At 38.3% G+C, this 125,879-nt stretch overlaps 7 protein-coding genes, 1 long non-coding RNA gene and 2 other non-coding genes across 18 annotated transcripts in view; 8 read left to right on the top strand and 2 right to left on the bottom strand.

Annotated features, from left to right (window-relative positions):
- The window catches only part of ifi35 (interferon-induced protein 35), a 4,518-nt gene extending 1,782 nt beyond the window's left edge, over positions 1–2,736 (bottom strand). Inside the window, exons 1-6 of one of the 3 annotated variants that reach the window (XM_067415427.1) lie at positions 2,680–2,736; positions 1,236–1,263; positions 1,061–1,126; positions 820–978; positions 578–694; positions 241–385 (exon numbers count right to left, since the gene is read on the bottom strand). In XM_067415427.1, the coding sequence (XP_067271528.1) occupies positions 241–385; positions 578–694; positions 820–978; positions 1,061–1,126; positions 1,236–1,247 (499 nt within the window). In that variant the 5' untranslated portion in view covers positions 1,248–1,263; positions 2,680–2,736. Of the gene's footprint in view, positions 1–240; positions 386–577; positions 695–819; positions 979–1,060; positions 1,127–1,235; positions 1,264–1,751; positions 1,844–2,185; positions 2,228–2,679 lie in introns of those variants that run through there. The other 2 variants (XM_067415428.1, XM_067415425.1) reach the window with 2 other exon arrangements.
- Positions 2,737–4,529: 1,793 nt separating this feature from the next.
- grna (granulin a) lies at positions 4,530–21,386 on the top strand. Of its 2 annotated transcripts, XM_067415287.1 has the most exons (21): positions 4,530–4,640; positions 5,029–5,112; positions 5,793–5,930; positions 6,517–6,648; positions 6,725–6,853; positions 7,087–7,171; positions 7,584–7,690; positions 7,921–8,071; positions 8,174–8,269; positions 8,374–8,471; positions 8,575–8,716; positions 8,819–8,910; positions 9,022–9,175; positions 12,583–12,674; positions 15,310–15,466; positions 15,556–15,653; positions 15,757–15,996; positions 16,544–16,819; positions 19,564–19,806; positions 19,882–20,130; positions 20,923–21,386. In XM_067415287.1, exons 3-21 carry the CDS (start codon positions 5,793–5,795, stop codon positions 21,073–21,075), a joined length of 2,832 nt encoding a protein of 943 aa, XP_067271388.1. In that variant the 5' UTR covers positions 4,530–4,640; positions 5,029–5,112; the 3' UTR covers positions 21,076–21,386. The 2 variants fall into 2 exon arrangements, with proteins under 2 accessions (XP_067271388.1, XP_067271397.1); XM_067415296.1 differs by lacking the exon at positions 16,544–16,819 and having other exon boundaries at positions 4,535–4,640.
- A 6,326-nt stretch (positions 21,387–27,712) lies between these two features.
- rundc1 (RUN domain containing 1) lies at positions 27,713–34,235 on the top strand. Of its 3 annotated transcripts, XM_067415260.1 has the most exons (5): positions 27,715–28,246; positions 29,532–29,690; positions 29,785–29,983; positions 31,871–31,966; positions 32,054–34,235. In XM_067415260.1, exons 1-5 carry the CDS (start codon positions 27,866–27,868, stop codon positions 32,923–32,925), a joined length of 1,707 nt encoding a protein of 568 aa, XP_067271361.1. In that variant the 5' UTR covers positions 27,715–27,865; the 3' UTR covers positions 32,926–34,235. The 3 variants fall into 3 exon arrangements, with proteins under 3 accessions (XP_067271372.1, XP_067271350.1, XP_067271361.1); XM_067415271.1 differs by having other exon boundaries at positions 27,713–28,281; positions 29,534–29,690; positions 31,871–34,235; XM_067415249.1 differs by having other exon boundaries at positions 27,714–28,246; positions 31,871–34,235.
- A 1,737-nt stretch (positions 34,236–35,972) lies between these two features.
- Positions 35,973–40,407, top strand: rpl27 (ribosomal protein L27). Its single transcript, XM_067428925.1, has 5 exons — positions 35,973–36,048; positions 36,586–36,668; positions 36,763–36,932; positions 39,873–39,983; positions 40,316–40,407. Exons 2-5 carry the CDS (start codon positions 36,588–36,590, stop codon positions 40,362–40,364), a joined length of 411 nt encoding a protein of 136 aa, XP_067285026.1. The 5' UTR covers positions 35,973–36,048; positions 36,586–36,587; the 3' UTR covers positions 40,365–40,407.
- A 2,201-nt stretch (positions 40,408–42,608) lies between these two features.
- Positions 42,609–60,160, top strand: slc25a39 (solute carrier family 25 member 39). 4 transcript variants are annotated; one of them, XM_067415216.1, is made up of 12 exons: positions 42,609–42,702; positions 48,582–48,691; positions 49,428–49,487; positions 51,852–51,902; positions 53,721–53,830; positions 53,923–53,990; positions 54,545–54,669; positions 55,894–56,067; positions 56,164–56,273; positions 58,709–58,790; positions 58,940–59,038; positions 59,288–60,160. In XM_067415216.1, exons 2-12 carry the CDS (start codon positions 48,595–48,597, stop codon positions 59,404–59,406), a joined length of 1,095 nt encoding a protein of 364 aa, XP_067271317.1. In that variant the 5' UTR covers positions 42,609–42,702; positions 48,582–48,594; the 3' UTR covers positions 59,407–60,160. The 4 variants fall into 4 exon arrangements, with proteins under 4 accessions (XP_067271317.1, XP_067271323.1, XP_067271337.1 ...); XM_067415222.1 differs by having other exon boundaries at positions 42,609–42,706; positions 48,586–48,691; XM_067415227.1 differs by having other exon boundaries at positions 42,629–42,702; positions 48,560–48,691.
- Positions 60,161–62,940: 2,780 nt separating this feature from the next.
- On the top strand, positions 62,941–66,946 carry rpl3 (ribosomal protein L3). Its single transcript, XM_067415204.1, has 9 exons — positions 62,941–63,072; positions 63,596–63,788; positions 64,030–64,198; positions 64,542–64,677; positions 65,160–65,346; positions 65,576–65,736; positions 65,835–65,936; positions 66,015–66,230; positions 66,832–66,946. Exons 1-9 carry the CDS (start codon positions 63,070–63,072, stop codon positions 66,874–66,876), a joined length of 1,212 nt encoding a protein of 403 aa, XP_067271305.1. The 5' UTR covers positions 62,941–63,069; the 3' UTR covers positions 66,877–66,946.
- On the top strand, positions 65,411–65,508 carry LOC137057235 (small nucleolar RNA U83B). Its single transcript, XR_010900442.1, has one exon. It is a non-coding gene; the product is annotated as a small nucleolar RNA U83B (small nucleolar RNA).
- LOC137057224 (small nucleolar RNA SNORA54) lies at positions 66,624–66,755 on the top strand. The gene has a single exon (XR_010900441.1). It is a non-coding gene; the product is annotated as a small nucleolar RNA SNORA54 (small nucleolar RNA).
- A 9,750-nt stretch (positions 66,947–76,696) lies between the features above and the next one.
- On the top strand, positions 76,697–79,193 carry LOC137052983 (uncharacterized). The gene is made up of 3 exons (XR_010899939.1): positions 76,697–76,878; positions 77,757–77,808; positions 78,264–79,193. It is a non-coding gene; the product is annotated as an uncharacterized lncRNA (long non-coding RNA).
- A 14,931-nt stretch (positions 79,194–94,124) lies between these two features.
- cacng2a (calcium channel, voltage-dependent, gamma subunit 2a) overlaps positions 94,125–125,879 on the bottom strand; it is a 92,324-nt gene continuing 60,569 nt past the window's right edge. The window contains exons 3-4 of the mRNA XM_067415191.1: positions 98,707–98,847; positions 94,125–96,180 (exon numbers count right to left, since the gene is read on the bottom strand). Coding sequence (XP_067271292.1) covers positions 95,636–96,180; positions 98,707–98,847 — 686 coding nt within the window. The 3' untranslated portion in view covers positions 94,125–95,635. The remainder of the gene's footprint in view (positions 96,181–98,706; positions 98,848–125,879) is intronic.

The following is a 125,879-nucleotide window of genomic DNA, read 5'->3' as shown; positions in this document are numbered from 1 at the left end:
GTAGAGAAGTTTGTCTGTTTAGGGCTACTGTAGAAACAAAATGGTGACACGTGGTGTATATAGATAGAAATGGCTCATTCTAAGGTAATAAAAACATAACAGTTCATTATGTAAAGTCTTTATAAACCACTAAAAACATAATCATATATACTATATTCTGTCAATAGATCCTCATAAATATTCCACACTGCACCTTTAAGCACTTCTGACATTGTTTCGCACTGTGACGATGCTACATACCATCCTCTTCCTCAAAGGTGATCAGTGCCGTTCCACCCTCCATCGGATAAACTATACGAGAATTCACATCAAAACTCACAGCATGCACTCCCTCTTTGGTCTTTCCTTGAAAAGCTACTCTCCTCTCAGGCACCGCTGTAGAGATCTGTGGAGGCAATGTAGCTGTGTTAATCTCACAGTTGATGCTTCATGTTTCCATGGATTTTTTTTAAATCAACATGGAGATTTTAAGGTCAAATTAATATGAATATAAAGGGAAAATATAGAAAATGTTTAGAATACAAGTCAAAATAATTTGGTGAATAAATTTGATACTATATATTTTTATACTGTGAACCTCAGTTTGTTTTTTCAGATTGCTGTTTTTATAGTCCAGGCTTTGCAACTCCTCCTTTATTTTCATTATCTCCATCTGCAGCCTCTTTTTCTCCTCCTCTGTAGCTGTGCATTTCTCCTGCACACAGAGGAACACATTAGCAAAAAACAAACAAATAAATAATAGTAATAATAATAATAATAATAATAATAAATATATATATATAGGTTATACTGAGTGTCTGTATATTTATTTACACAGACCTTCTCTTTCTGAATTGTCTTAGTACATTTCTTGTTTTCTTCCTCAATTGACACTTTCCTGTTCTCAGCTCGTTGTCTAAATTCTTTGGCAAATTTTTTGTTTGTAGCGATGCCATCGCTCAGTATTTGTTGTTCCTTCAATAACAATTCATGCTGTTTCTGCGGACAGGTGAGAGGACGTAATGATTAATGCCTTGAATTTTGGTTGACAGGTATCCAGCTTTAAAAGCAACTCTCAAACCTTGTATTTGTGGATCTCCTTCTGTTTACTGTCCAAAGAATCATCATCCATAACAAGAGAGAAATCCTGAGTTGACAGACATGACACACAGGGTCAATGTACTGAATACATAATCTATTGCAAAATAGTTTTTATAAAAATTAAAATAAAACATTTGACAGATCACGTCCTTTACCTCCGTAGACATTTCTGCCAACTTGAACCTGTGGACATACAGAAAACACTGTTACCCAAGACAGAAGAAGGTCGTATTTTTTTTAAATTTTTTAATTTTATTTTATTTTTACAAACCAGGGTTCAAACCCTATGGTTCAAACCATTAGATTCGTAAAATCTAATGCATTTATCCATCGAGCTATTCCAGTTTAAAGCTTTAGTATGAAGTTTACACAATGGCAACACGAAAACGCTATGCAACACTTGAAAAATAGGAAAAGACAATGTTTTATACTTTTTTGTTTTGTTTTTGTTCTTCATTTTTTTAATAAAATATTCTGAAACTAAGCACTTTCACTTGTGATATTCGCTGCGTCTTTCACGACTATCTGTTAAACAATGACAAAACATTCAGTTAACAAGACTTTTCGTTAAAGACCACTGTATTCGCTTGTTTTTTGTGATGTATAGCCTAATTATAATTTATTTTACGCATAGCACTAATTATAAATGAACAAATGAGACAATTGCGTACCTTGTTGAAGCAAACAGGAAAGAACAGTTTCGCTTTCGTTTCAGGTAGCCTGCTGGGCGGCATTATAACTCCGAGTTATCGACAGCCTATATTCGCAAGGGGGTGGTGTTGATCACATAATTGATTTAACCTATGGATTTAACATAATGTATAGGCTAACAACAGTATGCGTATTATATAGGCATACAAATAATGGGCCTCATTCACGAAACACGAGCAGAACGAATTTGTGTGTAAATCGTTCGTAAAGCCGCTCTGAAGTAAATTTTCGGATTCACGAAAATGTTCGTATTTTCAAAATGTTAGTTGGTACGAAAGAAATTTACACCTGTTCCCTACCACGAGTAAATGCGTAAAACATTTGAACGTTCTGTGTTCTAATTTAGGCAAACTGATGACATTGGATTTTGATGCACCATATAGGACAGGCCTACCATAATAATATTTCAGGAGTTGATTTACCCCGTCTTTTTTGTTTTGTTTGTACTGTTTAACGTTGGGTAATAGGCAGGCTTGTCACTGTTCTTTTTTTACCAGGCCGTCCAATCACAGTGGAGGAGAGGCGGAACAAAAACTACACCGACCAATCAGCCGACTTGTACACGAACCGAACAACAATAATAGAGTTAATTCGTTTTTTTTTTTTTTTACTGCATTTCTAAATTCAGTAATATTCTTCAAAATTAGATACTAGTATCACATTACTACCATGGATATTCTGTATCATACTAAGCAAAGTATCTCAGCTGGAAAAAACGCTGCACTTGCAAAGCGCTTTCAAGAGCCATGCCACCAGCTGTACATTTTCAGAAGAGCACCAGTGTTTAGCTGGCTAAAACTTTGGTGGACACACGATAATTCAATATGTATTGCTAGTCATATGGCCAATTAGGCTCTTCAACATTTATGCAAAATCCTGGATCCAAACCTGAGAAAGAATTCCGAAAAGTCCACAGCGTTCCTGGTCACGTCATTTGCATGTAAGTCATGGGCGGGGAATATGCAACTTATTAATAAGAGTGCACGCGCATCCTTTTTACGCATGTTTGGAATTCACTAACATACACACGTTTAATTAACGAGTCCGTGGAGCATTTGTGAATCTGCAGCAGAGTTTTCGTGAAGGTCCATTTTACGCGCAAATTACTCAGAATTTGCTCATATATTCATAAAGTTTCATGAATGAGGCCCATTGTGCCATAAATCTAGATGTTTGTTTCGTTAGTGTTATATAAGGGGAGACCATTTGGATTGATTATGTCCAAAACATTGCAAGGCAAGGCAGGTTTATTTTATGTAGCACATTTCATACACAATGGCAATTCAAAGTGTTTTGCATAGAAATTAATTAAAACAGTGATAATAACAAATGCATAAGAAATAAGAATACCATATGTAAAAATAAAAATAGAAACAAGGATAATTAAAACAGTTGTAAAGAAAATTAAAATGAGATCCCTATATCTGCCTGATTCTAAATTTGGGTACACCTATCTGAGATGGAAGAGAGCAGGTTCGCAATGTCTCCTGGACCTTACAAGTCGGTCTAAGACGGGCTCCAGTAAGGGACGTTACATCCTGGAAAATTGCAGGCCACAGGAAAATAGGCATCAGCTTAAAGTTCAGGTATAGTACTAAATGAAAGTTACCAAATGAAAGTTTTTAAAACTTCGTCTTAAATAAAAAAAATGTACAATCAGTAATTAGCTTTTTAAGGATGTAACGACACCAGCTTTTTATTTTATTATTAATAAAATGTGTCAGTGTCATGCCAAATGTCTACTGTCTGGTGGCACTTGCCTCATTATTAGTCTAGTTATATGCTTTGAGAGGCTCCGGGTCACTGAGGCCAAGAGAGCCATCTTCATCTTCGAGTGGCTCGGTTCCTGGATAAAGTTCTGATCGTAGTTGGCCCGTATGAAACCATATTGCTGATGCTCATCTTGTGCATGTTTCATTTATAGTCTTCATTGGTGAACATAGATCGTGTCATACTTCTCAGAATACAGATACAGGCAATTGCTCAGAATAGCAATGTAACACAAAACAAGACTATGCAAAGTGAGAATGAAAACACAGGTCTTAAATAGGCAGACTCACATAATCATGAGAACAGAAATTTGAAACTGGGAAATTAAGTTCCTATGCAAGTTCCAACATTTTTGACCAGGAAAAGTGTTCCAACACTTTTCCTGGTCAACTTTTCCTAGTTCCTTTCTGTAGCACAGCATATGTTTAGTTTCAGAAGACTCGGGTTTATTCTTCTACTTCTTCTTCTGCTGCTTCTTTCTCCTTTCATTATGCAAATAGCTTACTTCTTTTGGGTCCTTTTTTTCAAATACTCTGATGTTGTTAGACTATTTTAGATAAATAATTTTACATTTTAATAAAATATTATTCCTATTTCAAATTGATCTCTGATATAGCCTAATTATTGCTTGTCTGCTTGGATCTCACTGCATCAGTAGCATTTTTTTATGTTAAATGTTTTATGCTAATTTTATTATTATTATTATTATTATTATTATTATTATTATTATTATTATTATTATTATTATTATTAATGCTGGTATCTGTTTGCTATGCTGCTTTATTGCTGGGAACTGAGCGTGTTCCTTCACATGCGTTGGGATGAAAATAAACTATTTTTTTTATCCTATCATATCCAAACGATCCTGTTCATCATGAACAATTCATGTGCTCGTTCTTGTGGGTCATTTTACCATGTGCATTTCCTTGTAATTAAACACATATCAGATGACACGCCCATGTTGGGCAGTTACATTAACCAAAGGCTGTCCTCTAAATTAGGCGGAGCGTGGCAAGTCTACATTTATTTAAGAGGTAAAAATTTCTTTATTCCGTGTGGGAACATTGCAAGGAGACACGGTAAGTCTTGTATAACTTTCATTCGTCTTTGACGTCCTTTGTGCATTCAAACTGAATTGTGAAAGTTTCCAATCTGTGCCAATCTGTTTTGCGCATTGTGGTTCAGAAAGCAGCGTAACGCGTCACTAGTTGCTATATGCCATTTTTTTCCTACAATCAATTGACTCTCGAAATTATAAATTAAACTTGATAGACTCATTACATATACACGATCGTCTGTTTAGAATTTTAAATCTTCCGTTTTTATTATTATCGTCAGTTTTTATTATTGTCATTGTTTTTAATATTAATATGTAACAAAATGTGGAAGCCAATTAAATGGAAAGATAAATGTAGTTTTGTTTATTTATATACTCGTATTATCTAAAACATTTATCTTTACTTACAGATCAGTAACTTGGACCCCACGGATCCACGGACTGGTCATTCACTTTCAATTGTTTACACATCCTCCTCTTCATTACATTAAAAGGTAAGTTGAATTAAAGTGCATCTTCTCTCTTTTATTTACTTCAGAAGAGGTTTATTGATGTGGATGTTATTGAATGAAATAAATTGATTATTATGTTGAGGGTAAATAGCAACTACTTTAAACTTTAAGTTGTTTTATACAGTGCCTGTATAAAAACAACAGGTGAACCATACAGTTCCTCATTTTTTGCAGATTGTGGGTTGGCAAACCTAAGGGGAATTTCCATTAGTCTAGAAAAAAGGAAATACAATTGCACACTTTTAATTGTTAAGTGTCCTTGGTGTGACCTCAGGCAGTGATATATCCCAATATATGACCAACTGTATATCCACATTTCTTTTTTGGAATTTGAAAAAGAAATCTAAAACATTCATAATGCTTAGTTATTTTTTGTTTCTGAGGTCAGCATAGATTCTCTGGCAAGCATCTGCCTAAAAATTGTAGATGTGAAAGAGGAAGCGATGCCAGAATTAAAAAATATATATTTGCACTATTTAAAAGAGCATCCAGTGAACTATAAATACTAATATTTTTATTAAATTGTGTACCATGTATCTGAGATGTGAAGGTCTGATGGGTTTGACCTGTTTGTATGACTTTCCACTGAAATGCATCAGTCACATTTCACATTTCAAATCTGTTCGTTTTAACATTTGAACTCTCTCTTTCCATCCATCCAGATGTTGAAACTGACAGTAGGCCTAGCTCTGGTGACCCTGGTTGCTTGCTCGCAGTGCCCCAACAATGAATTCTGTGAGGCAGGCCAGTCGTGCTGCCAGGATCCCACCGGAGAGATCAGCTGCTGCCCTTTCCATCACGTGAGAGAATCAACTACATGAAGTCCTGGTTTCACAGACAGGGCTAAAATTAAGCCAGGATTAGGTCTTAGTTCACTTAGGACATTTAAGTAGCGTTTATAATCCTGCCTAGGTGTGCGAATTGAGACAAAACAATGACACAGATATATTTTAAGATATAATTTTCCATTATAACAGCTCAAACGAGCATTTTAGCCTGGGACTAGCTTAAGTTTTGTCATTTCAGAGTATTAGGTTCAGATACTCTTCTAGAAACCTAATAAAGTTTGTAGAAAGCAGATCAGATTAGACAACACAAAGTAAATTGCTCATCGATACGGAAGCCCTAAAGTGTTCTGCGGTCACTCATTTTTTATGCTCTGTCAGATATTTTTTAATAGCACCCTTTACTAGACACATCCACGCTGTCATCTCCTTTCATAAAGGTTATGATAAGGCACTCGTATAGTATCAGCATGCAAATGACTATTTAACTCGATGACCTTGCTATTCAAAGAGCTCAAAGAAATGAAGCTGTAATCAGGAGGTTGTCATCATGTATAAACGATCAGCTCGTGTGTGTACAATTGTGTGTGTGTGTGTGTAGGGAGAGTGTTGTGAGGATCACATGCACTGCTGTCCTGAAGGCATGCTGTGCAGTGTTATGGACTGTATAAACGCCACACATACACTGCCACTGGTGAAGAGGATACCGGCTCAACAGACAGACCTTCCCAGAGTGAGAAATTATATAAAGAGAGGAAATAATAGCACTCAAAGCAGTTTGCAATGTCTTAATAATTCTTGTCCCTCAGTCCTTCAGAATGATCCCCTCAATACCTGTAAGTGAAGACGACATCACCTGCCCGGACGGCTCTTTCTGTCCTGCTGAGTTCTCCTGTCTGCTGATGACTTCATCTTATGGATGTTGTCCAGTAGCACAAGTAAGTTACGTTATTACAGGAATGTGTGTCCAAACCATCGCCTCCTAGTCCATGAAATGATGAATGGCCTGCATCAGGACCCTGTCCCAAATGATGGGTGTGGCTAAATCATAAACCCATATAGACAGATTGATATTTGTGAGTCAATGAAATGTAAATTAATGAATAAATGGGCAAGGATTGTTTTAAAATGTTTTGCACTGTGAAGCTGACTGTAGTTTTAATGGTTTCAGGGCCTTGCGTGCTCAGATGGGAAACACTGCTGCCCAAAATACCATGAATGCAGTGAAGACAGCAGTTCATGTGTCAAACAAAAAGGTATGGAAGTTAAAGAATAAAGGTGGACCAGAGTTTAATGATTAAAACATGCATCATCCCATATAAATGTATTATGGTTTTAAGGCCCAGCTCACACCAAGATCGATTACTATAATGATAACTATAACTATGAACTTTTAAGAATTATTCTTATTCTATGAGAATAGAGAAGTCCACACCACAGCCATAACGACACAGAGGAACAATGTGGTTGGAATCACTTTCAGAACCATTTTTCAGCTGATGAGCAATTAAATAATGTACAGCCAATCACAGTCTATCCTGTTAGTAGCATCCAATAGTTATTGTTATTATAATTAGCATTTACAGTAGAATTTTTTTTTTGTTGCAAAATAAATGTAAGTCATCTTAGTGTGTTTCCACATCAGTGTTGTCATGCGATTGTTTTTAGGACAAGTCGGGACTGTTCTTTGCGGAGATGGGAAGTCAGAGTGTCCTGTGGACACCACGTGTTGTGAGACAGAAGGTGGTCAATGGTCGTGTTGCCCCATGCCAAGGGTATGGGTACAGTTTCGATACAGTAATATGGGCATAGACCTGCAATTTTTTTCACAGTCAGATAAACATGTTTAAATAATTAGGTATGTATAAATACAATTGAATGTAAAAAGTGACAGTAAAGTTGTGACAAAAGTGTTGTGTTTCAAATACATCCTGATATCCTGTTCGTATCCATAAGAATCCTTGAAAGAAATGTGCATTCTGTTCTCTATTACATGTTTCTTTAGGCTGTATGCTGTGATGATCAAATCCACTGTTGCCCAGAGGACAGTGTTTGTGATGTTGAAGGCTCTAAATGCTTGTCCTCCACCAATCAGGAGCTGCCCATGTGGGACAAGTTCCCTGCTCGCCTTAGGGCTGAATGGGAAGATCACAAACGTAGGCTATTGTCAGAGAGATTTATACATTTTATGATAACTTCCAGTGGAGTCTTCCACTTATATAATTCAGCATTTTATTTTCTTTGCTCTCCTTCAAAAGCTGCAGAAATATGGGCTGAACCTCAAGTCACTACAACCAAACAAATCACTACTGGTGGAAACCAAATGACTACATTGTCTGGTACACTCTCAGAGAGTACGTCGAAATTTGTAAATGACAACACATACATTTTATGCGCACATAAAATATAACCTTTCCTAAACTGTTTCTGTCATTTCCTGTGCCTTCTGCATATTCAGGCTCAGATGTCCCCTGTAATGACACTGCAAGCTGTGAAGATGGAACCACGTGCTGTAAGACTAAAGATGGAGGATGGGCCTGCTGTCCTCTGCCAGAGGTAAATCACCCCTTGACCATGACATCTCTGTCTCGTATAGCAAGTCCTGGTGAAGAGATGTGTATTGGGTAAAGTTAAAGGTGTGCGTTTATTTTCTCTGTAGGCCGTGTGTTGTGACGACTTCATCCACTGCTGTCCTCATGGTACGACTTGTAACGTTGCTGCCGGGTCATGTGATGAACCTTCACCCTCGTCGCCCTGGCTGGAGAAGAAGCCTGTCCATCAGAATGTGGCTGTTACACAAGGTGGTTAAAATCACTGAATTCATCTTACACAGACACATAAATACTAAAATATATTTGTTCTTAATATGTTTCTATCATTTTGTGTGTCTTCATTGTCTTCAGATGTCCCCTGTAATGACACCGCAAGCTGTGAAGATGGAACCACGTGCTGTAAGACTAAAGATGGAGGATGGGCCTGCTGTCCTCTGCCAGAGGTAAATCACTTGACGAGTATCTCAACCATGACGTCTGTTTCATATAGCAAATCCTGATGTAGAGATGTGTATTGGATTAAAGTTAAAGGTGTGCGTTTATTTTCTGTGTAGGCCGTGTGTTGTGAAGACTTCATCCACTGCTGTCCTCATGGTACGACTTGTAACGTTGCTGCTGGGACATGTCAAGAAATTTCAACCTCTTTGCCCTGGCAGGAGAAGGTGCCTGTCCAACTAATCAGCAATCAGAATGTGGATGTTAGACAAGGTAGTTCAAATTACAGAATCCATCACAGCCACATATAAAACCAACTTTTTATTTGTTCTTAAAGGGGTCATGAATTGAGAAATAAAATTTGTCTTGATCTTTTCACATGTAAAATGCCATTGTACTATAAAAGATCCTGTAAGTTTCAGAATTCAAATTTCCTCTTTAGACCAAAAACAGCTTTTATTGAAACCAAGCTCGAAAAAAACTTTTTTGTTGTCAGATTTTGTAACATTATGACGTGTTGCAGGATCGTAAAATGCAGCCAAATACACCTCTGCAGAATCAGATCAACATCTACTTCTCCATTATCACATCTTTGGCCCAGCCCACTGCTGTGTCAATTAGATGAAATGACAAGGAAAGGGGTTATTTTCAATTATGTAAAAGGGGCTGGGCGATAAATCGATTTTATCAATTAACTCGAATGTGTTGTTTACGTTGACTTGTTTGAATGAAAAACGGTTTTCTCTTTAAAGGGATAGTTCACCCAAAAATGAAAATGTTATGATTGTCTGCTTACCCCCAGGGCATCCAAAATGTAGGTGTGTTTGCTTCTTCAGTAGAACACAAATGAAGATTTTTAGATCCACCCATTGCCCTATAATGCATGTCAATGGAATGTTTTTTCTATGAATGTCACTATGAGAGTAAAACACACATAGACATACAAACCCATATTAAACACAGCAGCTCGTGGTGAGGCATTGATGTCTTAAAACACGAAACGATCGGTTTGTGTGAGAAACCCAACATTATTTATATAATTTTTTTACCTCAAATACAACACTGTACATCAGCCGTTCCCGCGCCATCACTGCCTGCAAGTGCCTTCGGAGGCAGAGCCTAGTTTCAAATCGGTTCTTTGTCTTTCCACAGCCAAAGCAGCAGTTCCGAGTCAGGAAAAGTGGTTTTTAAGTAGCATCAAAACTTTGCTGGGCTAGAAGTAAGAACCACTTGCGTCAGCTGCTGGGCGCGGTGTTACCGTGATCAACAAGAGCAACACAAACTTGTGACCGCCATTTTTCAAATAGCAGCTAATCAAGCTAACAGCTGCTCAATTGTAATCTCCGTCTATACAAATCATGGAGAGCTGCACGAATGCGTTGGATTTGCAGCGTTTTGATGCCGATGTAGGATCATAAAGCCATGAGCCATTCAGGGAAGGCTCGAGATGCATCGGCGTGCGCTGTGCAGACTGATCACGTATAACATCAAAGTAACTTACAGAGAGCACAAACGACTCCTTATGCTTTTGAATCGCTCACGCTGTATTTTGATATCATACGCGGATCGGTCCACGCAGCACCGATGCATCTCAAACAAGACTGGTGTGTTTGTAGATCCCGCTGCCTTGCTTGCATTGCTAAAATGCTAGCGAGAAAGATGAGACGTATACAGTGACGTAAGACCTATAGCTCTGTGGTGGCTCTCTAGCCTGTAGAAAGCCAAACCGGTTCTTAAAGGCTCTCATGTTGAACCAACTTAGAACTGACACTAGCACTGGCTCTGATCTAGCACCCGGTTCATTCTGGTGGAAAAGGGGTATCAGTGGCGAACAAGCTTTTATTTAAAGAGATATGAAATGCCCACTATAAACTGTAGATGGCAGCATAGGAGTACTTATTGACTTATTAGCCACTCACTAATATATAAGGAGAAAAGTAGGAAGTCACAAAGTCCTTTAAAGGGGGGGTGAAACACTCAGTTTCAGTCAGTGTCATGTCAATCTTGAGTACCTATAGAGTAGCATTGCATCCTGCATATCTCCGAAAAGTCTTTATTTTTTTTATAATTATATAAGAAAGATGCGCTGTTCCGAGTCTTTCCGAAAAAAGCCGAGCGGGTGGGGGCGTGTCGTGTGAGCGGAGCTAAATAATGACGTGTGCAGCAGCGCGCTGTGTGTTGAGTCGAGCGTCATCCCTAACAGCGGGAAAAAAACTTTATTCAAAATAAAAATATGGCTTTTAATCAGATACAGCCATACATCTATGATCCGGAATCAGACCCAGAGGCTGCAGTTGAACAGGAGCAGCAGCAAAAACGACTAGAGCAGGACGTCTGTATGTGGTACAAGTTATACACTAACTATATAATATGCTTAGCGGCTTGTGTTATTTACATATTTATACTTGAATTATATCGTCGTATTTTTGTCTTTGAAGGTGTACATGTGGGAAGTGCAGTTGTGCACGTGTGTTTGTGTGTTTACGCGTGGTTTGTGTAGACAGTAAGCGGACCGGTTTTGCACGGCAGGATTAGTTAGTGTTTACATAGAAAGACACGGAATAGTAGCGCATTTGAATGAAGAAGCGTGCTTATTTAGTTCAACATATTTCCCCCTTCTTTGTGTATTGTTGTTTGGAGTGCTTTTACAATACACAAACATAAAGTTACACATATAGTGGCCAGCTAAACAAATGTACACGCACTACACATCGCATGCTCCATTGATCAATTAACTATACGTGATCATGTTTGGGCTACTTGATGAGCATAGGCAAAGACACAGACATTTGAAGCAGTCTCACTCACCGCCCGCGGTTCTAACGTTGGGACTGCTCCATCCTTCAGCATTAGGCGATTGGGAAAATCCGGCGTCGAGCTGGGCCTTGTTTATGAAACAGTCGGCACCGAAATGCAGCGAACAGATATAAACATTCGCGCAACTCAGTTGCTGATCCGGAAAAGCAAATTACATCAACTGTTGCCTTAACGCGGGGTTTTGGGGAATCTGTGCAGGACTGTCTTGGTCTGGCAACCAAAAACGCACTTTTTTGGTGACATTGTTATGTGCACATCACCTGTTTAGCATCCTACAAGCCAGCGCTTTGATGGGCGTAGCCTGTTACTTTCGCTCTCTCCCTCGCTCTCTCTCACGCTCTTCCGGTAGAATTGTCCGTAAGGCCCATACAAGGAAATTCCGCCCCCGTTAACGTCAAAGGGGACGCATGATCTCAAAAAACTTGCCGAAACTTATGACTAACCGGAAGTAGTATTTTTGACAAAGAAATACTCCCATCAAACGTCCACCTTAACTTTTGAAACTTTGTCTATGTTTAGTATGGGATTCCAAGTCTTTAACAGTGTAAAAAGATCAGTATGCATGAAACAGCATTTCACCCCCCCTTTAATAATCATTGAAGCTGTTAGTCAGTTCAGTGTGAGACTATAAAAGAAGAGTGGTAACCTATATTTAAAGCAAAGATGTCAGCCAATCACAGCAGTGGGTATTTACATATCAGCAGCCTCTTCAAACAGAGTATTCAAATCAGAGGGCTAAAATATTTCAAAATTTTGACAATGTTTTGATGTAAAAATCCTACTAACATTATAAAAGCATACAAATGCAGTTAATGACCCTTTTAATCTGTTTCTATCATTTATTGTGTCTTCATTGTCTTCAGATGTCCCCTGTAATGACACTGCAAGCTGTCTAGATGGAACCACGTGCTGTAAGACTAAAGATGGAGGATGGGCCTGCTGTCCTCTGCCAGAGGTAAATCACATCACCTGTCTTGATCTAATACTTAAGCAGAATCAGTGCACAATTAGCTCAGCTGTAACATCTGTCCAATAATTACAATAACTGCAGAGCCAGAGATGGTTTGGACAAGGGATATTCAGGGGTCCGTAGACCATTTGAGAGAGAAAAAAAATCTAGTAAAAAAAAAAAAAGTTTAGTAAAAGTTTATTATTTTTAAATGTTATACATCTAACATTACTCTTATCCAGGGGTGCCCAAACTTTTTCCTATGAAGGGCCAAAAATCAAACTTGATTGAGAGACGTGGGCCGAAAGTAATTTAAAAAAAAATCATAAATCAAACTGTATTAGGCCTACATTAAAGTTGCTATGGGTTTATTCATTTCATAATGTTTACAATAAATATAAAACAAATGTAATCTGATTAACTAATGCAGTTTTATTTGTAAAGTGTTGCATTTTAATGACCAATTAAATGGGCAACAATCCCCAAGTGTTCAATGTAAAATACGGTTCAATGTCAAATACACAATGATCCAGATTCATAATGTTGACGGATATTTTACTCTTTAAAAAAAGGAACAGACTGTTTGCAAATAGGGTTGGGCGATATCCCCTAAATTGGCAGTTGACAATGGTTACAGTAAAACATCGCAATGGACGATGATATCGTCGTTTATTTTTATTTTTATAAAAAGATAAAATACAGAGTATAGTAAATTATATCTCTTTACATAAATACTATTTTCTACTTAAAAACTATAATTTCATTATTTTATTAACCCAAATAAGGACTCACCCGCACAATTTTCCACGTGATGGGGAAAAAAGGTAGCTTCCTTCCACTTAAGAAGAGTTGTGCACTTTTTATTTTAATTTATCTCTTTACATAAAAACTATTTTCTACTTAAAGCTCTATCTTCGTCATTAACCCAGTGTTTGGTATGTGAATGCTGTTTTACGTGAATATTACCACAGGAGTAAAAGCACAAAACTTTGTTTAAAAAGGAAATAAATTCGCAGATGTAACATTGCAGCCCTGGATGAGAGAGGTGGGCTGAGCCCAATTTAAGATCTGCCAGCTTTTTAATTCTGTTTTGCGTTCTGGTCACCCGATTTGATGGACATCTGGTTTCTTTTCTCAAATCTTCACTCGCGTCGCACTCATTTTCACAGGAAAATATTAATGCTTCTTCCTTTCGTTTGCGTATAATTAAGTATACCCATTCACATCTATGGTAAAGACTGTAGGACGAATACCTTTTGACAAATTTTATTTTATTACATTTTATGTTTGTGCTTGTTATTAGACTTGAGGCGCGTCAAGTTTATTTGAATAGCGCAGTTCACGTGCACCCAGCGGTTTTACTTTCGCTTTTTCTAGCGGTGCATAATCAAACATAGCCTAAATGTCTTGGCCCTGTGGAAGATAAAATTCACTCTTCAGCCCTTTTACAACAAGTGTTGCTTTGCAACATCATGAAGACAAAGATATTAGAAAAGGTGTCTATCCAGCTCATGTCCCACATTCATCTCAAAGCGCAGACCGGCATAGGACGCATCTTTAAGGGGGAAAAGGCTAGGAATCTATCTACAAATCTTTTTTTAACTAATAATTAATTTTCTTATACTCTTTGGGTTACCATTATTTACTGATAATTGTTTAATTGTTTTACAGGCTGCAGTGAGTTGTTTCACTGACGGAAAATAAACATGCATGCTTATTATGATGTTTGAGCGTTTATCATTTCAAAATGTAGGCTCTCTCTCTCTCTCTCTCGGACCTCGGTGGGCCAAATCATAGGTTACCACGGGCCAACTTTGGCCCGCGGGCCCTAGTTTGGGCATCTCTGCTCTTATCGGTAAAAAATATATGGTGTCAACTTAATAAGTAAATATATTTTCTAAATATATTTTAAATAATTTGACAATATACACTACCTTTCTAATATGATGATCTGCAGCTCAAGAAACATATTGAAAAAGTTGTGCTGATATATTATTAAATATTTTGTGTAAACTTTATACTTTTTTAGGATTCATTGATGAATAGAAAGTTTAAGAACAGGTGTTTATATTAAAAGGAAACATTTTGTATCAAGATGTAAATGTCTTTACTGTCACTTTTAATAAATGTAATGCATCCTTGCGCAATAAAAAATATTTGTTTCTTTCAAAGAAATCTAACTGACCTGAAACTTTTGAACAAAAGTGTTAATTTAATACATTTAATATATATATATAAAAAAATGCTTTTAATATGAATCTTAAGAGGTTTTTTCTTTTTTTAAAGACCTTATAAAGATGTTTTTTTTTTTGTTTTTTTTTACATTTTTATATTTTATGATGCTGGTCCCTACAAGGGGTTCATCATATTCAGGGCTCGTGGGCAACAAACATTTTTCAAGACCCCTTGTTTCTAAATTAGATAACGCAGGTGGAGATCAGTTCAGTAACAAAAAAATTTGTCAGTAACAAAAAATTCCAGAGGATTTGGGATCTGAGAATATTATATTACCTTTTTTTTGTAATGGACCATGGACTTAGAGTATCATTGCAAATACCATGGTCTATAGATAAAGTAGTCATCCAGCACCACAAAAAGTAAGTGTTTAAAGTTACAGGAACACCTTCATTTTCTTCTGTAGGCCGTGTGTTGTGAGGACTTCATACACTGCTGTCCTCATGGTAAGAAATGTAATGTTGCTGCTGGGACATGTGAGGACCTTTTATGCTATCTTGTGCCCTGGGTGGAGCAGGTGCCCGTCAAACCAATCATCAGTCAGAATGTGATTGAAACCCAATGTAAGTCAACAAATAATCCAAAGCGCTGAAACCGAAAACACATGTACACATTTAACATAAAACTGTAAGTTTACTTTCTGAATATTCAGGCTCAGATGTCCCCTGTAATGCCACTGCAAGCTGTGAAGATGGAACCACGTGCTGTAAGACTAAAGATGGAGGATGGGCCTGCTGTCCTCTGCCAGAGGTAAATCACCCCTTGACCATGACATCTCTGTCTCATATGGCAAGTCCTGGTGAAGAGATGTGTATTGGGTAAAGTTAAAGGTGTGCATTTATTTTCTGTGTAGGCCGTGTGTTGTGACGACTTCATCCACTGCTGTCCTCATGGTACGACTTGTAACGTTGCTGCCGGGTCATGTGATGAACCTTCACCCTCGTCGCCCTGGCTGGAGAAGGTGCCTACTCGCCCTAGAGCAGATCAAAAGTCAACTGAGAACGTGACTTGCGACTCCTGTCACGTTTGTCCTGAATCCAACACTTGCTGTAAGAATTTTGACGGAGATTGGGGCTGCTGTCCTTTGCCTGAGGTACAGTATATATCAGAGGAAAAATACTTATCTAATCTTGCATGAGTAACCAAATGAGAAAATATACACTCCATTTTCAACTTTGAATTTTATTGCTCTTGGTGATATCTCTTAGTCCCTCTTTCGCAAGGATGTTCAAGTGCCCAACAACATTTATTTGAGATATGAAACATTTCATATCTCAACATTTCAGGAAAATCACATTTCCTGTGATGGTAAAGCTAGATTTTCAGCATCATTACTCACATGTGTCACATGACCCTACAGAAATCATTCATTCAAAGAAGCATTTCTGTTAACAGTTTTGGGGAAACAATGATACACTTCTTTCTCAGGATTCTTTGATAAAAATTTCAAAGGGACATCATTTGTTTAAAAAAAAAATTTCAATGCAAAAAAATCTTACTGACCTACATTACTGAACTTTTGAAAAGTGGTATATATCTTGAATTAAGTTTATTTTTCCCATTAAAAACACTAATAGTGCACATATTATTATAATGAATTAATCATAAAACATAACTCAGTCAGGCTGTTCTGTCTGCAGGCTGTGTGTTGTAGGGATAGATTCCACTGCTGTCCACATGGCACCACTTGTGACATTGTAACACTCACCTGTAATAGCAACACCACCTCTGTACCCATGTCAGACATAATCCCAGCCTCAGATAAGGAGGAACAGAGACAGCACGAGGAAGTGAAAGAGGAAGTTGGGAAGTATGATGTCAGGGTACCGTGTGACACTCACACTTCCTGCCCAGATCACACCACTTGCTGTCTTATTTTAAAAACCAAAAAATGGGGCTGTTGCCCTCTGCCTGATGTGAGTGTAACTCTGTTATATACAAAATAGAGACGTTTATTTTTGCTAAACATCTTTGAAATTCTCCTGAAAAGGTTGTTGTTTACTTTGGAGCCTGTTTTACTGGTTTTACCATCATGACATTGCATCTACATTAAGAGGGCTCTTTGTTTTCATGAGTGTATATATACACTCACCTAAAGGATTATTAGGAACACCTATTCAATTTCTCATTAATGCAATTATTTATTTAATCAACCAATCACATGGCAGTTGCTTCAATGCATTTAGGGGTGTGGTCCTGGTCAAGACAATGTCCTGAACTCCAAACTGAATGGCAGAATGGGAAAGCAATTTTGAGCGTGGCATGGTTGTTGGTGGCAGAAGGGCCGGTCTGAGTATTTCACAATCTGCTCAGTTACTGGGATTTTCACGCACAACCATTTCTAGGGTTTACAAAGAATGGTGTGAAAAGAAAAGAAAAATCTAGTATGTGGCAGTCCTGTATGCGGCAGTCCTGTAGGCAAAAATGCCTTGTTGTTGTTGTTAGAGGTCAGAGGCGAATGGGCCGACTGATTCAAGCTGATAGAGGAGCAACTTTGACTGAAATAACCACTCATTACAACTGAGGTATGCAACAAAGTATTTGTGAAGCCACAACGCGGATGGGCTACAACAGCAGAAGACCCCACCGGGTACCACTCATCTCCACTCCAAATAGAAAAAAGAGGCTACAATGTGCACGAGCTCACCAAAATTGGACAGTTGAAGACTGGAAAAATGTTGCCTGGTCTGATGAGTCTCACTTTCTGTTGAGACATTCAGATGGTAGAGTCAGAATTTTTATTGTAATTAAAGGCATGAATGAGATCCATCATGCCTTTATGGATCCATCATGCCTTGATACCACTGTGCAGGCTGGTGGTGGTGGTGTAATGGTGTGGGGGATGTTTTCTTGGCACACTTTAGGCCTCTTAGTGCCAATTGGGCATTGTTTAAATGCCACAGCCTACCTAAGCATTGTTTCTGACCATGTCCATCCCTTTATGACCACCATGTATTCATCCTCTGATGGCTACTTCCAGCAGAAAAATGCACCATGTCACAAAGCTCAAATCATTTCAAATTGGTTTCTTGAACATGACAATGAGTTCACTGTACTAAAATGGTCCCCACAGTCACCAGATCTCAGCCCAATAGAGCATCTTTGGGATGTGGTGGAACAGGAGCTTTGTGCCCTGGATGTGCATCCCACAAATCTCCATCAACTGCAAGATACTATCCTATCAATATGGGCCAACATTTCTAAAGAATGCTTTCAGCACTTTGTTGAATCAATGCCACATAGAATTAAGGCAGTTCTCAAAGGTGAAAGGGGGTCAAACACAGTATTAGTATGGTGTTCCTAATAATCCTTTAGGTGAGTGTATATTTCCAGATACTTCCTTGTGCTTGTAACAGATATGCACACTTCTCACTGACTTGACAATAGATACTAATACAAGTTTTAAAAAATGTGGTCAGTAATATATATATATTGTATAGAAAACAATAATTTTATTCAGTAAGGACCAAAAGTGATAAAAAGTGACAGTAAAGATATTTATAATGTTATAAAACAGAAAAGTAGAATTCTGTAGAAAAGATCCATTCATCAAAAAAAAGTAATGGTTTCGGCAAATCATTACGCAGCAACTACTAGTATAGCTGGTAAATAAAACATGTTAACATTAATGTATATGGACAAACACTGAGGGATAACTAAAGGCTAAATACACAGAGCAAATTAGATAATAATAAGGTGATTAACGAGAAACAAGTGAATGACACAACTAATTAGGCAGACTGGGGAAAACTAGGGCTGAATCTGAAATCGCCCCCTATACCCTCATTCACTATTCCCTACTTTAGTCCACTAGAGTTCACTTAAAAAAGTAAATGAAAACGAGTGTGTGAAGTCGGACAGCCGTTGAGTGTACATCGGCTGTACACTCGTTACCCCAGCTAGAATTTTTTTGTTATAAGAATGTTCTGAGAACATTATCATGCAGTTTTCTATTGATATTTTTAGCGGATAGTTTCATTTTTGTTCCCAGAATTTTCTTTTAAAAGTTAGGATAACATTCTTTAAAAACATTCTAAAAATGTTTAGTAACATTCTTACGTTTCTTATTAGTCTTATTATTCCCTAACGTTCTTATAACTTTTTCAGCGGGTAGTTTAATTTTTGTTCCCAGAATGTTCTTAACAGTTAGGAAAACATTATTATAAAAACATTCTTAAAATATTCGTTAAACATTACATTTTAATGTTTTCTTCAGAATATTGACCAAACTTGAAGGGAATATTAGCCAAAGTTCTGAGAGCGTTCCCTGCTAGCTTGGACTGCGGAGCAATGTGGGATTGAATGAGTGCACTCAAACATGTACTCAATGGTTTAGGACACCACAACAAATGGCTGTCCCTTCAAATAGTGCTCTATTTAAGGGGCCGATTTCTGATTTGGCCTAGGTCACAGGAACTTTAACCAAAAACACAATGAAAACATCAGACATGTAACAACTGTATACTTTGTTCACAATATATTTGATCACGTTAATGCAGCACTAAATGAGAAGATACTTTCTTCAAAAACATTCTGACCAAATTTTTTAAACGATAGTATATGCAATTTGTTTTGCCATTTAAAAAAAAATACACTGTTAAAGGAGAATGCTGTGAAGAGCAATATGTTGATCTTGAATCAATTTCTCAATCTTTTTCAGGCTGTATGTTGCACAGATGGGGAACACTGTTGTCCGGCTCACTATAGCTGCGACGTGAGCCGTCTGTCTTGCATCAGGGGAGATGTGGTGATCCCCTGGTACAATAAGATTGCTGCTCAAAATTCACCATCTCCAAATTCAGATATCGAGACCAATCAGCGGGATGAGAAATCGATTTGCCCTGCAGATTCGACCTGCTGCCCTGTAACCACAGGAGAATGGGGATGCTGCCCTCTTCCTGACGTAAGAATATGTGTATGTGGACTGCTAAGATTTATTCATGTTTAATCATTTTAATACAACTCTTATATGCCATAGGCTGTTTGCTGCTCAGACCAGGAGCACTGCTGTCCCAAAGGCTACAGGTGTGACTTGCTTAGACGCTCCTGCACAAAGACCACCTGGCTGTATGTGGAAAGAGTCACACTTGTCCACATTGGTGTCCAAAGGCCACAGCTGAGAGTCTCTGAAAATGGCATTCAGTGTGGTGGTGGATATAGCTGCCAAGATGGTCAGACCTGTTGTCCAACTTCCCAGAACTCCTGGGGGTGCTGCCCGTATTCCATGGTAAAGTATTAAACCTTAAATTGATAGTTCACGCAAAAATGTTGTCATTTACTCGCCCTCATGTAAAAATACTTAATTTCAGAGAATACATCTTAAATTGAATGTATTTTTCCCCATTAGGGGGAATGCCAATGTGGTAAAGAAAATAGACTTCAAGACTTGTTTAAATATTTCAATATACTCACCCTCATGTCATTACAAACTTTCTTTCCTCTATGGAGTGTTTTTTTTTTTTTAATATCTGTTTATTTACAATCTATACAATGAATGTCAGTGGGGTCCAGTGTTGTTTTGAACACCAATGTTAACCAATTGAACACCAATATTCTTCAGAATATCATCTTTTGTTGTAAAGGCTTTGACCGACATGAGGGTGAGTAATTAATAATAACTCACATATAATAATTAACGAGTAATTTTTTGAGTGAACTATCCCTTCAAAACTTACATGTAACAGCATATTATGGTTACAGAACTAGCAGTTACATAATCACTTCATCATCTGTCTGCATTAGATATAAAACAGAAATACATTTTATTTAAAGAATGCACTGGGTTAAAGATGTTCTTTTAGAGCTCCAGCGCACAATAGCTGTATCGAAGAATTAATTTCTTTTAAATATATATGAATGGAAATTCCTGGAATGGAGTCCACTGGTCTCAGTTTTATTGACTTTACTGTAAGATAAAAATGTACATGCCATTTACATGCCATTTGAATTTACCCAAATCCTTATTCTTGTCCTTCTACTTTCATTCACTCCATTCTTTCCTTTATCGTTCTCTCTAAAGGCGAAGTGCTGTGATGATATGAAACACTGCTGCCCTGTTGGATACAAATGTGGTGAGGGTGGAATTTGTACTCCAGCAGTAGGCTTTGACTGGAACAACTGGGTCAACTGGAGGATGTTCTTCTCCCAAAAGAAACGAGCTGCAACTCTATAAAATAAAATAAAAACCTGGGTTATTTCCACTCAGACACTTATAAAGTGTCCAAGTGGCAGAATGTTTTTTTTTTGTGTTTTTTTTTATAGTACTAATCAGAGGTAATCAGACAGTTTACTGCAAACATTTTATTTTATTAGCAGGGGAAAGTTTAATGAGGGCTGACAATAATGTTGAAGTTCTGCTTCCATTGTCTATCAGTAATACCAGCTATGTTTTAGACACTGGGCCATTTGTATTTTAAGAATGTGTCATTGTATTGTAAACTGTGTACACATAGTTTTACTCTCTCTACCCCCCCCCCCCCCCCCCCCCCAGCAATTACTGCTCAATTTATCTGAAGATTAATTTGACTATGGAATAGTGTAAAGATGTAAAACATTAAAGCGTAGATGACCTTTAGTGGCTGAATTTACACATCTTTTCACTGTCACTGTCATTGTAATTTGCCATGTACAAATGTCATAGGCCTCTATGGTTTGTTACATGCCCCTATGGTTTATTTTTTTCAGACTTGATATCATGCAGTCTTGTGATTATGCCTACATTTCCCTGGATAAGTAAAAAGATTAAATGAACCTCTTCAGAGACCATATATAATATTTTCTGTGTAACTTCCCTATGCAAGTCTTGATCTTTACTCTAATCTGTTTAATTTCCTTCTTCTAATGAATAATATGCTTAGTTTTTTTTTTTTTTTTTTTACTGTTGATTGAGCTTTGTGACAGATGACTAAACCATTCTCAAATAAAAATATGAACGATATAAAAACCTTATCAGTTCTAAAAGATAAATAAAAAGAGAATTGTCTATTTAGGGCCCAAGCCCTGAAAGGGCGCAGAGCCCTATTGTTCTTCTAAGGATTATTTTTTTTTTTTTTTTTTTTTTTTGTTATTATTATTTATTATTTTTTTACGCGACTATTTGGGCATTTTTGGGGCCCTTCCCATGCTCGAAAACTCTTGAAACTTTGCACACGCATCAGAATGCGCGGCCATCAGGGCCGGGCTGAGGCTGGGACCCGGGCGTGGCAGGGGGGCTCGACAGCGCCCCCTAAAGTGGGCTCTGAAAACGTGGTCTATAAATCAAACACACTTGCACGTACATGTATGAAACTCGGTACACATATAGAGCTCATCGGGCCGAACAACTTTCGTGCTCTAAGTTATGCGTCAGCCAAACAGGAAGTGAGCTATTATGGGTTGTTCGGAAAACGCATGCTGTGGAATTTGCGATACTCCTCCTAGACGATTCACCCGATCAGCACCAAACTCAGTCAGCATGAAGTCAAGACACTGAGGATGCCAAATTGCGAGCAACTTTTTGATATCTCAAACGGTTTGGCCGTGGCGAAGAGACGAATTTATGGCGAGAAAAAGGAAACAGGAAGTGTATTATAACTTCTGCATACATTAATAGATTTTGATGAAACTTCAGCTGTGTGTTTGTTGTAAGAGGCCGATCACATGGATATGACTTTTGTGAGTCAAAGTTATAGCGCCACCAACTGGCAGCAGGAAGTGTGTCACTTTCAAAATTGCTTTAAATCCCCATCTTATTTTCACCCGATTTACTTCAAACTTCATCAGTATAATGTCAAAACATGGCAGATATAGACTTTTGAATGGATTCCTGGTTCTTGAAATACTGTTGTCATGGCAACGCGTCAAAGTCTAATAATCTTTTTATGTGTTTTTGAGACACTTAGCATGCTTGAAATTGCATGAAACTCAACACACACATCAGACATGCTGTCCAGAAGATGCAAGCAAAGATTCAGAAACGGGCGTGGTAGAGGGGCTCAGTAGCGCCATCTTTTGTCCAAAGCGGGGGGTTAGTTTTATCTACAGTCACTAAACTCGGTATATATATTGTAATTTTCGAGCTGGACAGCTTTCTAATTTACAGTCATTAGCTCTGACCAACAGGAAGTCAGATAATCTGGTTTGAAAATGAGAAAAAGTGAAAAGCGAGCTCTGAGTTTTTACCTTCTCATCAAAAGCGATTCATTCAATCTCCTCCAAACTCGGACAACATGAAGTAAATATACAGAAGATGCTAAAATGCGAACGGTTATTGGATATCTCAAATGGTTTTCCCTTAGCATAAGCCTAAAAAAGACAAAAGAAGCACACACATGCCTGGTTCATAAATAAGGCTATACTCCCACCTGCTGGTTATTCTCTATATCACACTGGGTGTTTTTTTTTTTTTTTCAACACTTATGCTCTCACTTAAATGACCAGTAGAGGGCAATATTGTATAAGTTTTCAAGCAAAAAACCTTGCCTCTGTGTGTGTGTGTGTGTGTGTGTGAATGATTTTCTAGCCTGGTGGGGACTTAAACCTGAATGCACACAGACTCATGGGGACTTCCCAATGGGTAGAAAAGCTTATAAATCAGACAGAATGAGTTACTTTGAAAATGCAGAAAGTTTCCTGTGATGGGTAGGGGCAGTGTAGGAGGACAGAATATATGGTTTGTACAGCATAAAAACCATTATGTCTATGCTGAGTCCCCAAAAAGATAGTGAACCAGACATGAGTGTGAGTGTGAGTGTGAGTGTGAGTGTGTGTGTGTTTGTGTGTGTGTGTGTGTTGGGAGGGGGAGGGGGGAGGGGGGGGGTGGGCTGAGCTTATAAGGGTTGCCTGCAGCATACTTCAGCATTACTACTGTGTGTGTGTGTGTGTGTGTGTGTGTGTGTGTGTGTGTGTGTGTGTGTGTGTGTGCGTGCGTGTGTGTGTGTGTGTGTGTGTGTTATTTTTTCTAGCCTGGTGGGGACTTCAACCTGAATGCACACAGACTCATGGGGACACGTGTCACTGATTTCTACAGTGTGTGTGTGTGTGTGTGAGCCACTCTTCTGTCTAAATTACCTCTCAATGTTGTGCTTTTGCCTGCATTAAAGGATTAAACATATTCTGGGTTTGAATAAAAAAATAAATGTATAAAACCAGTTTATTTGTAGGGCATTGAGAATATTGTTTTATATAATTAGTTACCCCCCCCCCCCCAGGATCACTCTGTGTTTGTGTGTGTGTGTGTGTGTGTGTGTGTGTGTGTGTGTGTGTGTGTGTGTGTGTGTGTGTGTGTGTGTGTGTGTGTGTGTGTGTGTTAGTGTGTGTGTGTGTCTGGAGGGGGTCTCTCTCACTCTGTGTGTGTCACCTTGTCTCTTGTTTTTTAATAATTTAACAATTTCATATAGGCTATCACAAATATCTATCACTTTATTGTGAAAAATAAGTAAAAAACTAAAACATATATTATATCTTTAATTAAATACTGGTCTTCTGAACTTACAAAATTTGAGCTGCAAAAAATACATTTGCACATAATTGAAAGTGATATTCTAATACTTTTAATTGTTTTCTATAACATGGGCTTTAAAGAAGGTCATGTGCTGTGTTTGCAAAGATCACGTATGACACCTCTTTAAACTAATTATTTATTGATAGAATTTAAATGGATAAAAAATAATAATTTCACATGATCTTATAAAAGTGGCTGTTTATAATAAACTTCCATAAATTATATGCACGCATATTACTCTTACCTGACACTGATATTAAAATCATTGTTGCGGTCTCTGTGATTTGGCTTAATTTATTTTTAAGAGAAGTGTAAGGATAATACAACTTCAGCATTTGGACAGTATTCTGCACTCATTTTGAAATTGACATTTGACATCATCTGACATAAAATTAATGAATAAAATGTAATTGATCTCAGAGATGTGACTGTTGTGGTTCCTGGTCATAGCAGCACCAGTTGCTGCAGTTAATGAGGTGAATTCAAATGACTTAGACAAAGTCCCATTATTTATTTTTCCCATATTAAATGCCTATTGGCCTGCTGTGCACAGTTAAGCTGATGCCACCGGGGTGGCGGTGCCCCCGGCTTGGGCCCGTCATCGCTGCTCGCAGCTTTAATTTCTTTTGTATCTTCTTTTCACATTTTACATCCAAATATATCAAAACATATTAAAAACATAGGGCACACACACATATATATATATTTGTATTTTACAAAAAATATAGCATAAATACTAAGTAAACAAATACTATGTCAATGGATATCTTGGTTACTGTTGTATGCATAGACAGTAAAAGAAAGGTTGTATGGACAGAACGAGACGTGTCGATGTGATGACACTAGGGGTCGCACTTGGGAGCCGTAAACATCTAATACCGGTCCTCCTGAAAAGGCTAATGACAATTGGCAAATGGATTTTGAATGCCACTCTGCTGGACATACGGGTATTGAAGGTGCTAACTCATTCAGGTTTTGTGCTAAGCCGAGACAGTTCAGTCATTTCAGTGGGTAGTTCAGTGTTGCGGCAGGAGAGACACAACGTCTGCAACCGGAGGCTGCAGTTTCAGGACCTTCAGGACCGCAATTCTAGGACTCTACCCTAGTTTTTTTGTGACAGCGCCACCTACAGAACTGGGTGATATAGCGGTGTGCTGCAGTTTCAGGACCCCAGTTCTACGGGTTCTACAACCCAGGAGGTTTAGTTAGTAGCCTACATAGTATTAAAGGGATAGTTCACTTTGAAATTAAATTTTGATATGTTTTAGCTTACCTCATGGGCATCCGAGATGAAGGAGTATTTGTTTCCCAAGTAGTTTCAATTTTGATCATTTTGGGTCAAACCGTTCTTGTCTGTGCCTCACATAATGCAGGTCTATGGTCACCACCTCCCAAGGACCAAGATCCTTGAATTGCTTCAGATAGTGAAACTACATATTCAGAGGGAAACACACAGGTTTAAGGGAAAGATGAGTGCAACAATGTACAGAGACATCCTTGGTGAAAACCTCCACTAGAGAGCTCTGAATCTCAGACTCGGATGAAGATTCATCGTCCAACATCGACAACGACCCTAAAGGCAGGTGTACACTGTGCAAATTCGTATACACTAAGGAGGTTGTGAGATATTGCACATTCTACGAGTCATTTAATTTTGACAATCACATCAAAGCAGATGGTATGCAAATACTTATGTAGGCTACATGCATTTTTTACATTTGCAAAGATTTCAAACAAACTCCTTCCACATTGTCATTTTGGGTATTGTTTGTAGAATTGAGAAACAAATTTTGAAAATAATCAATTTTGGAATAAGGTTGTAACTGTAACATAAAATGTGGAAAAAGTGAAGTGCTGTAAATACTTTATGGATGCACTGCATATAACTGAACAAAGCAGAAAATAGGCTACCTATCAAAAGTCTGGAAATATTACAATTGTTAATTATTTTTCAATATATTTTTCTTCTGCTCACTCATGCTCCATTTATTTAATCATAAATACAGTAAAAAGTAATACAGTACAATAGTATCCAAATATAAAGCAGTTGCTATCTATGTGAATACATATTATATATATATATATATATATGTGTGTGTGTGTGTGTGTGTGTGTGTGTGTAATTTATTCCTCCTGTGATCAAAGCTGAATTTTCAGCATAATTACTTTAATATCACATTATCCTTCAGAAATCATTAATATGATGATTTGATGCGCAACAAACATTTATGATTATTATCAGTGTTGAAAACAGTTGTGCTGCTTAATTTTTCTAGAAACCATGATACTATTCAAACATTTGTGGTAAGATTTAAAAAAGGAGAGAAATTAATACTTTTATTCATCAAACATGCAGTGATCGCAAGTGACATTTATAATATTACAAAAGATAATAAATACTTTAATAAATGTAATAAATGCTGTTTATTGAACTCTCTATTGATCAAATAATGCCGAAAAATAAAATGCATCATGGTTTCCACAACATTTTTAAGCAGCACAACTGTTTTCTACAATGATTGTAATAAAATGATTGTTGAACATCAAATCATCATATTAGAATGAATTCTGGAGGATCATGTGACGCTGAAGTATATGCCGTGCCGTCTCCAGAAAAGTATGCTCAAAAGGCTTATCAGAGTTTGGTGCTCCCAAGTCAAGTGCGACCCCTAGTGTCATCGGATGGACAAAACGTCGAAGTGACTGAAGGAACTTTTTTCTATATTTAACAAGATTTTGTTAAAAATAATTGTATATAGTAAAGCTGATGTTCTATGCATAGAAGGACAACTACATTTTTAAAAGTATCAATATTACATTTAGTTTTTACTGTGTTGTCATAAATAGCCCACTTGTACATATTATGGGATAATAAAAAGAAAGAAAGAAAGAAAGAAAGAAAGAAAGAAAGAAAGAAAGAAAGAAAGAAAGAAAGAAAGAAAGAAAGAAAAACAACTTAATCTTATTTGCTTGTCTCACCTAGTGGTCAACCAGTTTAGATTAATTGTAACTTTTTTTTGATGGCAGTAATAAAAATCTCTGCTATGGCATAGAAGTCGTAGGGTGCGTTTGGCACGCAGTCCAATCCTCTGACACTTAGGGCGTTTCATTAAAACAAACAGAGAGAGTGTAAGGCAGAGTAAATATGGACAGAAAAGCTCAACAAAATCTAAAGGCGTCGATTTAACAGTGCGTTTCGCTGACGTCATTACGCACTTGACGTGAACATCCTGCCCACACATTCGTTGATGCATAGAACATCTGGATAGAAAGTCACGTCTGTTGTATCTCTGCTGCGTTGGTTCCACATTACAGCAAGATCTTAGTCATTTCGCTTACGTTTCAATGTTTTCTGAAGACGTAAGTATAACACTGCGCTGCACCTGCTGAAGGAGTAGTTGCGTATATTCTGATTTCACGTTAAAAAAAAGTTGTTTTCTGTAAAAGGGCAGCCAGGCTGTCTACTTTACCTGTCAATTAGATGTCGACGGAGGATGTGTCCACTTCCGACAGCGAAGCTGCCTTCGCGGGAGCCGGGGAGCGCTGGGCGCCCGTTGGAGCCGTGGCTAACCCGGAGGATGAGCAGTGGAAGAAGGGCACGCAGGTTGGTTCCGTGTCGTCCAGCGATGCAGACATGGTAGCCAGGCTGCGGAAGCTAGAGGATGAGCAGGAGCAGTTGAATTCATCGCTCCTCGCGTTAACGTCTCACTTCGCTCAAGTGCAGTTTCGACTGAAACAGATCGTCCACGCGCAGAGCGACGAGAAAGAGAGGATGCTGCTGGAGCTGGAGGACTTTGCTTTCAAAGGATGCCCCCACGTCATCGGGTGCAGAGCACAGGATGCTCAGATGCTGGAAAACTCTGTGAGTTTCATTGTTTTTCGTCGTAGTGGATTCGAGTTCTATCCTGAAGGGGGTGGGGAGGAGGTGTTTAAACGCATTAAACCAGCCTAATATAGTTGGTGTCTCAGTCGCATCACTAGTCTTTTAGAGTGGTCAATCTATAGACTTTGGGCAGAAGGACCAGCTTGCAATCCAGCTCAAATTAATTACAACTTGGTTAGGCTGGGAGTTCAGCTAGACCATCTGAAGTCAGCTAAGACCTGCTGTTTTGGGGATTTAAACCTGCTTTGCCAAGCTGGAACCATTATTGTAAATCTGTCTAAAGTATTATTTGGAATAATAATTTACCACCCTCATCATTATAGTATTGTACTGTTAGATGTATTTATTTATTTATATAATTTTATGTATTTTTTGTAATCTTAATTATGTACGTTTACTCTATGTTTCTTTGAATGTCTCCATGAACGTTGAAAACGCCTAATCTACAGTGTCATCAGTTTTGTTTTGTTTTGTTTTTAAAAGGGCCTGCTTCAGTACTCTTCAATACCTTATAACAATATGCACCCGTGCGTGATATACCCACCACCCACACGTAATCAGCCTATACAATGGCCATGTGCTTTCCCTCAGGAGTCAACATTCAATTTGTCTATGTCTCTTGTTAAATAGCTTCATTCGGCATCTTTTCAACACACCCTTTAAATTAATCAGCACAGTATTGTGGTTAAAAGACACAGTAAACACCACACAAGGAACATTTAAAAGTCACTCTTTCCCTGTGTTTCTTCCTGTTCCTTCTCATATGCTGGAGTATCTTGTTGTTACTGCCATTACAATGCATTCCTTTCTCCTTATTTCCTCTTCTGCAATCACTTTGCTTGCAGGATCAATTGGTGAGTACAATAGTATGAACACGACCCTTGTGCAGACTTTTCTTTAAACTTTAGTGTGTATTTTATTCTAATATTACACATACTTGGTTTTGTTTTATTCAGTCTCTCTCTTTTTTTTGTATTAATCAGCTACATTTTGTGCTCAGAGCCTATTAAATGTAGACACTTACATGATTATGGCTAACCTGAAGCCACATTGTGTGTGTGTTGCTATGTAAAGTTATATCTGTTCTGACTTGCATTGCATTTCTAGATAACCAAAATGAAGTCAAATTAAGTAAATCAATTAAAAGCTCATTATCCTTCCCCATAGCTTATGCAAATTTCTTCAGCTAGCTACAGTGTAAATATTGTGGTTAAGGTTGACTTTATTTTTTTAAGGTGTGTGTTTTTGCTTTTATAATATGCAGAGTGAAAGGGAGAAGAGGGAGCGCTTAGAAGCTCAGAGAAAGAAGCAGAAGGAGCTGATTTTCCAGCTGAAGACCCAACTCGACGACCTGGAACGCTTCGCCTACCAGGAGGGCAGTTATGACTCATTGCCTCAGTCTGTCGTCATGGAGAGGCAGAGGGTATGACTGATAATGCTCTCTCATACCATTGACTTCATTCCTAAAGTCATTTGAAGATGCAAGTAAAACCCTTGAAACCATTGTTGTGGTCTAGGTGATCATTGATGAGCTAATAAAGAAGCTGGACGTGAATCTGAATGAAGACATTGGGAACCTCACTCCAGAGGAGCTCCGACAGAGAGTGGATGCTGCTATAGCTCAGATTGTCAACCCAGCTCGAGTCAAGGAGCAGCTGGTTGAGCAGCTCAAGACCCAAATCAGAGACCTGGAGATGTTCATTAACTTTATACAGGGTGAGGAGGTCTGCTTTGGGCTACTGATGTGATATATTTTCAAGTGTTAGTTATACTCTATGTACAGTGACCTAATACACTTCTTTCATGCTAAGCATGAATAAGCAGAAATAATGTTTTATTATTATTATTATTTCTAAAAAGAAACTGCTTAAAGGAAGTGTATGTAAGATTGTGTCCAAAACTGGTACTGCAGTCACTTTCAAATTACTGTAGAGCGGTGTCTACCTCTCCCCCTCCTCCCTGACTCGAGGTTGCCAGATAGGCTGCAGGATCAGCAGGAACGTTTGTAGATCTGCAGCTGTGGTAACTAGAGCAGAGCTGGTAACACGGATGCCCAAACACTACTGACTTTGTGATTGGTAGATAGGTGGATGGGGGAGCTTCAGTCCAAAACAAATATCAACATCAGTTGAGGGCTGCAACAACAACTTTTTAAATGACATTATCCTGTTCGGACTACTGTTGTCAGTAATCCTGACAAGCCAGACCCACATCAAGATGTTTGGTCTGGAAACTCACCATTGAAAGGGCTCAAATCTGAGGGGCGGGATAAACGGTTGTCTTTCAAACTCCCTCTGCACACAATTGGATAGAGCTACAACCAACCAGAGCAACGTGAAGCGGAGCTAGTTGACAGATTAAACTGATTACAATGCCTCTTGCCAGCTTCTGTGTTTACTAGAAGCAAGCAAGCGCAATTCTGTCGTCATTATGTTAAGACCCGCCCACTGACTCTATAAACAATGTGATTGGCCTGACCAGAGTTTGGTTATTATAGCTCAGAAGTGTATTGAGAGTTGCTAGAAGACACTCACGGCAGATTAGATTTCTAGGCTAGTGGTCAGTGATATAAGTATTTGAAATTAACATGATTTCTTAATGTCTAGTGACATATCAGGACCATTTTATGATTAATTGAAATACATTTCTTACATGCAGTTCCTTTAATATTTAAAATAATGTTTCTCTGCTAAATCAAAGTCATGTGGTGCGACCAAGCCTGCAGTCTCCCTCTCATTTACTGAAGCTTTCGCGCCTCGATCGCCCTCCGGTAACCGGTCCCAGTATAGCCGCCCCTCTGTGTTTTCTAATGGACGCGAGGCAAACTAAATAATAAAATTACACTTCAAATATTTTCCCCCAAAGTTAGTTTATGTCACTAAAGGCAGTTATCATCACAATGATTTTATTTCAGGTGTTCGTTTTTAAAATAAGTTTAGTTTTAGTTAGTTATTTGATGCTATAAAAACGGGGGGGGGTGACGTCATGATTGACAGCTGAGACTGACGTCTTCTCTGAGTGAAGTTGTCACTGAGGCACTAACGGACTTTTTTCGAAATTTTTGGGAGCAGATTAGAGCTTTAGCTTTAATTTCTACATTTCCATAACTGTTTATTTCACACCAACATAATTAATTGTTCTGCATCTGCGAGAGTGTGGGCGGGCTTTTGATATCGCGACTATACTTCCTGCTCTACTTCCTGCGCTCTACTGCGCAACTCCGGTCCCGAAATCGCTACTGCGCAGATTCGGTCCCAAGATGTCCGCGCCGTGCAAGGCCGCCTGAAAGCTTCAAATGTGGCAAGCGGAAACGGATGATGTCGAGTCGTCCATATTTTTTTACGGTCTATGGGTGCGACCAACATGCAGATAAAATCTCATATCTTTGCTGATTAAAAGTATTTGTATAATTAAAAAAGTATTTATTTTTTAAAATCTTACTAACCCCAAACTTTTGAATGGTGGTTTATCTTATTGACTCTCATGCCATTATCTGCAGTTGTCTGTGCATAAATTCGTCCTTTGTTACCTTTGAGTTTGATGTGCCTTTGTAGAGTAAAATAAATGCATTTAGGTTCATTGTCCTGATCTTGCACCTTGCAGATGAAGTAGGGAACCCTCTGTTGAATGATGGTGTGAAGAGCCAGCAGGCCCAAGCAGACGGACCAAATGCTAGAGCCACTGGAGGGATGAAGCGAGGTGATTACACTTCACTTTATAATACCATTTCATTAGATTTTAAAGCTAAGACATGTAACTTTACATCCCTTTTTTTCACATCCAAAGTGGATCCCGAACAAGCCCAGAGGATGCGGGAAACTGGGCTCCAGCTCATCCAGAAAGCCTTAGCGGTTTTGCAGATCTTTGCTCTGAGCCAGTTTGGATGTGCTGCAGGCCATGTGCCCCAGAACGTGTGGTCTCAGGGTGCCGAAGCTCAAGATTACGGCCCCTTGCTACAGAAACTCGAAGCAGCCGTGGAGTGTGTGCGTCTGCAAGCCTCCCGCCAGCAGCCCATCTCTCCGGAGGAACATGTGGTCAGCTACTCTGCCTGCCTGTTGCCAGGAGGACCTCGGGACGAACTCACTGCGTTGGTGCGTAAAGAGCTAGCCATTGCGCTCCGGGACCTGCTGGCCCATGGGTTGTATGCTCCTTCTCAGGGCATGAGCCTGGTCCTTGCCCCCATTTCCTGCCTGCTGCCCTTCAGCGCCTCTCCTCAGACCCTGCATCCTTGGGAACTTTTCGTCAAGTACTATCATTCCAAAAACGGCCAGGCGTTCGTTGAATCACCTGCCCGACAGCTCTCGCAATCCTTCAGTTTGCCTGTAGGGGATGGTCCTGTGACGGTCACACCCAAGCAGTCTCTGTTATGGGCCATTCATACAGTTCTTAAAGAGCACGGACGATTCAAACGTAGCGCAGACTCTGAGTTTAAGGCCTTAGTGTGTATGGCTCTCAATGAGCAGAGGCTTGTGTCATGGTTCAACCTGCTGTGTAAGTCAGGGACACTCATACACTCACACTACCAGCCCTGGAGCTACATGGCCCAGACAGGCTTTGAAGGTGCCCTGCGAATCCTGGGCCGCATCAGCCATCTCAAATTCAGCCTTCCTGTTGACTTGGCTGTCAGGCAGCTGAAAAATATCAAAGATGCGTTCTAAGCTTAAATATATTTCATCATTTTGGTGAGATATGGAAATATAAAAATTATGATGGAAAACCAGATTCTGTAATACTATTTCTCTTTATTCAGAAGTTAAAATCATATTCCCAAAAGTACACTGGAATTAAAAAATGGAAAGGATGCAACTTGTGCACTTTTTTGAGACTGTGTTGCAGTTGGCTCGAATGCCTCCTGTCTCTAAACTGAAGAGGGTGGTTTTATGTAGGCAGGTTTAATATGCTGCGTTGGTCACAACTCACAGGAGCTGTGCTCAGTTCCCTGACCCTGAGTATGTGACTGCTTCCACATACCCATTGAGAGGGTTTATGTCGTCTAGCTTTTACCAAACTCAACCACGTTACATTATATAGAAGAATGATTTATTACTTGAACTCTTTTCAGGGGCCATGCATATGATTGAGATGCACTACAGTGTGTATATATACTGTAACACACACACACACACACTGTACATACCTATAGTTGCAAAGTAGTAACTTAATGGTTAAAATACATTTTGTTTGTTATAAACTTTATGTAGCCAAGTACACAAATTTCCTGAGTGTGTACTACATTACTGCAAAGTGCTTCAAAGACAAATCATAAGATGTTTTTCTTATAAAATTGTTTTCCACTTGCATTATTTAAAGTGATTACATTTCAAGCACTAGGATAGTGCATATCATATCTGGGTCATTGCTGCTCTGTGTTTCTGAGGAGACCATGCATGCTGGTGAGACCTCGCTTGGGTCAATCAACACACTCAGGTCATTCTGACAAATGAAGAGATAGTCATTGCTGTTTGTAAATCACTGTATTCTTCTCCACACAAACTGGCTCCTTTCGGCCAGTTGACTGTAAAACTGATTGTAGAAAACTAAATCTTGCGGTAGAGCTGATATAGGAGGAAGTGCATCGAACACATTTGCTGAAAATGAAACTGATATCCTGTGCATTGATGCTGACTGAATTGTTTATAACCTAATATGCCAGTGTTCAGAGGCTCTGCTCCTTGTAATTTCAATGTCTTGTCAACCCTTCTTTACTGCTCTGAAATATTGAATGTACAATCTTTGATATTGTATCCTGCTGCTGTGCACATTCTGATTCCAGATTCCACATTCTTTAAATCATCTTAAATACAGATTTACTGAAACCTTCATGCTGCAAGAAGGGACTGTTTGTTACCATAAACTGGAAATTGATTTAGTATTTATTGATTTGGTATTTCTCTGTACCATGTGCCCTGTGCATTTATTAGCTCTTTTTATTTAATGTAGTCATTTTTTTTCTTCACCGGAATATATGATTGGCCCCACCATGTCTATTTAAGAAATTATTATTATCTTTGTACCTCTACTTAGACCTAAATAGTCTTTATTTCAAATCAGTGTCAATTACATTCACTTTTTTTTTTAAAAATGTGCCATCATTGTTGAATGTTATGATGGTGTCTTTTCAGTGATTTCATGGATTAAATGTTCTGGATGCTCTTTGAATCTATCATAATTGCTGCTGTTCTTTCTTTATTCTCATAAAAATATATAATTTAATTAATATAATACAATTTATTAAGATACAGTTTCAAATAGATTTGGGGTAACACTTTAGACTAATTAGTCTAAAGTGGTCATTAGTTAACATTAGTCAATGTATTAACTAACATGAACTAACCATGAGCAATACATTTGTTACTGTATTAGTAAATCTTTTTTAACATTACTTAATAAAAATCCAGCTGTTCATGGTTTGTTCATGTTATTTCACAGTGCATTAACTAAAGTTAAGAAGATTTTAATAATGTCTTAGTAAATGATGAAATTAACATTAACAAAGAGAAGTAAATGCTTTATAAGTGCAGTTCATGTTAACTAATATTGTTAACTAATGACCATTATTCTACTGTGTTACCAGAATGGATCTACTTATGCTATTCGATTTAGTTATAGTTTTATTTTATCATATACTTATTATAACTGATGTCTGAATGGATGTACAAACAAACAAAATAATAATATAATATTTTTTAATATCAACCATATGGCTTTGGCAGTTTCTAAATTTTAAATTGGGTGGTAAAATGTATAACAAATTGGTTGTAAAACTGAGGAATTAGAATTAAAATCGAATAAAAAACAATTCAGTGTAGTTTTTAACAATATGTTTGATTTTCCATAGGGATTAACCCATAACCACATTATCAAATGGTTAAGGTATTTCCACAAACATTAGATAATTACTATAAAACAATTACAATAATTATATTGTTCTGAAAATAATCTAGTATGCATTTTATAAATGCTGCATTTTTTTTTTTTTTATTCATTGAATTTGTGGAGTTGAAATTAAATCACTATTGAATTTAATTTCACACACAAATCAAAAGCTTCCTTTCAATTAATATTTTCACACAAAAACGATTTCCTATTTCTGTGCACGCCTGAGTTTTTATTTTATTTTATTTTTTACTGCAGAACTTGTACATACAATGTCAGGGAAATTAAGTGAGGTTGTAACTCTTAAAATGAACAATAACAAGAAACAAAAAGGAAATAATAATAATAATAATAATAATAATAATAATAATAATAATAATAATAATAATAATAATAATAATGTTAATTTTTTGATATTTATGAGTTTAAGGAATGAAATAATAGAGTTAAATTCAGCAAGAAAGGGAGGAAAGCAAAGGAGACTTAAGCCATCGTTGCTTGTGGGTGAACAATTTAGCATACAAGATAAAGAAATTAACAATAACGATATATTCAGGGGACAGCAATTTTGGGTTTTCATAATAAAAGATCTTTGTGTATGAAGTTGTGAGTTGTATTTTTGGGGCTTAAAATTAACGAACAACTTAAGTACAAAAATGATTGGTTATATTACAATTACAAAATAAACGGGCTATTGTTTCTTCAACAAATCCACAAAAAAGAACATTTTTCATCAACATCAGAGGCGCACGCCTGAGTACATCGCGTATATCCCAGTAGGCCGAAAACTTTTACGTTCAGGGGGTGACATTTATACGGAAATACGTCACTCGCCGCGGGTGTCAAGGGTCACGCTCGCTCTTTCTACTTCCTTTCCTGTTGTCGTCGGCCATAGAGCACCATCAGTAAGTTTTATACACGAGAAAATAATCCATGAACATCGACAAAACAGTAACACACACAGGGGTTTCTTTCATGTCATTTATAGAGAGAATATCCCTGTCGCCTATTTAAAGTGTTTATTGTCTGAATATTACGTTGCGGGTATGAGATAATAGGTTTATTAGTCACTCCGTCTCTGCCTTCTTGCATGATAGCTTTCCTGCCCGTGCCGGGGAACCATTGGCAGCCTGTGTTCATTATGGCTCGTGTGCAATATAAAAATGATTAAGCCAAATTGCTCTATTATGAACTTACTAAGCTATTTTCTACTCTCCTTTTAATACAGCTGTATTGTTATTAGTTAGCGTAGTGCTGTAATCTGCCGTATCTAGACTTGTGAATGTGCTGCCCCGAAGAGACCATTTGTGTTATAGCTTCATTAAAACAGACCTTTACGTTATTTTTGCTCACAACGGTTATGGCGACACAAGCTGCCACTTGGTGTTTTGTATGCTGGTTTTGCTTCTAGAGCTAATGTCATGCATACTCATGTTTTTCAGAGATGGGCAAGTTTATGAAACCTGGTAAGGTGGTGATGGTCCTGGCTGGACGTTATGCCGGACGCAAGGCTGTGATTGTCAAGGTACTTTTCAGTAATATTTCTCCATTTTCAGTGAAAGATGGCTTCCATGAGTGTTTATATATTGACAGTGTTGTGCTCTCTTTATTCCTTTCAGAACATTGATGATGGCACCGCAGACCGTCCTTACAGCCACGCTCTGGTCGCAGGCATCGACCGTTATCCTCGTAAAGTCACAGCAACCATGGGCAAGAAGAAGGTTGCCAAAAGGTCCAAGATCAAGGCTTTTGTGAAGGTGTTCAACTACAACCACCTTATGCCAACCAGGTGTGTACATCCTGAACAGTCAGAGGGACACACAGGTTCAGAGCATTGCTTGCTCATATGACACACAATCTCTTATACTCACCAGGGATATACTTATTTATTTAAAAATACAATAAAACAGTAACACTGATTTATAGTGAGACATTTTTAAGCATTTATTGTCTCTACTGTCACTTGATCAATTTAATGTCTTACTATGCACAAAGTTGTACTGTACTTAAAAGGTATAATTCACCCAAAAATTTAATTTCAAACCTATAAGATTTTAGTTCAACTTCCAAACACAAATGAAGATTTATGAAACGAGAGATTTTGGTCACTTCATCTAAATTTAATTCCTTTTAAACTTAAAAGATTAAAAAAATGGCATAAAGGCATTGTAAAAATAATTAATTTGCTTTATTAGATTAAGAGATTTACAAGGACATACATACTGTATGTGTGCATACATTTAAATGCTTGCACGAAAACATGAGGGAGTAAATGCAGAATACATTTTTGGATAAACTAGCCATTTAAAGTATTGGAAAATAAACTTTGACATGCTTTCAATTATAATTGATTGCACTGATCATCTGAAGTGCACTGTCTTCAGTGAAATCACAAACATTTAAACCCATATCACATTTAGTTTTAGTAGTATTATTATTCAAAGCCTTTTAGATGGTTTATTCTTTTACGTATTATGCATTAATAATGCTTGTCTGTGTAAAAGATCATTTTTTTTATTTTTTATTATACCTTTATTTAACCAGGGAATAAAATCACATTGAGATAGATATCTCATTTACAAGTGAGCCCTGGCCAAGGTAGCAGCACACAAAATAAAACCAACAACGTAAAATTAAATACATAAAACAAAAAATGACCACACACACATTTCCAGCAATAATACATGATTAAGAACAAGTACAGAAAGCTTGAAATGTTCGATTAAGATATAACTTAAACTCATTGAGTGAAATAAATACACTAAGTTTTAGTGATCTTTGAATCTCATTCCAGGCAGTTGATGCACTATAAATAAAAGCAGTTTTTCCAAACTCTGTCTTCATTAAGGGGACATTTAAAAGAATGTATCTACTTGAACGCAGATTATGCCCTTTACTATTGACAGTTATTAAGATCAAACGAATGCCTGAGTACTTGAAAGCATGAGTACTGCATGAGGGACAAAAATTAAAGTTAACTTTACTACATTAAAGTACTATATATAATGTGTAATAATGCTTAGGGGGATTGTGTGACTCCTAATTATGATACAATATTATTTTATTAATAATGTAATTTAAAAAAATCAATTATGGCTGAAAATATTGAGAAAGTATCATGAGTTCAATATTGTTTTGTAATGTATTTATTTTTATTCTTAAGATTGTATTATTTCCTATTAACTTCACAACATGTCTCATTTATATCGCTAATCTTTTTGGGTTTTACACATCAGCTAGGAGGCTGAGATAGACAGATGAAATGTTGCTTGCAGTCCTTTATTTTAAGAAGGGTCACCAAGCTTTTACAGTAGTTTCTCCTAAATTGTGGAACAGTCTTCCACTCTATATTCGGCTGGCTTTTGAATCGGGCTGCACGATTAATTGAACCGCAATCACGATTTGGGCAATGTGCGATTATGAAAGCTTAAAGGCTGTGATTTTAATTAATTAAATAAATGGCCAGTGTGTTAGCGAAGAGCGGCTCTGTGATCAGGAGTAAACGCTGCTCCGTCTAAAGACTGAGAGTTTGAGTCGCTTATAACGTGCGTTTAAAAAAGCAACAGGAGTCAAACATCTTCACAACCTAGTGAAGCGTTCATAAACCTCTTCAACAAAAGGCAACGTTTAATAATGTTTTACCTCATATCGTCAGTCGAGTGTTTAAAAGCTGATGTGGCTTCTCATCAGAGTGAGGCAGACGATGCATTATAGACTTTATCACTGTATAGAGTACTATGTCAACCAGCACTGCATTATAAAATACATTATTATTATGAAAATACCCTAGACTGCTTGAAGAACTTAAATACGCCATATTTTGCTGCAGTCGTATTTATTGTTGTCATGTTTAATCAAAGCGTTTCTATCTTCTGTTTATATATCCCACCACATTAGCTTCACATAAGGGATTTCCTGTAAATTAATGTCATTACTAGAGGCAAATGCGGTGTTTTTCGCTCGAAGCCAACCTCTGGCCTTCAGTATGAGTTAAACTTTTGGGTAATAAATAAGAAGAAAAATGATGCTTAATAAATTGTAAAACATTTATAGGACAATCCATGTGTTTCTTTAATGTAAATCATTATTATTATTATTATTAGTCATATTAATATATAAACACAGTTTATATTTATAAACATATTAATATATTTTACACACACACACCTTTCATTTGTAAAATAAATAAATAAATTTAAAACAATAATAATAATCGCATTTAAATCGCAATTTTACCCAGAATAATCGCAAATATATTTTCCCCAAATGGTGTAGCACTACTTTTGAAGGAAGGGGATATTAATTGTCTCTGTGGCGCGATGCATTTTATTGGATAATTATGTGGGTTATTTACTGTCGCATGCAGTTTTCATTATTGAATGTGCTGCTTTATGAATGGAACTTGTACAGTTACCACTAATAGATGTTTGGAAGGTTTGTCTATATTGTGAATTAAAAAAATAATTGTTTAACTGTTATGCACAATGTGTTAGTTGCAACAAGGTTATGAGAGCAAATCAGTTAATTGAAGTTACTTTGGCTCTGTGCTTAATCCATTTACTCTTGAACCCGAAGTGTTAAAGCCAGAACAGGTTTTAGGTCTTAATTTGCCTTTTTAGTTGTGTAGGATCTCTGGTGTTCTCTGTTCAGAGTTCATGTATGCTGACTGTGACAAAGCACATCTGAATTATGTACTTTTGTTTGTCTAATCAATGCATCGTTTCCTCAGATACTCTGTTGACATTCCTCTGGACAAAACTGTTGTCAACAAGGATGTTTTTAGGGATCCTGCTCTGAAGCGCAAAGCCAGGAGAGAGGCCAAGGTTAAATTTGAAGAGAGGTAGGTCTTCGTCACCAGATACATCTGAACTATTTAATTTTGCAATTACAATTAGATTGGATATTGTTTGATCTTTAAGGCTTTTGTTACATAAAGGATTACAGTGTAGTGCACAGATAATTGGCTAAATTTGCCCTAAATTTATTCAGACAAGGCTGTGGCAGAATTTGACTCATAGCATAATCTAAAGCCTGCTAACGTAAGCTTCTGTTCAGATGTAGGAACAGTTTGAAATTGTGTACTGAACATATTTGCTCTGCTTCTATTAATATAAGCATGTAATGTCCTAAATGTGGTGATACAGTGATGACAATGACTGTTTTCTTTTACAGATACAAGACAGGCAAGAACAAATGGTTCTTCCAGAAGCTCCGATTCTAAGCTTTTGTTGGTTTCGCAAATAAATCTGTAAAAATTCCACAAAGTGGTCCTTTCCTTATTTCTTTTTAACTTGGTGTTTTTTTTATCACTTTGTATTATTTCCTGAGTCCTGATAATCACTTTTGGAAGAGATTGCGTATTTTGTCTGAAGTTTATAATCTCATAATTAAGGTCCTCAAGGTTGTTACTGATCGTGTCTAAATTGACATTACTGATCGTGTTGTAAGGATGTGTCATTCATAGTATTACATCAACCAAGATATTTGTGAATGATGTTAAACTCTATAATCTAGGACTGCTCGATAAATTGCAATAAAACCACACAAGATTTGGCAAAGACTGCGATTATTGGATGCGCAGCTTTTCAGTGCAGCATGGCTGTGATCAGTAGTAAATGCTGTTCTGCAAGCCAGAGGGCACTGTCACGCAGGGTTATATAAGTCCAAGTATATGCTGCAGAATTACAATGGCATGTCATTCATGAAAATCCATGTAGAAATCGCTATGAACATCATACTGTTGGTGAGCCAAATAAGCAGATTAAAACAGTTTGATTAAATATGACCAAATGTTTCTCATGTTTAGAAAGATGTTTGACGAATGTTGCTTTTTCAAATGCATGTTCTAAGCAACTCAAACTTGCAGTGCATTCGGATGGAACAGCATTTATTAACTGATCACAGACATCCTACACTGACAAACTGCGCATAAAAGATAATTGCAGCCTTTGCGATTTCATAAACGTGATGAACATCATTTCATGTAAAATGCGATTTACAGTGCAGCTCTACTATAAACATTGGATAACAAAGAGCCAAGTGGTAAATAATGCAGACCCACATGTTAGCTTTTTTAACTTTTGTCTAGTTTTTGACTAGACTGGGTAAACCCAGCTTGATCTGCTGACAGAATTTGATTTCGCCCTGAAACTCAGTCTGAAAAACCTATACATTTATTTCTACTGCTTCTGTTAAACTTGCAGGAACCAATCACAGACTGGCTTATCTACCTGGCGTGCTATTGGTGGGTTTAACATGATGGATAGAGAAGCGATGAGTTGTTACTCGTTGATCATGCCTCTTGTGGTCGAATGACTATCCAATTGCATAGAGAGTCATTTGAATAATGCTCATTTATCACACTCTTGTGCAGTAGAAAATACATAGACTCCCCAGACCAATGTTCAATCTTAAATTGAGCTTGGTCTGGTGACACCCAGACAAGTTGACAATAAAAAGGGCATCACAGTTGTGACAGTGGTGTGACATGGTCACATTAAATAATGACCTCATCTGTTGCTTTTGACAATTATCTGCAGAATCAGACACACTTTAATCTTAACTGAGAACAGAGAATGCTCTATGAAAAAAACAAGACAAACGTATAGTTTTAATTAGCCTGTTGCATGCTGGTGTCAGGGAAGTGATCACCATGGACTTGAGAGGTAAGCCTTTATTTCAGTTCTTCATATCTTGCTGGGTTGTACCTGATTTCTTACACAGTATAGATTAATGCGAACTTGATAATGAGTATGACTGATGGTAATGCTTTATCTCCACATGTACATAAACCACATAAAGCATTGAAAATATGAAGGCTGACATATGGTTTTATGTTATAAAATGGCAATTTTCTACATTCTGACATTTTTCTGGGTTTTAAAACATTTTAAGCTTGCTTTTTAATAACCAGTGTAATTTTTTTTTTAACCTTAGCCCTAACTATAAATTAAGGGTTAGCAGTGTTTTGTTAAATACAGTATTTTTCTCTAAAATGAAGCTCTAGGGTAAAGTGTTGGTGTTTTGGGGTAAGCTGTTATTGTTGACCTATAACGTTGATCTCCTTAAAAACCTTGAAGTGCCACATTTCAGAAGAATCTGAGGGAGCACTGGCAGAGACAAGGATTTTTCACACAAAATGTTGCCTTAATAGTTTGGGATTATTTTATTTTTTTCATGTGTGGGGAAAATGCAACCTCGATGGTTGAAATCAGGTCATATATCATGTCTCTGTTATGTTATAATTTCAGTTGATAGCAGATTGCGCAATATAATTAAATGCATTGCATCTACTTGTATGTTGTATTCCACTTCTCATTGCCTAAAACGTGTCACGATTTGGCTGGGCTGCACGATGAAAACAACCTTAAACCTGTTATTTGGCTTCAGGCCGTCCGCCAGGGGGCGCAGTGTGTTTCTTATTATCACCCGCTGCGCGATGCTGTAGTGCGCATTGAGACCATAGATTGAGACACTCCGACTGCGCAGCGGAGGAGAGTCTCACTTCAGAATGTCACGAACCGAACAAATGCACGAAAACCCTCCGGTTTAGACAAAAGGTGAGTTATCTGTACTTGCCGGGATATTAATATTTAACTGTCTTTCTCTTTCTGCTACATTAGCTTCAAAAGGACTAAATATTACTGTTCTGTACAAAATGTGCCACGATCGTTCGCCATTGATTTTAATGCGATCAGCGCACAGCTTTTGAAACTAGACTGATGGAGCATAACGTTAACCGTTTCCGATGATTTTGATGTTCGTTCCGTAATGATTTTTTTATTTTTAACCAATGGTAGAAAAAAAAGAGACAGACATTGTGCTTTGTTTTGGACAGGCAATATTTTAGCTACCCCATGATTTGATCAACTTCCTCGCCTACTAGTGTTTTTTTTTTTTTTTTTTTTATCTGACAGCACGTTTTGTTCTTTGTTTTTTCATTTTGGCTGCAGTAGTTGTTTGGCTCAAGGATACATCCATAACATTCCGTTATGCATAAAATGCATATTTTTAATGCAATACATAAACCTGAAATTATGTTTAGTGAACTATTCTGATGTACATTAGAATATACAGCTATTTAGTGACTTTTGCAACATTGACTGACGGAACGGATTGCCTGAATTAATAAGTGATGTTACTATTTGCACAACTAGTGGCATGTTTCAACATGTCTCAAAAATCTTGTTTGTATTCTGAAAACACTTAATTTTAGAAAACATTAATTTATTAGTATGGCGTCCTCACAAAGATATAACGATCAAGATAAACTTAAAAATCCCCGGGAGTTGTCTGTTAAAGGACAACTCCCGGGAATTTTTAAGTTTATCTTGATCGTTATATCTTTGTGAGTAGAGTCTATAGAAAAAAAAACGAACCGAATTAGTGCTTGCAACGCAGAGTTATTACAGTTAATGCCCAGAGCCCCCACTCAGCTAAAACGGCAGCTTTGGGGGCATAAACGTAAAGAGTGTATTTGTGCCTCTTAACAGACACAAAATGCAATTAAAATGTCTGTCCAGCATGAGCAGGGCCCTAACATGACAACGAGATGCGTTTAGCCACTTAGCCATTGTTTAAATTCACCTAAATAGTGTTTTAGACGGCTAGCTGTATCTCGCGCTGAAGTCCCGTGGGATTATTTTAAATTACTGCACATCTTTCCTCAAGCCGAGTGTGCCCAAATGGAAGGATAAATAAAGTTCTTTTACTTCTTTACTTGTGTGCCCGATCGGATCATCACTCTAGTGATGACCGGTTCACGAACAAATCGTTCTTTTTAAAGGGTAACTAAACCCTAAACCAACTTTTTTAGTTAATGATCTGCAAGTCTGGGGCTTTATTAATGCTGTTTATTGATTCGAGTAAATGTTTTGACATTTGGGTATAAAGTGTCTTAATTCTATAATATATGGTGTAAAAACGTCTTAGTGCTGCCCTCTTAAGGTTGAACGGTGCTACTGCAGTTGAATTTTCCTATTGGACGTTGTGGTACTTCGTGACGTAGGATGGTACTTCCAACGGCTCACTATCCACGCCCCTGGCACGAGCTCAACACGCCCTAAGAAATGTTTTCCCGTGATCACATGATGAGACCGGCTTCAGTCCAGTATGAGCGCTCATGTTACATGAAGTAGAAACATTATGAATGAAACTTTCTCATCACTTGCTTTCAACATCCTAATGAAGAAAATACAGATAAATACTGCTGTTGTACATGTTAAGCTTTTCTTGTGATATTTTGCCGCCCATCATGTCTACAGATAATTTTTATACTTCACAGGCTTTCAGACAAACCCTGACACGCAAATGTCTGCCGTGGTAATGAACAACAACACCGTAACGTGCTGGCGTATAACGTTATAGTCTAACTTTTATTTATTTAGGATTTGGCTATTCATAATCATAGATTAGTTAGTGATCTCATTCTCTCTTCACTAGCAAGAATGAATGAATGAATGAAGGAGCATCGTCGGCATCGGGAGTTAACGCAGTTTGAGCCAGCGGCTCGATTGATAAGGCTCTGTGTCTACAGACATTTCACCCTCCTCCACTTTAGGTGAAGGTGGTGGAGAAAAGTCCTCTACTTTAGATGACCGCTCTGTTGCAAAGCTGCTGTCCTCACTCCAGTCACTATCCATCTTTGCGAGTCTGACAGCTGTCAAACAAGTTGTCACTACGGGTCTCAGGTGCACGCCCCCCCGCTCAGCCCCGCCCTCGTCTCGTCCCCTCTGTCTCCGCTGGGCTCTGCCCATTTTTTAAGCATTTTTCAAATATTTTTCAAGCACAAGACTACAGCTAGCCGTCTAAAACAGGTGAATTTAAACAATGGCTAAGTGACGTAACGCATCTCGTTGTCATGTAAGGGACCCGTTCATGTTGGACTGAAATTTGAATTGCATTTTATGTCTGATCAGAGGCACAAAGACACCCTTTACATTTATGCCCCCATAACTGCTGTTTTAGCTGAGTGGAGACTCTGGGCATTAACTGTAACAGCTCTGTGCTCATGAGCGCCTCCTTTGCGGCTGGTCTGCACCCTCGATACGCACTTCAGCTGAGCCTGCAAGTTAGCAAGCTACGCAGAGGACTTCTACCCGGCAGTCAAATCGACATTACTTCGTGAAAGTGCGGACTCGGGGGAAGAACGTGAGGGTTTAGGGTGCCATTTGGGACAGGGCCTATATTAGCCAGTGAGTGTTTCAGTTTCATTGTCCAACCCCTGTATATATGAAGGGATGTGATGGAGTGAGATAAAATCTAGTTGGGGTTTATTTTTCGGCTATAGAGATAATGGACTGTCTTTTTTTGAGTCTTGTAAGACAGATAAGATCAAATAAGCGCGTTTGCACTGATGAAAATGACAGAACTGCGGCAAAAATCTGTGATGGTGTATTAGCAGCAGCTTCCTGTACCTCATATATGTCAGGCCAGTGTAGGGATGGCTCGATACCACAATTTTGGCTTCGGTACGGTACCACAATCTAATACCGAAGTACCGATATTAAATCGATACCACAAGGTCTGATATTAGCGCGGGTATTTTGCACGCGAATGAGAACAATTATGCAAGTTTTGAGTTTATAAAGTGGGAAATTACCACAGATGTTTATTAGTAAATTAATCAGCGAAGCTTATCACATCAAATCAGTCATTTGAAAACTTTCTTGTGAGAAATAATTTCAGCAAAAATCTCTCAAAATTAGCAAATTGCTTCTGGTTTCAAAAGACATCGCACTACACTAAAGCAATCTGCATAATCCGATTCAACATTTCACGCTCGTCTCGAGACGGAGAACGGAAATCATTTGAACACGCAAGAGATTTTATAGCATTTAGTAATAACAGTTACAGGAGACATGAGCTCATACGACACACACACACACACACACGCCTGTCACTTAGTCACGCTCGCACATTACACATTAAGTTTCCTTAAACAGTCAAATACACAGAATTATGTACAAATGTCCGTCTTTAGTGAGTATTCACATAAACACAGTCGGCGGTGTCTAACGCGAATGTAAACAGTGCAATAGTATGCGTGCAAATATAATGAGATCTAAATGTCATCGGTTGAAACGAACGCTGGAGATTGTGATATTCGATCTTATGTTAGGCTATGTGTGTGCGTTGATCAGTGTTAAAAGAAAATAAATGTCTAAATGAGATGGTTTGAATGATTCACTGACCTGTCGATCTCATAAGAAGTCTTAAAGTCAGGATAGTGACAGATGCTTCTTGGCTAGGTTTGATGGTTCTTCATCAGTTTTATAAGCAAAGTCATTACAAATGTCACTTCTACTCCTCTCTTTATTCATTCGTTTTGGGCATCTTGAGTGAGATTCAACTGCTTTATCCATTTTGCCCGTCTATGTTGTTGTCACATTAGCCGGTTGTTTCGGGTCAGTTGGGGTAGCGCGCTGCCATCTAGCGGTGAACTTCGGAAAAGCAGCATATACCGAAATGTGCCAAATCATGATATCGTACCGTTTTAAAGCAGCACTAGGTAACTTTTCAACCTTCATAATATATTTTTTAAGACTCTTGTGATGATAAATCGACTTACAATAGGTTGAATGACACGTCTGCCATAGCCTGATGGGGTCTGTATCGTTTTTAATCGTACTTTTAAACTTCGGGTTTCGGGTAGTAACCCGAGAAAAAGAAAAGAACTACAAAATTCGACTGCTTTACGGCATATACGTCACTTCCACCAACACACACACTTCCTTACATTCGGACGTGCGAGCCCAACTTTGTTCATCGGATAATATAGTCATGTCCGAAGCAGCAGAGACAAATAAGAAAGAAAAGGTTTTGTTGGAGGAAAGCAATAAGAGGAAATGAAAAAATGATGGGATTAAAAGCAGGACGAGAATCAGCATGTGACCAGCGTTTGCTCGTCGGCGTGAGCTGAAGGAGGCGCGCCCGACCGATGCTGTCATGCTTGTTACGGTGAGCTACCACTCAAACATTGAACTGAAGTATCATATAGATACTGTAAAACGGTAACCAATAGACTACTATAATGACGCTGGCTTGTAAACGTGAGTATCGTGATTATTTGGCGTTTGAAAAAAACAAAACCCATGAAATTATATTCATATGACATGCTGAAACATATGCCACTGACTGTAACGTTACCTGGGATGAAGACATTTCACACGCGACGCCAGAAGAACTCCTCTTGCAGTTTTCAGGGGAACTGTTATTGCTGCACCGACCCGCGGGACGCTTTTATTAAGTTATTTGGCCCGCACCGCACCACTGTATATATTTTTACAACACGCCGCGCACCTGCGACCATTAAATAGACATACGGGGTCCGCGGGTTATGAGACGACCCGCGCATCACTAGTTCAGGGCTATCAGGGTTGTCATGTCAACAAATGCACGCGCGATGGCATCCCCTGTTGTAGGATTACAGAGCTTACGACAGTAGTTGAGGACATTATTTTTTCCAAACTGTAGGGGGACCCCGAGAGCAAAAGTAGCCAAGTGGGGCTTTAAATAAAATATATACCGGTATTTTTCCAGTACCGGTATATCGCGCATCCCTAGGCCAGTGTGAAGATCAGCTTTGTGCTCACAGCTGAATATATTTGCACTCTGTTGATCTTTTAGCATAGGCCAATGGATTTTCCTTTCTGTGTTACTATAGCCTAAAGCTGTTATTTGTTCTGGCTTTTGCATTATTTGTCGATTTTGTAGGCGGTAATACCATTTTAATTTAGATAAAATACATAGTTTATGAATGTAATTTAAAATTAAAGGGGTAGATTTGCTGACCCTCATGTCATGCCAAACTCAGACGACTTCTATGGAACATAAAAAAATACCAACATTTAAATAAAATTGTTAATCGGAAATGTGTTGGTTCCCATTTACTTCCATAGTACAGATGGGAAAAAAAAGTATTTTTTTCTTATGTTATTCAAAATATTCAGGATTTTCAATTCTATGTGAACTTTCCCTTTAACTCTCCTAACTATCGCAGTCTTTGACACTGAACATGTTGCATGCTGAATGCATCCAGTAGGCACGCTTGGTGTTGGTCAAAGTCTCATTCTGAATTGTTTCTTATAGGCTAGTTTACGTACTTCTACAGGGATAGTGTAGGCTACGGGGAGTAGAGTGACCCACCCCAGCTGTGTGCCGAATAGATAAGATATCAGTATGCTGTGCAGGGCCATTATAATCACCCTGCTGCTATAGGAGTTACTTTCTCCTTTTTTTTTAAATTAAATGTTGTTATTTATAAGCAGATGATATTATGCTGTCTTACAGAGGACAGAGGGGATCAGTAGAGGTCTCCCTGATGATAGGAGCTGTAAAAAAGGGCCATACAATAAATATAACCTTAGCATCTTGGATGAATGTTTTGCTATTCTGATTATGTACATTATGCAGTAGACCCCTCTGCTCTGTCTTTCAGGTAGGCCGGCAGGATGGGGGAAGGGCCTGCAGCCAGGCCTTCGGCTGCTATTACGCCCCTGCAGCAGATGCTGGCGTCTGGCACTGGGGCTGTGCTAACATCTCTTTTTGGTGATGACTGTTATGTCTTTTCCTTAATTTGTCCAATTTTAGCAATGTTTTCTTTTTGCGTGTGTGAAAAAGAGTAAACATTTTATCAAATACATACATTTTAGTATTAATACATTGCATTGGGCATTAAATGCATTAATTTAAGCTTCTTAAGGTAAGGACCCTTTAAATTGGTTAAAATTGACATTTGTAATGTTACAAAATATCCATTTCAAATACATGCTTGACATTTGAACTTTCTAATCATCAAGGATTGCTAAAAATCTGATGTTTGATAATAAACTGATAATAATAAAAAAATTATTGAGCAGTAAATCATTATATTAGAATTATTCATTTTGAAGGGTCATGTGACATTGAAGACTGGAATCATGGCTGCTGAAAATTCAGGACTAAATTACATTTAAATAAACAGCAATTTCAATAAATATATTCAAAAGGAAAACAGCTATTTTAAATCGTAATGATATTTCCTAACATTAGTATTTAACTGTTTTTCTGAACAAATAAATGCAGTCTTGGTGAGCAAAAGACACTTCTGAAAAACCCCAAAGTTTTGAACGGTACTGTATGTTGGGATATTATTTAGTGTTTTATAAATTAAGTGGGTTTAAAGTTTTACAGTTTAATTGGACCTTTCCAGCTTTGTGCTTGTGCAAGCATTGTTATATGTAGAATCGAAATGCTAACTTTTATACAAGGCTAAATCTTAATTTTTCTCCCTCTTGCTCTGCAGTCACCCCACTGGATGTGGTGAAGATCAGACTTCAAGCCCAGCAAACTCCTGTCTATCAAGGTACAGATCTCAAGCAGCTTTTCAATTCTTGATCACAGACAGAATGTCAGATGATTGAACGTGAACTTCAAGCATTTTCTCCAGACATTATACAAGTCACACCAGTTCAACATCAGATCCAGTGTTTCTATATCCAGTGCTTCAAATTTCCCTTCAAATGCTTTAAAAAAAAACAGTCTTCAAGGTTATTATATCTTGGTCTTAGTGTAAAGCTGATCTCATCTGGGGCATTATCTCTTTCTTTTTTTCTCTTCAAAAAAAGTCTCTTAAGCTAAATGATTTTTGTGCCACCACTAGCATTGCAAAAACGACTGATTCCAAACAGGTTTTTCAAGCACACCCCATCTGCCATTGTTTGCTAAACTCAGCCCTGCTCAAACTCTCACCATTGGTTGAGTCAGGCTGAAACACAACCCAGTCCTGTTGTGTTGATTATGGTACAAATAGGGCTGATGTTTTGTAGGGGTATGAATCGTCACTGGTCTCACGATTCTATTATGATTATAATGTCTTTTATTCGATAGCACAATGCGTTGCATCCTCATTTTTCAATATTACTGCATATGGCTACATATGAACTCGCTTTTTTTTTTCTTTCTTTCCAAGAAAGTACACTTCCTGAATGTAGAAAACATCAAACATAACTTAAGTCTGAACAGAGATGACAGGACCTTTAAAACTAGTAAATATTAAAGGGTTACTTCAGCGGTTAGATTATGGCTTTCTATCAGTAGAAACCCTGGAGTATATTTGAATGATTGTCTCCCCCCTCCCTTCCCCTGAGATGAGAGATTTATGCATTTTATTTCTGGAAAAATTACTCAGAGGAAATGAGTAAAACATGCGGAAATTGACGATATTTGCGTCATCCGAGCAATATTTGGCCAAAGACTAAAGACTACAGCCAGCAGAGGAAGCCATTTCCACATGTTTTTAACTCGTGCATGGGGGATGGAGATCACACTTACAGCTCAGCTCGCAGCTGCAGGCATTCATGTAAACTGAGCTATGCTGAGCAATGTAAGTGTTTTAACTTCTCAAATTAAGTTCTATGAAAGTTAAGCTTTCAAAGGCATGAAATGAATACGCGCCAGACTGAACACGCTGTGAATGTATATGCTGCGAGCGCGGCTGCGTTTACCTCAGCTCTCATCACCAGAGCTCATTCATGCTCATTCATAACGATGAATGTAATCTGACTCCTGCGTTTGTGCTCTGACACTCCCTCTGCGGCTAAATCACATTATATTAAACAGGCACATTCAGTTTTTATTTGTAGTGTCTGTTCTCTAACTGAACTGATTTTGTGAAAAAGAACATGGTGGGGAAAGTGATCCAGTCACAGTGATTCGTAGTGGTGGCCTCGTAGGGCAGCGAAGCATTCTGGGAATTGTTGTCTTTTATCCCCATGAGACAAAAATAATTTTTCTGTCCTATCTCAGTCTAGAAAGCACCAAATTCAAAAATAATTTCACATTTCTACTTCATTAATGACCCAGCGCTGAAGTACCCCTTTAAAAGCGCATTAAACTGTCAAGTAGTGTACTTCAATTACAATAATCGTCCACGTCCGCAACGATTAATTTCAACACCCATGTTTTGTTAGCTGCAAATGGCTTTAATTGACCTCCTAATGGCTTACTCACTAAGGTAGTTCTAATTATTGGAATAAAATAATTAGAGGTACCTGAGCTTTATTAACAGTGAAAATGAAGCTATACTAACGTACAAAAGTTTGGGGTCTTTAAAGTCGGCATGAAGTCTTTCCTTCCCTATTCTGACGTGTATCTTAGTGAACAAGCTTCTCGGGCAGGAATTCTTTTTGTCGATTGGGAATTGATTGGATTGTTGGATGGTTCTGATTTGTTATTGCTGTAATGCCATGTGAGTGACAGTTTGTAAACACGTCCCTCACACCAGTAAACACCTCATCAGAGAAGAGAAGAAATGTCACTGCAAGAGGGAGACGTTTTTTGATTTAAAAATGACCAGGGCACATAAAAAATTAAAATACAAAGTGGGGTAAATGATTTATAATAAATACAGCAATATTCCATAATATTTCTTTTCATGTTTTTCATGTACCAAGCTCACCAAGTCTGCTTTTATTTGTTCAGAAATGCAGTAAAACACTAACATTGTGAAATTGATTTAAAATGGAAATATTTTGTATCATTATAAATGTCTTATCTGTCACTTTTGACAAATTGAATGCACCCTTGCTGAAGCCAAACTGACCCCAAACCTTTGAATGGTAGTGTATATCTAAAAACCTGCTATAACCCCCTTGATAACACAGACCTCATGCTGTTTTGCATTTGCTATATGCACTATGAGCTATCTTTCTCTCTCTCTCTCTCGTAGCACTAGCAGCAGACCCAAGGCCTTGGGCTGGGGTCATCCGCCCTTCAAAATGTGAGTATGTAAATCAGATAAACTGTCATCAGTGTCCTCTCCCAAAGACCAGCAGCTCACTTTACTAACACTCACTAATTACCACTCAAAGCTTACAAACCCTTTCTGCAAAACAACTAAATCACACTGCAAACAACATTTTGGCTTATAAAACACTTCTCTAAATGGGGTAAATGCAAGGTCACATTCACACCATCACAGGTCACAAGAAGTATGTGCACAAAACAACCTAAAAAGTTGAAAAATGCATTCCGAAAATATTTCAGAGGTCTTCTCTGCTTGTATCGAAATGTTTATTCAGTGTGTTTATAGCAGTGGATCATTTACTGAACTCATGAGGACAAACAAAAAGCCATGCCAGGTAGACCTACCTTGAACCTGTCTTGCGTGATGTCCAAAAATAGTAGGAAGACTGCTTGTTTGTGCCAAGGCTGGAATTGGTAAAACTCACACAGCATGGTCAGTGCCATGGTCACTAATATTTATAGAGCCTCTTATCTAAGACCTTAGTCCTAATCTCCAAATCCTTTGAACGGAATATAGAAAATTACTGGAAAAGGCCTTCTTTGAAAACTCAGTGTAAACACATGGCTGCTTTATGTCTGCAAATGCAACAGTCCAGGAACAGGAATCAATGAGGTTACACACTGCATAGACAATTTAGTTTTTGTCTTTTTGTTGTTATTAACTGTTATTGTGGCAGTGTCCAAAGTCATGATAAAACAAGTCTTTCTTCCTCATATTTTATGTATAAGAAAAGTATGGAGGTGACTTGCTTATATACATTTGTTGTTGATTAGATGGAGGCTGATGTAAATGCAAGCTTGCAGTCAATTGTAAGGGTTTAAGGAGACAAAATGATTGGAGAAGCCTCCATATGTCACCCGAGATAAGTCTGGCCATTTAATGTCAACTTAAACTCATATGTATATTGTTAATGTTTAGTTGTTTAACTTTAAACTAACTTTAACCGTTTAGACTACAAGTTTCTACTTTATGTTCTACCATAGCCAATTGAGATGAACAATTAAGTGAAATAAAGTTGTTGACAAGTTCATAAAAACATTTTTTTGTGATTGATCTCTATCAAAGTCCCTTTCAAGGAGAGCCTGTTCACTCTGCGGCCATATTTGCAGCACCTCTGAGACCAAGTCTTATCAACTTGATTAAGGGAATCCTAAAATCTCAAGAACTGCATTCCGAACTCACAGTTAAATAATATATTTCGGCAACAAGATCTGACATGGACTGTCCCATTTTTGTTTCTAATGCTCCAATAGTATTAAAAAAAGCCCTTTTTAGTCTGTGTGTGCAGTCCTAAGCAGTCTCAGAACAGACTTGCCCTGTCCAAGTACCCTCACGCGACAGGAAGTAAGTGCGCAAGACTGTCCCATGTCTTAAAAATGCCAAAGTGCAGTACCCTTAATGCACACTTAACACCCTTAATGTACCCTTAATGCTCATGGACACTTCAACACTTGGTCAAGTGGAACCAGGGATCGAACCACCAACCTTCTGGTTTGTAGCCAACCTACATGAACCACTGAGCCACTGCCGCCCTAAGCCACTGCCGTTATCTAGATAGGGCAACTGTTTCTAAAGCAACTGGAGCTTCTAACAATGACTTCATTAATCAGTGAATGAGTCTTTTATTTTAGAAAGTGGGACTTATTTCACCATCTTACTGCACTTTATATCAGTGCGTTATTTTTGTATGTCTGAAGACTTTAATCTGAGTACTTGGGTGCTTGTGGCCATTGGCAATTTATTTGCAAAAGTATTACATATTTGGTTAATGCTACTGTATTTTCTTTCTAGGGAAATGTTTCCTCTATTGTAACGGGTTGATGGACCACGTCTATGTGTGTCAGAACATGTCAAGCTGTTCCAGCTGGTACAAAACTCCCACCCACTTCAGTGGGACTGTGGTAAAAATGTATTTAAAAACAAATTTTTACAAATTGTGATTCCAAGTTTTTGTAATGACAGATTCTTGATTAATTCACTTTTTGTTTTTCAGGATGCATTTGTAAAGATCACACGTAACGAGGGGATCAGGTCTTTGTGGAGCGGTCTTCCCCCCACACTGTAAGTCCAGTATCATGCCAGTATAAACTGTGACTTGTGTAGTTTATGCCTTTTTTTGGGTACTAAATCAGTTTTATAGAAGTGATCTAATCTAGTCCTGTGTTAGTGTACCTCTGTTTGTAAAGTGTGAGCTGTAACTGCAGTGCACCTCATACAAAATACTTTAACAAATGCAGTTGCTAAAAGTTAGTTAGTTTAGTTATCAAATCATTTTAATTCTGTAAATTCTTTAACAGATTCAAAGTTCATTGAGTGTAGGATTCTGACAGATACTCATTAGTTGTGAATCTGACTACAGTAGTCAGGCTGTTCACTGAATAACTGAAATGCTGTGCAAGCGCCTGAACCTTTGACTTTTGTAAATTTCTAAATAATGTGTTAATGATTGAACACCTGACTGTAAATAATTTTTTATGGGGTCTGTTGACTTGAGCGGGTGGCTTGACAAACCAGCAAAAAAAACAAAAAAAAAAAACAACAGCCACGAATCCTTGAAAATGACACACATTTGTACACAAGTTGTTTACAATGAATTGGTGTGTTTGTGTTTAAAGAGTGATGGCAGTTCCTGCAACAGTCATCTACTTTACCTGTTATGACCAGCTGCGAGACTTCCTGCGTTACGGCATGGGCTATCAAGGGGACCATATTCCCCTAATAGCAGGCGGATTAGCGAGATGTGAGTATTTACTCATCCTTCCTGTCTCGTACAAGCATCTTTTGCAAGACTGCATTATTAGAAATCTTAAAAGTAGAAATGTGCAACCCCAAAACTTGCAAATTGGTTATTGACATAATGTATCTGTCGCTGTTGCTTATTTAATTATGTAATCTCTCTACAGTGAGGATACACTTATCCTCACTTCTCTAACATTGATTTTCTCGGGTGTTCAAATACTTATTTGCAGCTGTATCATATAAATAAATAGTAAAAAAAAATATATACATTGTGATTTCTGGATTTTATTTTAAGATTATGTCTCTCACAGTGGACATGCACCTACGATGACAATTTCAGACCCCTCCATGATTTTAAAGTGGGAGAACTTGCAAAATAGCCAAGCTGTATGCCAAAATCATCCGTATTAAAACAATAAAAGACCTGAAATATTTCATTTGGTGTGCAATGAATTTAATATATATGAAAGTTTAATTTTTATCATTACATTATGGAAAATAATGAACTTTTATCACATATGCTAATTTTTTGAGAAGGACCTGTATATCTATTTATTAGTTTCAAAATGCAGTAATATTATCACATTTTAAAGTACATTTTATATTACAACATATTTAATGTAATTTATTCCTGTGATGTCAAAGCTGAATTTTCAGGAACATTACTCCAGTCTTCAGTGTCACATGATCCTTCAGAAACCATTGTACTATGATGATTTGGTGTTTAAGAAACATTTCTTAGTATTTTTGTTAATCTTGAAAACGCTTGTGCTGCTTAATATTTTTGTAACATTGCTGCTTAATTATTTAAATATTTTAATATTAATATTTTAATATTTTAAAAAAAGTCATTTATTTCAAATAATACTTTAAAGACTTTAGACGCATTACAGCTTTACAAAATATTAAAAAAATTTTTTAGGACAACCTTTGAACAGTAGTATAGGTTCACTGTGAAATGTAATCTTTAGCAAATCTCAAATTGAAAATAAGTTTTATTTTTAATACTGTATATTTATAATGCTGTACATTCACTTATTATTTGTAAAAATGTTTAATTTAAATTTTATATTTTAAATTTATTTAGACCAAAAAAAACTGCAAAATTTTTATGTTGGAGCATCTCTGGTTTTGTTATACTTTTAAGAGTGTTCTGTTACATCGTTACTGCTGTGATGTGATCTCTGTTGTCACATTATTGACGTCCCCTCTCTGTGCTGCTCAGTGGGAGCAGTGTCTGTGATCAGCCCTCTGGAGTTAGTTCGGACTAAGATGCAGTCCCGCAGACTCCCATACAGCGAGCTGATGGTGTGTATCCGCGCGGCTGTGGCTCAGGATGGCTGGTTATCTCTCTGGAGAGGCTGGGGACCCACTATCCTACGGGACGTGCCCTTTTCAGGTCAGTGACCTGTACATTTTCTGGCAGCGTGATAGTGAGCGGGATGTTCCACAGATGCAATGCTTGACTGTGTTTTTTTCTTCTTCTCCCCTTCAGCCCTGTACTGGTTTAACTATGAGCTAGTGAAGGCACAGCTGTGTGAGCGGTACAGGGCACCACAAACCTCCTTCACCATTAGTTTTACAGCCGGGGCCATCTCAGGAGCAGTGAGTATCCCAGTATCACCTCACTCTCATAGGCCAGATATAATTGATGACTTTCACTTTATTTTAAATGACACATTAGAAGGAACTCATTGGCTGTAAATGTATATGGATGAGTTTATGAATGATTACATAAGGCTACTGTGAGAAAAAAAAGGTTAAACAATGTGAACAGAGCTTCATATCTTATCTGGCCTGACTGATTAACTGTAAAGGCTTTTTCCATGAGAACAAATGCTGGCCTGACTTCTGTCCCTGATGAATGTTGGACATGAGTGAAATTTTTGCACTTAACTATTTAATATTATTATTAACAATTTATATTTTCGGGATTATCTTATTACATACTTAAAACATTATTACATTGTTGAAGTTCTGTATAACGGAATTGGTTTTGCATTGATAATTGAATTGTATAATTGTGAATATAACTGAGTAATAATTAATGTTCTCTTCTGCTCACCAAGGATGCATTTATTTGAAGAAAAAATAAGAAATAAATGAAAATGGAAAATTAAGGTGGTTTAGGCCTTGTGTCCACCAAAGCGTTTTTAGCCAGCAGAAAACGCTAGGCGCTCTGCTGAAAATGCCTCGCTGTGAACGCTTGAGAGTAGGGCTGCAGCTATCGATTCTTTTTGTAATCGATTAATCTACCACTTAATCGATCGATTAATCGGATAATAATTACTTTTTCTTTATTAAAGAGCAATAAGAGACAATAAGACGGGTATCTTAAAATTAACATGTAATTTGTTTTCTTTTTAGAAAAATTAAGTTTTATTGCTGAAATTGCATACATTATTAACTGTGAAACTAAACAATTTTAATGCATACAATTGCCATATTATATTAAATACAAATCTATTTCAAATTACTTTAAAAAGGTAAACATAGTTCAATCTAAAACTAAACCTACAACCAATAAATCTAAATAGTAGTAATATAAATAACAATAATGCCAATATAAATAATATAAATATTCTATAAATTCTATATAATATAAATATTCTAATATTCTATAAATATTCTATAAATAATATAAATAACTAAACATTGTATTTATGTTGTGCAACTTAACTTTCATGTTTCAGCTTCAGCTCAGGCATGACATAAGCATTTACGGTCTTATTTACTCCTTTACTGAAGCAAAACATATTGGACACGTTAACTTAGAACAAGAGATGTGCGGATGCTCTATCGTCACCGAATCAGCTGTTAGAAGCAAACCATCCACCCGCACCCAGTAGTCACAACTTCAAATCCTCCGTGTTAAGCGTGATGCAATCGTCACATATTAGCTACACTGAAGTAGGTTGCTAAACAAAACAAAAAAACGTATTTGGCAAAATTGCATTTGCATAAACCAGGGTCGACAACCTATACATCACATGGAGGAATAACCGCTAGAGCGTGATCAAACGCGAGATATGTTTAATTCAGTTAAAGTACATCACACATGCTGCTTTTGAGCTAATCATTCATCATTGTAACACAGCTTGTTTTAAGTTAGTAGCTATAAATATGATTAAAGTGTGATTAAATTACACAAATCAATGAAAGCGCGCAGCTCTGAGCTCCGAAAGCACGAGCGCTGCTCATCACACACACACACACACACACACACACACACACACGCGCGCGCGCGTTACAGCTTGTTCTGACGTTTGTAGCGCCTAGTATTGAGAACATCTAATGGTGCATTTCGAAGATATTATCAAGTAGGATATATAAAGTCTCATTAAAGATTTCACACACATCACAATGACGGTGATCCATGTGCAAAGCTGCAAACTCCATCGAGTTCATGTGTTTGGAGTTGCTCGTATCTCCTCAGCTGACGCGTGTACTGCCGCAAATGAAACTTAAATGTTCAGCGTCGCATCCTGAAGCTCAACACACAGTTGTCTTCATTTAAAAACAGCGATATTAAATTATATTACCAGTGCTAATGCCCGCCCGCTCTCTCTCTCTCGCATTGCGGTCTTTGGATCTCGACATGAGCTGAAAACGAAAGTTAAAGAACGACACGCATTCATTGCGTTTTAGCGTGATATGAGAGTTCCGCGTCTTTATTAAAATCAACATATTAACGATTTCTCTCATCCACCTGCAATTTTTGGGATGTTTACACACCTGAACCGCGGATATAACCGCAATCCGCTCATACTCCGAGTCCTTACACAAAAAAATGTCTTTCTGCAATTTCAACTTTCTGTGTGCAGTGAAATAGACTAAGCGAAGCGTCGAGGCAGATGATTTTGCCTCGAGGATTTTTTTGATTCGATTAACTCGAGTTACTCGATGAATCGTTGCAGCCCTATGCTCAAGAAACATTAATCATCAATGTTGAAAACAGTTGTGCTGCTTTGAATATTTGTCTGAAAACCATGACATGATTTTATAAAGCAAAATTAGAATATCAATTTTCTTTTTGACAGATTGCTGCAGTTCTGACCCTGCCGTTTGACGTGGTGAAAACACGCAGGCAAATCCAGTTAGGAGAAATGGAGGCACTCGGAGGTAAAGCAGCTTCTGTAGTTTCACCTCTTAATACGTTAGAAAGAGTGTTGTAATACAACCTGACATATGATCTCATTAGGTGACTACTTGCTTTTAAAAACAATTCAGAGCTGATTACTTACGCTACAATGACTAATTACATTTGTCAGGCATCAAATTCTCTGCAATCTCTAAGAAGAAACCGGCCTCCACGTGGAACATGATGAGGAATATCTGGATTGACATGGGATACAGGGGTTTGTTTGCAGGTAAGCTCTAATTTCTACTGATGTTGATGTCAGAGTAGTTATATAACTTCATTGACCAAACTAGAGAATGACATCAGGCCTGTTTGTGACTGTCAAAATGAACTGTCTACATTTCAAAGAGACCATATTATGCCCTATTTTTTTATTCAGTTTATGGCTGATGCAATATTTTGGTATAGAAATGACACACCACGGTTTAAACTTTTACCAGCTTTTATACATGCAATAAAACAGCTTTGCTTTTTTCAGGTTTCCTTCCAAGAGTGATCAAAGTTGCTCCCGCCTGTGCAGTCATGATCAGCACTTATGAGTTCGGGAAGACTTTCTTTCAGAAGCGTAATCTAGATCAGGCGAGGTGCGGTCTTTGAGATGGGCGAGAAGACCTGTGGTCTGTCCAGGATCAAGCCCTGAAGAAGCTGAGAGGGACTCCATGTCAGCTTCTGCAAAACACTGACTTAAATCCAGCATTGTAATGAGTTGTTTTTTTGTTTTGTTCAGAGCTTTCTGAAAGAAACTCTGTTGGGTGATGTGCCTACTGACTGGCACAAGGAATTAAAAGCTGTGAGACTTTAAGTAATACTTTGCGTGTGAGATGTAGGACTTCAGTTATGATGCATCAATAAATGCACAACCCCCAACCCCACCCCACAAACCCTGTGATGCCTTGGGGAACAATACCAAAGCATGCTGGCAGAAACACTACCTCCCCACTAATGCCCCACTTATTGAAATGTCTGAGGGTTGGGTGAGACATTCAGGTTGATGTATCTGCAGCTCATGACTTGGGTCCCTTTTATTATAGACTTGGTGCTGCCCTCTGCTGTTCCTGTTGAAAAAAACTTCAGAATGAATGGATAAAATACTCAGCACTGAGCTTAACTGTCTTTTTCAGCAGGGATTTATTTGTTTTGTTTAGTTTTTTTTTTAGTTTTTTGTTATTGTTGGCAAGAGATGTCCTAGTGTGTAGTGGATGGATCTCTGCTCTTGTCCTGTTAACTACACCTGCATTTAGTTCAGATACAAAAAATATCTACTGTTGTAAACATACTGCTGATTTGAAATGATTAGACTGTTCTCACATTTTTTCTATTAAAAGACATTTAAAATCCTCTTCAACTTTAATTTTAAGCTGACTCAATGTGCATAATTTCTAGGCATTTACCGAAGCAAAAGGAAGCCATACCACATGAATGATTTTTAGGTTTCATTTGAGTAAATGTGAGAATGTATCTACCGATAAACAAATAATTGAATATACCTGGGGCCTATTGCATTAAACTAGGATAAGGGATTTAGCCGGGATATATTGGTGATCTTGTCCTCTGTGTGCAAAATTTAGTACACCACTGTTGTGTAAACGTACCCTGAAGGCACTCTCACACCAAGAACGATAACGATATTGAAAGATAACTGTATATTAGCGGATAAATTAAGCCAGGATCACCAAAATATCCTGGGCTGGCTTAATCTCTTATCCTAGTTTTGTGCAATAGGCCCCTGGTATAGGTGGAATGTGAGCAGAATGATTTATTCTTAAAGGGTAAGTTCACTCAAAAATAAACATTGACATTTTCTCGCCCTCACGTCCATGTTCCATGGTGTGAAAGAAAAATGTTTAATTTATATTTTCTATACAATAAGAGTGAATGGTAACCACAAACTACCAGTCTCCATCCACTTATATTGTGGACAAAATAGACGATGTGGATAATCAACACTCTGCTGAACATCATTTTTATTTTACCCTAGATAGACATGTGGACCCATTGGACCAATGTGAGGGTTGGAAACCATAGTAAAAGTGGTACTCGTGGTTGTTTATATGATTACATTTGTGTGATCATTTATTCATAGATATTGTATAATAGCACACTTGAAATTAAGGAAATATTTGAAATATTTTATATAATATGAATTGTATTACCAATTTAAACTTGCATCTTTACTTGTTCTGCAAGCAGCCTAGAAGCTTGCTGCTATTTTGAACCAATATTTGGAGCAAAAAGCAGTTGAAGAAAAACAAGCATGATTTATTTATTTATCTGACTTTGATCAAATCAATCTGACTTCATTAAAGTTGTTACTCATTAAAAGGTATAATGTCTTAGAACTTTAGCTTTCAACATTATCAGTGGTAAAAGGAAAGATTCTCAAAGCTTTAAAATGGGAAAGGTTAATTAAGTTACATGTTTAAATATACAGAAAACAGAATGGAACAATATACACTGTATAGAAAAACTATATAATATAAAGGCTGTACATTTCTTGTAGTATGAGGAGGTTATGCAGAGGTGGCATCCGCATGGTTAAGCCTTTCTCCCCGATCAACAGTTACCTTTCCTTATACCCTGGGCATTGGTAAAAGTGAGTGCAATACAAACACTAACCAACTGACAGAAAACCAAAAAATAGGGCAAAATGGGTGGTGATTAAAAGGGGGAGAAGCAGCACACTCATATTTTCCTCAATGCTTGCATGTTTAAGTACAGGTCCTTCTCAAAAAATTAGCATATTGTGATAAAGTTCATTATTTTCCATAATGTAATGATAAAAATTAAACTTTCATATATTTTAGATTAATTGCACACCAACTGAAATATTTCAGGTCTTTTATTGTTTTAATACTGTGAATTTTGGCATACAGCCCATTAAAACCCCAAAAATCTCAAAAAATTAGCATACCATGAAAAGGTTCTCTAAACGAGCTATTAACCTAATCATCTGAATCAACTAATTAACTCTAAACACCTGCAAAAGATTCCAGAGGCTTTTAAAAACTCCCAGCCTGGTTCATTACTCAAAACCGCAATCATGGGTAAGACTGCCGACCAGAAGGCCATCATTGGTTCAGCACGACCTGACACCTGCTCACAGTGCCAAAACCACTGGTAAATGGTTTACTGACCATGGTATTACTGAGCTCAATTGGCCTGCCAACTCTCCTGACCTGAACCCCATAGAGAATCTGAGGGATATTGTGAAGAGAAAGCTGAGAGACGCAAGACCCAACACTCTGGATGAGCTTAAGGCCGCTATCAAAGCATCCTGGGCCTCCAGAACACCTCAGCAGTGCCACAGGCTGATCGCCTCCATGCCACGCCGCATTGAAGCAGTCATTTCTGCAAAAGGATTCACGACCAAGTATTGAGTGCATAACTGAACATAATTGTTTAAAGGTTGACTTTTTTGTATTAAAAACCCTTTTCTTTTATTGGTCGGATGAAATATACCAATTTTTTTGAGATCGGAATTTTGGGTTTTCATGAGCTGTATGCCAAAATCATCAGTATTAAAACAATAAAAGACCTGAAATATTTCAGTTAATGTGCAATGAATCTAAAATATATGAATTTTTATATTATGGAAAATAATGAACTTTAATTTTTACATTATGGAAAATAATGAACTTTATCACATTATGCTAATTTTTTTTAGAAAGACCTGTATTTGACTAGATTACTACATTATGGTGCTTTCATATCTCTATTAAGTTCACTATCATCCAGTTCAGTTTATAAACTGCCAGGTGAGGCCAAACATAGAACCACGTTTGTGGAAAGCACGTGTTCTGGTCCTGTGAAGCAAAATGTTTCTGAAGTAATAGAGCAGTAAATAGTTCTGCCCATATTCACTCAAGTCCTACAGCCACCTAGATTTTCCATCTAAAGGCATATATCAGTAGTAGTAATAATAGTAAGAAAACGCGTCCAAAGAAAAGAAACCATGCGTATCATAGATTTTCTAACGTGTGTTTGACATTAATAGGCACAGAATGAATATATGTTCATAAATAAATCTTCATATGAACTTCAAACTACATGTTGAGAACACAGACTTGAAAAACAGTACATTTCAATAACTATGTATGTTTTTTACGGTCTATGGTTGAGCACAATGCATTACTAACCACCAATAAGAGGGCGAACGTAACGTAACGTACGCGTATGCCGTGACGCACCCACGTCGAACTCGCGTCTTTATAAGGAAGCACCGCCTCTCAATCGCTCTCTTTCAATCGGACCGGGGACAAAATGGTGAGTGCACGTCTCTTCTTTACAATCTAACTTCAATCAAAGGCATCCTTCTCTTTTCAGACACATCCTATTCAATATATTATACGTCGAAGCTAAACGAATGGTTTGCTGTGGTTATAGATTGTAAACTCTTGAGTAGCTTAGCGCGTGGTGTGTGATTTGACCGTAAAGAGAAAATGGCAGCTGCTTTCGTTCTTCTATGCCAACACAACCGATTTAAACATGTTAGGAAACAAGACTGTATTACTGCGCTATTATATCTTTTATACTTTTCATATGTTCCTTTTCTATATTTCGCTGTTCTCGTTATGGTTTGTTTGCGGTTATTTTTAAGGCCTATCACGTGAACTGCCGCTGTAAATTTTACAGATGCACGAGATGATGCATTTCATTTTTATAATTGAATCAATTATAAAGCTATGGCGTTATGCATAATATCTGTTAACAGAGTACTTTAATTGAACTCTTGCTGTTGAATAACCTTTTTTGTTTGTCTTTTTTTTCCTTTTCTTTTTTTTCTTAGTCTCACCGTAAATTTTCGGCCCCACGCCACGGCTCTCTGGGCTTCCTGCCACGGAAGAGGTGCAAACGCCATCGTGGCAAGGTGAAGAGTTTTCCCAAAGATGATCCCAGCAAGCCAGTTCACCTGACTGCTTTCCTTGGCTACAAGGCTGGCATGACCCACATCGTTCGTGAGGTTGACAGACCTGGCTCAAGTGAGTTAAAGTTTAAGCATTTAAATTGTTGCGTGAAGGAAAGTGTTCTGCTTTTTTCCTGATGTGTGCCTGCCAGTGATGAGATCCTCGACGGGCGGACATATTTGGGCCTCTAGCCCTTGCTGAATGTCGAGTACTGAGCGCAGTTGCAATTCAAGTTTTAAACCTCCATTCTGATTAGATGTAGCTTGGTGTTTTATGAGGTCTTGTTTTTAGCTAACAAACTTGTTTTTGTTCTTAGAGGTCAACAAAAAGGAGGTGGTTGAGGCAGTGACCATTGTGGAGACTCCTCCCATGGTTGTAGTGGGTGTTGTTGGATACGTCATGACCCCTCGTGGCCTGCGCTCTTTCAAGACCATCTTTGCAGAGCACATCAGTGATGAATGCAAGCGTCGCTTCTACAAGAACTGGTAAGAGTTTAAGTGCTAAGATTTTTTGCATGTTAAGTCTGGAGCTGATGGTTGTTGGCCAGATTAAACAGTTTTTCTGAGCCAGTCTAACGTGTCGGTGTGGTGCAGCTCCGCTCAGGTGCCTAGTGCCCTGATGAGCTCCGGGCTCCTCTGGCCGGTGGAAAGGGCTCCTTAGAAACCGTGCCATGAGCCAAAATGACCTAGTGCTGTTGACGCCTCCCCTTTACCATGAGGATGGGCAAAGCAGCTATGCCCAGTCTCCTTCCACTGGCCTACTGGGCTATGAAGGGGCTGTGCAAACTTTTTTTTTTGCTTCTCCCCTGCCCTCATCTACCATAATCAGGTACAAGTCCAAGAAGAAGGCCTTCACCAAGTACTGCAAGAGGTGGCAGGATGAGGAAGGCAAGAAACAGCTGGAGAAAGACTTTGCCTCCATGAAGAAGTACTGCCAGATCATTCGCATTATTGCCCATACACAGGTGAGTTTTTTTTGTTTAAAAAAAAATTATAAATGCGTTTTGTACAGTATACAAAACTACCCTTCAGACAAGATGAGTACATTATAGTAGAATTACTAGTGTAGTCATTCATTTTCAATAGAATCAAAAAGATATGCAAGATTGGAAGTTGAATTTAAATGAAGCTTGTCTGTCTTGTGATGCATGGATGTGCACCTATGCATTGACACCGGTCGTTATAAGGAAGGAAATGTCACAATAGAATCTTGCTTGGTGCATAGTTGTTTTTGTTTTGTTTTTTTTATACAACACATCTCTTTAACAAAACCATGATCTTGATCATTGGTCACTATAATCGTGATAGATGTTCGTACGGTCCCGAAAACAATATAGCAATCTCTTGGATCTGCAGTGCTGTATAAACTTAAAACATTGATCTTTGTATGATTATAATTGGATGCGCTTTTGTAAAGTTGAAGGCTTACCAAACTTTTCTTCTGTAGATGCGCCTGCTGCCCCACAGGCAGAAGAAGTCTCACTTGATGGAGATTCAGCTAAATGGTGGATCTATCGCTGATAAAGTTGACTGGGCCAGAGAGAAACTTGAGCAGTTGGTTCCTATTTCTAATGTCTTCGCTCAGGATGAGATGATTGACGTTATTGGCGTTACCAAGGGTCATGGATGCAAGGGTAGGTGAATCGCTTTTTGTTCAACATCTGTCCGTTTCCTTGCTTTTCATTGACTTGGAAGTATTGTGCACATAATGATGAAAAACATGGATTAATCGCGTCAGGCATGGCGCCCGAAACGCATGAGGAAAGTTCCCATGCTGCCTTCCTTCTGACAGCACACGTGCCATGTTTTTGGCAAATTGCATTTGCATCTATGCCTTTTCTGATGATTTTTTTTTTTCTATAGGTGTGACAAGCCGTTGGCACACAAAGAAGCTGCCCCGCAAGACCCATCGTGGTCTGCGTAAGGTGGCCTGTATTGGAGCCTGGCATCCTGCCCGTGTGGCTTTCTCTGTGGCTCGTGCTGGTCAGAAGGGCTACCACCACCGCACTGAGATCAACAAGAAGGTGAGGACTCCGAAATGGACTCTAGTGTTCCTGTGGAATCAATTTTTTTTATTTCTTAAGTCTCGTTTTTAATTAAGGTTTTTCTTTTTATACGTTAGATCTACAAGATTGGTGTGGGCTATCACACCAAGGATGGGAAAGTAGTAAAGAGCAATGCCTCTACTGATTATGATCTGTCCAACAAGAGCATCAATCCCCTGGTGAGTGTAGATTTCTTGTGACTTTTGGTTACATCAGACTATAGTTGCTCTTTTCGACTGACTTGTGTTTTTCCTCAGGGTGGATTTGTGCACTATGGTGAGGTGACTAACGACTTCCTCATGGTGAAAGGCTGTGTGATCGGAACCAAGAAGAGGGTTTTGACCCTGCGCAAATCTCTTCTGGTCCAGACCAGCCGCCGTGCTCAGGAGAAGATTGAACTCAAATTCATTGACACCACCTCCAAGTTCGGTCATGGCCGTTTCCAGACCATCGAGGAGAAGAAGAACTTTATGGTGGGTGCATGATCACGTTAAGACTCAATGGTTTCTCAGCAGCTTAACCCTGCTGTTACCTGAGCAGCATCTCCAAATCAGACTGTGATCTAAAGATCTGTCAGAATTAGGTCAGAGTCCATAGGGTGTGTCAGTGCAAGGGCTGATGTGTACCATGCTGGGATTTCTTTCCTTTAAAGAAACCTTAATTGCTAGCATTCTTAGGTTATAGGCCTTTTGATGGCATTTTCTAAACTTGGTTGCTCAAACTGAGCTGAAGTGACACCATTAGCTAAATAATTGCAATGAATCTGCTGGCTCAACAGTGGCTTAATTTCTCACTCTACATCTAGTGTAGCATGTTTATTCTGACATGGAGGGGAAAATGAAGTTCTCATGACCCTCAGCACATCAGTGCACTGTTCGTAACCTGTTTCAGCCAATCAGTCTGAGATTTGGGTTCCATTCCAGTGCAAAATTAAAACTCAGTGAGGCAGGGGAGCGAGTAACTTTTGCTTTCTCCCTGTTCACTCTCTGATGACATGATTTGTGCTATTAAAATGTGCAGTAATTTGTCAAACTTGATTTGGCTGGTAACCATTTCCCCCCCTCTTTTCAACAGGGACCCCTCAAGAAAGACCGTCTCGCCAAGGAGGAGATGTCATAAATGTGCTTTACCTCTGCTCTCTGGTGTTGTCATGCAGTACTGCAGAGTTTAATAAAAGTGGTTTAAACCATATCTGTTTTTTCTCTTTCTTTAAGAAGAGGTCAAGTGTATTTTCAATTCTATAGGTTATTGTAGCGGTTGTACTCTGTTAAACATCACAAATCTTAGAAATGGGAATGCATCAACATTTGATTACACAAGACTAACTTTATATGCTGCACTTCAGATTTGATGCTTTGTTTTCATTGATTTAGAACTGATACACTACATGCAAGGCAACTATCAAATCCTTAATGGGGGCTCTTTAAAATTGAACCTGTCTGAATCATAAACATCTTTTCAGCTGAAACTAACTCTAGTTTATTCATTCAAATATCTTTTTGCAAAGTGCTTGTATTCCACCTCTGCTAAGTGCACTGAATTTTAATGATGCATCCTTAATTGGCAACTGACGTGTTCTTTACGGTCTCTCTAAAGTTTGTTACTTTTTCTGAATTGGCTTTCGCTTTATATGAACGTATTTGTGTAGCCCAAGATTGTGGTGTTCCTGGTCTTTGAGATTGGGGGGTGATGAATCTTTCCATTATAAGTTCTTTTTTGAGGGCCCCTTTTGAGAACAATGGAGTTTTGGATTAATGCATTAGGTTTGTGCACATTTAGAAAAATCTAGCATTCACCATGACTAACCTTTCAGATTGTGCTGGTGTTTACTGATGATGAGCGTGGCAATATCACCTGTATGAGAACTCTGCAGTAGCAAACCACACTGATCCAACTTCCAATCAGTTCCCAAATTACAAGTCCTGCCCAACACTTTTGATGTAGTTATTTCACTCATATATATCACTCAATAGGAAACAAGATTTGCACAGCTTCTATTTTCTGCTGACTTAAGTGTTTTTCAAATGCTCTCACAGAATTGAAATGTGCTGTGTCCATTAAAACTAAAACCAGATCATAAAATTAAAAGTTGCAAGTTGCCAAATGACTTCGCCGAAGAATGTGATCTACTGGTAACTTTGTTTTCTGTGAATGACCTCTAAAAGGTTGTTCCAGGAAAGCAGTGCTGCAGAGCAGGAAGTGGATCAATTGCACCCTTGTAGATCACCCGACTCAGCGAAAATCCTGGCCTTCAGGTGCTTGGTCGATAGAAAATGCTGTATATACCTTAATTAGTATTGTACATTCACATGGTTCCTGGAGGACAAAGGTTGTTTTAGAATGAGGTTGGAAAAGTCTACACTAAATCTCAGCTTGTGCTTTTTTCAAAACACTTGTCTGTGCTACTTTTTATTTAATAATTCTCCAAATTTGACATGTGTATGTCTCAAAGCAGGTGGATAATATTCTGCAAAATCATTAACAGAGCTAATTAGCGCACAGACTTGACAGCAGCTACATTGTAATGAGATGAGAGCAGTGTCAGGAATTTTACCTTCATCTGTCAAACCGCAACGCACCGTAGCACTCGTCCCCAGATGTCCACGCCAAAGAAACAGCTGGCTCTCCCCATTCCCTCTGACCTACCACCCAGTCCCAGCATTACATCACAGTTGGACGAGAGCTGCTGAGGACTTTCATTGCACCTCTGCCTGTTTTCCATGTGTGTACATTTTGCTGTAGCAATCTCAAGCAACAATAGTTTAGTTTCACAAGGCCTGCAGGTTTTGTCCTTGAGAACCGAGCATCCCTCTTAGCGTCGGAGGGTGTCAAGTTTGGATTGAGGCTTTTGTTTACGACGAGTCCAAAGGGAGCTCACCTAATTAAGACTCTTTGTCCTCGCTGACTCGTTGCGAAACTGCTTCCCCCATCATTTCACAGCGTAATAAGAACCATGGAAGCTCTTCACACTATTTAGGCCCTTTTCCCTCCACACTTGGTAGATTTTCTGCACTCTTGGCAAGAATTGCTTTGCCCCTCACCCACCACCCTTTTGGCAATATTCATAAGGATTTTTTCAAGGATGGCTCCTTTCGTTTTATGATGAGCTTAGACCTTGGAGTGTTGTCATCATTTTATAAGATGCATGGACCCTTGAATCAGCCTGGATTTCACTAGAAAAAACCAAGGGGTCAAAGGTTGGCTAATAAGCATGCTAGCCTGATCACATGACATTTACAGCAATGATTCATCAAAAGGTGTTTCTTAAACAGAAGGCCGCATTCTAGCGAGGTTCTAGCGACTGCTTTCTGAGGCTTCCATAAGCTAGACACCTCCTCAGTAATGAACACTAGAATGAGATGGTCTAGTATGCCCGCTGGCTACATCATAAAGGTTTCTGCCCCAGCGTTCACAGCACAAAAATACTATTGAAAATGAATATGAGAAAAATACTTGGTAACAGGAATGTTGATATTATCAGACTTTCTTTTAGTACAATAAAGTTGATGACAACTTACATGTACATCGTTTTATCAGTAGATTATTTATTTTCAACACAACTAGAGAAAACAATGTCTTCATCTTTGAAAATGGTTTTTTTTTTCTTTTTTTGTCTTGGATTTCATAGTAAAATTGGACGAGTTCACTGCAGACTCCCGCCAATTCTAGTTTGTGAAGCGGAACGTGTGCAAAGGACTGTGGGTGATTAGAGGATGCGAAGGATACACTTGATGCATCCTTCAAAATACGCAGAATGAAGGATGGGAAACGAAGACTGCCAGCGTCACAATAAATCATCCATCAAAATCAGGGTTTCCATTGGGACCTCAAGCGATCCCATTGGCTTATAATGGGTATTCTCTTGATTACAGTTCCTACAAAATCACATTACATTTGTATTAACCACATTATAATGACTATTAATGTGTAAGTTAGCTTTCTTACTAGCATAACATAAAGATACACAATTTGCCCGACAGCTTAGCCAATACAATATGCATTTGCACTTACCACATATTTACGACAATCTTTAATGTAATTACACATATTAAAATGTCAATATATTTTAGGTTTTTAAAAGAATGACGCAATGATGTTCAATTTGCTCAGTGTTATTATTTAGTAACAGATAATCAAGTGAAAGTATTTATATTATATCCAGTTTGTTTTATTATTAAAGTAACTATAGTTTTATATATTTTAAATAAATGTTTTTAGTATAATATTTGTTAAATGCAAACTGATGGAAACCCATTTTTTGGGAAAGGACCAGAAGTCTGTTATTATATAAACTTCTTTGTGAGGTATAATAATGGAGTATGTAGTAAAAGAGAGAAGCGCAGGGATGAAAGGGTGGGAGCGCTATGTCACTGTGGCCGAGGGGTGAGTCTGTGTTGGTCTCCTCTCTGCACTGTGCTCTCTTATGTAAGGAGCTCTGGCAGGGTGAACAGCTATTCCCCACACTGCCCTATCTTCTGCTATTATACCCTCCTCCTCTTGCCCTCTCATGATGTCATAACTATTCTTCATTATTGTTTATGGCCTCTAAACCTGCTGTTTAACATATACAGATGCTATCATTGTTTGTATGATTCACGCAGAAACAATCTTGGTACATTTTGTAGATTGAAATTATGATTGTATAAATGGTTACAAATATGGTTACTTCAGGAGTATATAATGCCCAGAAACACTGTTAGTAATGTCAAAAGGCACACAGATCAGATGTCTTTTAAAGTACAACAGCATCTACACAATATAAAGCACATCTGCACAAAACATCTACACATACACAATATGCTTTGGATTTTATTGGAAGAATTAAGAAACCTGTAAATATGTGTATTGCTCCTTAATATAAATGGGTGTAGTAAAAGGCATAGCTAGTTAAGGAGGGTCATAATCTATTTCTTTTTAGGTTATATTTGTTTGCATGCTTACCTGGTTGTATTTAAAAGTATATCTTCAGAGTAGAGCATATCTTCAACCTTTTTTTTATTGCGTCCATAGATTGATTGCCAAATGTAATACACATTGTTTTTATTTAGATGGGGTAAAGGCAGTGGGCAGTCTTTGGCTAGAGCCTGCCTAACTGCAGCCCTGATGCACAAGTGCTGCACTGTGGAATCAGTATTCTGAGCTGGTTCCTATGGACACAGCATTCTTAAAGCCAGCAACACACAGCATCACCGGACTCCTGAGCAGAAGGCAGGCCCAGCACGTGCTTTCTCATCTAACCACTAGAGGGCGTGTGGCGCACCACTTGCACAACTGCAGTACATCTATGGCAAGCCGTTTTCACTTTTTAGGCGGCTGCATATATAATGAAAAAAAAAGAGAAAAGATTTCTATGAAATATATGAAATGATTATATGAATTCTTCATATAAACAAATGCATTTTCACTAGTTAAAATGCTAATAGCTAATATCAGGAATTACATTTGCTTTACTAACAATGGCATTTTTGGACCATTTAATTTCGCCTAGTAAATATAATTATGGATGCAAATGTATCACCACAAGCTGCCATTCAAATTTAATTGATGATATGAAGAATTGGTAGTTTTTGCTACTTGAAAGTCCAATATCACATATCAGAAATACAATTCTTACTAATAAAAATCATAACTTTTGATATCTTTAAAAAAAAATGTATTCATGATATGATTTCAATTAATTTATTTTCAAGTGGAAATTTTTGATATCTGTAAAAGTATTTCAACATGTTAAATTTGTTATTTCAGATATCTAAGATGGATTTCTTTCTAGTAACAATCACATTCTTGATATCAGAAATGAACCTTGTGACAATCATATTATTTATATAAAATAGCATTTTTACCAGTAATTTAATTGTTGATATTAAGAACAGACATTTGCACTATAACAAAGTAATTATAGATATGAAATATGATTTTTACTGTAAGAATTGCATTTCTGATATGTGAAATTTGAATTTCAGGGATCAATTCTTTATATCAACAATTGCATTTGAATGGCATGGTCACATTTAACTAGTGAAAAGACAATTACAGATATCAAGAATTCTATTTCTGCAAGTGATGACATCATTGTTTATAAAGAACATTTTTAGAAATGTAATTCTTGATATAACACATTTCCATTGTTACTATAAAAATGTAGGCTAAGTAATTTCTGTTATCAACAATTAGCATTTTAACTAGTGAAAATGTAATTGTTGATATCAAAAATTCATATCCTGGGAATTAATAAAAGTCAAAACGGCTTGCTGTATAGCCTACACTACAGCAGGCCCTACTTGAGAAAAGAGACACAAGGAAAGGGTTGATCAGCATGCTGGACAATGTGTGATACCGCTGCTAATTAGCCACAGACCGTTCATCTGTTCCATTTGTGTGAGTAAGTGAGCTGAATTTGTTGGTGTTATTATGTCATAATTTATATTATTCACATGTATTCATGTTATTTAGTATCTTTTATCACACGAGCCATCCCTCATTACAGCATACAACGTCAGTCCTTTTTTGCAGAGTTGCTTTATGGTTTTTATCTGAATGGTTTGCATCTCTACTTGTGATCACATATGCTGCAAACAAATTTTCATAGTTAAAAAGTGTAAGTGAATGCCCTCTCAAGTCGTATTTACCCTACCACTAGAAAGCTCAGGATAATTTTGATACCCAGATTGTACGGTCCAAAAACGTAAAACATGGCGGAGGGGAGAACGACTCAATACACTGCATTTATTGTATTTCACTTATTCAATTTTACCTTCAATTATACAAGGTCACATTGTAAAAGTGTGCACAGTTAGCATGGTATCAATTCCGCGGTACATCTTTATATCAGCCCTTTTATCAGTAATGGAAAGTTGTTGACTTAAAGGGGGGGTGAAATGCTGTTTCATGCATACTGAGCTTTTTACACTGTTAAAGACTTGGATTCCCATCCTAAACATAGACAAAGTTTCAAAAACTAATGTTGGACGTTTGATAGAGTATTTCTCTGTCAAAAATCCTCCTTCCGGTTTCTCACAAGTTTCGGAGAGTTTTTTTCGAGTATGGGCCTACTTGACGTTAATAGAACGGAAGGTCCTTGTATGGGCCGTACGGGCTCTTCTCCCGGTAGGGTGCGCGCGCGCATATCTAGAGCGAGAGAGGAAATGCACGCCGTAAACACTCTCTCAGGTACAGATCCAGTCCTCCACTTTATTCCTATGGGTGACTTCAACGCTTCAGCACAGCATTCCGGGAAGGCAGCGCTGCATTTGAACCGATTTGAACGCAGAAATGACGGGAAGCTTCACAACATCGCTTCAGTCGCGTCTCAAAGTGGATTTACACGCCACTGCTGTCACAGGACTTCACCAAATCATACCAAAGAAGTGTGTTTTTGACGGAGCGGTCCCAGCGATAAAGGTTCGGTCCTGCTTTGGAAGCAGCTGGTGAGTAAAAAGGCTTCAAATGTCTCTGCTATTGGCTACCTTCGAGTAAACATGAGTAAACGACACTATCGCGTGCTTCGTCATTCAAATGCGCTAACAGATACTCCATTGCTGTTCTCTGTTGTATAACGTTACACTAGTCTGACGTGCAAAACCGTTTTGCTTGCTACCTAAGGTCTAACGTTAGTCGCATACAATAGTCCATAAACCGAATCATGTCCTCATAAAATGCGAGTAAAGACACACAAAGGCCACTAAATACAGTACCACAGAGACGGACGCCCTGATGTTGCTGTTTTTCCTGTTCAATTTATTTCTGCCTCAGATTTGATTCTGGATCATTGTCTGTATTACCTGAGATAGCCATGGGTTTCTCCCATAGGCCGTAAAAAATTTGGACGACATCATCCGTTTCCGCTTGCCATATTTGAAGCTTTCAGGCGGCCTTGCACGGCGCGGACATCTTGGGACCGAGTCTGCGCAGTAGCGATTTCGGGACCGCAGTTGCGCAGTAGAGCGCAGGAAGTAGAGCAGGAAGGACAGCTGCGATATCAAAAGCCCGCCCACACTCTCGCAGATGCAGAACAATTAATTATGTTGGTGTGAAATAAACAGTTATGGAAATGTAGAAATTAAAGCTAAAGCACCAATCTGCTCCCAAAAATTCCGAAAAAAGTCTGTTAGTGCCTCAGTGACAACTTCACTCAGAGAAGCTGTCGATCTCAGCTGTCAATCATGACGTCACCCCCCCCGTTTTTATAGCTTCAAATAACTAACTCAAACTAAACTTATTTTAAAAATGAACACTTGAAATAAAATCATCGTGTTGATAACTGCCTTCAATGACATAAACTAACTTTGGGGAAAAAATATTTGAAGTGTAATTTTATTGTTTAGTTTGTCTCGCGTCCATTAGAAAACACAGAGGGGCGGCTATACTGGGACCGGTCACCGGGGGGCGATCGAGGCGCGAAAGCTTCAGTATCTGAGAGGGAGACTGCAGGCTTGGTTTCTCCACGCTTGAGGACGTCACCGCTTTGTTCGCGATCGTCATTCTTTAGCTCCGCCCACACGATACGCCTCCAGGCACTCGGTTTTTTCCGGAAAGACTCGGTACAGCCCATATTTCTTTTATAAATATAATAAAACTAAAGACTTTTCGGAGATATGAAGGATGCAATACTACTATAGGTACTCAAGATTGGCATGAGATTGACTGAAACTGAGTGTTTCACCCCCCCTTTAATGTGCATATACCAGCAACAGTGACAAAGCAACACAATCCTTTTCATTTCAATCATATACAGTAAAAGAAATGGACACAGTGACCCCATAGACTTCAACGGTGAAAAATGAAGGTAATTAGAAGCATAGACAGTAAAAGATTTCAATCAACAACCTTTAGCAACCATAGTTAGCAACTGATGGATTCCTGAAAATTTAAGCCAAAGTGTCTTGATCGCCCCCATGTGACTGGATGCAGCTAAACCCTGCCCTCCCCATGAAATTCCCATGCTGCTAAACATGGACAAAGTTTAAAGTTTCTCCCAAATGGGCGAGCACGCCACTAAGAGTGAGTTCCCTGCAATTTGGCGATGATGGTTTATAAACAAGGACCAGTTCAACTGCAGATTTGAAGTTGTGTGTAGTTCTAAAAGATAGAGCGGTTCCAGCGATTAAGGTTCACGGTCGTGTGTTTGAAGCAGACAGTGAGTAACGTTACTGCTTCAAATGTCTTTGTGTTGTAAGCTAATCGACTCATTCATTCAAATGCGGTACTTTTCCATTGCTTTTCTATGTAAATTCGCAGTTGTCTGACTTGCAAAACCGTTCCGCTTGTTACTGCTGACATTAAGTCGCATACAATAGTCCTCATACACCACGAGTAAACACACACAAATGTTGTAAATCTTGCGCAAATGCAGTTTAGGTAACTTGCACACCTGATAGAGACATCCAGCTTCTGCTGCTTCTCCTGCTCAATTTCAGTTTCTAAATCTGATTCTACGTTTGTTTTTGTGACATATGGAGACTCTCCATAGGCATAATGGTTTTTATGCTGTACAAACTGTATTTTATAACCCCCTATACTGCCCCTACCCCTAAACTGACCCATCACTGGAAACATTCTGCATTTTTACTTTAAAAAAACAACAACTCAACCGTATGATTTATAAGCATCTCATATTTCACTCCTTGTAATACCTGTCATACCCATGTCATTATACACATTTGTGTCCTCATATGTCACAAAAACATGACCCCCCCCCCCCCCCCCCCATCCCCTTCATATCCCCCTGAGACAAGAGATTTATGCATTTTATTTCCGGAAAAATTCCTCCCATGATGCAAATATCGTCAATTTGCACTATCGGAGGAATTGTTGGCCAGAGGCTAAAGACTACAGCCAGCAGGGGGAGCCATTTCCGCATGTTTTCAACTCGCACGTGGGGGGTGGGGGATCTCACTCACAGCACTCAGCTGGCAGCCTTGATGTAAACTGTGCGGCCAGCAGAGCAAAGTAAGTCTTTCAACTTCTCAAACTAATTCCTCTGAAATTTAAGCTTTCAAAGCCATGAACTGAAAACGCGCCAGACTGAACATGTGCTGTGAATCTATGACGCGGGCGCGTTTACCTCAGCTCTCATCACAAGCTCATCCATGACTGTCAATATATCCGACTCCTGCAGCATTTGGGCTGAGAGAGTCCTTCAGCGGCTAAATCACATATTGAACATACAGGTTCAGTTTTTAATTGTAGGCTAGTGTCTGTTCTCTAACTGAACTGATTTTAGGACGACGGAGTCCGGGGAATGAATTTCGAGGGGGGAAGGAGTTCCAGTTGGAGAAAAAATGGTTAGGTTTACCTTTTTTTGTGTGTGTGGAAATGAATTAAAATATTTTAGCCACTCAATAGTCTAATAGCCACATAAAGGTATTGTAGTCGACTTTTGTGATTAGCCAGCACCGGCAGACAGCAGCCGATGGAAATAATTCTCCATTTAATTCTGTCCGCATTTTATTCGGATTATTTCTCACAGAACATTAGTTCAAAACAGGCCGCCTGAGGTAAATTATCTGAAATGATTTTGCTCGATAATCTGAATAGAAACCGTTACTTTAAATGGATAAATCTCTGTTAAGGCAGATTCACAACCGGGGTGCCGACTGAAGAGAACAGGGGTGCCGTGTAAAAGGTGCACTTGCACCGCGGTTCATCTCACATCTGATGACGCACCTATAATATGGACTAACTAGAAAATAATGCTTTATGTATGTTTTTGTCGTGATGGCTCCTCAGTGATACATTATAACAGCGATAATAAAAGCAAAAAAGCAAAACGGTCTCTCTTTGTAAAATGTTCATGCATGCGATTGCGAGTGCTGTCGTATGTTTAATATGACGAATCATATTCTCCGTCATCACTCGGGTATATTGAGTAACCCCAGAGTGCAGTCTGGACGATGGGGCGGGGCGACACATTAAGGCGGGGCGACACGTGTCGCTCCGCCTACACCCAATTTCATTGGTTTATAATATAGCGAATCTTATTGGCGTAGACGCTTGAGCATGCGCATTCCTTTATGTACGTCTTTAGAAATGATCTACCTACGAGCTACCTGCATCTGTGTGGGGAAACGACAAACATGCAGTAAAACTTCGGCTCTCGCTGTTGTTTTCGCCGCTTTTAAGGTGAGTTTAGTCCATAAAATCACACAAGTAATACACATTACTGTTCCTGACACTTTTCTTACCTTTAATTGAAACGATTCTGTTATATTTACTTGATAGAAATGTAACGTTAGTGTCTTTGAAGAAGTAGATATGCAAAACAGAACTAACATTTTTTAAAAGAGGTAATTAAGGCTAACTATTGTTTTTGAACGTTTAATCACATTTTATGTTTAGATGAGAGGTTTTGATAGTTATGTAAAGGTTTTGCTGATAAATTTGTCAATGGATGATAGCAATAAGCACATTTATTTAACCTAACGGACCTCGCAGAGTGCGAAAATCCTAGTAGTTGAAACCTGTTCTGGTCTCTCATGGTAAACAAATATGGATCAAATGTTCTGTGATTTCAGGAGCGACAGAAAAAACCTCTACAACAAAGGAAAGCTTTAATACATGTAATAATATGAATGTGCATTATTGAAAGCCACTAAACTACGAATACAGTTTGTACACAAACACAGTAGATAATGCTGTACATTTAGCATTTATATAGCATCTATCCATAAACTGTAAGGTTTAGCCTTACAGAAATACAGGCGGTGAACTGAAAAGCTAATTAAATAAGTTAATATAATTTTTTTTCACAACATTTACCTGTATCACTTTGCATCTGTAAATTTCTTATGAAAATGATATATATATCTTATTACTCATTTTAAGACGGCTTTGACATCCAAATGTCAAACAATATGTACAGTGAGACTGAATGAACAATACTAAATTAGTAAACCTAAAAAAAATATATAAAAAAAACATGCATTTTTTTCTTTTAAAACTGACATTTTAAACAATATTTTTTTGGCACTTTGACAAATTGTTCATTTTTATTTTTCTAGATTTTTCCATGCTGATGGACTGCAGGTCCAATCTCAGAGGTCCTATATACCGGTACGTATGTAAAATCTCAAACATGCACTAGTACAATTCAAAAGTTTGGGGTTATGTTTTTTTTAATAGTTATTTATATAGCGCTTTACTGGGTACTCAAAGCGCTTTACATATGGAAGGGGGGAATCTCGTCCACCACTAATGTGCATCATCCACCTTGATGACACGACAACAGCCACATTGAACCAGAACACCCCAGCTTATTGTTGGAGAGGAGACAATCAGTTCTATTTGTCAAAATAGTATTTATTGATGTCTTGCTCTGGAAGCAGTCTCGTGCTAATATAATTACAGATCCTGCAACATCCATTTTTGGATTAAATCAATGCTTTGTTTATAATGAGGAGGATGTTTTAAGCTATGAAACTTGCAGAATGCAACAAATAACTTAATCACAACTACCTCAAGTGGCCACTGACTAATCCAACATTTTTTTATCTTCTTTCTTGTTTCAGATGCTGCCATAGAACGGCATGAGAAGGCAACAGTTTGGTAGAACTGAGGATCCAATATAAGAGTGTGCACATGATGTCCCAGTAAACGCCATGTAACTGTATTACACCAACTGAGTGGCAAAAACACTGAGTGGCAGGATTGGTGTTCAGCGTGAATGCTGCAAAAACAGCGCAACACCCAAAACACATCTGGGAAAGGGTTAGGTACAAATAGATACAGTTGACTGCACATTCAACAATAAATCAGAGCAATCTTTGTACAACCTTCCGAAAGCTACAGAAAGACAAACAAATAGATTGCTGCTATTCTCATAAACAACCTGAATCCAGACATCAGAACATTTTATGGTAGATATGTAAAATTTTGGGCTAAAATCATATACTAGGTCATATACTGTATTGACAACTCGTAATATGACGATTATATAATCATCTGGATTTAGAGGTACCTAAACTGTATTTATAGTATTTGTTTAGCAGATAAGGTGTTCACAGGCTTTGCTTTATATATTTCCCCGGCATTGGAATCAGGTACATATAAATGTCTGAAAGTCCAATTCCTGGCCAAACACTGGTTCTTTGGCGAGTTGTAATAATCACTGTTGAATCCAAATACATTTAATTAATTTCAGGAAAAAAAGAAGCTTGTTTTGCTCCCATTTCTGCAATTTCTCTTAATTAAAGTCAGCCCTGCTCCAGGATGTTTTGCCACTCAGTCCAGCTGAGGGTCGTGTCCCAACGGGAAAGTGACATCAGCGCACACCCTCTATTAAAGAAAAGAGACTGGCCTATTGCAAATCCAAGTTTACATTAAAGCTTTGTATTTTGAGTTAAAGTCTATTTGTGTCTGGATTTGCAAAATTTTATTTTTTGTGCAGTTAAGTTTATATATGCTCTCTGTACTTTTACTTTTTGTTAACATCAATAAAAATCACAAACTTGTTCAGCATGTGTTCTCTGCAGACAAATTTTGATTTTATCCATTGGGTCAACATTTTTGCATTGTCTGGAAAATTTCGAAATTTTGACGTTTTCATTACAAATTTAGTTTATAAAATGAAAATATTTACATATATGGAGGCACACTTATGTAAAATATATTAAACTGCTGCATTAATATATAATTCAAAAGATTTACATATATAGAAAACTAATATATTAACATATATCAGAAATTAAAATATGCACATATATTGCAAATTATTGTATTAACATATGTATAGCTAAACTTATTCACACGTAAAGAAAATAAAAATATTAAGGTGCCAATCTATTTTGATTTAAGTAATTTTAATATATGAAAATCTATTATTAATATATTCCACGCGGTGTAACTTCTTTGTTGGTATTTATGTGCTCAAATGCGTACTGCAATAAATGTTTCTATCACTTCTATTCTTGGTATTTACTGCAAGTCCTCGGGTAGTGTTGCACAGATTTACAGGAGTGAAAATTATTTTCATCCCGTTTGTACACAGATTATAGCATGCACAATGCGAGGGTAGATAAATAAATGGATTTTTAATATCTAATTTGTCACATGTTAACCCGTTGACACTTAGCTATTTAGTCCTACAATAAAATATGGACCTTTAAAACTATAAATTAGACATACATAGCCCCACATATTTTATTAACAGGGAAAGACTTTATACCGCTTTAGCACTTTATACAATTGGACAACAATCTTGTTTAAACGATTGGTCATGCTTTAAACTAAAATTAGCCGTTTGTGTTCCGAGGTGTCCAATACTACAGTTAATAATTAATTATCATTTGCGTAAAATCCGGGTTTGTGCCGATCCACCGAACCTGATGAAGAAGCCAAATGTTAAACAGCTTTATTAGCCTTAATTATGCCGGAGGTACCGTCAACAAGCGCTCGTTTTTGCGTTTTGTTTCATTTAAAACAATATGTGAATCTATTCCCGTGTGGTTCATTCATAAAATCGCACATTAAGGAATGCGCATGCGCAGGCTTGAAGCGTCTACGCCAATAAGATTTGTTGTATTGTAAACCAATGAAATTGCATGTGGGCGGAGCGACACGTGTCACCCCGCCCCAATGTGTCGCCCCGCCCCATCGTCCAGACTGCACTCTGGGGTACTTGGGTATATTCGACAGAAGCCCGAAAGAACGCGTCTCACGGCGCGCAAATATAGAGTTCTCTTTTAAGTCTTAAGCTTGAACGGACAAACTCGCACAAAAAGTATGTCAACATGTCCATCTTGATGAGTATCCAAGGAAAATATGGCTTAAGAGAACTTTATACAGTCGAGAAAGACGAGCATATCCCTGCAGTAGGTCTTAAAGGGGCAGTAGCCAACTGCTGTCTGTTTAATGTCAAACAAAAGATACGGACATCACTCACTGCTCTAAATTAAATAGATTTTGTAAGGATCAATCTTTAATTTAAACAGTTAAATATGCAGGTATTTTACATTTGATTACTTTATTCAGTTTCTCTAAGAACGAATGTTAGACCTACCTAAAAAACCTGAAAAGCATTGTTTATTTTATTAGTATCTTTGCTTGACGGTATTTATTTGCAGCCTGGTCTCACCCTTAATACGTAGGTATTAATACGTTACTTTCAAAGAGACTAAACGTACATCTTAGTACGTTTGGAGAAGTGCTAAAATGTAAAATATAGATGTATTTGCAACATTTAAACGTAGTATTATTACATTTTCACAGCTAAAAAACGTAAAATATTTACGAATCCATCATGAAATCTTTTTTTTTGAGAATACAAAACTTTATTCTGGTAAAAACATTTTTTTTGTTTTGTTATATCATAAAGATATCTATTTAATTTCCCTTTGACCATTTTATTGATTAATCTACGATCCCTTAACACTACCCAAAACCTAAACCTACCAATTTAATACAGAATATAAAGAAAATAAAAGGTAAAACGTTGGAAAATGACGATTTTGGTAACAATATAGCATTAAAAAATATTTTGAACGGCTAATCCTACACTTACCCCTAAACCTACCCATTAGCATTTATTAAAACAACGTACTGTTATAAATCAAAGCATAACAGACAGACCAGTGTACTCACAATTATTTTTTTTATTGCAAAAATGTCAAAAGCGGTACCAAAAGTAGTTCAAATGAAGATATGTTGCAGTCCTCTCTGGTGGTATATAACGTTAATAGTTTTGTATGAGGTACAGAGCAGAATGTTAGCTATTAATCAATGAAAATATTAATCCGGCTTCTCTCCGTGAAGTGGCGCCTTTCCCATTTCAAATACAAATCGACTGAAACACGGCATATCAAAAATCTGTGACGAAGCAGGCAAGAGCCAATGAGCGTTCGATGCCACTGCCGTAAATCATGTCGTAACGCTTCATGAGGGCGCATTTTTTAAATTTGAATTTACGAGCGCGAGATTTGATGTTTGCCGTCGCGCTACTGAGAGGAGATGAAGACTAATGGAGATGAAGATCACCGGGCTCAATTTTAGATTTGTTTCTCGCAAACATATGGATTCTAACGATTTGGATTACAGCAAACGAATAAAGTGTTGCGTTTTGTGAATTGATGTTGTGTTTTGGTGTGTATTGTGATCGCCAGTTGCTGAATAGGAGAAAATGCCTTTTTATGTCTCACAGCAAACAACAAGCTAAATACTACAAAATGGTTGGCAAGAATGTTATTCATCTGACGGTTTTAAAATTCAGTCTTCTTTTAACATCACCCGAAATGAGTTTGTAGTGATGTCACGAGAGCAAAATGTTATTTTATATTTCTGTTATTTTATATTAGGTTGATTAACTTAGTAAAATGCATTTAATAAATGTGACTGAAAACATGTATTGATGTGACTATTGGATATAAAATAAACAATATTAATGCCACGATTTATGGGAGCCGGTGGCTGGCGGCTTACACGTTAACGTCGATAATTTACATTTTAGTGCTGTCAATACGTCAATATTGTACATTTTAGTGCTGTTAATAAGTCAGTATTGTACGTTTTATTGTGTGTGAAAATGTTAGTAAATGTACGTGTAGTAGAATCACACTTTACGTAAAAATACTCGCGTATTTTCATGAGATCACGTTGTTATTTGTGCTGCTGCTTGTATTCAAGTTATTGGTTCTTTATTTGTTATTTTATTTATTTTTATTTGACAGTAGGCCCAGTCCTTTTTTCCCTGGACATAGCAAATGCTGAAATGGGGGGGGGGGGGGGGGGGGGCAACCTGGCAACTATTATTTTATTTATTTAATCAAGTAATATTTAATATCTCTAGCATGATGGAAAATTGTAACTTTAGGGTTCACACATAGGTGTCAGAACCATTGTGTGTGTGTGTGTGTGTGTGTGGGGGGGGGGGGGGGGGGACAAGACCCACCCACTTTTTAAGTCCAATGATATAGGACCCACTCACTTTTATCATCTCTAATTCAGCACTTCTGTTTAGAAACACTTATCATTAAACACATGTTAACCGCTTTATTTCCCCTTTTTAAATAATTTTCTCCATTTTTATTGAAAATAAATGCCTTCCGATCTGATATGTGATGGGAAAAGGTAGGCTAGTAGAGCGAGTGTGGCAAAAGGCGGATTCGAACCTCTGATCGATTTGCGTTAAAAGTTGAAGCCATGCATCTTACCTTACACTATAGCCATGATAAATAACTCAGTGATTTCTGTAATTTTGTCTGGCCCAATCAATCTTTAGTAAACGGCACTATTTCTATCTGGACACAGAGCATAATAAACATGCAATTGTTCATTTTTATTAAACTGTTGATTTCTATGCCAGTTAAATTAATATTGTCTTTTTATTAGACTATTGGTATTGACTGGTTTGAGGTCTTTTATTATATAGGCAAGAGATAGCCTCAAACGCACCATAATGCAGGATATCACATCTACGAAATAATACATTTTCTGGGGGAAAATCCCCAGACCCCCCTTAAAAAAAAAATGCCCCGCCTATAATATTTTTCACCAGCAGCTATTGGGACCCACCAAGTTTTTAATTAGCCTCTGACACCCATGACTTCACACAACAATGATGTGCTAAAAACTGAAAAGATTTTGAGATGACAACATTGTCAAAATGATCCCTGTTCACATATCCGTCACTTAACCTGAGGACAACTTAATTAGAAGGTATCTTAAACTGTGCAAAAAATAAAATAAAAATACACACATTTACAAACTACGGTCCGCCCAGTGAATTTCGCCCATTTCCACTACTGAAGGTGACTGAATGCTTTGTTCAGACTGAATGCTCACTCTGCAGTGACCAAGCCTCTCATCAGCAGAAAGAATCAAAAGGCTAGACTAACCTTTGCTGGGGAGATGTTGTGTGAACAGAGGAGAACTGGTTCATAGTTCTTTTTTAGTGATGAATGCAAGTTTAATTTATTTGTGTCTGATGGGAAACATTATGTTCGGAATCAAACTGGAGAAAGATTGAACCCAAAGTGCCCAAAGAAGTCAGTGAAAGATGGAGGAGGAAGTGGCATGGTTTTGGGGATGTTTTCTGCAGCAGGAGTTGGGCCTATTATACAGCTCTATGGCAGAACCTCAGAACCTGTTTATCAGAACCTCCTTTGGCAACATGTGGTTCCTTCACGGCGAGCATCTCTCGATCAGCCCGTAAGAATTATGCAAGACAATGCCCCTTATCACACTGCAAAACAGGTAAAGCAGTTCCTTGAACGTGAGAACATTAAAATAATGAAATGGCTAGCCCAGAGTCTGATCTAAACTCCATTGAAAATCTATGTAAAATCATTGGTGACAAAGTTATGGCTAAGAAACCCACTACAGTTACCGAACTGTGGAAGAGACTGGAGGAAGAGTGGACCAAGATCACACCGGAGCAGTGTGAGTATCTAGTGATGTCCTGTGGCCGCAGATGTGCTGAGCTCATTCAAAGCAAGGGCCTCTATACTTCCTACTAATTTTTGACTGCTGTAAGCATCACATTTTAGTTGCAATGCTTTTTTGTGCTGCATTGGTTATTTTTCTCTAATTTTGATCACAGTGTTTTTGACAAATTAAAGGTCTTTGTTGAAGTACCTTGGTATTTTGTAAAACATGCTAGCAGAACAATGGTATACCCACAGCCAATCGTCCTTCAAACTTCAAGCAATGAATATCAACAATATTTTTGAAAAAAATCTAATGTTTCTAAATTGTTCTCTAATTTTGATTTTCCACTATATATATATATATATATATATATATATATATATATATATATATATATATATATATATATATATATATATATATATATATATATATATATATACATACATACATACATACATACACTCACCTAAAGGATTATTAGGAACACATTTATCATTAATGCAATTATCTAATCAACCACTAGTGTGGTTCTAGTCAAGATAATCTCCTGAACTCCAAACTGAATGTCAGAATGGGAAAGAAAGGTGATTTAAAGGTGCCCTACAATGAAACAATGAATTAAAGGTGCACTATGAAACTTTCTGTCCACTGGAGGGTGCCTATTCAAAACAAATGCATAGTTTGATGACACCAAGTTTGAGCGCAGCATCTTGGGACGTGGTCTTCACCTCACAGCCGGTGGAAAATAGGACTCGGGCAGAAATCATGTTGATGGATGCGGTTATTAGCGTTACTGTAGTATGAAGCAGAACAGGACCGAGTGTTGTGAAGCTGAGCACGGCCGCTAGAGCGATTGTTATACAAATACCGCCTCGCAAATACCAGGGCTTTTATTATGACGGGACGGGACACAGTCGCTGGGCATCTGCAGTATTTCCGCTCTTCCGGTTATGATTATGAGGTAACGCAGCTCTGTTTATCTGTTTAATAAAAATTGTCAACAGTCATGGTTGATGTTTATAATACCACAATAATATACCACAACAATTTAATTCAAGATTGTTCGTTTGTTCGGCCCATTTCAAGCAAGCTTCGCTTAGCGTCTTAATCTGAAGAAAGGGGACACTGTATTCATGCAAGTTGCAATTTTATCCACTTATTGACTGTTTAAACAATTTCTAATTAAATTGAAAGTTTCTTGGAGAGACAACATTGTCGAGATGCCAAGATGCTAGTATAGTAACAATAGGAAACACCAAGTACCATACAAAACTAAATAGTCTGTCTGATGACAACGGTTGATATTATTTTGTATTACAAAATACAACAGTAGATACTTTGCTTAGATTGTTTTGATTTGATCACAGTATATATTTATATTTTTGAGAACTTAAGTATGTTTTTGCATGCTTGTATTTCAGAGTACATCACAGTCACTGCGTATCCCACATTGTGACTAACGTTATATAAACATACAATATCGTTGATAAAAAAAGGCGAGTCTAAAATCACTGGTTTTGGTTTGGGAAAGAAGAGCGTTTGTTGCGGTTGCCAGATTTCAGTAATTTAAATCCTCCAATCAGAGCTTTTCTGTGAAAAGTACACGTATACTATCTGGTGTTTTACCTAAACATGTACAATCTGGCAACCATATGCACGCAAGGTCTATCTCGCACACACGGATGATCTGAAAACACCAATAAACAAGTAAGCTGCATTTCAGCAATCTCTATTTGAGATGTTCTGCTTAAAGTGTCATTCAGTCGGTTCTGTCAGGACTCCTGGTCAGGACTCACGAGCCGCTTCCCTGAACTGGTGTTCTGCTGAAATAAGCCTATCAGAGCAGCGCTCTAATTTTAATATTAATGACTCTTCCAAATAAGGCAAAAACAGCATTTTATCCTAGGGACAATTTCTAGGGTTGTAAATTGACCTGTAAAACTGTATCTGGACAATTTTTGCCCTTAAATAAGCCACATACTCTCTATATAGATATCAGAGAACAATTTAACATATGTTTCAACTCATTCTAGGGCACCTTTAAGCAATTTTGAGCATGGCAAATTGCCACGGGCCATTAAGCATGGCAAATTGCCACAATGGGCCGAATGATTCAAGCTGATAGAAGAGCAACTTTGACTGAAATAACCACTTGTTACAACCGAGGTATGCAGCAAAGCATTTGTGAAGCCACAACACGCACAACCTTGAGGCGGATGGGTTACAACAGCAGAAGACCTCACCAGGTACCACTCATCTCCTAGAGTCAGAATTTGACGTAAACAGAATGAGAACATGGATCCATCATGCCTTGTTACCACTGTGAATGGGGTGGGGGATGTTTTCTTGGCACACTTTATGTCCCTTAGTGCCAATTGGGCATTGTTTAAATGCCACGGCCTACCTGAGTATTGTTTCTGACCATCTCCATCCCTTTAATGACCACCATGTACCCATCCTCTGATGGCTACTTCCAGCAGGATAATGCACCATGTCACATAGATTGAATAAGTTCAAATTGGTTTATTGAACATGGCAATGAGTTCACTGTACTAAAATGGTCCCCACAGTCACCAGATCTCAACCCAATAGAGCATCTTTGGGATGTGGTGGAACAGGAGCTTTGTACCCTGGATGTGCATCCCACAAATCTCCATCAACTGCAAGATGCTATCCTATAAATATGGGCCAACATTTCTAAAGAATGCTTTCAGCACTTTGTTGCATCAATGTCAATTAAGGCAGTTCTGAAGGCAAAAGGGGGTCAAACAGTACTAGTATGGTGTTCCTAATAATCATTTAGGTGAGTGTATATGCATAGATACTGTATATGGCTATGTCTGATGATCTCCATGGTTTATTTAGGATAAAGTTTTTCCACTTTTAAGAATGTCACAGATTTCAGATGGTCTCAAATCAAGCGCACTCGTGATTCTTTAGATCTGCCCACACGATATGATTCCAGCCGCTCATTTTTATCTAGAAAGACTCGGTACACCGTATCATTCTTTTATAAATATAATAAAACTAAAGACTTTTCTGAGATATGAAGGATATAATACTACTCTATAGGCACTCAAGATTGACATGAGATTGACTGAAACTGAGTGTCCCCTTTAGGAAGCTGTGTTTTGAAATAGGCCATCAATAAGTCGTTATTTAGGGGTTTTTTTGCACACAAAAACTATTCTCGTCGCTTCATAAAATTATTGTAGAACCACTGTAATGAGATGGGCTTCGACGTCTTTAGTGCCTTTTATAGGTCTTGAGAGAGGAAATGACATTGTGGCCAAAGGAGGCCTTTCAGAGCCATCAGATTTCAACATAAATATCTTAATTTGTGTTCTGAAGATGAACAGAGGCCTTACGGGTCTAATTAATGACAGAATTAACATTTTTGGGTGAACTATCCCTTTAAATAGTAAAATAACATTTCTTTATTGATCTGCGTTGTTCACTCTCTTGACTTCACGCGCACGTGTGCGATTCTTTCTCATATCCACCGATCGGGCAAGCCAAGTAATAAAAAAATAATATTCAAACAATCGTGGACTGATGACAGATAAATCATTGTGTTTGTTTGATAAAGATGTTTTGTGGCCCTGTGCGAGAATCATTCTGGTTGCCGCTTTCAAAACAATTCCTTACATGATCTTATGGAGCAGAAGCTCAATAAATATGCAAATCTTATCCTATCCTAGCCGTGGGTGTTTCCAGGTCTTTCCAGGTCTTTATTGCGGCACACCCGTTAGGTGTGTTTTCCAGAATTAATATATATTAAGTGATCAAATTGTTAATAGTTAAATGTGTCATAATGTATTAAATCCCTAATTAACATATTATATAGTGTAAATTCACACATTAATTATCACAATGGGTCAAAGCCATGCATTTCAACTTCCAGTTGTCTGCTTTAATTAATCATTAGCTTACGATTTACAAAGGTGACATTATGTTATGACTTTACTTTTTGAGGTACATGACTTTTAACTATTTGGTAAGTAATATGTTTTCAGTGTCACATAATCCCTTAGAAATCATTCTAATATGATGATTTTCTGCTCAAGAAACATTTAGTATTATTATAAATGCTAAAAACTGTTTTTTTGTGTGGAAACTGCAACTTTTGAATGAATAGGAAGTTCACAAGAACAGCATTACTGAAGATTATATTAGATTATATATCTTATTTAAATAAATGTAATGCATCCTTGTTGAATGCATTCTTACTGACCTCAAACTTTTGAACAGTAGCTTACGGATCATGTAAATACGTATTTTTTTATTTTTACGTTTTTTACTGTAAAAGCTGTTTCCACAAAAATATTAACTGTTTTTATTTTATATTGATAATAATTATCATATTGATTTCTGAAGAATTATGTGACACTGTAGACTGTAGTAATTACCTTCATGACCTTATTCCATTTCCCTTAATTCTACCCAATTCCTAAACTTAAACACTTTAAAAACTACCTTACTAATTATTAAAAAGCAGTAAATCAAAATTTGATTAAGGTAAAAGTTGTAGTTAATAATGGATATGTGTTCCCCACACTAAAGTGTTACCATAATATGTGTGCATCCATACACACTAACTTTAAATAAAGTTTAAATTACAATTCAAGGCTGTATACACCACTCTTTTCCCCGTGCTTTTCCAAGTTATTTCAATAATAATAACTCAGCTGAGCTCTGATCCCATCTGCTTTATGAGCATTACAAGCTTGAGACCCCCCAGCCTAAAACAGACAGCACAGCCCTGTGTCGCATCTCAATCCTGACTGTTTGAATGGATGACAGAGACATGCTGAATTGTAGGCTTGCTGGACAGTTGGCTTTGTATTCTGGGCTTATATAAGTGTGGTCAGGGGCTGGAGACACAAAGGCAGCAGCTGTGGGATTGTGCCTTTAGTATTCCCAGCCAGAAGGGGACAGCATGTTCCTCGGGTCTCGGAGAAACCAACCACACACACAGTCTCTCTCTCTCTTGTGCTTACTCTCCACTCTGATCACACAGCACTGCAGAGAGACACACAAGGCACGTTTGATCACCACAACAGGAGAGAGAGAGAGAGAGAGAGAGAGAGAGGGAGGGAGGGAGAGGAAGGGAGAGAGAGAGAGAGAGAGAGAGAGAGAGAGAGAGAGAGAGAGAGAGAGAGAGAGAGAGAGAGAAAAACAGATATGCGTGGATAGACATACAGCGACAGTGACGGGGGATGAGAATGGAGAGAAGGAAAAGACAGAGCGAGGTGTCAAAAGGAGAGGTAGGAGGATAGTGAAGGCTGGAGATGGGCAGACAGACACTGACAGGTACACAGCGAGAGGCTAATACCTAACATCATGTCTCACAGCATGATGCAGATATTGACACTCCGGGTAAGAGAAAGAGAGAGACAGATCCAAAAGAGAGATCCCATGCAAAGAGAATATAAAAATCATTTATACTGATAGTGTTTTTGTTGCTAAAGGTTACCAGGTCGCTGGATTGTTGTTTTTTTGCTGAAGGGCTACATAACATTGCTGCAAAATATTAACATTTTACAGAGGAAAAAAAAAAAAAACTGCAGTACAGAATATTGCATTGGATCTTGAACTAGTTTAACGATTGTCACAAAGGATTTCATACACTCTGACATGGTTTTGCATGCATCATTATTTTTCTATATGTGGACAATCATATATATATATGTCACGCCCTCACAGCCATCAGACACTGCCACACCCACTCGTTCCCCATAACCGGCATTCTGATCACCTGTGCACCATCACCAGTCAGCACTACTTAAGCACTCCTCACCTTCACACTCAATGTCTGGTCTTGCACTGATCCCATCATCGACTACCTGTCCTTCCTCGAAGCACTCACCTGTAACCATCTTCGTCTTTATCATCATCGTCTTCTCTTTTTTTTTGTAAAGAATGTTGGTTTTTAGTTTCCATTTCACAGACACATAAAATGGCAATCGATGTAACTGGGAGTGAAATAGATGGTGGAATAACCTCAGAGACCACCAGGCTCAATACCACCGGATTCATGGTGGCGACCATGGTTGCTGGAGACTCTAGCGTAGAGTCCATGGTGGTTATAGACTCTGGCGTGGTGGCCATGTGGGCTAGAGACTCTGGTGTAGAGTCCATGGTGGTTATAGACTCTGATGTGGCGGCCATGGTGGCTCGAGATTCTGGCGTTGTGGCTATGGTGGCTGAAGACTCTGGTGTAGAGTCCATGGTGGCTAGAGAATCTGACGTGGTGGCCATGGTGGCTGGAGACTCTGGCATGGCGGCCATGGTGGCTAGAGACTCTGGCATGGTGACTAGGGACTCCCGGCATGGTGGCCATGGTGGCTAGAGACTCTGGAGTGGCAGCCATGGTGGCTGGCTGGAGACTCTGGAGTGGCAGCCATGGTGGCTAGCTGGAGACTCTACAGTGGCAGCCATGGTGGCTAGAGACTCTGGCGTAGAGTCCATAGTGGCTAGAGAATCTGACGTGGCAGCCATGGTGGTTGGAGACTCTGGCATGGCGGCCCTGGTGGCTTGCTGGAGACTCTGGAGTGGCGGCCAAGGTGGATAGCTGGAGACTCTAGAGTGGCAGCCATGGTGGCTAGAGACTCTGGCGTATAGTCCATAGTGGCTAGAGAATCTGATTTTGCAGCTATGGTGGTTGGAGACTCTGGCATGGCGGCCATGGTGGCTTGCTGGAGACTCTGGAGTGGCGGCCATGGTGGCTGGAGACTGGTGTGGCAGCTATGGTGGCTGGAGACTCTGGCATGTTAGATACTACGGGAGTTACGTTTTCCTCCTCTGTGATTTTCGCAATCAATGTAGACCCACTTGACTGAAATGCCAGGTTGATATAAAATTCCAGCTAGGGTCCCACAGTGAAATGAATGAGCTGAGTGGCTGAGATAGTCGCTCAAATAGTCCTCAATGCGGCGATGTCCTTGACAGAGATGCATTATCCTTACTGCTGGATCCATTAGTGGTCTAGTTTTCTGTAAAATGGTTGCTGCAGACAAAAAAAGATCCATAGGATCCAAGTGCAGTGGACAAGACAACATAAAAAAACCTAACATGAAAGCACAGAACGCGGCAGCAAACAAACACAAGACAACCATGGATTGGCAACACTAGACATAGATTACAGAGGGATGGACAGGTGCTGATGATTTGTTGTCCTAGGAACTAATGTGTAACTATGGCGACAAACAAGGGTAGCTATGGCAATAAACAAGGCAGGAAAAACCTAAAGGGAAACAAGAAATAAACATACAATTGAACTCAGAAACAACAGGAATAGTTAAAACACTTCAAATTAAAAGTCCTAACACAAAACAAAAGGCACACCTCCAGGATCATGACACTTTTAATTTTGGGGTAAAAAAATTGGCCTTTCAAACACTTGCAAAATATCTTCCATAATAAAATGAAGTATGTACTATTTACATGTTACTTACATTTTTTTCCCTTTCAGTGGTTGTACTTTACATTAATTTGAAAATGACCATTTAAAATTAACTTCCGGTCACTTTGTAAGTGCAAGTCGCTGTTGTTAGTGTAATTGGAGCTTCAGGCTGTATAGAGGGGAAAAACACACACACACTTTAGATGTGGGATATCTCCTTCATTTTAATACTGTTTCAGAGCTGATAGTTTGTGACTCCTGGTCACAGAAGGATTGTTGAAGAGGGAAATGTAGGTTTCGCTGTGTGCCTTCAGCCATGAAACCACTGTACACACACACACACACACACACACACACACACACACACACACACACACACACACACACACACACACACACACACACACACACACACACACAAACGTAGTGTTTCCATGTTTTATGGGGACTTTCCATAGGCGTAATGGATTTCATACTGTACAAACCATATTTTCTATCCCTCTACACTGCCCCAGCCCCTAAACCTACCCATCACAGGACACATTCTGCATTTTACTTTTACAAAAAAAATCCTTCTGTGTGATTTATAAGATGTTTTCCTCATGGGGACCTAAACATGTCCCCACAAGGACAAGGATTTGTCACAAGGACAAGGATTTTTGACATTTGAAATGTCCTCATAAACCACATTTATAGTGTAATACCAGTGCAATACCCCCATGTAGTTACACAAATTTGTGTCCTCATAAACCACACACACACACACACACACACACACACACACACACACACGCGCACACACGCGCACACACACGCACACACACGCACACACATTACAAATTAGTGCCTACTGTGCAAATTATACATAATTTATAATTTACAGAGTAAATTATAAGTTTTTTTGCCATTTGTTTAGTATGCTTATTTTAAAAATTCCAAATGGGAAAAAATCCTCACAATTCTAATTTTTGCAATTGCGAGTTTAAGATGTAAACTCTGATATAAAAACAATTATGAGATATAAAGTCAGAAAAAAAACATGTAAATTTGCAATTGGACTTGCACTTTTACAAAGTCAGAATAGTGCGACATAAACTCAATTGTAAAAAACATAACAAAAAAGGTCAACAGTTCTAAATTACCTTTTGACTTGCATTTAATTCATTTTAAAGCAGCCCTGCTGACCCCTTGCTGATGGCCCCTAGTGGCCCCCGACCGCTGGTTGAAGACCACTGTATTAACAAATTATTTTGCTAGATAAAAGATAACTTGCAAGATAAACACAAATTAGTAAAGCACAGAAAAATCTAAGCAGAGGTAGCTTGCTGCTTTAGCATGTACTGCCATCCGAGACAGCGGCTCATTTAAAGGAAACTAAAGAGTGAATGTGTTCATTCATCAGCCAGTAATCTTGATCTCACGAAGGAAGAGACTATTACCTAATGATTGATTTGTCTGTTTAAATCTGTTGCCCCCCCACCCCCCACCCCACCACAATATTGTAATGAGGAGAGAGGAGGGTGGGGGAATTTGATTTGCCAGATGAAAGGATTGGAAAGTTGATGAGAGAGACGTCGGAATGTGATGAAGGAGAAAAAGGACAGAGCGAGTGATGAATGTGTAACGGAAAGGAGGATAGGTGGAAAAGAGAGTTAGAGGAAAAGAAAGGAGCGACAGCGGAAGATGGGGGAGGGGTGTAGTATGCAAGTAGATGACTCACAGAGGGAGGGCAAAATGAGGGATTGTGCAGGGGAGGCAAATTAAGGACAAGCATGTTGGCCCAACAAGATGGAGGGAGATGGATGAGGGAATACACAGAGTGGGAGAATGAGGGAAGCATTTTAATTCAGAGAACTGAAAAAAAGGCATAAAACACTGCTTGTGTGTGGTTGTAATTTCGCACTCTCTCTGCCTCCTCGGTCGAGGGAAGACTTACAAAATGGCTGTCGCTTATAGACAGCGGGTCAGATTTCAGCATATATTAAGAAGGCATGAATCCAATATGTATAGCAGCAAAAATTCATTCCTCCCAGGAAAGCTTGTTGTCTAGATTGACACATCTTCTTATTGAGCATGAATTCATGCTTATATGAACGAATTCTCAAAGTAAAACTCAAGCCCTTTGCTGCTCTCTGAAGCGATTCTGTCCTACGCATGAATCCGGACCTGTTACACACAGGTCTTCGGGAATGAAAGAGATGCTTTTAGCATGCTGGTTGTAAGAGAACGCTTGAGTAGGTCACGTTATATTACAAACCTGTGTTGTTTCTCGGGAACATGGCACATCTTTTCATCTGTTTTTTCTCTTCAGGTTTTCCAGGTTCGCTCCATCGGGTTAAAACAAAACATACTGAATCATTCACACTCATTATTAGCGCAGCAGATACATTACATACTTAAGACACAGTTTCCCACTTATAGATGAGCCTGGAACAGATGAGTAATTACTTCACTTCCCTACTGTTACTTACTCACGTCTGACTCATTTGGAAAGCCTCATGCTCACTCACAAAACGGCCTGCCTTCCCGCAGGTTTGAATAGCACTCAAGACATCGTCAGGTGCGTGAGGGTTTGCAAACACAGAGAACGAGCGAGTTTGTTCCCCCTTGGGTTTGTCTGTTTATTCATCAGGACTTGATGCATCCAAGTTTAGGATCATTCTGTTTTGGCACCTTTAGATTTCATTTCAAATAAAACGACACGTTTAAAATGAATCCAAATAAATACGAAATGACTAAGGCGTGTGACTCTGAGAAAAAAGAAACAAGTAAAAGAAATACATGTGGATAAAAAGAAACAACTCAGATTTAAAAAAGCAGTTTTGTCGTAATTTTGTTTGTTTGGCTTATCACCAAGGTATGTTATTATAATGATTAATAATTAATAATAATAAAAAACCAAAACAGAAAGAGTACACAAAACATTAATATATAACATTTTTAACATTGCTTTTCCCTTTATAATTATCATTATCCTTTAAAACTTAAGTTTCAAGAGCAGGTTTGCTGTAAATTTATAGCATGCATTTAATCTTTGTATTCGTGAGTCACTTAGCTTCGTTTCTCGTAATATTTTGTACTTTATTTGTCGCTTGCGTTCTTGCAAGTATTTATTTAGAGTTCAGCATCCTCTTCTTTTCCTCCCCCCTCCTCCTTCCTTTTTTTCGTCTTGGCAGTCGTTTCTGGAGTCTTTCAGCGAACTCCGACCCCTTTTTGTCGCTCGTGTCAGCGAAGGGCGTTGCGTTTGGTCTTCTGTCGTTCGCTCCCATGACGACCGAATGCGAGAGTAGAGAAAAAAAAGGAAGCAAAAAGGGACTGAGAAAAAGATGAGAAGGTTCTTTTAAAAGAATAGAATTTTGTCTAAGGTTGAACGTCTTTGTCAGTCTCATGTTACAGCAGCTTTGCAGTGAAGATTCTCTGTGATTTCGTCCATCGTCCAGCCACAGGCGCAGCTCAGGGACACAGAGTCTCTTTTTTTCCCAACAGATCATTACCCAGCAAACAGCAGTTTGACTTTTTTGCTTCAGAAAAGTCTTGATTATTATGTTAATTTATTTATAAAATTAATACATACATATATGTATATATATACTATATGTATATATATATATTGTACCTTTTGTAAGAGATTGCAGACCGGGCTATTTCTTACTGAATACCCTACTGCAGTGGTTCACAGTTTTTTTTTAATGCAAATAACAAATGAACAAATAAATAAATATGATGAATATAGTGGAGAGGGGAAGAAGACTTTTGTGGGAGCAGTAGCTTGCTGATCCATGTAGACCGACGGGTGGTGAAATGCTTTCTTAACAAAAACATGTCAAATCAGCGGCACAAGCTACAGCTCCCGTGTCACGGGCCGAAAGAACCCCTCTGCATATCTCTTATCACCTATCTCCATTTCAAACCAGCCTCATTTTGTCAATGGCAAATGGCAAAATCATGCATACATGTGTAATCTTTGATCGAAACGTAAAAATCCTCCCGGTTCCTCCGAATCGTGAAAACGCATGGTACATGAAGTTTGATCTGTAATATTCAGGGCCTCCGCCCCCTCTGCCCTGCTCCCGTCTCCCTCGCCCTGCTATCTGTATGGGGGGAGGTTGTGCCTCATACAGGGGTGGTGCGTCGGTTGGCTGTGTTAGTGTGGGATGAGTCTTTCAGGTCCTTCTGGATGCAGTTGTGGACCTGCAGGAAGTTGTGGTCCCTCTCCGAATTGTAGGTGGCAGTGGGGGTGCCATGGCCGCCCTTTAGGGTGTCGCCCCCGCGGGTGAGTGTGTACATGGAGATCTCGGTGGAGGGCAGAGCCCCGAAACCCTTCAGGCCCACCGGCGAGGTGTCGCGGGAGTGCGAGGGGTCCGTGGAGCGGGACGAGGACCGGGAGCGGCGCCGGTAGCGGTACCGGTAGCTGGGGATGCGTGTGATAGCCGAGCCCTGCAGGTAATCTGCGGCCCGCGCGCCCGCCCGCAGCTCCCGGTGCCGGTCGATGAACATGTGCACGGCCAGCACGCCCACCATTTCAGCCATGATAAAGGACAAAGCACCAAAGTAGAAACTCCAGCCGTACGAGTAGCTGTTCTTCTTGGAGTCGCTCTTTGAGGGATCCCCCGCATTGGCTGATATGTACACGATCATGCCAATGATGTTACTGAGGCCTGTGGGGAAGACAGCAGAGATTTTAACCTCTTAGCCATGGCTAAAATGCTTATTCACAATCTAGCACGTCTTCAAGTGCCTTTTGTAAAATAAAAAAGTGCCATTCCTGCAATAGAATATAAAGTTGTTGATATGTAAACTAAGGTTAACAGTCCTCTGAGGGTGCTATGCAATGAAATACTAGTCAATGACAAGTAAGAGATATGATGAAAAAAAGAAGAATCATTCCATGTATTGAGATATTTTGTGTACACAACATTTGAAGACGTGTACTACGTGCACTACGAACACACACATTTGCTAAAGTGTTTTGTAAGCTTAAAAAAAAATTCACAGACTAATAAAATATTCACAGACTAATAAATATATATTACCTACAAAACTTTATAATTGGATGTAGACCAATCATATATATATATGTATATATTTTTTTTTTTTAATTATTATTATTATAATTTTTTAATTATTAAAACAGGATAATTCACTTGCCTATGTCTGTGAGTTTTGATTACGCACCAATTATTTACCTCAAAAAACAGTGACTTGTCCCTTTAAATGATCTGAGCATGAGGAAGTGACATCAGTCTTCAGAGAAGCCATCTTTAAAAGCTGGTAAGTTTGACTCATTCAACAGTTATAATTTGCTGGGGGTTTTTTTTATGTTTGACAAGTTTTCTCCAGCCCAGCATGCCAACATACAAATAAACTGTGTTTTATCCCATCACTTTCCATCCTGGCACGAAATTGAGTTACAACACCTAAACACTTCTGATTTTAATGCCTATAAAAAGTGTTCCTTGTACAGTACAAAAGGGTTATTCAAGTTATTGTCTGTATGAATGTTTGTGGGTTTGAATAGATCTGAAATATAAGAATTGCAATATTACAAGTTATACAAAGACATACAAACTGACATTTAGAGTTTCACATCCAACAGATTTTCTTAATGAATCCACCTCTGGTTGGGAAAATGTACATTTTAGACCCTGGATGTGGCCATGGATGACAGAACATTGCTGTCATCTCTATGCCTCACAAAATAAACTGTGACTGCCCTCTAAATGGTAAGGTTAACACAGCCAGTTTCACAATATCCTTAACCCCATAGCCATAAACTAAATGCTGAGTGCCTTAATTTGTCAGAGTGAGCAAGTAAATGAGGAGAAGTGAAGAAGTGAGCTTATAACAGAGACTAGAGTGGGTGACCTCACAGGAACATGATCTGTGACTTCAGTCACACTCTGGTGGAGTTGTCTGTGACAGAGTGAAACCACCATGATGGATCACTGGGAAAGTGTGTCAGGGACACCATATTTTTAGTTTAATCCCAAATGGCCTCTCTATGCCTAGCAACAGAATCAGGACCAAAGTGAGACAGAAAAAAAAGAAATCGACTTGTTAACTGGCTACTGTATATCACTGAGGCAGCTTGTTCGAGAAAAGAAAAAGGCCAGTGCAAGACTTTGTCTCTAAGTGATACTGTGCTGATCTGGGCATTAAGGTCAAAGGTTTGGTTTCAGAAAATCTTTCTTTTACTGAATTGCACAGCTAAACAAAATTGGGGGCCAGTGGGAGAGAGCTTGGGGACAGTTGACTGAACTGTCGGCCTGTTGGGTCTGCAGTATACACAGTTTGATCATGTACACGCATTACACGCCAACTTAAACGTTAGGTTTAAGTTTCACTTTATTTTGATGGTCCCTTTAACGCATTCTGTTGACTACAAGTAATGTTTCACATACTCTTAGAGTGTAAGTAGAGTATTAGTAGACTGGTACGGTTAGAATAAGATGAAATGTACTTGCAAAGTTACTTCTGTTGAGGGAGCAACACAATAAAGAGTTAGCTGATATTGAGCAGACACACTACTAATACTCTAATGAGAGTTAGATGACATTAGGAGATGATAAACATAGTAATATTTTATCATATATGCCATTATTTTCTGACAAAAGGCTTTAGGAACTTATCTTGGAGTTTCTTTGTAACTGTATAATTTCTAGCTACGAATGCAAACTTTTTTTGTAAAGGAAAAACTGCACATTTAATGAAAAGTAATTTGAAAAACTATAATAAATAACTTTCATGATATAATTCCATTCAAATGTTTTAATTTGTATTTTTATAAAGACATAAATAAACATTCTCTCTCACACACACACACACACACAAAATGTATTATTAAATGGTGGACAAGTAGAAAAGTATTTGCTGGCATTAATAAGTAAGCTGAAAAAAATCCTTACTTTTGAGACACAGTGATAATAATAATTAATAATTAGTTGCATACATTTATTAATAATTACATACATGTATACCCCCTATGTTTGGGGGTAATGCATTACACATACAACTGAAAACCTGTGTTGTGAGACATAAGGGTATATCTAAGGTTGAGCTGTAGTATGTGTGAGCATGATGGGTAATGTATTTCTAAGGGAGTGTGTGTGATGACTATCAGTGATGTTCAGGATTTGTGCAAATGTTGGTCAAATACTCTTCCTTCATTCATTCCATAGTCTCACCTGCAGACACAAAGAGGATTCCTGCACTGAGGATGATATTGTGGCGGGACTTGTAGAACTCACTGGCAGCTATACACAGGCCACCCATGAAGAGCAGGATGACACTGAGGATGGGGAAGATACTAGACGCTCGCACGGCCCCTGCAGATGGAGAGACAGAGAAGAAGGTGGGGTGAGTATAAGAAGTTCTGTTACTTGTTGAATCCGTGTAAAGAGGGAAATGAGACGAATGAAGAAAGCTGTCATTTCGGGTGATTTTAGCAGCTGTTCTCCTCTGAGCACATTGAGCACAGCCAATCAACACTGCCAGCAGAGTAAACAGCCCCCGCACCCTTTATAATGCCTGTGGAAGAGCAATCAGAGGTCAAGAGCCTCACCAAACACGTGTGCCTAACACAAACACTCATAGACTGAGCAGGACCAGAGACACCAGGCCATTTACAGATGCCTCTATTTGCACGCTTTAACAAAGTATGGTCGTAGTGAGACTTCAACAAGAGTTGGCTTCAATCGAGCCATGAAATGACAAGTGAACGTGTTAATGAATGTTTTTAGGACAGTCTGCCAAGTCTTCAACTCACCAATTAGTTTTTCAACTAAATGCTTGTGCAGTTTAAACGGATTGTTCACACAAAAAAATGATAATGTTGTCATCGTTTTCTCATCTTTGTTTTCCTTCTTCTACGGGGGACAAAAGGAGATACCTTACAGAATGTTAATGCTGCGCTTTCCTGTACAATGAAAGCAAACAAAATAAAACACGTTTTGCACTGGGCAGAGTGAGTCCAAAGTGAGTTAAATGGGTGGTTCCGTGGCTTTTTTCTAGGCTTGGTTGTGTTTATGGGCCGCAGTATAACATATCTTAATAGTTCTTTTTTTTAAACACCGTATTTTTCTTAGATTACCGCTGTCTCCACTGTCCTTTGAACGGCTTGTTTGCGTCCTGCTTCTATGAAGCCCATCCCTCCGAAAAACTCAATGGTCTTAGATTGGTTAGATGGCCAAATGTAGTTTCCTGTATTTTTATTGGCTGAAGTGCCAAGCACAGGTTGTCCGGAAACGGCACGCCCCTTACCATTACGGGCAGAAGTCACATCTGGGGCAGGGTTTATGTTACGTAATAGTAAGAGTTTATGATGCCACCAACCTGGGAAGAAGTTTGTTGCAGTCCAAACCGGCCATTTTTGTAGGCAATAAACTGCCATAATTTTAAAAGGCAATGGCCCTCATTTATCAATCTTGCGTAGAAACGGCAAGATTGCGCCGTTTAATCTTATGTTGGCGTAAGATTACGACTCCTCTCCCCGCCTGATATATGAAGCTGTGCCCACCTCTGCAATCCAGGTGTACGCAATACTTGCCCTTGATAAATGCCGCGGCTGAAAACGATCGTCATTAGAATAACATGCCCCCATATATTCAAGTCTCTGCCTCCCCCACCCCCTCATTTTGGAAAAAAACGAAATTGTTTTATTTGGGAGTTTAAAGAGTGGGATTAAAGGCGCACACACAAAAAAATTATGGATCCAAATTACGAGTACTTTTAATAGTGTGGGGGTTGAGAAGTGCACTCCAGCAGTTTAAATAGCTGTTTGGATGAGAAATTACCAATGCATTATTTTGAGGCACGTGATTTGAAACAATTAGCATTTAATTTCATATCATGTCACATGTATTGGGGTGTACAATAGTGATGATGATGTGATGTGGAGTACCATTCATTCACATTAATAATTGCATGACAATTTGTAAGTCTTATTTTCATTACACTCTAAAAAATGCTGGGTTATTTTAACCCAATGTTGGGTCAAATTTGGACTAACCCAGCAATTGGGTTGATTTAACCCAGCGATTGGGTTATTTTAACCCAGTGATGGGTTGTTTTAATCCTGCGGTTGGGTTAAATATTTGCTTAAGACAACCCACGCACTGGGTTAAAACTACACAACTGCTGGTTAGTCCATATTTGACCCAACATTGGGTTGTTTTTTTACTCATAATTTTTTAGAGTGTATGATTTTTATTATTAATGACGCTTATGTCGTTAATATTTATCATTATTATTATGATTTTTTTATTAATGATTTTGTTGAATTGTTATTTAGGAGAAGAATGTCATTTTTTATTATTTTGTCAATTATTTTCAGTCCCAGTCTGTGTGCAGCTGTCGAGCCTAACCCTGAAACGTCATGTAAAGCGCACAGGCTCACAACTGGAGGAATATATGCCTACAAATCAAATGCTTTAGTATAGTCACACAAATTAAACATTGAAATCCATCTTGCACAAAAATAAACACTGAAGTTTATAATTACTATGTTGTTGTTGTTTTTTTACAGTAGGTCATATAATAGCATATCTTTGTCAGTGCGTTTTGTGATGTTAGAAATAGTTTTTCTGCGTATTTTCGCAATAACTCAAAAAGTGCGTACACCACCTACTGAGCTGGCGTAGGATTTGAGCGTGCCGTACGCCAACGTCCATATTGATAAATCTCAAAGTCATCATGGTTTTGGGTGTACGCCAGGTGTACGCTGGAAATATGGTGTACACACTTTTAATAAATGAGGGCCAATATCTCCATTTACATTGAACTTTAGTGCTGTAACTTTGCAGATACTGTTTATGCTCAACCAGCAACCTTACACACTAAATAAAGGTAAAAAAAGTAAAATCGCATGCAACCACCCCTTTAAATTGCATTCAATAAAATGCATTTTTATATTTGTCCTAGGAGTCCATTGAGTTACAGGAAAGCAATAGTAACAAAAGAATTTTTCATTATTTTTCATGTCTTCTGAAGCTATACAATTGCATTTTATGGGATCAATAGTTTGAAATATGCATATTTCACTTAAAAGCTCGGTCACATCGGCTTGAAATGACTTGGGTGAGGAAAGGATATTAATGTTCCTTTTTGATTGAACTATCCCTTAAGATTACACTTTACAGTTCATGTGTTCACACTTACATATAATTAGAGTAAAGGTTATGCATATTTGGCATGCCATCTGAGGGGAGGGCTTCGAGTTCGGAATTTGGCCCAAACCCAGAATGCTCCACCAGGTTGGGATAGGAATAGCAGGGATGGTTTTTGAACCTTCTGCTTCAACTTCTAAGTATACATTAGTTTTACGCATACACTAGGGTATAGCAAATATAGCAAATTGGACATAAATTTCATCATCAGCATATTATGTGCATACTGTATGTTCAAAGCCAGTTTTTTCTAACCGTGTCTGTACGCTCACCTCGCACATGCACCTTGAATTGTTGCACTAATTAGTTGGTTCACAAGGTGGGGAAACTGTTCGACCTGATGTCATAGGAACAACAACAAACTACTGGAGATGGCAACAATAATAGACGGAAGAGCTTGTTTAAGGGGTTAAGAGATTTAACAATTCAAGATTAAACAGTTTTGTAGTTGTAACTTCTGGAAAGAAATAAAGAAAAAATATTTTTAGTGCGCATGTATCAAAGCCTGTGTTCGCGCATGCAAAGTATCAATGGGGGAGCATACTAGCCTGACAATCCAGACCCACATCAAGATGTTTGGTCTGTGAACTCACCATTGACAGGGCTCAATCCGAGGGGCGGGATAAACGGTTGTCTTTCAAACTTCCTCTGCACGGCGTGCACGCAATTGTATAGCGCTATAACCAAAACCAACCAGAGCAACAAAGGTGAAGCAGAGCTAGTTGACAGATTAAACTTTCGCCGTATCCGGTCGGCAAAACTCTGAACACACCTTCCCTTCTTAAGAATGACTTCAGTGCCGTTCTTTGTTCTTTTCTCAGAGAAAAGCTTAACTCCAAGTCTTCCAGAGTCGCGGTCAAAGCTGATTCGAAAGAACGCCGTTCGTTAGTTCCTGTGTTTACTAGAAGCACACAAGTGCAACTCGGCCGTCATTTTGTTAAGCCCCGCCCACTGACCTATGCACAATGTGATTGGCCCGACCAGAGTTTGGCATTTACAGCTCAGAAGTGTATTGAGAGTTGCTAGACGACACTCGCGGCAGATTAGATTTCCTTTTCATTTCTCAGTCTTTCTCAATTCTTGCCGCTTCCTCATCTCTTACCTCTTCTCCTTTATCTCGGTCTCTTTTTTTTAAATACTTGATATGCAAAGTTATGCTTTCATCTGGCTAGTTAAATTTTCACCACTCCATCCAATCTGCAAGCACAGCAGGTTTTTTTCTCTCTCTCTGTCCCTCCCTGCTGTGCTGTAAACCCTGATGTGTGGACAGTACTGTGAACTCTTGCTGGCTAAAGTGGGGTCTGAAGGTCCCCCTAGAGAGGGTCATCTGCTCTCCTGTCCTGTCTTGTCCTTACCTTCACCCTAAAACCACTCCACTTGTGCCATCTGCTGCAGATCTCATGAGTCATCTACCACAAATGTGCATTAGTTTTAATGCTAAAACAACTATTTTAGTAAACAATTTTAGCAAATTGCCAAGTTAGAAATACCTAACTTAAGTTCTTATAGCCTAATACCTGTTAAATGTTCTTTAATGAATATTTTACTTAGTAAATGCATTGGCTATGCACTGTGTTAAATGGTGATATCTCATATGCTGCATTTGTTATATAAGGTGAGATTTTTCTAGTGCACTTGCCGCAGTTCTTCTCTCCCTCTCTGAGAAAACTGAATGAGACTTCACTCGAAGTGATGAACGGCATTTTAATTTTCTTGTGCTTTGTTCCGTCCTCTCCTATCTGTCTCTTTCTCTCTCTTTTTCTCTCTATCCACTCAATCTAAGCAAGTCCCTAATAATTCTCAGTGTCTTGTTCTATCTTTTTCTACCATGATGTTCCACTAGTAAAACCATATGAGGGCAGGAATTGCCATTTGTACATATAAATCAGTGTATGATCACTTCCTTTGCAACCAGGGACCAAGGGTCCATTCTTAGAATGACTGTCACAACCAGTGGCGGCTCATCAAGGGAGTTAAGGGAGGCACCCAATACCCAATATTTCGAGGTGGAAAATGAGAGAAGGACGATTTAATGCTAATAAAAGTTACTCATTTCATGCCTCGGAATGTGAATTTCTTGTTTGTAATTTCATCATTGAAACACCCCAAATCATCACCAATGATGGAACCACTGCTGCTCTTCACTGAATCTGCGGAATCTAATAAAACAATAAGCCAATACCATCATATTTCATTTTTAACAGTCAGAATGTTGAGAAAAAATACATTGCAGAGGCTAACCTCCCTTTGGTATATCAACCAGTCATCGCAGTAATAGTTTGAGAGTATGAGGGATGTAGAAATTATTTCAAAATGCTCCCGTTGATAATCTAGCAACTACTTTAATTATGGAGAGTAGAGATACATTTTTTTTTTGTTTGGCAACAAATTTACCAAGATGCTATTCAAGCAGCAGCAACAAATGAAAAATGAAGGAAGGCGCGGGGTCTACGTAGGATATAGGTTACAGCAATCAGCTTCACTAAATGGCAGAACATGTTCCTTTAACACAGACTTCTAGGACAAAAGTATGGATTTTCTCTCAAGTGATAGGCTAGATGAGTGACATCATATTTATTATTTTCTTGCTGTAATTTTTTTAAATTTCATTTTATGGTTAAAAGTGAAACAACAGCCATTTTAAAGCAGTTTATAAAAAATCCTCAAGAGAGGACTGTTACAATTAGTGTGACTGTATTTACTGTCTTCCACAAGCCGCCACTGATCACAAACAGACAGATTGACAAACTCGCTAGCAAAAATAAAATATATACTGTAAAAATTCTCTATTCTGACACCATTGCGGGAAAGTTTATTTTGGACCCTGTTTGCACCTAAATAAAGCTGGATGTTTTTTAGATGGATGCCCTTCTAAAATCTCTCTCTCTCTCTCTCTCTCTCTCTCTCTCTCTCTCTCTCTCTCTTCTCTCTCTCTCTCTCTCTCTCTCTCTCTCTCTCTCTCTCTCTCTCTCTCTCTCTCTCTCGTCTCTCTCTCTCTCTTCTCTCTCTCTCTCTCTCTCTCTCTCTCTCTCTCTCGTGTAGAGTTACTGGGAATGGTCTAATTAAATATTAAGGTGTGCTGGTTACTGACCCATCCTGTTGCCCTTCTCCCAAAACACACACATATTTGTTTTTGTGAAATGTGGAGACATTCCATAGGTGTAATGGTTTTTATACTGTACAAAACGTATTTCTATCCCCTTACACTGCCCCTGCCCTAAATCTACCCATCACAGGAAACAATTCTGCATTTTTCATTCATTTTTCACTCTCTCCTTGTAATACCTATGTCATACCCAATGCATTACACACATTTGTGTCCTCAAGATTTCACAAAAACATGCCCCCCCCCCACACACACACTCCCCAATCTCACATTAACCTGGGGATATTGACATGGCCAGTCACAGCACAGAGAAGACATACCACTTCTTCTCATCCATCAGCCTCATTCACAAAGACACCACAAGGCATGAGGGATGGGGGCAGGAAAGGATGTGAGGCAGGATGTGAAAGTGGGAAAGGAAAAGATAATAACCTAAATCTATTGATTGTTGACACAAGCATTTGAAATGACATGCTTGAAGGTGACAGAAGTGTCCTCAGAGACCAGGATGCCGTGTTGATTTTCAGCTGTTGTGAATGGGAGTCTAATGTTTTCAAACTTTAAGGTAATAGATAGACAGATAGAGAGAACATGCCTTACAACAATCCCAGAATACATATAATAATCTGTAATATGTTATATAAGGTCACTGAGATGGTGAGACATTCCTAGAAACCGTATGAATCTCACACACAGTCTTCATACATTTCTACCCAGCCTGTGGACACACGTGGGCTCATAGAGACATACTTTCACTCATAAAAATCTCCAGCTGGCACTCACAGCTCTGTGACCTTGGCTTTGACCTCTCGGATTAGGCAGCAGTGCTGTATCCATGGCTGCAGAGGCTCTGAGGAGGAAGAGAGTGAGGCGGATTCTCCCCGGGCTCCCTGTACTGATCACAGCCGGAGACTGACCAGCCTGAGGGCCTTTTCACACTGAGTCTGAACATTTGTTGGCAATTTTTCATTGCAAACTAAATTTTGAATAGAATCAATAGGTTTTAATTCTACCCCAGGTACAAATATTTCTGTCGTCAGACCAATTTTTTTTAATCACGAAGAATGGTGCAATTGTCTTTGTTTCTCCATTGAAGAAAATTGACCGACCAATGTGATATGAGCTTTTGATCATGATTCTAGGGCCGTCTTATTTCATGAACTCTTGGAACTACAGAAATTGCTGGTGTATTTTGAAAGTTTGGTAAAATACACAAATGTAGGATAGAAAAAACAAAACAAACAACAACAACAAAAAAACTCTATTTCAAATAAATGCTGAAGACTGGAGTAATGATGCTGAAAATGTAGCTTTGCATCACAAGAATAAACTACATTTTGAAATAAATTAGTTACTTTAAATATGTAATCATTTTTCACAATATTACTGTTTTCAAAAAGCATGAGAGGAGGCCTATATACATGCCTGCCTGCCTTTACATGCCCATGAACTTTGATGACATCCCATTCTTAATCTGTAGGGTTTAAAATATAGACCTCTGCAGCTATAACAGCTTCAGCTTTTCTGGGAAGACTTTTTACAAGGTTTAGGAGTGTGTTCAGGGGAATTTTTGAAGCGCATTTGTGAGGTCAGGCAGTAATGTTGGACAAGAAGGCCTGGCTTGCAATCTTGATAGTATTCTGTTGGGTTGAGGTCAGGACTCTGTGCAGGCCAGTCAATTTCCTCCACCAATTTCCTCTACACTAATCCATCCATGTCTTTATGGACCTTGCTTTGTGCACTCCCCAAACTTTTCCAACAAAGTTAGGAACATGAAGTTATCCAAAATGTCTTGGTATGCTGAAGCATTAAGTGTTCATTTCACTGGAAGTAAGGGGCCAAGCCCAGCCCCTGAAAAATACTAGGGGTGTGCATTGGCACTGCCTTCACGATTCGATTCGATTACGATTCACCAGGTAACGATTCGATTCAATTCGATTCTACGATGCATTGCGATGCATCAAAATTCTACTGCACACAAGGGTCGTAGATCCTTCGCTATAAAACATGCCACCGATCGTGTGATCCTCTTTGCTCTCTTGGAGTTGTGTGGCAATGCTGACACTAGCGACTCGTCAATTCTTGGCTGGGATGTGTTGACTTTTTGTGTTGTTGTTGTCAAGGATGCCAACAATCGACATGGTTCGTAAAGTTAGTTGTATTGCCAACGTGCTTAATTTTAGTGTGGCAGATTTTACCATAGTTTCCCATTCCCTTCATAAAATCCGAAATGTGCCCAGATGTCCGCCTTCCAAGCTTTGGGCGCGTTTTTAATAACCCGTCTATCGTGGTCATCTCCCTCCGCCTCAGCCATCTTGCTTGTTGTTGTTGTTGTTATTCTCCCGGAACCGGAAGTATTTGAAACTTCACAACTGTATTGTCCGCCAGAAAATAAACAGTGACATAATCGATTATGGCACTTTGCCGCATCGATACTGAATCGTTCATGCCCCGCATCGCGATGCATTGCCGAATCGATTATTGTTGACACCCCTAAAAAATACCCCCACACCATAATCCCCCCTCTACCAAATTGTGAACTTGGCACAATGCAGTCACTCTAGAGAATACATCTCAACTGCCCTAGAGTCCAGTGACAGCATGCTTTACACCACTGCATCCGACGCTTTGCATTGTACTCTGTGATTTAAGGCTTGGATGCAGCTTCTCGGCCATGAAAACCCATTACTTGAAGCTCTCTATGCCCTGTTCTAATCTGAAGGCCACACAAAGTTTGGAGGTCTGTAGCTATTGCAGAAAGTTATGTGCAACTTCTGTGCACTGTACACCTCAGCATGCGCTGACCCTGTCTCTGATTTTACGTGGCCTACCAATTTGTGGCTGAGTTGCTATTATTCACTATTGCTTCCACTTTGTTATAATACCACTAACAGTTGACCGTAGAACATTTAGTAGTGATACAATTTCATGAATGGACTTATTGCAACTCCTCAGCTCTGCCATCATTATGTTAGGCCTGCCCACCAGCTCTATACACAATGTGATTGGTCTGACCAGAGTTTGGTTTTTCCAGTTCGCAAGTCTATGGAGAATTGCTAGACGACACTCGCTGCAAATTAGATTTGCTGCCGTTAGGGTGCGTCTAGATTTCTAGGCTACATGGAAGTGATTGAAACACCTGAATGCAGGCAGTATAGTATGTACATGCATACATACATTACATACTGTTCCTCAACAGTTTTCTGCATTCCTCCACCACCCCGTCTCCCCTGCTTACTTTACTAGCCAGGGATACTCTGGGTTTGGGCCAAATTCTGAGCTCCTAGCCCTTCCCTCGGACAGCATGCCAAATATTCATACTCTTTATCTGATTACATGAAAGTGTGAACTCGTGGGGGTGTTTTTTCCAACTGCAATACATTGCAAAACTGCAACAATTAAATAAGACACTTTATGGAGTTATATCTTGAAATATCTTATATTTCCCACAAAGTATTGACAATACTATTAAGGTTGTTAAAATGTTCAGTTGGACAGCCTTAAGCTGAAAGGTGCGTGCACCTGTTGTAAAGTGTGAATTTAATTGTAATATTTTTTTTTTTAAAGAATAACCGTTTCATCTTTGTGTGATACTTTTTGTCTGTGATCAATATCACATTCACATTCAATATCACTCATGTTTTATGGCTCAAATCTGTAAAATGTCATCAAGCACATTTTCCTGGGCTTCTCAATTTATGTCTATTTTCATTGTCTTCTGTTCTGTGTGTGAGTCTGCGAGGTTATTGTGGACACAGGGCTTAGGATGGAGGTTTTTGGGGGAGCTGGACTGATAATGATGCCCCAGGGTAAGCACATCTTATTCGGCAATCTGCCCAGGCTCTCCAGGCATGACACTGGCACGAAGCACAGGGAAATTTTCACACAAGCCCTATGTAGTGTTTGAGGGTCTGTCAGGGGTAGAAACACTGCCTCCGGGGTTGTTATTAACATGGAGGAATGGGCAAAGAGGAGAGAAGAGTCAGGGGCAAGTCAAGCCTGAAGCAAGGAAAAGAAAGGAGCAAAGCAGCAGAGTTTTTTTTTTTAATGCTTTCTATTAGAACGATCTGTGCTGGTGAACTGTGGCTTTTATCAGAGGCTGTTCTAAGTCTCAAAGCTGCACACAGCTGTGGCTATTGTTTGAGTTATATTATCAGTACATTCTTTCATTTATGCTTTTCAAAGAGGTCAATGTAAAAATGATTTAGCCTTAGTACTGGGGTGTGATGGGCTGTAATGCTATCCGATACAGTGACCACAGTACTGCATGATTCTCCTATTTATGGGCCATGCTATTTATATGGTACTTTAAAAAATATCATAGATACAGCACTGCTATGGCAGATCGAAAATAATACAATGCTTTATGTGTTCAAAGTAGCTCTTTAGTTTTCATACTAGCTCTTTTGATCTGAATTGTACTTGGGCATCCTATTGGCTACGCCAGTTAAAATGTTAAAGACACTCTCAATTCAGTTGTGAAGTTGTAAAATATCCCTTTTTAAAAAAAGATAACCCTCTTATTTTCAGCCGTCACACCGTAGCGCAGAGAGTGAAGAATATCCTGTCACTCCCAGACTCTGTGCCACAGCTAACAATGACCTGGGCCAAATTAACACTTTCACCTCTCGCCCTGCTAATGGCTGGTGAGGATAGGAGGGTGTGAACTGAGGTTCTTGTCTCATAGCAGATAAGAGAGGGAGATCTGATCAAAGAGCCGGTTAGGAGACATGATTATCTGGGAGGTCATGGTTTTGAATTAAGTTGAGGTCAAAAGATGCAGACGCTCCAAGCAAACCCTTCAGGGCGACGCTGCTCATGATGGCGAGCGGCTTGCAAGGCACAGGACCTTAGATTTAGGTATCTGTGTAGCATAGATACGGCACTGCTATGGCAGAACGAAAATAATACAATGCTTTATGTGTTCATATAGCTCATGTCAACATGTTAGCATGCACTTCAAAGTGTGGTAGTTAGCATGGGATAACTAGACTATGCTAACCAGCCCAACCTTGATCCCTCGAGTGCACCACAACCACCAACTCTCACATACCTTCATAATGCTGCATGTATAAAAAATAACGGCTTATGAACAACTGTTTGAAATTAACGGAAGCTGCTACACATGGGGCATAAAATATGCTCTCGCACACTCACATGAATGCGCACACTTTCTTTCTGACAGTGGCTGTCTTTGAACTTTCGTTCTATCCGTTGCTCTCCGTCTTTCCTTCACTCTCTCTCTCTCTCTCTCTCTCTCTCTCTCTCTCTCTCTCTCTCTCTCTCTCTCTCTCTCTCTCTCTCTCTCCTCTCTTCTCTCTCTCTCTCTCTCTCTCTCTCTCTCTCTCTCTCTCTCTCTCTCTCACTACTCATTGACAGCATTGTGGAAGAAAATTAACATTCACACTTAATCAGCCTCCCACAGGCTTGAATGTGCTGATGTGCAGGACAGGGTCATGCTAATCAGGTGCTTTAGCTTGCAGGCACATTGATTGAATACTACAAACGCTTATTAATCTAGCCCTGCCCAGCACCTTGCCCTCTCACCACACACACACACACACACACACACACACGCACGCACGCACGCACGCACGCACGCGCGCGCACGCACGCGCACACTGCAGTTATATAATCATCCATCTAACAATTAGGAATGTATGGAATTACATATTTAGTATTATGGAATTCATATTGTCTCTCGGTTGTCTGTCTAACACCTAGTCTATGAATCATCTGTACTGTATAATTAGGTTGATTTCAGGTTCATCTGATCCTAATTGAACCTGTTTCTCAAGGGATGTTCACACAAGTTTTTGTGTTCTATAAAAACTAGACAGAAGAGGAAAAGAGAATGCAAGGACTTGGTGACTTGTTATGAAAAATTGAACAATTTTTTACTTGAAATAGTCTGTGGCGTTCGAGGCAGGACACTAAAAAAGCAGTGTGAGAATTGTTGGCATGCACACATTTAGAGAGGCTTAGGTTGTAGATAGGCTAGCTTGGTTGTCTACTTTGTCTATTTTGGCATTTTTAGATTTTAGCAGTGCTGCTATCAATTTGCATGAAGTGCTTTTGCTTTTACACACTTTGCACATTTATCAATTTAATTTATTTTAAAATATATATTTCTATGTTGTTAAAGCTGTTGGGGTTTGAAACATTTGTTCTGCTTAATATTTTTAATATTATTAAATTGAATATTTGATGTATAGAAAGTTTTTTTAATCATTTAGTACAACATTTATTTGACATTTTTGTAACAGTGTAAAATTCCTTTCTGTAACTTTTAATCAATTTAAAGCATCCTTGCTAAATAATATATTTTTAAAAATCTTACTGGCCTGGTTCAGGTATGATAAAATATTGTAGAATTTATAGATAAAAAAAGTATTGTCAGTGAAATTTTTGACAAACTGATATGCATCTGTAAACCTACCATGTACCACCATTTGTGTTACCCAGCTCTACACTTTGATCCACAATCTATTAGTCCCTGCCAGTTTCCCCCAAAAAACATAAATAAATGGTACACAAGTGTGCTTCATGGTTATTCCCAGGAAACAGTGCTATTTTTGACCCATCAGTGTCTTAATGACTTATTTCTGTTCTATTAAAGGGTAATTCACCCTAAAATGAAAATTCTGTTATGAATTATTCACCCTCATGTTGTTGCAAACCTGCAAGACCTTTGTTCATCTTCAGAACACAAATGCAGATATTTTTGATGACCCCTCATAGACAGCATCGTAGAAACAGTAAAAACATCGTCAAAATATTCCACATGACTACAGTGACCTTAATATTATGAAGCGACGAGTATACTTTTTGTGTGGCAAAAAAATTAAACTCTTGACGACTACATGTGATGTCTATCACTGATTTTGTTTCTTAACCCGGTTAGTAATATTGGACATTAAGTCTTTATTTTGGATTTATTTTACCAAGTGAATAAATGCAAAATACCAGAGATTGCCATCAACAGTGACATAACCAACAAAAGCAGTTTCTCCTTTTAAAAAAAAGAACAATTTACATGTTATGGTAGTGCACTTTATTATTTGCATTTAGCACTCTGCTGCTATTCTATGAAATCAGACCTGTGACCCATTTTTAGGTCACAACCCACCAGTTGTGAGCCACTGATGTAATTGCTATTTCTTTTTAATGCCCATTTCACACTAGATGCACGCTAGAGAGCCTAAGCAGTGCATGGTGTGTACCGAGCGGATGTGGCACAGTGCTTTCACACTGGCATGATGAGAACGCAACTGAACCGCTGCTGAATGTATAGTCCTTGAATCGCATGCTTTTGTTTACGATCACCGGAATACACAGCTCTGATGCGTGCAACATGTTGAACCATATAACATGCTGTGTAGTCTATATGAGAAAATGATTCTTCAACTTGAGCTATACTTGTAGTTTAAATAATTTAAACATGCTTTTGCAGGCTTTGCATCTCCTAGTACAATAGTCTCTTTTGTTGTTGTTGTTGTTGTTTTTGTTTTTTACACCATGCTGAATGTCATCCGGTGACTGAGAAGCACAGTAGACTTCCCTTACATGCTTTTATGGTGAAATTGCTCCTTTTTCATGTCAACCCATGTTTATTTTGACCATGGACAATGCACTGTCACTTAAATTCAACATGAGCAGCACAGCAAAAATAGATTCTGCGCCAGAAAAAGATAAGAAAAAAATGTGCGTAGTGTAAAATGGGCCATACAGCTCCTTATCTAGAAAAAGAAAAGAAATGTATAGTTTAGAAAGCATTCAAATAGTTGATAAAATTACTTCAAGCCCATCATGATCATCTTGTATTTACCCTTTTCAACTACAATAAAGTCTTTTATCTGTACATTCAACTCCATTATACATCCGCTAATGCCTTAAAATGCGCGTATCGTTAAACAAACCTGGTCAGAATCCTCACTATACCTACTTTTTTACATTCTCCTTTACAAAATGATTACAAAATCCTCCACCGTTTCCATTGAGCTCTACTGATCTCTATCACAATACGCAGGATCATCCTACATTTCGTGCCTCTCGAGCTCAATGAGCGGCTGCTGCGGCCCCGGTAATGCTGGGAATCCAGTACAGTACACAGTGATGCAATTCGCATGACCTACAGGACAACTGTGGTCTAAATATATCAATAATGCAGAGCATGACCTTTGCTATTATGATCATGTACCCGACGGCTGAGCGTGTGGAATCTCTATAAGCGAAGCAATGTCATATCAGGTGACACAGGCAGTGGCCTGCACTCTCATGTGTGTGTGTGTGTGTGTGTGTGTGTTCGCGTTCCATGCCCGGTGCCTGAAGCTTCAGTGGCATGTGCCCCATCCCCCCCTGCCAGCCCTATGATGGATTGTCATGTTTGGAGTAAGAAAAGTAGAGAAATAGTGCCTGGAAGAAAGAGGTTTAAAAAAAGAGGTGGCAGCATTCATTAAATCCTGCTTGCCACTCGCTGTGATATTGGATGGTGTCTTCCTGTTTTATTGCTGTCTACTATAGCACCAGTCCATCCTCTGCCTTGAGCTAACCTTCTGCAGCCTCCGCACATGCAAACCCGTTGCTGTTCGGCCAGCCTCATTGATTTTATCGGCCAGTGTTTCGGTATGTGTGCGTCTGTGTGTGTGTGTCTGGGTCATCCAGTCACAGCCAGTTTGGGCCTCACCGCATGCCCGTAAGGGGGAGAGCCATACAGACACTGATACTCCAGAGCACCTGCTGATAGTCGACATGTAGGTTCAACAGTCCACACCATCATGATTACTAATGCACAAAACACATTGTGTTTATGATGAAACTTATAAACGCTTTGTCTTTTTTTGAGTGTCCCTGTTGTGAAATTCTGTACTTTTGTTGGGATACAGTTTTATTCAGTGTAGTTTAATGCAAAAGTGTCGTGCTTATTCAAACTATAGGGGGAGATGTTTTCAGGCAAGCTGATTTTAAGTACAGCTTCCCCAAAATAATAATTTTAAATGAATAATTAAAATTTGTACTGGGTCAGGATTTGAAAATATGTCTAGTGGCACTCTAAAGGAATCATATGTAATTGTATTGTTTGTTTTATTGATTATGCTGAAGAGCGGGGCTCTTCAAAAGTCTGTCTAGTATAATGATTTTCATGAAATCAAAAAAACTGCATTTATTTGAAACCTAAAATCATAAATGTCTTTACTGTCACTTTTGATTTATTTAATAAAAACTGGCTGAATATTCATTTCTTCTTCTTCTTCTTCTTCTTCTTCTTCAAAAAAGTAAGATAGTATTATTATAAAAGTTGGTGAATTTGATTGTAAAAAAAAAAAAAAAAAAAAAAAAAAATCAATTCTGACAGCCCTAAAATATAGTACTTAGGGGAAAAAATTGACCCTACACTGTAAAAAAAAGTGTTGTTTTTTGTTGGTTAAACAAAAAAATTAAGTAACCTGGTTGCCTTAAAATTGAGTTTATTAAAAATTTTAAAATTAAAATTTTTAATTAAAATTAAAATTAAAAATTTGAGTTGATACAATGAAGGAAATTTGTTTAATAAATAGAAACTATTATTGTATCTGAATCCACATTAAAAAATTGATAAATCATGAAAATAGCACTATTTAGCTTGTTTCACTGCGTCAACAGAAATAAAACACACACAATTACCCAATATGCTTACAAAATCTTTTAATAATATTTTAATAAAGGTTGTGGAATCTCAAAAAAATTTCATTGTATTAACTCAAAATTTTAATTTCAATGAACTCAATTTTAAGGCAACCAAGTAACTTTTTTTTCTAAATAATTTTTTACAGTGTAGTCATGAATGGGTTAATAACACTCACCATTAATCAAGGGACAATGCACCTATTCATTTGAGTATATTTCAAACATAAACAGGCTAAATCAAAAACAAAAGGCAAAACAAAGTTGCAGTGATAATAAGAGAAAGAATGGAGCAGAGCACATAAAAGGATACACGTGAAATTAATTCAGCCATTATCTCTTTTACCGTTTTCAGCTTTTCACCCTACTTTGTTGGGAATATTTTGGAATCTTATATTTTTATGTTTTTGGAAACAATACTTTGGATTTGATAAAAAAAAAAAAAAAACTATTATGCTTTTTCGAATACCGTTCATGCAGTGTGTAATATAGCTGTTTGTCAATGTAAACAAGCTGCAAAGTTGTAAAGTTGTGAATTATGAATAAAGTTAGGTCTCAAAAGAACGTGTCAAAATGATCACAGCAATACAATTGCTTCTCAAAACTAAATGGTATTTACAAAACCCTTATCCATTAAAGATGGTCAGTACCTAGTTTATTTGGACCAACTTGGTCCTCAGAATCATAACCTGTTTTTTGTTTTATATTATGTAAACCAAACCCAGTCAATAGTATCCAGCTGCGGATTAGGTCTCTGGCTAACCGGATAACTCAGGTTATTACCGTCTTACTGAAATAGCAGCTGTGTGCCACTATTACCTGAAACTGTGTCTATTTATACAGATGTCTGATATTGTCATTACTTTGAGTAAAGATAAAGGATGGAGATTTTTTTTGCAAACTTTAATGTTACATCAGTCATTCACGTAACATACGCACTGGAATTGATACAGTTCCTGCATGTGCACTGAAATAAATTAGAAATATGCACATGGGTTTGTTGATGGACATACTCTTGTTAATGCTGATGGTGAGGAATTACAGATAAAACATCTCATAATGTACCTCAAAATGAGTAGTGTATCGCTGAGAAACGCCTGCTCAAGTCATCCCTGTGATGGAGGTTTGAGTCGGATAACTATTCCTTCCAATATTTCATCATTGGACTTGCTCGGATTGATATGGTAAAATGGATGCCATCGTTAATGAAGCTAGCGCAAGTTTTGCCAGGAAGATTCAATCGTTACGTCACTAATTACCTTCTCATCTATCCAATCATATCCTTTACTTTAGCATATAAAAGTAGTACTTACGTATGAGTACACAGATTCTGTCGCTTCAGCACCACCATCCTCCCCACCACCACCAAGCTGGGCCCTCCTATCATTCTCAACACCACCAGACGAGCTCTCCCCTCTACCTTGAAGACTTCAGGATGTCTTTCCCTCCATCTACCCCACCACCACCAGATGGCCCCCTTCCTTACTTCACGGGCAGGCAGGATGTGCCGATTACGTATCTTCGGAATGCGAATTGCGAACGGGGCCTACGCCAAAGAACTTGATTGCTTGCTGAGCTCCTAAATAAATGTTTATTGTTACAGCACTAATTCTCCCGAGTCTTTCTGGTAGAACTGTCTTTACATTGTACAATCGCTGGGAAGCCCTTGGAGCTGAAATTCAGATATGGTAATAATGAGTCATTTCACAACTGACCAATCACAACTGACAGGGCCATCTAACCAATCAGAGCAGAGTTAGGCTGGCGGAAAGGAGGGATTTAGAGAGACTGATTCATCTGTTGAGTCTTTCGAGAATCATTGAAAAATGTGGTGATGCGCACTGTATATGAGAACAGTGTTTTTTGAAATTTTAAGTGTTTTTGAAACTTTTTTTGGAGGTCTCCAACAACGAGTTTCAAAAGCACTTCAAAAGTCAAAAACGTGTATATAGATGCCTCATTCGACCGATCTGCGAATGCACTAATGAGGAATCTATATATATAATATATGATCTCACAGGGTTTTGATCTTCTTCGGTGGAAGTAATGCCATTGGGAATACTATTTTCGCCTGCTATGAGGTTAAAAAATGAAAGAAAAGATTTGCAGAGTCCTGCACGGGTCCGATGTTGTAAATCCGCACCCTGCCGTGTTAAGCCGCATCTGACCCGTTTTCCGTCACGGAGCAATAATTAAAATCCGCACCCGACCCGCACCCGAAATAAAATCAGTTTAGCATATAACATTATATAGGCCTACACATTTATTGCCAGGTCATACAAAAGTAAATACAACACCTAGCCATGTCTTTAAAATTTGAACACATTATTTTGAATGATTGTACGCACACCGGCGGCAGCATTCGGCACCTTTCCGCGGCGACTCAGGAAGTTGTTCAAAATCCTGCCGCGCCACAGAGCGCCAATGTACTGATTTCACCCTGTGCCACAAGATGCAGCTCTTCTGTCAGAAGTGGATCAAAAAAATTGGGCTCGCGTATGCCTATATAATGTGGGTGGCCAGCGCTGAGCTTCCCCTCCGGTGTGCGAGCCCCTTGAAGCCTTGTTTTATTTATTTTTAAAATCAGAGAATCCTGGGAGGACACGTGCCGGCGCGAGCACAAATAACCTGATATTATTTTAAAATTATTTGATTAACTTGAAATACAGCTAAGATATATTTTTGTAGATGTGTTCCTAAAAATATGCATACATTTTTACGTTCCCACATGGCTGTTTTAAACGCGTTAGACCCGTGTTTTCTCCCTTGTCCGACCCGACTCGCACCCGTATCCGACACAGTTGGATGTTTTTCACCCATTTCCGCAAAATTTGCGGGTTGATTTTATTTTTGGGTAAACTATCCCTTTAAGCTTGTGTTTACCACAGGCCTTCAGCAATTTAACAGACACCCAATCAATGAATTTGGGCTGAGGGAACGGTAAGTGCTAAAATGCTAACTCTTTTGGCCTACAAAGTGATGTCATACCCGCATCACACTATTTAAAGGTTCTTATGGGTGTGGAACGACATTTAATGCTGAATAAAGTCGTATTTTTTGTTAATTTTGGACCAAAATATATTGTCGACGCTTCAAAAGAGTCTAACTAACCAACTGATGTCACATATGGACTACTTTGATGATGTTTTCACTACCTTCTGGACGTGGACAGCGAGTGGGCATACACTTACATTCAAAGGACAGAAAGGCCTCGGACTAAATCTAAAATATCTTAAATCTAAAATATCTGTGTTCCGAGGATGAACAGAGGTCTTACGGGCGTGGAACGACATTGTGGTGAGTCATTAATGATAGAAATTTCCTTTTTGGGTGAACTAACCCTTTAAGGCTATTTTCTATTCCTTAAAATTCTGAAATGGTTGTTGTCGAGTAGCCTAAGCCTAATTTGTCACCTGTTTCAAGCCTGTGTTCTCTCTAACAGTCTGGTGCTGTACTGTTCTTTGCTCTGTCGACATCACGTTATTAACAGACGTTTAGAATATCGATTTTTGAAATGTATGAATTGATTCAAATCGTTAGACGATAGAATCCTGTGAATTGATTTATTACTCCTCTTTGTCTGTCTCAACACCCTCTTGTCCCTTCTACCAGCTGGCTCACTTTCTCAAAATCCCTCTCACGCTCGCACTCTCTCAGTCAGTCCCTCTTATTCCTTCTTTTTCATCCTCCCCTCCCCCTCTCAGCGCTGTTTGGTCCTGTGGAAGATTGCAGCTCTGACACGGCATGATCTAAAAACCCACTGGCGCTTCAGAATGCTTCAGCACTCTTATATAACAGTGTGTGGATGTGTGAAATGCCTGATTCCACTGCCTAGGCTACATACCCGTGATCACTCCAGCAAAGAGAAGCCTGCCACTGATAGGGCCTGTGCAAAAGTGTGTGTGTGTGTGTGTGTGTGTGTGTGCGCGTGTGTGTTTTTGATTGCTGTAAATACATATGCAGATGATGTGCTACTACGTCGTATATTTTTTTCATGATAACCCTCAGCGAGCGTACACCCGTGCTTGAGAATCAGTGCACATTTCCCTCATAATAAAATGTGCATGAATCCATACAGTAATTTAGCATGCAAGTATGCAAATGTTGGGCTCTAAAAATACAGCCATGAATATACATGCACTTTTATGTGCAGTGTTAGAACAGATGTGAAAGCTGACCTGTTTTTATTTCCCCCAATTATCAATACACATCAGTTCTTTGGTGTATCGCTGAACCGTATGACGCTTGTCTTTCTATGACATCACTTATGTGTCACTTCACTAATGTGGCTCCTCGGTTGAAGCTCTCATTCCTTACATAACTGTTTTACGAGTGGTAGAGATGAGAGCATTCAAACGGCAGTGTCTACTAAAGCACAAGGCATGATACTAGCAGAAAACTCATTTCTAAGATCTAATAACTAAAATGCATCAAACATTCTCCTATTCAGATTATGTCTCCAAAAGCTCCTCCAAATGTTTGGAAGGGAGACTGTTGAGAAGATTTTAATAAAAGATGCCACTGTCCAGCAAGACCCCCAAAGCATTTCCACTGGCGGAGACAATTATTTACTTACTTTGGTGCCTAATTCTTATGACAAATTAATTGTGATGTTCCTCATTTCTTAGCCACTTTGGATAAAAGCTTCTAAGTGTAAATACTGCAGTAATAGTAGAATGGTAGTATATGCTATTCCAAATTCAGCCTTTGGTCTTAATCATGGGAATAATGTATTTTAAATTACATATTACATTATATTTCCAAAACTAAGATTTATCAAATTAAACATTTCCCTTTGTGTTTTCAGTCAGCCTTTAGTTAGAAAGCTAACAGCTAAGCCTACATGTTTAGCACAGCGCTAACTGGTGAAGAAAAGCTTTTATATAAGATATAATATATCATCTATCATATTATACATACACATATACAGTGCTGATAGATTACTTACAAATTGTAGTCAGTTCCTGATTCCAAATTACATGACAAAAACTGTAGTTATAGTAACAAAATCCATTATATTACACATTTAAGGTAATATAATGAGATTACTTTTTGAGTACTTTTAGATTACTTTTGAACTTACTCATTTATCACTCTGATTTGAATAGGATAATCTTGTACTACATTTATATAAAAACACAAATAGAGAGAAAATACATTCGTTGTCAACAACGTGAAGTGCATTAAATGTTACATAGAGTTTGTGATGGAACTGCAGGGGGTTTGCAAGTTTAATGAAAAGCTGTTATTTTATTTGCTTTTCATTTTAATATTTTAAATTCAATTAAATAATTTGAAAAATAAAAACTATGAAAATAAAATAATAATATTATAAGATTTTTATTTTATTTCTTTACCTGCATGTCATGTGACTATTAACCAACATTGGAGAGCCGTGAACTTAATTTTATTATTTATTATTATTGACTTAATTTTATTGACCTAACTTAATTAAGTTAAAATTAAGTTAGAATGTCAGGGGTTACTTAAAGTAACTATATTGGGTCAAAGAGGTTCAACTGACAAAAAAGACATGCATTGGAAATTTGTAAGTTTTAATGTCGTTGAAAGACAAAATACAGTAATACATAGTTAAATGACTCACTGGGTGACAATTCAAATAATAATTGATATGTTCGTCAGGAGCTGATTAGATATGCAATGTTGAAATGTTGAGAGAAAAGTAAAACGCTTTCTGTAAATCCAGTGATGAAATGCTGTGGGTTTAAGTTTTCAGTGATAGTCACATGACCAGTGGCTGGTCTGTGTGTGCAATTCCAAAAACCTGGAAGACCTTCTAAATGGACTTTTAAGAAAGGACAATTTCAAAGATAATAAAGAAGCAGTTGGGAGAATCATTGAATTATGAATAATGTACAGCCACTTTGAGAATACCATGCAATCAACAAAAAGGTTACTGTAGTCTGATTGTGAGTATTTAAAAATGTAAAGTAATCTAATTACAAGTACTTTACGTAATCCAGATTACATTTAATTATTTACTACCAGGAATAGTGGGACTAGGATATGATTGTGCATGACACTGTTAAATGAGTCATTTAGCTACAGGATTGAAATTGTGAAATCACAATTCGTATAGATGGCATTGTACTTGAATGTTTTCTCATCTAACTGCTGATAGTGGACAAGTGCAAGGTTTCTAAAAAGAATAAACCATACAAATGTGAATGAAATCAATAACTGTGTCACTCAAAAATATGCATTGCATAAACAGTATTCAGACTGAATATCACCACATAACACCGTCTGTTAGAAAGTCTGGGGCCAGTATGCCTACTAATTTGTGAAAGAAATTGATACTTTTATTTTATGAGACACTGATGACTTGAGCAATAATGCTTTAAAGCTTTGCCATCGCAGGAATAAATCACATTTAATAATGCATTAAAATACATAATAACATTGTAATAACATTTCACAATATTCATTTCCCCCATGTATCTTTGATCATAAGAGAATTCTTTTAAAAACAATAAAAAGATTCTTAAAGTCCCTAAACTATTCAACAGTAGTGTGGATAATCAAAGCATACATTAACAAACACTGCATTATAGCATGCTCTTTCTACAAGAAAATTGCAATGCTAAAAGTGCTCTTGCGTTCTACACTACCTATTCAGCTAGTCAGTTCTTGCAGCAATGCATATAGTGTGTCCCATCAGTGTCTTTAAAGAACAACTTGCTAGTTAAGGTTATCTAAAACACCTATTATATTATACCCACAATGTTTGTTACCATAACAATTTAGTGTATTAATTAATGTTTATTAATTAATGTATTGATGCATGACTTACTATTGAATCCTACTGTATCTGCTCTCTCTGTAGATCTCCAATCACACTACTTTAACCCAGAACAAAGTTGGTGACCAAAGTTACAACAGAACAGATGTCTAAGAGGATAAGCCATAGACAGGCAAGGAGAAGAGAAGTAGGAAGAGGAGGAGAGATAGTGAGAGAGACAGAAAACTGACCTATATAAGAAAGAGGCTGAAATATTTATGGAAGTAAGTGTCCTAATTCACAAGCCACTGGGAGCGTTGCGGCCTATTCGTCCAATTGCAGCTAAGGAAAAGGACAAACACACATGCGTTCATATATACGTGCACGCACACACTCAGAGCGTGCGAGGTCTGCGGTAGTTATCTGTACCGGCTTGCGTGTCATCTCGACCACTCCTTGTCCGCTAGCCCCAAAATTCACCCCTCTCTGGGTGTCGTTTGAGTGGTTTCAACTTGTTATCACAACCGTAACATATCATGCTATGGGAAGGCACAAGTGCTCAAAGTACCAAGACTCATTGGCAAGACTTTATCTGTGGAGTTAGCATGCAATGTGAGTGACTGCACCCACCAAGCAGCCTGAAGCGTGAGACATGCTTGGACAGATCCGACTCAGACGTTCAGACCCAGGCGCCCAGAAAGCAAATGTCAATTAAGGATCAACCGCAATGGGGTCAGTGCTGCCGCATAACTGCGTAACCTGCGCTGTTTAACTGCGTGAGCTATAATCACAGGCTTAGCGAAGAGTCAATTACAGCAGTTCAGTCACCTGCTTGGGGTGATGCATGAAGCTTTGATACTAAAGAAGGGTCTGTACTGAGATAATTGTATGGTCTTTTATCTGATGCCATCATCTAACCAATGGGTGTTCGGCTAAGTAGGTTAAACGGTTCTGACTGGATGGGCGAATGCTCTGAAGATCAGCCTGATTCCTTAGCTGTGATTCCAAGGCTCTTGGCTGTACATGACATTCTAACATATTATTATTGCAAAATGTTACAGTCTGAGCTGTTTTAAACAAGTAGAAAATGTTAAATGTGGATTTGGATCAGTTAGTCATTAAGCTAGACCGAGCACAAGCGAATAGCACAAAACGCAGGTGTCCCATGTTTTACTTGACACAGCATTTCAGAAACCTCCTCATGGTGCTCAACGTCTTTTTGTTTGTTGTTACAGAAGAAATGTATTTACACATACACAAGTTATTTTATTTATATAGATTATTCTGTATATATCAAATTGCCGGTGCGGCTGTTTTGCTTCGGCATGCATGTGTGCAGAACAAATGGGGGTAAAAGTGGGAAACTTCTGTCTGTGCTAATTGAATTAAAAGCTCAAGAGTTTCCCTCCATAGTATGGGAAAATACGTTTATATCTAAATATAATAATACTTATTATAAAAGCTTATAATAAAGCACTTCAAACTAACCCATAAGCCTGTATTTTAAAGTGACTAGACCTCCTCTCGGATGCTTTTGCTGTTTGACGCATTTTCCTATTTCCTCTATTTTTTCCTAATTTAGATTTTACGATTACATCATTATCTATAAATGTTAAAGGTCACACAAATATTTTCATTTTGCATAATGACTCATCCTGACAGGAAGCTATAGTCTCTGTTAAACTTTAATGAAGGAGTGGCTGACCACGTGAACAAACAGAGCACAATAGTTTTAATTTTATTAACAAAATCTATGAAAAAAAAAAAAAAAAACATGATTAAGGACAAGCTCACACTAAAGGACTGTAAGACGACCTGAATTGCTGTGGTGCTTACACTACACAACAATGTTTATTGTCATCTGTCGTCATCTTGTCATAACAGTGTGCATACTACACAATGATGTGCACAAACTACAAGACATTTGGTTAAGAGTCCCAACCAACATTAATACGATTCAGAGATTTTTCTGTTTATATTGCACACTACTAGCCTAGAAATCTAGTCGCACCCTAGCGGCAGCAAATCTAATCTTCCGCGAGTGTCGTCTAGCAACTGTCAATACACTACTGAGCTGTAAAAACCAAACTCTGGTCAGGCCAATCACATCGTGTATAGAGTCGGTGGGCGGACTTAACATAGTGATGTGCTTCTAGTAAACACAGAAGCTGGCAAGTGCCGGTCTTTCAAATCAGCTTTGGCCGCGACTCTGGAAGACTTGGAGTTAAGCTTTTCTCTGAGAAAAGAACAAAGAACAGCACTAAAGTCATTCTTAAGAAGGGAAGACGTGTTCTGAGTTTTGCCGACCAGATATGGCGAAAGTTTAATCTGTCAACTAGCGCCGCTCTGGTTGGTTGTAGCACTATCCGATTAAGGGCAGAGGGAGACAACCGTTTATCCCGTCCCTCAGATTGAGCTGTCAGTGCTGAGTTTCCAGACCAAACATCTTGATGTGGGTCTAGCTTGTCAGGCTAGCACACTACATGATCATGCACTAAAAAAATTTTTTTTACTGCTTGTTCAAATTGCTTAATTAAAATAATCTAAAGCAACACAATTGCTATACATTCTGTCCTAACTTAATTAGATTGTGTTCAATCCACTTAAATATTTCAGACTGAAGTTTGTCCATTTGTGTTGTGTTACATGAATGATTTGTGTTGCATTAATTAAAACTGGACAGGGCATGTTAGTTCCCAACATGCTTTGCATAAGGCAAGAGAGTACAATGTTATTTTATATGTAAAAGTTGTATTATATGTATTTATGTGTATGTATTGAGCATGATGGGGGGGGGGGGGATTTATAGTGTTTTAAAATATTCAATATTCACTATAATATTTAAAGTGGTTAATATTCAATTAGAATTATTAGAACAATTTAAATTACAGTGGGTTACCATTGTGGAAAAGAGTGCTACATTTGCTTAGGCTGCGGCATAAAACAACTAATGTCATTACAGCTTTGTTGAAAGAGCTTTTAATGCTTAGCATTTAAGATTCTAATGTGTGTTATTGCTAGCTAAAAGTGCAGTATTATAATTCAGTTGTGTAACAATAAAATATATGAAACTGAAGTGGATGAATGAATATATGAAATTGGATGCATGTCATGTCAGGTCATGTCACCTGTCAGGGAGCCATATTAAATTAACTTTGAGACTACTTAATTGTCACTTAACATGTATGTATTCCATGATGTTGAAGTTACATGAACAAATTCTGTTTGTTTAACTTAATTGATTCATGTGGGACTGATGTACACAATTAAATACAACACACCTTTTTTTCCAGTGTGTGCCGGTAATATCAAACAGGTTTGAAAATATTGCACCATTTGTGAATGAAACCGGCTCAGATCACGTCGCTGACCTGCTGAAACTCAACAAATGCAACCGGTCTTATGCTGCGTTCACACCGCACGCGAATTACGCGGTCCGCGCAAGTGATTTACGTCAATGCAGAGCCGCGAAAAGGCATTCTGCCGCGAGATTCGCGCGAATGACGCAGCAAGGATCACGCGAATTGAGCGTTTTTAACGTGTGATTCACACAAAACACAGGAATCGCTCAAGTTGAACAATCTGAACTTTGGTGGATAACTTCAACTCCAGGGGTTTGTCACAGACCTAGGAAATCTGTCTGCGACAACAAAATCCAGCCAAAAGTCGAGGGTGAGCTTGCCTTAAGATAAGAAGACACTAATAGCATATATAAATGATAACTGATCAATAAACTAGATCAACATGCAACATTGTTGATGATAAAAAATACAACACTAACATGTTGTTCAAAAAATGAAAGCTGCTATAGCTAAATTTAAGAATATGATTTTTGATTGTTTTACTTAATCTTCACAATCTGGCAACCACATTACTTTACATCAAAAATAAACAACACAATTTTATTTTGTATTTTTACAAATACTTTGTAATCTATTCATTTAAATTATTTAAAATTTGCGTTGTATATGTAAAAATAAAATAAAATAAAAAATAAATAAAGTAACTTTAAAAATTAAAACAGTATATTTTATTTGTGAACTGATTGTGTTCAGTTGTTCTTTTTAAGTCAGATTATTTTTTCCGATCATCAGTCATCAAGCTCGGTAAACACTGATCACAGACACGAAGATGTACCTTTAATTTCACCAAGCTGATTGCTCAGCCCCCCCCAGTCATCATGTTTTCAGGCCATTCCATGTTGGATTTTGACATGACGTAAAGCAGTGATATCTAAATGAGTAGTTTACTTATTTTTTAATTAGTCTTTCCATCAACGCCATCATTTTGTAAAATCAGACCGATTTGCGATGCGCACGCAAACGAGGCAGGATTTATCGCACAAACCAATTATACACAATCATAACCAATCATATATCAAATTTTTTCTCCTTGCTGTATTAAAACCATGACTTTAAAAGTCACCGTTCCTCATTTTTGCAAACTGTTACAACCCTAGTATGTTTTACTTAAAATCATTCAATTACTGTCATGATGACATTTTATTTGGTTTTTGTGTTCATTGTTAATTGATGAAATCGGAAAATTTTGTCGGTAATTTCATCGACAACATTAACACTGCTTGAGCACTTATTCAACCAGTCCAAAAACTCTCCCAGTGGGCCAGGACACACCCTGTATAGCCGGCCCTGTATAACCAATTTCCCCCCTCTCTCTCCTGTA

This window comes from Pseudorasbora parva, chromosome 2 (assembly GCF_024679245.1).
Source record: "Pseudorasbora parva isolate DD20220531a chromosome 2, ASM2467924v1, whole genome shotgun sequence".
Lineage (NCBI taxonomy): Eukaryota > Metazoa > Chordata > Actinopteri > Cypriniformes > Gobionidae > Pseudorasbora > Pseudorasbora parva.
This window is presented reverse-complemented; position numbering and strand designations above follow the sequence as displayed.

Excerpts from the sequence above, each read along its gene's own strand:
- rpl27 (XM_067428925.1), top strand. The coding sequence starts at position 36,588 with ATGGGCAAGTTTATGAAACCTGGTAAGGTGGTGATGGTCCTGGCTGGA. Across the intron at positions 36,933-39,872 it reads AACCACCTTATGCCAACCAG|ATACTCTGTTGACATTCCTC; the intron begins GTGTGTACATCC and ends TCGTTTCCTCAG. Across the intron at positions 39,984-40,315 it reads AAGGTTAAATTTGAAGAGAG|ATACAAGACAGGCAAGAACA; the intron begins GTAGGTCTTCGT and ends TTTCTTTTACAG.
- rundc1 (XM_067415271.1), top strand. The coding sequence starts at position 27,866 with ATGTCGACGGAGGATGTGTCCACTTCCGACAGCGAAGCTGCCTTCGCG. Across the intron at positions 28,282-29,533 it reads TTTCGTCGTAGTGGATTCGA|TGAAAGGGAGAAGAGGGAGC; the intron begins GTTCTATCCTGA and ends TAATATGCAGAG. Across the intron at positions 29,984-31,870 it reads GTTCATTAACTTTATACAGG|ATGAAGTAGGGAACCCTCTG; the intron begins GTGAGGAGGTCT and ends TGCACCTTGCAG.
- slc25a39 (XM_067415216.1), top strand. The coding sequence starts at position 48,595 with ATGGGGGAAGGGCCTGCAGCCAGGCCTTCGGCTGCTATTACGCCCCTG. Across the intron at positions 56,068-56,163 it reads ACGGGACGTGCCCTTTTCAG|CCCTGTACTGGTTTAACTAT; the intron begins GTCAGTGACCTG and ends TCTCCCCTTCAG. Across the intron at positions 59,039-59,287 it reads ATACAGGGGTTTGTTTGCAG|GTTTCCTTCCAAGAGTGATC; the intron begins GTAAGCTCTAAT and ends TGCTTTTTTCAG.
- grna (XM_067415287.1), top strand. The coding sequence starts at position 5,793 with ATGTTGAAACTGACAGTAGGCCTAGCTCTGGTGACCCTGGTTGCTTGC. Across the intron at positions 6,649-6,724 it reads AACAGACAGACCTTCCCAGA|TCCTTCAGAATGATCCCCTC; the intron begins GTGAGAAATTAT and ends CTTGTCCCTCAG. Across the intron at positions 6,854-7,086 it reads GATGTTGTCCAGTAGCACAA|GGCCTTGCGTGCTCAGATGG; the intron begins GTAAGTTACGTT and ends TAATGGTTTCAG.
- rpl3 (XM_067415204.1), top strand. Across the intron at positions 63,789-64,029 it reads GGTTGACAGACCTGGCTCAA|AGGTCAACAAAAAGGAGGTG; the intron begins GTGAGTTAAAGT and ends TTTTGTTCTTAG. Across the intron at positions 65,737-65,834 it reads GCACTGAGATCAACAAGAAG|ATCTACAAGATTGGTGTGGG; the intron begins GTGAGGACTCCG and ends TTTATACGTTAG.